The following is a 129,271-nucleotide window of genomic DNA, read 5'->3' as shown; positions in this document are numbered from 1 at the left end:
AACATGTTGTAACTAAAGATAATTATTGATTATTCAAAATTGTGTTCGAAGTATTTTCTTCAAGAAAATTAGGTTAAGACATAAATGTATTAATTATGACAAATCAAATTTAATAGTATAATTTATGGGATGTATTCGTCGTTAAATTTAGAATTTTCTTTCCAAAAAATATCAAAAATGATTTTAAAAGCAATGTAGTTTAATGTCGAATTATTCGAGCGTGCGACCTCAAAATACTATTCGGTACAGTATGCACAAATGTATACAACTACGCAGGTATAAAATCAAATTATCATATTAAATTATGTTAGTTAAGTACTTAAAATTCTATTGCTGTCTTAAATTCCCCTATTATTACCAAGCCACTTCGACCACATTTTTCTACTTTATTACTTTATCGTCGTATTTAGATAAAAATAATTACTTATACATTTACAGTTAACTAATTTAGATTTCGTTATAATTCCAGTTATATGACATATATTATATGGTCAGTTTTAACAAATAACTATTATACGGGAGTTTATGAGGTATGGATTTTCAAGTTTCATAGCCCGAGAAATAAGTTCTAGATTTATTTTTAACATGGTTTGACTAGTGCAAATAAAGCAACAAATACATTGAATGTAGATGCTTTAGAACAACCATGTTTTGTGAAAAACAATTTCGAATACATTTAAATATATTCGAATCGTATACCGTTCTTGATTATAAAAGTAGATATTTTAAGACTACCCGTATGTTAAAAATGCGTTATCTTAGAGTTTTAGTGATTATTTCAAACTCCACCCGTCGACTTAGTGATTTTGACCGAAGCTAACGTCAGTTCTCTTGTAACTAAAATAGTTATAAAGACTTTTTTTTGCGGGGGGGGGAGTGTATTGTGTTTACCAAGTTTTCACTAAAATTACACTGCGGTGTGCTCCATTTAACGGCCGCTTATGTTTTTTTTTATCTAGATAATTATTTCAATATCCGTAAGACATATTTTCTTGCACACCCTTGGCCTAAGACCAAGATTTGCTACCGTGGTAACAGACGGTTATTTTTTATTTACCTGTACCTATATATATATATTTGATATACTGAAACTAAAGCGCCTATCTGGTGTACAATAACAGGAACACCGTCGACGCATGAAACAATAAACACATATTTAATGTCCGTAAAATACACTTAAACATATGGTATTGTAAGCGTTATTCATGGTTAACGCAAAACATGATTATAGGTTTAATACAATATAATAATGTTATCACAAATCACAATAATAATGAAATAATGTATATACATATATTCTATATATACTGGACAATGAGCAGTTTTCAATTTCACATAAACACTTTTTTCTCATTATAGCGTTTCCTCAAAGACGGTAATTGTGAAGCTAGTTATTGCGGGTGGACCTTCGAGGCCACGCTTGCCATCACAGTAGATAAAGGTATAGGACGACGTATATTATATTCATTGTCAATTTAGAAAATATAATTTTGGAGCGAGGGAGGGGTTCGGAAAGGAATTTAATTAGCCGTGCAATTACGTCTGTTGCATACACGAGTGACGTGTTTTTGTAAGGGAACTCATTGTTTTTTTTCCCTCATATTTTAAGCACAAAACCAACAATATACGAAACAAACTATTAAAATTTAAAAGTAACGCATCGTCAAAATAATATGTTTTGAAGGTCTTCAGCAAAAAATGAATTTAAATATTCTACTGTGACGGAACGCGATTATTTATAATATACCTACTCCTACAATATAATATGTGACTGACAAAAATCATGAGAAATACTTAACATATATTTTACTTATGTCAGTTTTTTTTCTATTAACGATATTCATATATATTAAAAAAAATATTATATGCACATTTTAAAAACGGTTCCCTCGGCACCGTACGGTTGTTCGAAATAAAAACACACACACAAATATTATTGTAATATGTTTGCATGACGTACATTTGTGTAAAAACTAGGTAAACAACATGCTATGGTATGTATCTATTTTAAGCATAACAAGATAAAAAGGTGTCTTTAACAATTGCACGAAACGAAAAATAGAGTAAACCAATTAAAAAATATTTGTTTTCAAACGGATGTATTTTCTCCGTTTATAATTAAGCTTTATAATAGCCTAATTATATATTATTTATTATTATATACGTCGAAGTGAGAGCATGATGTTCATAGTTATTAAAATATTTACTCATTTACGTGTATATTTTTTTTAAAACTAGTTTTTTGTAACTTCTGCGCTTGTTTATTACAGTTAGTAATTCTAGTGCGCAACCCTCTTGCAGCAGTACTTTACAAAAAAGCAAAATAAAAAAATGCACTCAAAATTTGGCAAATTCGTTTTTAAATTTTTTGTTGGTATGTCACAAAAAGGTCAACTATGAGTATATAAGGTCCAACTACCTGCAAATAATGAAGAGGACTGTTGTTTTTTGGATTCAGATTAAGTGTTGGTTTTTATGCAGTATACCGCCTCAAAATGTTTTTTTTATTACACAATTTTTTTAAAGGAAAACTAATGTTTTGTGTATTGTTATACTGTTATTCATATAAAGAGATTCACGCTTGATTGTTTAAATTGTCTAATATTAGATAATCTGCTTCGTGCTAATTTTAATTTTTTAGTTTATCAACTTGTAGCTCTAATTTTGTATAAAATATTTCATTATTTTATTACTATGTACTATTACTATTGAGATAAATTTTAATAATAATTAAGTCATAAATGATAATACTTTATTTTATGACTAGATCAAATCTCGTGAACATTTAACATCATATGTGTTATTTGGTCCACTAAGTTTTTGCAAAAAAAAAAAAAAACCCAGTACAGTGGGGTCGGTGCATAGTGGGGACGGAACATAGTTGGGTCGGGGCATATTGGGGACGGGGAAGGTCACAGGTTTACAGGAATTTTTAAATCTGAAAGTGATAAAATCACTTTCGAAAAAACGCTTCGATGCAAATCGGTAGTTAGTATTTTCAAGCCAGTACAGTCCAAACCAAGCACAGTATAAACCAGCAAAGTTAGAAAGTTTTAAATGAAGGTTCTGCATTTACAAATGAGCATCAAAGCGTTAATTTGAAAGTGATTTTATTCGAGAGGACTAGTACAGTAGAGTATTGGCATAATGTAATCAAAGCAATGAGGAAACGGAGAGGTCACAGGTCTACAAGAATTATTATAAATAAAAGTGATAAAATTGAATAAAATCGCTTTTAAATAAACGCTTTGATGCTCATTTGTAAATACAGAACCTTCATTTAAAACTTTCTAACTTTGCTGGTTTATACTGTGCTTGGTTTGGACTGTACTGGCTTGAAAATACTAACTACCGATTTGCATCGAAGCGTTTTTTCGAAAGTGATTTTATCACTTTCAGATTTAAAAATTCCTGTAAACCTGTGACCTCCCCGTCCCCACTGTACTGGTTTTTTTCAACATTATTTTTCTATTTTATTAATTTCACACAATGTGTTAACATTAAGTATCCATCTTTGTTTATTATGGTCTTATTACTTAAGTGATACTTAAGTATCACCTTATAATTATAAATGATCATCTTAAGAACGAATCCATTTATGTCCATACAAATTAGCTGAATTTAAACAAAATTTTAACAATGATTGTTTTAATTGCGATTAACGTTTGAAATGAATGTTAGTGTTTTGCTTCGGATTATTTTTCAGTTTTTTTTTTTTTGGTTTCCGATATGGTATTTGATTAGACATTATTCATAGCCAAACCAAAAATTAAATATCCAAGGATAGTTCCATAACGTGTGTTATAACATAACCCCCCCACACGGCCCTTTTATTAGAGTCAATTAAAACAAATCTATGAATATTTTTTTAATTACCTGTGCCCTAGACTTTATAAAAATATATTTAATCTTAAAGTAACTACAAAATGAATGTGCTGTAATGCTATGTATAGACATTTTTTTGTTTGAACGAAAGAAACTGTTGGTTCAGTTATTGCACATATTGCAAATAGAAATTATTTGCAATATGAAAAATATTATAATTTTTGTCTTCGAAAGGAGTACAGCGTTTAAATAGTGTACAATACTTACTCTTGTAGTCACGATTTACGATTTCGACTATTGTTTAGACTAAAAAAAATTTTTCCTTCATTTTACACAGCAATATTGCGGCGTCTGATCCTTAGACGATAATGTAGTTTTTTGTTTGGCAGTGATTTATAAATACACAGTCATCGATACTGCTTGTTTTCGTTCACGACATTTCAATCTCGTTTGGTGGCAAAAATACCGATAGATACCTGTAAAGACCGTTTGTTGAGCTGGCCGGAGTGAAAGATAATGATCTTCGATAACTTTTCGAGTGTCCCGTTTGCCGTCACGATCACGCCCGACAAAAGAGGTATACTGCTACAGTATACCTACTATAATAATATTGATATTATACTCAAAGGACTTTCTAACGTCGATTTCCACGAGTTGTTAAAGTCTCTTTACAAAAGTACTTCTGTGGAAATTTCATCGCAAATTTAGACGAGAATTCGGACAGACACTTACCGGGAGTTTTTTTTGTTTTGTACACTAGTCTACGGCTATTTACATAATAATATACAATAAGGCTGTACAAATATTCACACAGATTTAAAAATTCACATATGATTAGTTTCGGGTAAAATAAACGGGCGTTATTAGGTGTTTAAAAAAACAAGTCGGGTGTTTTAAAACCGTTATTGATGACCAGATTTCAGATTTTATGACATATTCGGATTCCGTGTGATGCGGTCTCCGGTCAGTGTTATGGTCATTTTGACGCATAATATATAGATTATATAAATTCCACGTTACGTTGGATATCCATTAAGATTTGGAAAAAAAAAGGAAATACGGTATTATTTCCGTTAAAATCTGCTAATGATTTTTTTCATAACGTCCAAAATCTAGACAAACATCCCAAAATAAGATTATTACGAAAACATTGGAACTATTGCCAAGTGTCCGTGCTGGACAAATAACCTTAACGATAAAACTAGTTTGAATCAAGAGTCTTCAAACTAGATACGGTAAACACATACATTTCAATCTTTAATTACTAGTTGATTTTTTTTTCTTGAAGAACAAATCTAAAAGTAATATATGTTAATATGCATGGTAATTATATAGACAAACAATGTATATTTTTAGTTAAGACGAAATTCTAGGGTCGTATAATACTTTTGAAATGGGATTGCAATAATAGTAAAAAAAACCTGTGGTTATAAAGTGTGTGGTTTTATAGCAGTTGCTCAACAATTAAGTACTGAAGATTCTTTGAATGAATGTTCATTTTTAAAATAATAATTTATGAAAGCATTAGTACAAACATAGTTTTTGTAGGTATGTCGCTTACACTTTACGACTTAATGATATCATAGTAGGTATACGGTATAAAAATGACCATTACCACTCACTGCCATTAAGCTTAACTAAAGAAATATACAAATTCACTTTAATAATAATTGAAACACCTGTAAAATGTACATTACACATTTCCCTATATTTCTAAGATAATCACATTTTATGTGAAATCAAATATCATCTTAAGAGTAGTACAAAATGCTTTCGACTTTGTATTAACTTAGCTCTCGTTTTTTTGTAATATCGGTTTTAACATTAATTTTTCCTATCCTTTAACTTACAAGAAAATCTTAACGAATGTTTTTGGTTGTTGAATCAATTTTTATGTTTTTTTCCGTTCAAATATAGATAAGTTGAAATTTAATAAACGTTAGAAAGTGTAAAGTTAGAAACTCTTTTAAACACCTATAAACTTGAAAAAATTCGTAATAAGAATATTGGAAATTATATTCTGCATCTATGTCTCGCCACCACTGTAACAACCTATTAAAAACGAATTCTTAAACATCCATGTTATGCTAATTACTATACATATTTAATAATTACAACATAACGTTTTGATTAATACAAATAGCTATAAGATCTATAGATATGAGTATATTGTGACATTATTGTCTAAATACATTTATTTATTTCTACAGTATAATAAAAAATTCATACTTTCAAATCGGGGTTTCATATTTAAAAATGTTTATAGGCCAGACGTTTAGTTCAATGTCTTTGCAAGTCAGTAATATTAAAATTAAACATCATTATCCGATTACAATATACAATCATGTCTAAGGGTGTGAGTTTAAATAATTTATAATTATTTTATTGTATCTATTCCGTTCCTGTTAAAACAATATTTTTCAAGACAGGCGAGGTTATACCGGCTAAAGATATATAATGTAGCGGCCTCGTCCCATTTTGAAATGATGATGAAAAACAATTCAGCATAACATCAATAAATGCCGTTTAATATTCAATAGTTGATTGTTTTTTTCAATAATATTTACCGGTTTATTATTGACATTGTTTAATTATTTTAATTTACTACGACCACTCATGAATGGAGCTAAATGTAATTATTATCTGTTTGGTAAACTGAAAAGCTGGTGATTTAACAATGGTGTTTTATTGTCTTGCGTACTTAGCGGTGAACCGATCTCTTTGATCAATAATCAATTCCCTTGTACCGGCCAAAAGTTTTAATTATACCTTTGCTTTGCTAATTAATTAGCAAAATAGGTAAGAGGGATGTAATAAAAAGTAAACGATTTTAACCATATTATTATTGTATCAAATTTTATAAATCAAAGTAACTATTCAAAACTATATATTGTATAAGCTATAAAATTTGCCAATATAAAAAAACAGCAGAGTTAAAATATTTAACGCAGTAGATTCGAAGCTTAGGAAGCTTCTGGTTTTGAATAAATATGATATTCAAAAGTGTTAACATGTTAAACTCAAATGCACATGTTAAAACAAAAACATGGGTTAGTATCGTATCAAAACAGAAAATAAAATACATCTGTTGTTTTAATAATGATAATGTAGAACCACTATGGCTTTGCGCAGTAGTTACATAAAAACCAAAGTCACTTCAACATTGTCTTATGCTTGGTTTTTTTTATTATTACTTGAAGTCTGTTATATTTAAAATGACACTTCTCGAATCAACTTTCGTCCTACTATTAACTGTTTGCCTTCAAGTGGTTAGCGACCCCGACCGTTTAGGAAATTTTAAGGAGTTTAAGTGTGAATTAATCAAAATATGCTTTGATAGGCAGAGTTCCATACCGGACCGCGGTGACGTCGCTAGACCGAACTTTTCCATGGAAGCGCTTATGTCGCTACATACAAGTGTGTTGATTGACATTGAGTTAAATACTAACATAGAATTACAATGCAGTTTTGTATACAACGCACTGGTGTACATGTATTTAATGAAAGTTTACCTATCAGATCCGGAGAAACTGAAAGAACTCGAACAGGTCGATTTCAACGTCATGGCGTTTACGGCTGAAGCCAAGTTCATGTTAAACTACGCGTTCAACATGAATATGCCTGATTGGAAATACCTTACGGATGTAATGTGGATATTTTACATGCATACCTTCTGGACAGTGTTGTATGTCAAGAAGTACCTGGACGCCACCGACGAATCCGAAATACAGTATATATATGCCGCTCACGTCGCCGTCGAAAGAGTTCTGGAAGATTTCACCGAATCCCAACATTGCAGAGTGTACCACCAGGAAACCGGTCAAGTCGAAGACATCAGGTACGTCGATAGGATCCAAGAAGTTATCAACGGAAAGTCGACGGATATCAGCTTGGCGTTAAAGCTTAACGAACGAAGATTTTCACAACAGATGTCGAACAACAAATTTTCAGCCGAAGGAACGGCACGATTCGACTTTGGCCGGTTGCTGTTGCTCAATGAGCTGGCAGACGGAGGAACTATCGGAGAGCTCTTAACGACATTCGGCGTACAGCTCGAAGACAGCCAACGAATAGCTTGTGATTGGAGAGAACGTGTGACGGTCATCGACGACGTCGCCCCGTTGTACGAATTTATCGACTCCTTCGTGACGTTGCAAAGCCAGTTCGTACTTTTGCTGAAAGCAACAGCCATGCGAATCGTTCTTGGGTATTTGTTGTATTTAAAACACGTATTGAATACTGTTTTTTCGATCGAGCTAAAATACGTAAAAATGATTTACGGTTTTGTCAGATATAACAAAATAATCATTGATCACCTGACAGATTTTGCCAGTTTCATTGGTCGGCCGGACGATGAACACTTGAACGTGGCACTGGAATTGTTGAGCCGGGATTACATGAGTTTCAGTACGACCAAGCTAATCGATAATCACATTCTCAGCGTACTCCAAACTCTTGAAGACATGTCGTCCGCCAACAGCGACTTTGCCCAATTTTCCGAACCGGTACAGATGACCGATGAATTTCGCTTAAGTTGGTTGGGAGATGTTACAAAAATCATTGACAAATACCATTTACCGTACTCTTACAGACGAAATAGTAGCGCGGTACGATACGTGTTGATGATTACACACGTATTTGTAGAGTATGTCACATTTATCTTTGGAGACGTCGAATTTGAAGTTTTCGAATCATTTTTCAGTCTTAAGGAATCTAATTCGTATCAACAATTAAAACAATTGGAAACGGGTTATTATATGGATACATAGATAACGTTGTCTTTTCATCTATATAATATCTTGAAATTGCAACAATGGGAAAATTAATGGTTGATTTTGATTTTGTTAAATCAAAGAAAAGTTTTAATAATTCAGTTTTAAATTTTAATTGCAGTTAAATTAATTCGATTGGAAGCTTATATACAAGTATTCAATTACTAATTAAATATTTAAATTTATAATTTTGTTTTTCTTTAAATTATTTAATCATTTATTAAGTATGTTGTATTAAACTGTTAACCCAAAAAACATTAAAAATTAATTTTCCTAGAAGGGATGGATTTTTTTTTTTTTGCTTTTTAAATGTAGTTTATGGACATGGGTTATGATAATATTATTTAAGTCAGGTCTAATGTAACTTTATAATATAACAGTTGAGCATGGGATTGGCCTATTTACGACTTAAATATATAAATTAAAAACAAATATTTTATATTTTGCTTTAAAAACATTTTGTTAAAATATGATTTTTTTAGGAAAATCATAAAAAAATAACATTATCACGTCTTGTTGATATTTTTTTATTGTACTGTATGTTGATATTTGTTCATATACCTAATTGTAATTCCCTTAAAACCCATCAATACATATAAGTATCTAAATCATCGAAGCTAAAACTATAATCATGTTTACCAATGTTAATAAACACCAAACTAATGAAATCTATCTAACTACTAACTATTCAAAAATATATATTGTATAAGCTATAAAATATGCCAATACATAAAAACAGCAGAGATATAATAGTTAATGCAGTAGATTCGAAGCTTAGGAAGCTTCTGGTTTTGAATAAATATTATATTCAAAAGTGTTAACATGTTAAACTCAAATGCACATGTTAGAAAAAAACATGGGTTAATTATCGTATCGAACAAAACAGAAAAAAAATACATCTGTTGTTTTAATAATAATAATGTAGAACCACTATGGCTTTGCACAGTAGTTAAATAAGAACCAACGTCACTTCAACATTGTCTTATGCTTGGTTTTTTTTTATTATTACTTGAAGTCTGTTATATTTAAAATGACACTTCTCAAATCAACTCTTGTCCTACTATTAACTGTTTGCCTTCAAGTGTTCAGCGACTCCGGCCGTTTAGGAAATTCTAAGGAGTTTAAGTGTGAATTAACCAAAATATGCTTTGATAGGCAGAGTTCCATACCGGACCGCGGTGACGTCGCTAGACCGAACTTTTCCATGGAAGCGCTAATGTCGCAACATGCAAGTGTGTTGATCGACATTGTATTAAATACTAACACAGAATTACAATGCAGTTTTGTATACAATGCACTGGTGTACATGTATCTAATAAAAGTTTACCTATCAGATCCAGAGAAGCTGAAACAACTCGAACCGGACAATTTAACCGGCATGGCGTTTACGGTTGAAGCCAAGTTCATGTTGAACTACGCTTTCAACTTGAGTCTAAAACATGGGCAGTATCTTACGGAAGTCATGTGGATATTTTACATGCAAGCCATCTGGACAGAGTCATTTGTCGAGAAGTACCTGGACGGCATTGACGGATCCGAAATAAAGAAAATATTTGTCGCTCACTTCGCCGTCGAAAAAGTTCTGGAAGAGTTCGCGGAATCACAAGAGTGCAAAGTGTACCATCAGAAAACCGGCCAAGTCAAAGACATCAGGTACGTCGATAGGATCCAAGAAGTTATCAACGGAAAGTCGACGGATATCGGCTTGGCGTTGAGGCTTAACAAACAAAGATTTTCACAACAGATGGCGAACAACAAATTTTTAGCCGAAGGAACGGCACGGTTCGACTTTGGCCGGTTGCGGTTGCTTAACGAGCTGGCAGACGGAGGAATTATCGAAGAGCTGGTAACGACATTCGGCGTACAGCTCGAAGACAGCCAACGAATAGCTTGTGATTGGAGAGAACGTGTGACGGACATCGATGACGTCGCCCCGTTGTACGAATTTATCGACTCCTTCGTGACGTTGCAAAGCCAGTTCGTACTTTTGCTGAAAGCAACAGCCATGCGAATCGTTCTTGGGTATTTGTTGTATTTAAAACACGTATTGAATGCTGTGTTTTCGATCGAGCTAGAATATGTATACACGTTGTACCGTTTTGTCGGTTATAACAAAATAATCACTGATCACCTGACAGATTTTGCCAGTTTCATTGGTCGGCCGGACGATGAACAATTGAACGTGGTACTGGAATTGTTGAGCCAAGATTACAAGAGTTTCAGTACCATCAAGCTAATCGATTATCACATTCTCAGCGTACTCCAAACTCTGGAAGACATGTCGTCCGCCAACAGTGACTTTGCCCAATTTTCTGAACCGGTACAGATGACCGATGAATCTCGTTTCCGTTGGTTGGAAGATGTCAAGAAAATCATTGGCGAATACCATTTAAAGTTTACCGACAGACCTATTAGTAACAGGATAAGTGAAGTGTTGATAGTTATGGAAGTATTTGTAGAGTATGTCAAATGTATCTTAGGAGACGTCGAATTTGAAGTTTTCGAATCATTTGCCAGTCTTAAGGAATCTAATTCGTATCAAAATTTAAAACGAATGGAAACGGAATATTATTTAAAAGTAGTTTTAGGATGGGCATGATATATGAAAATGTTATTTAAGACAGATCTTATGTTATTTTATAATATAACAATTGTACATGGGCTTGGCCCATTTAAAATTTAAATAAATAAATAACAACTTTTCTTTTAAAAACCTTTTGTTAAACTATATTTTTTTTAGAAAAACTTAAAAAAACATGATGAAGACCTAAAATCACGTAGCATTATCACGTGTTATTGATATTTACTTATTTTGTTTTATGTTATTTGTTTATATATGTAGTGACTTCGGCTGTTTTTTTTTTTTTTTTTTAATGTTGCATTTTGAATTAAATATTCTAAAAAAAACGTTAAAGTATGTATATCTTTCGTACACTATTATTATAGTATACTCAAAAATTTGTTTTTTATTTCGATAATAACAACCGTGGTAAAACCGTAAGGATAACATCAAAATCTCTAGGGTAAGATTCTGAACAAAAAATATTATCTCAATATGTTTTCTGCTGATTTTTTCTTGTTCTTCTAGTGAACACAATAAGTGTGCTATGAGACCTGGTAAAAGGCTTAGTGTCGAGGAGTAAAAAGCTTTATGGCAACAGCAACAGCATTATATGTAGTATATAATATCACACTGTGAAATATAACACCTTACAGCGAAATCATAACTGAAAGTCGAAACAGCGAAAGTATTTTTCTCTATTGTACTCAGATTGTTGTTATATCACAGTCAGAGTGTCTGGCTACCAAAGATGTTTCAGTTGTAGACATAAGATTATTATTATTTTCCAACGATGTTTGGCCTTTCAGTTATGTGCATTACGTCAACCCAATTAAGTGTGTAACATTATAAAAATCATTTAACAATTTAAAGACGTTACGACAATAACACGCCTAATAAATCTTAATCGATTTTCAATTATCTAATTACACGTTTGAAATGTATGAACAATTAACCTCTTAGGTGTATAATATTTTTATTACGCAATAATTACTACTATTATTTGTACAGGTATATTAAATGTGTATTTTATTTTATGTGTATAACAATTTGTTTTATGACACTGATGGATTTTTCTGAACATTTATTCAATAAATACAACATGGATGTTAATTTAACAATATACCATAATAACTTTATAATAATTCTTACAACAATTGTTAAATAACTGGATATCTGTTTAGAATAGACTGTCATCCACTTAAAGCATGGCAGAAACCTAAATAGTACTAACTAAAAATCTGCCACCATGCTATCGAACTAGCCAATTTTGCAAACTACTTCATACCCACATTTTCAAAAAGTTTTCTCTTATTATCGAAAAATAATACATCATTGTGTATCGTTATCATTTGTACCATTATCTTATCATCAAATCATGATAGATCACTAATCTTATCACTATAACATCTCATATCAGCTAATATTTTCCCTATATCTCCCCATCAATCATTACTTATTATCTCTTATGAGCTAGTTTCTCCTTATAATTTTTCTATTTTTTTATGCTTTTGGTGATTTAATATGATTGAAGCGTTTGCTGGGTAGTAATATCATTACAACTTTCAATGGTTATGTTATAGACCTGTGACCACCTCGACCTCGACTTGTTTGCTTTTGAGCTGTACCTATTTTATGTATTGGTACTTAAATAAATTATTTCGGAAATGTAACTACTATATTATTTTTGCTATCATGAGGCCGCACCTTGAATATAAAAATGGCTTTACTTGTAGTAATTTTGTTTTCAATTTATTATTCTTGAGAAATATTCTTATCTTTTTCGACTAGGACCTCTTTTTTAGCGGTTACATACATAATGTAGTTATATCATACACTATTATGACTATATGTAAATAACGCGCTAGATACATTAATACAATAACAACAACAATAACGATGTATCCATTGGGGTGATTAGCAACGGGTCTGACCAGATATTGGAAGATCTGAGGTCAAACAAATGTCACCTGCATAATATTACAATAAAGGTAATCGTGTTGATAACGGGTATAAATTTTCGATGTAGGAATTTAAATTAGGTCGTTTCGTGGATATTGGATAATCGGCCATCATCATCGTATACACATAATATTTTATACTATTAATGTCTACAGTGTTATGTGATACAGGATCGTTGAAATGTTGAATGTACGAAACCCCGCGAGTTACGTGACTTACCCAATGTTTATGTAGCCGCTAGGGTTTGGTATCTTCATAGTTACCTATATGGTATTCGTACACGTATGGCTATTGTGTATTGAGAGACCTAATAGATAGATGCGATGCTCGCAGACACACAAGACTCAAGTGGAATAGCCAATATGTAGTGTTTGCGCGCAGAAACGAAGATGCGCAAGAATTAAAAATAATAAAATTAAAAACCGGGAGAGAGTTAAAACAAAAATAACATGTTAATGTGCCGAGAAAGGTCGTAGTCGATATCGTCATCGGTTAGCAAGCGTCTCGTTTAGGTTAGCAACACGTCGAACAGGTCGTATATAATATTATTATTATAGCTAAATCGAAATTGACGTCGCGCATCCACTCGGCTGTTACGACACCGCAGCTCTTCTTGTTGGCATCACGATTTTTCTGCTTGCACTTGCCTAAACATCATCCTACTATAATATAATATTATTGTCTGATTTTGAATACTTTTTTTTTCCAACGATAACAAAAGCCGACAAGGTCGTCCGCCGAGAGAACGTCTTCTTCAAAAATCTTTATGCCGCCACCGAACCGATCCGTGTATACATAATAATATTATAGTAGGTATATGCGATTGCGTTAAGTTCAACAAGCCAGCCTGTTGATCTCGCGCTGACCCGTGTGTGTGTGTGTATAATATTATAATGTGTAGTAATACACGTGTACGTAATAATAATTATAGAAAAAAAAACCCTTACGATATCATATTATTATTATAATATTCTTCAATGTTAACATCTGCAATCTTTTTACATATTACATTATTGTGTAGAGTTACATATTTTTTTGAGTAAAATTTAATTTCATGGACGAACACACAAATCTATGCAGTGGTTGTGTCTTGCGAAACATATTATATTAATGTTTCAACTGATACATCAATGCTAATGGCATAACACAATATTGTATATTTTACAAAGTCCTATTGCCAAAACATGTTGTGTTGGGAATTGATCCAAAATAATTGGTTTTTGAGAAAATCAAATTCTAAGGGTATAATTTAGAGGTTAAGTAGCTGAAAATCAAATAAAATATACACAATTCACAAACGTTCCAAAGTTGTATGGATAATATAGTAAAAAGTAGATGCTTAAATTTGACACACGGTCGTAGCCCATTGGTGTAATCCATTGTAAAGAAACCGATAACACAGCGATTGATAATATATTTATAGGTAATATAGTTACATACATATTTACCGGTTTCTGGTAGAGCGGCCTATCGTTTTGATAAAACTGTGTATTATGACATTAGGTAACAGGTAAATAAAAAATGTTAACTGGAATCGTAAAAAAAATAAACGGTAACTATATCTTATGTTTAATCTTTATAAAATGTTCATTTACATAACATGTCGTTGACTTTGAAAAAATCAATCGACTTTATATATTATAACGGATATGTGCGTGTTATCATTAATTTAATGAAACTTATATTATTTTACGATTCGTGTAAAGCCGTTATAACGTTTACTATTTATCTGTACAATCTGGGAATAATATTCTACAGAAACAGATATACCGAGAAGAGTTTCTAATGTTATTATTTATTAATAATTAATATTTAGTTTAACTTGTATCCATTACTCATATTATGATAAAGTTTATCCATTTTTTTCTGTTGGTCAAAATTAATTTTTCAAATAATAGGTATATATAATAAAAACTTATTGTTAGTGGAAAATAGACGACTTTTCGAACTAACAAAACGGTTTATTATTTTGAAAACTGAATCGCTGAATTGACTATAATAATATATTTTACTGTTTATCGAATATTGTTATCGGCGGCCAATAAATAATTTTATGGATAGAATTGACATTACATTTCCATAAATAAACGCGCAATCGTCTAACGAAACATGTCGTTCCTAATTCAGATAATTGGCAGTTTTCGAAATCGCGGTGTCAATGTGATCGAAGACAAGTAGGTAGCACTTGACCATGTAAGGGTCAGCATCCTTATACACAGACAAATGCAAGGTATCATACACGTGCAAGGTATTGTGTAAAATCTAGCGGCAGTGATCGAGAAACAACGCCTAAGTATCTATTGTGTACACTGTAAACTTATATGACCATAAAGCACGGTGTCACGTCGCAAAAAAATAACACTCATCATCGGTATTTATTGTGTTTATTTGTGTTATTTATACATAAGTCGACACTTCTGTACATGGATATTTACCTATAGCTGTTGGGTTCGGCTTGTGTTAAATTCGTTTCTTTAGGGTCACATCAATATCCTTATTCATGTGTCCAGCTTTGAACGACAACACTAAAATAACTCTGAACATTACCATGTACCGGCATCTGCAGATTTTACAATTTATGTAGTCACTTTGCTCCATGATAATGTATCCATGAATACCCGTGTACTGAAACGTGTAATACATGATATTGTGTAAATGGGTATCTAATATGTTTAATAATGAAAAAAATTCTTGCGAAAATCGATCGATAAACTGTTACTAATGTTAATAATAACTCATTATATAATAAATCGAGATTTTCCGGACAAATTTGAAATTTTTGATTATATATTTAAAATTATTTGGTCAAAATTCCAAAAGCATTCTCTGAAACGAACCTAGGCCGCCTGATGGGTCTATTGTTATGGACTTTATTTAAGATATCTCGACGGACCCGTGACAGTGCAACAGTTACATGGGAGCATTCAATATTACATTTGGCCTTTGGGGAACGGCTTTGAAAGTGGTATTTCCTTTTCGCTAGCATTTATACTTGTTTTCCTAATTGAGAATCTCTGAATATGGCGTAATAATTTAACGCAATGGAATAATAAAAACTAGACAATTGTTTTATACATTGCTGACATAGTGTCCTTCGCTCTACAGACAAAATTATTGTCCTCTCGTTCGGTAAACCGCAAGCCAGACATTTTATACAATAAATCATTATTCTGACATGAGCTGAAAGACATTTAGATACGTTATGGTATTTGAATTTTATACAATAATAACAATCAGTATGATTCTGTGTTGGTGTCGTCATACGTCCATAAGGTTTATACGTTTTCCTACACTCGAATGATTTCGATTCTAATCGTCCACAGTGACTATTTTAACGCTCCAAGTGTGTTTTAAATTAGTAGCTGTTATGAAACGGTTAAAACTAGACAACTGTCATCGACATCGTTAGAGTAGCTCAAATACAATTATGTGTACTACGTTAAATACTAAATCATATTAACTCTGCTAAAAAATTAGTGAATAGATAAATTATGTTAACAGCTAAATGAATCATCCTCATTTGTCCAATCACATAATAAAAAAAATGTGTTATGTATAATGTAATTACTTTCTAACATTTTTACTTGTTATGTATATATTATTTGTGTTAATTACATGTGATTCGAATTTTTGAATTTGGGTAAGAAAAAATATAATTTATTTGACTTTGTAAAAGTAACAACTAAGTCAGATATTTTGTTTATATCAGCCACGAGGAAACCGAGGAAAAGTGGTAATTACTTGGGTGTTGCTAGTGTGGCTAAAACGCACATTCGGCGGAGGTGTTGCGGTTATCTTTAATTTATTCTCTGTAAACCCAACTTTCAAATTCAGTTCGGCCTCTGCAAAACGGGTTTACCCACCACAGGAGTGAGTGAGAAATCACTGACAGTAAAAGTACATAATATTGTTGTATAGCAACGAGAGTACTTTTTTAGTAACTTTAACAAATAATGAAAATTTTACTTTGAAAACAATCAATCTCTGGTTATATCTTATCAGCTGATTTCCCTTATTTCACCCCATTAATCACTATTCATGTAACATTTGGTGACATTATAATATGGGTTGATCGCCAAAACATAGTCCATATTGTTATAAAATATCAATTATTTTAGGTACCGCCTCGAGCTGATCTTGCTTCATTTTGAACCGTTCGTGTTGCCTAGTTTTGAGTACTCGGTTGGACAGGGCGTTATCAACGTCTTACAATCGACGGGCCCAGGGCAGATTTTATTATTTTTTAATTACTTTTGCAATTGATCACACGGGTTTCGCCTCTGGTCGACCGATGACCGCCGTCGTTAACGTAACACAATAGCCCAGCTGTTACATATTATTTTTATTGTTATTATTATCTGTACGAGCCAACCTGATTCGTGCGATTCGCGGCTATTGTATAATAATTATTATTATTGTATTACAGTATTGAACTGTTAACCTTAAGGCCGCTAATTGATTGTGTACAGCATATAACCTGCTAGAGTTTGTCTGGCGGTATGCCTCTGAGACAATTCCCAAACAAGTCGGTTTTCCATACATATAATATTGTGATTTTATATACATAGTAAAATAATATAAATGATCACGGCGGAATAATGTTTGACCGCACATAAAATTCACACACACACACTAAAGATTATTATCAAACACAATAATATATCTGCAGCTGCAACCACCGCCTTACCATTGTTTTAGGCGCTGCTGATTTCACCCAATCTCTCCCGTTTTGCTATTTTCATTCATCTTGTTTTAATATTTTGTAAACGTTGATTACGCCTATTGTTCAACCGGATACTTCCGCCGAAGGCAAATAGCCCAAAGAACCACACGATGGCAATCATACACTATGTCAATTATTGTTAACTCTACGTTGAATGCACGTGAAACTCGACAAATTCAGTTATAATAATTAGTACTCGATTGTTAGAGCTGTAAATAAAATCCCACATTAAGCACCTTTTACTAATTATTAATGTCGTTTACACGTATACCCGTTAAATGGACATTACAACTGGTAATAAGTATAATACATACATCTTTAACAGAAAAACTGTATAATAGAGTTTCTTCCTCCGAAAAACCAAATCTCCAAGCCCGCCGTAGCATAAAATCATTAGTATACAAACTAATGTACAATGAAAACAAGAATAATATAAACTGAACACTATTAGGAGTGAAAGAGTGTTAGGGAATAGATTGTAAGAAAATAAGATATTAACATGAAATCAACCAAATAAACACCTACACTCTACGGAGTAAATTTGAGGTGGCTAAATATTTGTAAGTTAGGTACTGAAAATCATTTTTAAGGAAACTATTCGATTCGAATCTGTAGAAAGCAAACTTTGTACTATCGAAATTCGCATTGTTGCGTTTGAAAGAGATGAAATCGATTTCAGATTTAAAAACTGGCACGATCCCACTTTCCTAACTTCCTCATCTATTAGTTTATAATATACTTTTAAACGTACAAGTAAAATACTAACAGTGAAACAGAAAATAATTTACTTAAGTTTTATACGTATCGTTTAACTATTGTTATTAAAATTAGTTAAAGAAAAAGGACAAACAATTTGTTTGTTTATCCAATTCTATAGGAGAGCTATATAAAAATAAATTGTTTAATAGTATCTACTCGTCATAAAGTGATATTCATTATTTCTTCTACATAACTCTTTAAAAAAATAAATTAAAAAATTATTAAATGCAATTACAGAAATTATATTAAAATGGTGGTAAACATTTTATGATCTGAAACATTAAAATAAATATCACTTGAATATTCTTGAAATCTCATCAACAGCTGTATTTATAAGTATAACTTTTATGGACATTTTTACATTAAAATTACATATTTTATTATGTTATTCAACCGTTCTTCGTTGTGAACAGTAAAAGCGATTACACACTTTTTTCGAATTTATCTATGAATGATAATAATAATAATAAAAATATGACGTGAGTATATAATATGTTATACAAAAAAAATCGCATTGCCCTTTTGAATGCCACTCATACTTGCGTACAATAAACTTCTTTGATTATTGAAGCATTGATAGTTACCATCAAATTATATACATTGTATTACGTGTGGCTTATGAAATTCAAGCGTTTCATTATTGTGAATTGGTTATTCGCCAATCTGTCATAATTCGCATGTGAAAATCACCTTTGATAGTGCTAATGTATACAGCGATTATTATTATTATTGTTTGCATTGAGATATAGGTGTGTACTTTTATCATTGACATAATTGTCGACTATATTAAAAAAAAAAAACGCACGTTCGGACACATAAAGTAAATTGCCCATGATAAACTATAAACAGTACTTAGACTTTTATATTTTTAGTATACAAGGTTTTGCAGGGTAGACACGAAAATTAAATAAGTAAAACATTTTATTAATATATATGGAAATTTAAATAGTGACCGGTATCACATTTGACATTGAAAATTTTAAAACATGGTTAAGTTTTTTAAACACATAATATAAACAAATATATATATGTGTTTTTAAATTATGCATGCATATGTTGTAGACATATTATTTAATAGCAATAGACCACTAATAATAATATGACAGGATCTCGGTAACCCAATAATAGTATTACAATAAAACATCATTATGTATAGGTGTTATAATACGCATTTTTTTAGGAACCTGGTAATATAACTGGCGAAACTGGTACAGAATGAGTAATCCGAAAACAAGTCGGTGGGATGAAAAAAAATATATTAATATGTTAAATAACACTTAGCAGTTTTAACTTAACAACATTTCACTAATATGTGATAATATTATGAGTACTTATAAGTTTACGATTTTACGATTTAACGGTTTGTAACATTATTATAATATTGTATATTTTTATCTGAAGGCGGTCATGTTATTACCATAATATAAAAATTCTCAGCCATTTTCAACACGATGACAAAATTTGAATGCTACATAATATATTCTTAACCTCTATTATATATTATTCCTAATTTTAAATTCTCTTGCGTGCGATTGAGACCCAGAAGCGCTGAACTTATAGTGACTCATAGTGACTAACATCACAGATAAAATATAGGAGCATAGAGAAAATTAAGTTAGGTTGGGTACACTTGAGTCCTAGATAACAAATTCTTTAATGTTCAACTCAATAATGTTAATAAATTTAAGCACTTTATATCTCTTAAGATTGTTGTTTAGGCAGAAAGTCAGAGATTTGAGAATTAAAAAATATTTTTTTAGTAAAGTTAAGTTTTAAGTACTTAGTTTGCATATTTTAAAGCATCTGGTGTGTCTTTTTATACTGATACTCAATTAATACTATATAGTTGTAGTTAATTAGACTTAACAATAGGACTGACTAGTCCTAGAGATTTTTTGGACCCGTTTAAATGTCATTAGGATTATGTAAATACAATTCAGCAGTAGTACTACGTTCGGTATGAGAATCTTATGAGCTGCCTTAGGATTTTAAGAGGAAATACTTGATTTGAACTAATGTTGGTGACTACTCACATTTACTGTAAAATAAAATTACAATATTATGTTATTGAAGACTGGAAAATAAATTATGAGAACTCTTCGGCGGACTGTCCATCAAAGACTATTAATCATTGATTTACGGTTTTTCTTAATGTTATTAGATTTCAGTTGGAATATTATAAGAACCTCGTAAATTTCACTAAAAACACCCTATGGTGTTTAATCGCGACGGACAAGGTCAAAGTATTGCTCTCGCGTAGAAATGGAGTAGTGAGAAAAAATATTATAGAAAATTAAACACATCACACATTTGTCGTGATCGTGTCGGTGTGTGGTACACAATCATAAAGAAGATACTTCCAATTATTGTTGTGTTCGAAATCGTTCTCTCCGGGTGTAAATCGGTAGTACCTACAGCGACTTGTGCAATTACACTGAGATGTAATTACACTTATGTATAGTTACATAACATTTGCGCGTATGGAAACCGCCATCGCAGTTCGTGTTCTCCCTGTATAGCATACACACAATACATACATACATTTATGATTTATTTAACCGCTAATAATATGGTATCGAGACCGGACAGCATCTGTCACGGTAAAGGGATAAATTATATGCATTTTAATATCCACCCACTAGAAAATAATATAATACAATAATATATTGCAAACAACAGTATTGGAAGTTTGTAACTCATCAAAAGTGATTAATAAAATTATATTTTTTAATTATAAATTAAATAACCGAAGTAATCACTCTAGTACTCCCGTTTATTTGCCATTCATTAATAAAAAAATACAAATTTAAAAGCAGTTTTTTAAATAATATTTTAGATGAACTGTTATATTTTCAAACAGCATTTGTACATACAATATATCAATATATATATTGTTATTGCTATCACCACCACATCAAAATAGATAGTAAACAAAGGAAGGGCTTAAGAGGAAATACGGGGAGGGAAAATAAAGGACAAATCTGCTGATAAGATATACTGCAGTAGCAACATTGATGATTTATCACTGTTTTATTTTGTTACTTGATATGCTAAAAGACATGTCTTATAATTTCAAAAACATTCTGGAAGTTGTTTTTTTTCTTAATTAACGATTTTTTTGCAACCTTTTGCAACTTGATACTATTGGAAAACTTAATTTAGGTTCTCTGTATAATAAGCTGGATTCCAAACTTAATGAACTATAATTGTCCTAAAACTCCTGCAAACGTCTTCTAAATTTTGTCTAATAATGCAAAATGTAAAATAATAATTTAATTTTGTAATTATGTAATGAATGCCAAAATTAACCTTTACTAAAACAATTTAAAACAAGTCCAGCGATTAGAACCCATATTAGATTAAACGACCAATTTATTATTTTTACTATTACTTGGACGTCGTGACAATGGGGACCCGCAGCACCAACTGGTACGACCGGTATTACCAATGTATGTAAGTACTAAGTACGACATTAATGCTGCTTCGTAATCGTCACACATAATATTATTTTCAGGTTTGATCGCTAATTAATAATTGTTTACCCGATTTCTATTATATAATTATTATTACTGGTGATATATAAAACGACATCTCATGTACGGGTTGTCCGCATTGGGAATTAATCGTACAAAATAACAGTCACGCTTGTTTTCTAACTAGTTCGGGCGAGATACAAAAGAAAAAACCCGATTTCGAAAACGGCCAGCTATTCGGTGTGTATATACTTAAAGAACATTGTAATGTACTTGTAGTTCCGACTTGCACAATAATATTATGTTTACACAACTTTTCAGTACAGTACGACAACAATTATCATTATTATAGTACATTCGATAACAAACCGGATTATTGGATTGGTTTCGTTTTGGACTTAAAACTCTGTAAAAAATCACACAGCATCAAATGTATTGAATGATAATATTAATGGCGAGTAGACAATTGACAGAAATTGCATACAAATTAATTAGCAGTTTAACGAACCCTCGTGTATAATGTTTTCTGTAACATCAAAACGTTGTATTATTTTCATGAACTGTTAAATTTGCAAATTTATCATTTGATTCGACGTTAATTAGTAAAATGTGTAATGTATCATTATTTTAGCGAAATGACGTTAATGGCTTATAAATTATTTTAAACATAAAAATAAGTAATACTAGAGTACCGTAAGTACTCAGTAACAACTAGTACATATACTTACAAGACGTGTGCTTTTAAGCTGCGGTAGGTTGTACTGGTGCATTTTATTTTATTGAACCTTTCAAGGATTTAACTATGTATAAATGTAATATTACTCTCTGGATTAGGTACACCCATAACCTTGTACGGAGACGTTACAGAAAGGAATGATCCATTTAATTTGTTTTTGTATTTTGATTTACTTAATAAATTCAACAATGCTTTACGTTTTCTGAATATTGATTATTTTGATGATTGCGGAAGTTAGATTTTATTAACAATAAAACATTAAATAATGTCATGCGTTCTTTAATAATTAGATTATCGTTTTGTTTCTGTCTCAAGGTCAACTCAAAACAAAGGTTATTCAGTTATAAACGAATAATTAAACAAGTCGACAACAAACAAGATGGAATATCATGTAAATTAATTAAAAATACCTGTAACACCTGTAACATATTTGTATCCATTTTATCTATTTACTTCCACTTCAATTCGTAAGCTTATTTATTTTTATTATACTTAGACTTTGTATAGACCATTAATCTCCACAGTAAAATACGTTTTACAGTTATAAACTTTTACCATATACATTTAATTATAAAAGAACTAAACTCGAGTTCAAATAATAAAAAAAGTGGTCATTGTACGAAGTAAAATATATTATTAAGATCATCTGTAATCTGCAATGCTCTCGACTAGGGTTTACATCATTAAAACATGTGTCCAAACTTGAAAGGACATAATTAATCTAAAAATATACTTAACTGTATATTATGTATCATTAATAAATTCTAAAAAAATTGATATCTATACCGTTTTTATTCGGTACAAATATGTGTATAACAATTAAAATTAGAATTGCACCTAAGCTAAGTCTTTTCGTGCGGTAGTTCAAGTCATATAGATTTATTTAAACTTCAAAACATTACAAAAAATCAACATTAACTCGTACAGAACCAAAAAAAACATTTATTTTCTTTTAAGTTAAAATATGTTTTATTATTTAAAAACACATTTTAAAAACATTCTCTTCATATGTTTGAAGTACGCATTTTATTTATACTTTACTGTGTGGGATACTTTTTAAAATCCACAGTTGCATCTCAATAAAAAAAAAATGTAAATGCACGCATTGCTATACTATCAATTATCAACCGGATTAGTGTCAAGCTGTTTCTATGCCAAATAAATAATATAGGTCTAGTGTACTGTGCAGAGTTCATGATATTATCTTCATGACATTAATTGTTTTTGAAAGTTGACCGAAACGCGAGTGTAAAAAAAATGTTTTTGTCATTCGGATAATGATACAATGTGAGCGCAATTAAAATATGAAATTAAATAAAGTGCTATTGAATTGCTTTGGATTGTATTATTCAAAGCAGTATAATTAATAAGCTCCCGTGGCCTTATCGGTTTTTTTTCTTAACGGACAAGTGTTTGGCTATACTATGGACTTTGTTCGATACAACAATAATTCTAATACTTAATAGGATTGGGCACGCTACAGAAAACTGTTTTTTTAATTTTGGACCACTTGTTGGCTAGTTATGTAGATAATCCGCTATGAATGTCCGCCGATTCTAGCGCAGACTATCGGAAAACCTACCGCCTGAGATGTATTTATAAGGTTGTTTAAGTATATTAGCCGAGTACATGTGAACTCATAGAGACAGCAGGATACTTTTTAATTGTATGCCGTGACCTGTGCACATGCCGTTTACCGGCTCACATATTATTTAAACGATGTTAACGACCACAACAATGTAGCTAATTTGGTCATTTTATTTACGGTCGTTTAAAGGCTTATACAAGCTCTTTTGTAGAACAACGGACCGCTACTAGCTTGCCGTAGTCTATATAACATAATTTTATGTTTTGTAAACTGCATGCTGAACAATATGGACACCCATAACTGTACCTCGAACTTGGCCGAGTGTTTTGCATGTTTAGTCGACCGAATCGCATAATAAAAATATGTTTACCGTAATTGTCGATACTTATAGTGTTTGTATAAGTACCATTATTTTTTTTTTTTGTAGAAATATTTTTTTTTTATTTGTGAAAAAAAACATATTGTTGTGTGGGCTGCTGCGTTTACTATTTTTCTTAGGCCTCAAAGAGTCTCATACCGCACCGTTAAAAACTTATACACATTACACGCGCGCTTGTAACTTGTCGGACCAGTACATATAATAATAATAATAATAATAATAATAATAATGTAGAAAACAATATTATACAGATGTTAATGTTGATACACATTACACTAACATACATATGTACAGCGGACGGTCGAAAGGGTATATTTATGGGATATAACATAGTTGTAGAAGTATCGTTTACTCGGTGTGGTTGCAATTGCACCCGCCTCGTGCCCTTAAGAGCTAAAGGTGTCGGATTACTATGGTTTGCAGTCATATAATAATAATAACAATAATTGCACAAATGATTACCGTAACTATAATAATAATAACATTATAATTATTACCATAGTCAAATGGTAAACGCAACGATATTATGATATGTATTATAATTTTAAAAAATGACAACCGACCGGTGTATCAGATGACACGAGGGATAAGATTTCGACGGAATAATATTATATTATACAGAGTGAACAAATATTTACTTACAGTAATATATTTTCTATGAAACAAATGTGCATACGTTGATTTTTTAAATCATACATTTTTACTTCTTCTCCGGTATTACTGTTTGTCTTTTAAAAGTTACCCGCTAAATCTAACTTTAAAAATAATATCTCAAACGCCATTAACAAAATGATGATCATACTTCAATACAAATTATACACGAATCTGTTTTTACCAAAACAACAATTATTGTTTCATAGTAAAACTGGCCGTTATCTTAAAATGTTGATCACCCTGTACATGGGATGACATCAATAACGATATCGGTTCTTTGGGCCAAGCGTGTGTCAGCGTTTACTTAACGCAAAAACACCAAAGTGTTTCCTACTATTCGGTATGCACGTGGCCAATATTGTATGTGTGTAGTACTTAGTAATACAGCGACGGCCGCGTTGAAGAAAAAAAGTAGAATAAAAAAAGTATGTACCCAAATCTGTTCGAATCGCTTCTGACGAGGTTGTTAATCATTTCGCGCTATCGTACCACATCGATGGCTTACCTACGTCACTGATGGATTGTCTTAAGACGCTGATGAGGGTCACGGTGTCTATTTGAAATCCCAAACAGCAGTAATAATAATAATTATTATTATCGCCCCGCCCCACCGATTGCCCATGTCGGCGAAAAATGATTATTTTTCTATAATTCGCACGCTTTTTGTTTTCCTATACCGCCTCCCACGTCTAATGCGATATCGTTATATATTGTTCATATTGGGCACCGACAAACCGTGTGCGGCGTTTCTGCAAGTGTATAATAAATCGTTTCACACTAGATGTCGATAATGGACCGCTGCCACAAGATGTGATGGCAATGAACTTGATTGTCAAAACCGTTTGAAAACCGATAATTAGTAATTACATTATTCGCGAACATCGGCGTAAACCGATTCGGTCAATTGGCCGTTTGGTTGCTTGTCTGTAGCCGCGTTAGTGATTTGGGTTTTTAAACGTTTTTTTTCGCAGCAACACACCCATCTGTAGCCTGTATCTCTGCAATCTACATAACCTATCATTATTGTTTTTATATTAGTATAGGCAGGTCTATCGGCAAAGCCTTCGCTCGCAGGCTGAACTCGGATAATATATTTTATTAAACCCGATTTCAGCCAATGAAATACTATAAAGAGTGCTGAAAACCAAACGCAGAATGATTTTCTTAACTCCTACTCCTTATGGTTATTTAAAAAACAAAATATTATTCATAGTTATCATTTATGCTCGAGGCATGCGGATCATTTGTCATGAGTTAAACGAAAAAACAACAAATACAACTAGGAGTTTTAAGACATTAACTTTTTCTAAAAATATTAAATAATATGTATTAGTACACCGTATTAATTGTATGCTATAATTAGATAATTAAATAAATAGTTAATGTGTTTTTATTATGACAACCGTTTTGATTTAAGTATGGATTAAATAAACTAGCAGTATATATTAACTAGTATATTTAGTCTAACATATGAGGGGTTGTTTTAAGTCACAAAACACTTTTAATATACTACTGTTTATATGCAAACTATATCTAATTAGTTGTAATAAAATCAAAAACTAAAAAATTTTACTTAATTTTTTTTTAATAACGTTTTAGATCAAAGAATATAATTTATATTTTAAAATTATATTTTTATAATTATATTTTAAAGTTTTTCAACGCTAATATTTAATCATTATACACAATGAAAAGCAAAACAAAATTAAATAACAAAGCCAGCATTCATAATAAAATAAATAGTAGTATGAATTATGGGAACTAATAATTAAATAAATAGAAATTTAATTAATTATAACTCTTCAAGTGTATTTTATTATTTGTAGACATTGTATATAATATTATAAAAAACAATTATTAGTAATTATTAGAACTTATGAATTATGTAATACACCTACTCATATATTTGTAGTTAATTTATGCATGCAAAACAAGATTATTAGTTTTATTGTTTTTGTAATATTATAATAAAATAACGTTAATTAGTATATTAATCAAACGAAGTTAATATAAACTCCAAATCACTGTTAGGTTTCATATTAAAAAATATACTGCAATTTTTTAATTTAAAGTGACGGTTTTTAGATTTTGAATGTTGTACTTAGCTAATTAAATTTTTTGATTTATTTTCTTGTTGTATTAAATTAAAACCAGTTGATGTTTAATTATCTCTTGGTACAGGTCATGCCCTTAAAATATAAAATTCATCCTCCATTCCTTTTCATTGTCAAAACGTCTGCCGTCAGATCTTTATGTGCATTTATCTTCGTCGCAAAATGATTCAAACAAGATTTCTCAATCAGCATGTATTTGACTTTGATGTCGACGCGGAAATATTTGCATGAATATAAGCATGCAGTATAAATAACTTAATACTTGATTACTAATTTTTTTATTCGTTCTAACATTTTTGTTTTTTTTAAATTAAATTATGCGTACATTGTGAGTTGATGTGGTTTGTCGTTGATGTGGTTTGTCGTTGAACTTCAATCGATTAAACGAGTCTGACATAAAATAGTTATAATATTATTGGTCAATGTTATTAAACAGAAAATATTATCAAATGACTTAAAAGACAAGCTAATTAGCAATTATACAAGCCTATAAGACAAATATTATTTACCTATTATTATCTTATTAATCTATTATTTATTCATTGCCTGATCCCATATTAATGATATTAATTAATATTTTATTTATTTACGAACAAAAAACTATGAATAAGTGATTAGGATAAGTAGTACTAACGCAGTTTAAACAAATTCTGGTTACCCGAATTCATATGTACATATGGTTATACAAATTTTATAAAATTATTTATAAAAAAAATAATGATAACCAGTTTTCAATAAATACTTTGTTGGTCGTTCGGATGAAGGTGAATTGCCAGCGATAAGTGCGCGACGATAAAAATAACACTACAAACAACCCTTTACCTTGCTAAAAAAATAAAATGCTAATAACTCAAAACGCGAAACTATATTGAAAACTTGTTCCAGTCATACATTTTATTACACCATTCCAATTTCAATAGGACCCTCGCAAGTATAATATATTGTTGCTATTTCGTTTTTAATAAATACCTTCTAAAACTGACCCGCAATAAAACGTTTGACAAAAAACTAAAAACAATTTTTGATAATTAACAAATATTTCATTTGAAACTTTTTTATCTAAAAAAAAATTGTATCGTAGAGAGCTTAAAAGAAGTAGTTTTAGTTTTAGTTGGTTAGTGGGTGGCAATGCACTCATAACATTTTGATCAACCTGTGTAATCAAAGTTAAATAATAAATAAATAAATAAACTGTTAATAATAAATTAACTGTTTTAATTAAACGTTTTAAGCACAGGCATTTACAGTTTTAGAAATAAAATTACACGTTCATATTTTATAAGGAGGTGAATATATATATTTATTTTATTTCATTTTTGATTATTTTTTCTAATAACCGCGACTTACTAACGGCGTATGATATTATGACGGTTTTCTGCTCATAAATCAATAGTTATTGGTGATACATTAGTTAACCGGTATAATTGGTCGGGGCTGTTATTTATTGTTGTATACTAAACGGACGTAGGAATTTCAGGTTAATTATTTTGTTATAATAAATTAAAAACCTAATAAACTATTACAGTACGGTCACTACAAACCGGCGCGGCATCGCCATGACCTTGTTGCGGCGAAGAACAACAATAATTATACCTATAGGTATATTTTATATTAGGTACATTGTCTTAGATCACGGTCCGATTAATAATGAGAATGGTACGATTAATTTCGTGACCCACGTGCTCTTCTCGATAGGAGACGCCTGTGGTTTGGCACACTATCATCACGTGAGAAGATTTATATGCGAAGGCGCCGACACTAACAGCGACGAGTGAACCCGATGTGCGTGCAGCTACAACTAATTAGATCATTACCAATAAGAAACGTTGCATTTCCTTTGTTTTAACGCCAAGGTCGAGAATGTGCGAAACGACCAAAGAAGATTTTCGTCCGCACGACTGTCCAAAAACGGTTTATTAAAAAAAAAGACAAGCGCTATAAATATATTATTATTATTGTTATCTGCAGCCAATGATTAATGTTGCAAAAGACAACGCATGACGGTTATGTGTGTTGTGAATTTGAGAATATACATTTTTGACAAGTGGATCCGATCGAGTTCACGTGTAATTAGTGGAAGCAATACGAATTTAAACACGTTTTTTATTTGGCTCATAAGTTCCACGCACACTTTGCCGTATACAGGCAACGGTTTTCGAAATTATTTTCCAACGTCTTGCACTCAAATTGCTACTTTTAAACGTCAAGTACGATATTGTAACAGTACTAATAAATTTGTACATAGGTATATTATGCATTAAGTATAACATATTACAAAGCGAAAGGTGTTGTCTGATCTGTTCGTATCGCGCTTGTTATTCGCAAATACTTGTTTACTTCAACAATTGACCGAATGTTTCATTAACCTTAATTCTGATTGAAGCAGTATTAAAAAATATTTCCGGGTTTCAATTCTCTTATTATTTGACTTTAATTTTAAAAAAATAAAAATTACATTTATTACCTTTTTAATTTTTACCGTGGCGATATACTAAATGTACTAATCTACTACTGCGCTTAATTTTATTACGGATATCATAAAAGTTTTACCACTATAAAATAATTAAAATTAATAAAATACAAAGTATAACGGCGTTTTGATTGAAAACAGATTAACAGTAGTTTCAAATTCTTGACTGTCGACACCAAAAACACCCAACTACCGTTTTACCGTTTACTAAACAAAGTTATGTAATATTTGGTCCATATTTGATATTACCAATGTAGTTCATAATATGAAAAAAATGTTGACTCTAGTTGTGATCAACTATATAAATGTATAGTAATAATTGTTTTGAGAACAGTTTCAAGACTTCGGTGCGAGATATATTATAATATCTATATGAAAACATTTTACGACGGATCATAATATTAATATTATTACTATTAGAAGTATCGTTGTCTGGCTTCCGATTCTTAACGCATACTTACTAGAATGACGTGCGCTGTGCACAAAATGACCGACTAGTAGAATAAGGTCACCACAATAACGTATCATAAAGAATCGTACCTTCGTATCGTATGTGGGTTGTGTATGGATATTGCTTTAATAAAATTGTATTTGTCAGTTGGCTTAGAATTTGGTTTTTGTTATATACCGCCTCCGAAATGGGCATAAACAGACTTTGTAGGTTATCTGCAGCTACTTGTACCTAATACATAATACTTAAAGGTAAAAATACTACAACTATAAAGTTTCAATTATATTATCATAATTATCATTATGTTATTTGTAATATAATTGTTTTTTATTTGTAAAGTTAGCGTCAGTTAGTTTATTAGTTGCCTATTCTTTCATTGATGTCGTTATGCGAAGACAATGCGTTTCAAAACCATTCAGCCTACATTTCGTACACTATATAGATATTTGACCTGTACACTGATACTAGTATGTATATTACTATTATGTACAACAATCAGTAATTCATAGATAGATTTAAAATTAAAATAGTAAAATGGTAAAACTAATTGAGTTAAGACTGAAACTTAGGTTTTATTGTACTAATAAATATGTAACAAAAATCGTAACGATAACAAAAACAATAACAATTTAAACAGCTATTTTTAACACTACTTGAAGTACAAATTATAAGTGCAAAATATATATATATAAATATATTATGTTATTGGTTAATTAAGAATTGAACAAAAAATAACATAGAGAATAAAATATAACGCAAAATTAAATATTAAATATTTTTAAAAAAAATACCAACCACAAAAGAAAAAACGGTAAATAATAAACTTTATGAATTAATTTAAAAAAATGTATTTATATAAGAATCCGCATTATGAAATTATGTACAAAAAAAAACATTATATGAAAATCAAAAAACTATTACTAAAATTTTTAATTTAGTAAACATTATAACAAACGAAATAAAACAGTTTTATGGGAAAATTGAATTCAAAAATAAGATAAAGTAAAAAATGAAATGTATAACAAAAATTAAAGATCATAATGAAAAAAAAAATCCGTGTAAGGGGAGGAGGAATAAAACGCTTTGAAGGGACTAGCAAATTGAGAAGAAGTATGAGAAACACGTCGGCTAAACCACCTGAATCGTCGGCCTACGGCTCTCTTACCTCGTTTCCAAAAAGACCCTCGACGGAAACTCTGGGAAGTTTCAGGCGTCTCTTCATACTCAGTACATCCGAAGGAGAAAGGCCAGAAACGACGATCGATAACTTTTCAGGCATCTTGAATTATTTGTTTAGCAAAAACTGATTGTAGCGTATAGAGAAAACTATGTAGAGTGCAGTGGTAGCAGGTAAATGATAATTAAACGTATTTAAACGGCGAAAATCGTAAGAAGTTGAGCAGTGATATCCGAGTAGCAACAACTTGAAACGACAAAAACGAAAAACATCTTGTTGATCGAGGGTACCTAGACAACGGCCGAGCAAACTTGCCCTGACGACTAAATATATAATTACATAGATTATTATTTATTACCGCCTTTCAATAAAACGGTTGCTATGAGAATTGATAGTACCTATTTTTTTTTTATACATAACGCAAGTTTGATTTAAGGAAATATTTTAAATTAAATTAAAACTTAAATCATTATTAAAATAGTTTAATAAATAAGAAGATGTAATTCACTGAGTTAGTTGATATGAGTTAACTGAGTTTACTTACTAACCCATAAAGCAAACAAATTTTAATATTTTCAAAATGCTGTCAAACATGTTTTTACATTTTTTTTTTAATATGTTATCAGTTATAATTATGTTTTGACGTAAAATTTTACATTTCTTTATGGTATTGGTTTCAGTATGGCGGTTTCACCTCAACAACACCATATGTCGACCAGATTAGCCGAATTTGTAGATTACCTACACTTAATTGCATACATGATACATAATATTAACAAACTAATCCATTGATTATGTTACTCACTGTATTTAATTATTACTTGTCAGTTGTATGAAACATGAGTATGTACTTAAGTTTTAAGAACCGACGTCTGATACTGATAATATTCCGTCCAGTTTCTGAAATCAAATCATCAAACGAAAACTTAACTAATAACAGTAGAAAAAAAAGTGCATAGAAATATTTATGGCGGTATTCTAATGTTAACATGTATACAGACAAAGCTTACTTAATTTACAAAATGTTCATTATTAATTGATTGATTATTATTCTTCTCCTTTTAAAAGTTAGTTCTAAACTCATTAGAAAGAACTAGTAAAGAAGATACAAACAAGAAGATATACGCTGTTATCTGATTAGAGATGAGGGATTGGGGTGGTGATGGGGATGGGGGGAATGGGAATTATTTTACTCAGCCCTGGCAAACTAAATCACGGGCAACGCCGGGTCCGGAAAGTTTGTAAATTATATTTATTAATCAAAGATTTATACGCATTAAATGTGTATCCTTGAGTTATCCAGTTTCGTCTAAACGATAATGAAAATGTTTATTGATTAGAAATTTTTGTATAAATCATATGGACACTTTAGAGTACTAAGCCTCAAACATAAAATCAAATTTTAGTCTAAGCGATACATAGCATAGGCCTAAGTCCTAAGATCTAAGTATTCTTGAAATACATGGTATACAAGGAATTTGTTTTTGAAATACATTTTTATATATTTCGAATACGTATTTAAAATATTTAAAAAACGCAACTTCAATGTATATTTATGGTATTAGGAGAGAACTGTATTGAAACAGTATTTTTGACTTATTGTGGTCGAATGTGGGATGGCTCGTTTTTGCATCAATCCACTAACATGTTTTCAGAGTACACGATATAATAATGAATAAATATAGTAAAATTCACTCTAACCAAGCAACTTCTATAAAGAACCAATCGTGAGTGTTCTAATTATTTTATACAACTAAAAATCGTCATGACGACATGAGATGAACACAAACTGGTACAATGTTATTACATTGGAATTTGTTCGTGCTAAACAACATTAATCGTTTCAAAAAATGTTATAATATACTGTGTGGCACTACAGTTAGGTCTTCAATGTTAACGCAACGATCCGATACAAACGGCTCTTAATCTTAGCTTCTATACTACCTATAATAGCGGTATTAGTCGAATGATTTGGTTTTTTTTTCTTTACCATGTATCGCAGCGTATAGTATTACCTATACTCATACGACGGCGTACTAGGATAATTTTATCCTTGTTGCTGTAGTCGGAGCAAACAGTATATGCATGTGTATGTATGTATAATATTTATAAATGGTCGTTGCATACCGCGTTTACAACCGACAGCCGTAATAATCATAGAGTCATTTCATCCTCTTCGACAGTTACTATAACATAACACACAAGAATCTAAATACGGTTTACCTAATGCCGACCCGTTACAGTACTATACTTGTAGTGTGCACTACATTAATGTATGCTTTTGAAGCTAACATTTTGCTACTGTAATGATACATAAACGACGCCATTACTCAGACTGCGAAAAAGTTATTGAAAAATATCTGACAACCGACCGCAGAACGCAGTACAATACTATATTATCCTTAAGGCTGTTTAAGCTGTTTTATGCTGTAGATAATATTTAACTCAATAAAAAACAAAAGATTACTTGGCTAGTAAAAAATATTAATTTGCTCGTTTCATTAATATACTTCATCTTCGACTTCATCCCAGCTATTTGGGGTAGGCTACCCTTTCTTAAACTTCCATGATCCCCCACATTATCCCAGCATACACTAACAGTTTTTTATATCATTCTCAATAGAATCCAAATACCTCTCTTTTTCGGTTTCTTTCCTCCTACGTTTATTTTCATTATAAAAAAAATTGTAATAAATGGCGTTTAATTTTTTTTTAATTCTAAAAACACAAAAATTCATATTGCCTGTAACTAATTTACAATCTCCACAAATTAAGTAATACCATTATAATTTATATCACTATACAAAAACTTATAAAGGACATGCGCAAATTGTAATAAAAAAAGTAATAACCCATATTTTTTAATGTTATAGTCACTGCAATCAAAAGAAATGGCATAATTTTAATTTAAAATGGTTTTATGTGAATTGTTTAATGTTCTGCATAGTAATAAAATATGTTTTTCCTTATGCCTGTGAATCTAAACTTGCGTTTTATTGTTTTTTTTAAAAATTAATTTTTGTTCAAGGTTTTCATCGCGAAAAATAGTGTATACTGATCGTAGATAACAATGATTTATCTTCATTATTCAAACTACAAAAAATATGTACCATGTTCTTGAACTTATTTTTTCATATGTAATTCATGAACAAGTGATATTTAACAAATTCAATCAATTTAAGATGTGTTATCGACGTCAGATTTTCATTTTTTTTTCACCACTTCGGTGGTTGATCTTTTTTTTAATTTAAAATGGACTATTTCTGTCCTGTTTTCAGGTAAACAACAGGAACGAACAAAAATCCAAACAATCTTAACTTTTCAGTTATTAAGCCTCAATGAGTATAAAATACAGTCAAGCTCCTTAAAATATATTAATATACTCGTATACTACATACGATTTATACAATTTACTACTATAACAACTTTTTTTAAGAAGATCATTAAATCATATTAATAAATATTATTGCTATATTTAATAATAGCCACAGCAATTATATTAGTCAAAGAGCAATCTTTTAATCACTTGCATTTAGTGCACTTCCGGATACTCCAATAAAGTGACTCAAGTGCAAATGGTACAATAATACCCACTTATTATTATGTCGCGGTATGTAGGTTAAATAAGTGTAATGCAAGCTCAATAGTTATGCTTACAATTATAATAATTATATTTAAATACAGGTAACTCTTTTCAACATTTTTATTCGTCTCTAAATCCAAGTTACTCTTACTGAAAACCTCACATCTACTTTTTCTAAAGACTAAAATAGTCCTTAACAAAATATATTATTATACATACAAATTTTTAAACAATGTCTTCAACAAATTATAATAATTTCCTTCGGTTTTACAATTGAATAGATGAATAATTAAAATTTAATTTTATAGTAGACGCCTTTGTTTTGTTTTTTTTATATTATTTTAATTTAATTTAAAAAAGGCAACTTGGTTTAATTATTGTCTGTAATATATTTTCTTTTCTACATCCTGGAATTTTATCTTGAAGCGATTACCATTATTATGAAGACCCCACGTGGTAGGCAATTTGTCAAGAGAAAGTAGTTCTATCAAGTAATATTCTTCAAGTTTATAAATCTTCTTATAAAGATACAATTGTGCATTGATATTTGTATCGAGTAAACACTATATGCACCGTAGCGGTGACCCTTTATATTATGATAAATTTTGAATTGGAATGTTTGGACGGAAAGTATACAAGCGAATATAACCTATCATATTGTAGACAATAATTTGTATGTAAATGAATAATTATACTTCAAACTAAGCACATCGGAAAGGTTAGGTTACCATCACTTTGTTGTAACACATATAAATAGTATTAGACAATCAATAATAAAACATAATACTACAAAGGTACCTACCGTCCAATTTTAGAAAACTATAAAGCTACTGGCTAGGACTACACTAAAATATATAACGAACTAGAACTCATTATAAACGTAATCCAATTTGTCAATGGAGATAACGGAACAAAAATTGTTGAGTTGCACCACAATTTTGATCTTCAAATTAATGATGATTTGTATTAAATATTAACCATATTAATTAATTATAATTATTACATAAATATGTATTAGTTTGGTAATAACATTTTTAACTGATATAGGTAAAAATGAGATATTAACCGCTATGATATTAACAGTTAGATTGCAGTTAATATATTAAGAAATGTCAACTAGACTTTAATAGCTTTTGAGATTTAAAATGTACAGTCATTTGAACTCAACATGTATTTCCTTTACCACATTTATGTTCGCACAAAATATGTTAAGGCTTTCTAAATTACTTATAGGGAAACACAATAAGCAAGCTACAGAGAATAATAATTAGTTTCAACTTTCTGTACAAGTAAACAATTTAATTATAATCCGAATAAATGTTTGCAAAGTCTAATTCTATATCAGCAAAACAATTCATATTGTCTATTACTGTATAAATTATCCATAACTATTATTTTTTAATTGCACGGTCTGCAAGTACAATTTTTTATTGAATATAATTGACTAAGTAACAGTTAAATTCAATTGATAAAAGGCAAAAGCTGATAAGTTGAGAAGTCACTGACTGAATCGGCCATTTTTATAAGAGATGACATTTATATTCCATCTTAAAATCAATGCGTAATCGTTGTGTGTGCGCGTTAAAATAATAAAAATAATACTTATACAAAGTTGTCAAGTTGAGCTTTTCGTGGCCTAATAAATCTAAAAACAAATTGTTAAATCTATGATTACATTTTACAACGATTTTGCTAAATTTGACGGTCAATATATATTTTTTTAATATTATAGGATTTTAAATATTATAATATGATGCATTTTATTATAACATAATATTATACAAATATAAATTAGGAAAAATGTTAACGCGTTTAACCTACTAATTGGCTCATTAGTTCATTTTTTGACAAAACTTGTTATGAAACAAAAAAATCTCATAATTAGAAGTTGAATAGCAAATAGAAATCCATGTTGATATTTAATATTTGTTTTTAACTCTTTTACAGCGCAGTCAATTGGCATTTATAAAATTAAATTATAGCGAAGATAGTATTTAGACATTGACATTTAGAACAGATATACTTTTCTAAAACTGTTCAGTTTCTCAGAAAAGTCTATATATATATAAGACTATATATATATATACATATATATATACATATATATATATATATCCTGAGGTGTGTCTTACAAGATCTTCATAATTTCGACAACATACCAAAAATCCTTTCGCTGAGCAGACTGTAATTAATTAGGACTCATTAGCGGATTGTTTATAAGCATCATTGAGTGAAGAATTGGCGTATCGTCGTCTGTCCGTTGTATGGGGAGGGAGAAGGGGGGGGGGGTGCGATGGGCAGCGATTGTATAGTAAATTGACCTTGTTCGAAAGAGATAGTGAACAGCGAGTATAATTCACTGTCTAATCTTCGGCGGACGGAATTAAATGTGCCATGTGTGTATGCATTTCTTCACACCGCAGTGTGCACAGTAAGAAGATCCGATAAAAAATGTATTATTTATTGAACATCTGAGGTAGCCAGAGGGTATTATGTGCACAGATGCAAAGGAGGCGAGGGGGCAATAATTAATGCCGGCTTGTACGAAAACCGGTGGCCGCCGCCGTAGCCCGTACAATATTATGCGGTATCGTCGGTGAATGGCCGAAGAAGGAGAAATTTTGAACGACATGTGACCTACAAACGGGTTGTAGAACTGATGCGCGGACACACACACACACACACACATACTTACCGGTCTAGTCTCTCACCATTCAACTGTTTGTGTCAACAATGTAAGTATACATTGCTATGATAAATGATAGGATACCTATATCCCTCGGATGAAATCTATACCTAAAACGAATTAGCTCGACATGTATGTGCCTCACGTGTGTAGGTAAGTCACTGCGGCTGGCATACTATAACATATCTAATCGCATTGAGTTAAAAACGTACGAGAAACTTGCATATTTCTACAATCGGATTATGTGCGCTAATGTGGAAAATAATGCTCGTCGTTTAAGTGTACAATGTCAACACGTTGAGTATAATTTCACATCACTACTCGGCGGTAAACAGCGATGCAGGTTCAAATATATATATATATATATATATATATATATATATATTATAATATCATATTGTAATAACGGATTAATTATAGATAGATAGATAGCAATGTGTATCTACCTAAACGGATTTTCGTCGAATACGTTTACTTACTTTCTCGGAACTCTGGAAATTAGAAAACGTTAATCATGGAAAAGACATGTTTTATGATCAAGCGCGGCTAGCACCGTACGAAATTGCAATAAACATATTTGACTTTCCTAATCGAGTGATTAATTAAGTAAATCAAATAAAAAGTATTTAAAAAAATTTTATTATATTACCGGGTACGCACTATAAAACCACTAGGTACCAGTTTCGGATTTATTAACGTGACAATCCCGACGAATTCAACCCATATATAGTATACATGTGTGTATGGTATTTATTTGTGCATAATATTATTCTATTTAACTAATTAATCGAACAAAATTTTAAAGTAGCGGATGATTTTCAAAGTGATCTTATAGCCAATGTGTTTATTGTCGCAACATTTAATGATCAAGACTCTAAAAATTAATATTGTCAAAACTGAAATAATCATTTTTTTTTATTGGAAATAAGGAATAATATTGCAGTTAAAATAGTAGTTTTTATTTTTTTAACATAACTAATGAGGACATAAATAAAGATTTAAGACAGTTTCCGGCCACGAGTACGTGGACGGTTTGACGGACTTCATGTTCAAAAATGCGCTATCCGGCACAACAGCTTATCGAGTTCAAGCCATACCTCATATCATCATGGAAGTCCTGTGTGTTTCATTATGCCAGAGTAAAGTAAATAAATAATAAGATGATAAAATTAGCCAAAAACCGCACCAATTACCGAATATACATAGGTATTCTTTCGACTAGCGAAACCTGTAAAAAAAAACTTGAAACGTGTTTTTTTCTTTTTTGTGTTTGGGTGTATTTTCCTAATCGCCAATATGATTTCCTCAAGTAGCAAGTTTATAGTTCAGAAGTCGTACCCGAAAGTATTGTAGCAAAAACATTTAAAACTTCACCCCTTCCCGTTAAAAGTAGCTGAAATGCCCAAAACATGTACATATTTTTCAAATTAAAATTGCGGCGCGCAATAACTTGTAAAGATAGTTGAATTGGTCCAAACTTTATAAAAGGAATATTCTTTAGCTATAGGATTTTCGTTTAGTAGTTGTAAACAAATTCCAAATCTCTCACCGGATAGCGTAACTTGTGAAAGTTGAACATGTACAATATTATCAAGTTTTTACCTACATATTTTTGTATACAGAACTTTTTGAACAAGCTACACCCTGCCAAGATGATTTTAATACTATGTGTTCTATCATGTAACTTTCATCGTCGTTCTACGACAATGCATTTTTTTTTTTATGTAATTGTGTGCAAACTGTTAACGTCGTCTGGAATGTATGTTAAACGATAATAATTTAGTGTTACGTTTGTAACTGATAATAATAGAAGTCACGGAAAACAATGATTACGGTTGAAGCGTTTCGGTGGGTTTTCAAAAGTAAAAGCATAACACCGTGTTGTGTGACGGCTGCGATGACTGTACTTACTCTGACTGATAATAATATGACAGAACGCTTTTGGAAATATCGTGATATTTGTTCACGATCGGCACATTAATATCGAATGAAACCGAAATGGCCGAATCGTGTGCGGAAAAAAAGTTATTGTAGCGGTTTTCCCAAGTTGTCGTAACCCGGTAAACACTTGCTCGTGGTCTGGACACACTCCAATCCAAGTCCCATTAGAAATCCTATATTATATTAGTATTATATTATTATTATGTTGTTATGTTATCAAACACACACACACACGCGCGAGCGCCACCGAGACTTAAACGCGCGAGCACAACAATAATAATTAATAATAGAACCGTGCAATGTAATGTTGCCCGGAGATTTCGATTTAAATCGGTTTGGAATTACATATTTTGTTTTTTATTGTCTCCGTTTGGCGCGTTCACATAATATTTTATTATAACGGCACAGAAAATAATTTAATATCCGACCAAACTCGGCCGAGGCCTCCGGTTATTTTTCAACTGCCATTGTTTTTAAACGCCAATAACGATCATGACGTGCCGGTCTAAAGAGTTACATAAACAACAGTCAAGTTTAACCGAGAGAGAGAGAAAAATTATTAATAACGTTTAATTAGAAGAAAACAGTGGATAATCGTTATACGTTCACTTTGAGCGTCCTCGTGGTATATTATTAGCATTATAAATTGCGCTTTAATTGGGTCGCCGACAATGTATAGGACTATTACCATACTAGTTCAAATAGGCCTCTCTCATTTGTAATTTTTCAGATTCACGGTTGAATGATATCGTCGGTAAATTCATTTCTGTATACCTAGACTAGTTATTTAAGTTGAACATTTTTGAGAATTTCAAAATAATTATAAGTATATTAATAGATAAGTAAAAACGTAATGTTCTAAAACATGTTATAGCGTATATTTATTATTTACACATACTTTATATAATTATTATTAAACTCCGGAGTCATGTAAGCAATAATAACAATTTTTATAATTTAAATGATAAAAATGAGGTGACAGGATGATGAAACCTAACCTGAGTCTTGTGTACTCGCATGGCTAAAGCCGCCGCCAGTATTATTTTCTCTCCGCCGCATTTCGTTGCTAAATTCCTTGATATACCTAAGTGTGTGATTTTTGAACCAGAAAATAGCGTTATATAGATCAAATTAATATCGATGACCCTTTAAATACCAAAGAGAGAGAAAGGGCATTATAAGAATGCACTGTTGTTACCCCTCGGTCAAGTTACACGTGTAACAAACGTCAGTACACCAAAAGGAAAACATGAAAACCGTTTTTATAGTATAATATATAAGTATATACCGTCGAAATGAATACCTAAAAATATTGTGGAGAAGACATGCGCGCCCCCACGTTATAATTTTGTTCGGATCTTATACATATTATATTATTATACAGTTATTGGAGTAAAGCCCACGCGTTCGTGACGATAATTTAGTGATCCATAACACGGTCCGTTATAATTACGTTTGGAGATGAAACCAATAAAAACGGATTGCTTACTTTGGGGCTAATGAAAGAATTTCGTTTTAGAGAAGACCACAACACAAAACTCGTTTACGAATAGGCACAACACCCAATATCGTTTAGGAGAGGATGATCATGACGTAATTGTAACTCCGCAATACGCTTAAGGCGATAAACACTATAACCTACAACGATGATAGTAATATAGTAAAATAGTAGTTTTGATGGGATTTTTCGCCGACGTTCATTATATTTATTATTATTTTGTGCAATCGTTATCCAAAAACGAGTAGGAAATAAATGGAAGGTTTCGTGTAAGAGAAGGCGTTGAATAACACTGACGTTTGTGACAAACGGTTATTATAAACTCTAATGAATATTATAGTCGAGCACACACATTAGTAAACATAAGTACCTTCTTCCTGGGCCTTTCACCCGACAGGTAACCTGGGTCGATCACCCTAGTTCTAAAAACGGCAATATAAGTTCTCGTTAACTGTTGTCATCGTGTCGTTCACAGTTACATTTTAAATGTAATCTCTTTTTTAGTTTCTCTCTATTTCTTATTTTCATGTTTATCCGTATTGGACAAACATCCGTCTTGTCTTCCAGTTTATTTCATATGGTGGTTTTGAGCTAGACGGAGCCTATTCAATTATATCTATATATTTATACGGTATACTTGTGTAGGCCTTATATACGGTTAATATCAACTAAAGTCGTGCCTTTCCAAGTGCTACCGCGTGGCAGGTATACTACTTTAAACGTTAATAATAATATGGACTATATTATTATATTATGGAATCAAGCGAAATTCGGTCGTGTCGTTTACGGGGCGTCCAAATCTCTGCGAGCTGATTTTCTTTTAAACACATGACGAAGCAACAATTACATATTATATACGTACTAGACTATTCATCAATGGTACTCGTTCATATTAGAACCTACAGCCGCAACGGCGGTCTTTCCAAGTTGAAAGCACACATGACTTCCGCATCGCGATTGTTCAGAGGAATAGCCGCGCTATCGTGGTTGTATTGTGCATGCTCGCTTATAATATTATTACATTACATTATATTGCCGTTTACGTAGTTGGGAAAATATGAATATCATCGTGCGGCGGAAAGACGTCACATTCACTACAATATAATATAATAATAAGTATACAATAATTTTCTCCTACCTACCACAACTTGTTCGTTCTCAGATATTCCCCGTAAAATAATATACTATTACTACATTATTATTATTATTATTATTATGTTCAAACACACACACACACACACACATATATATATTTGTATTCATTAGCGGTTTTTTTTTTTTTTACAAAGAAGATGGCTAGATATTGTTACCAAACTCGCAGTTTCCGCACGCCTTTCTCCGGTGAAATTATAACTTTCATTGTCTTACATGTAAGTATATACACCTGCATCTACCTACGGGTATATGTACATCATATTATTATAGTCGAGCTAACACCCAACGTAAAACACCGTGACGGATTGCCATTAGGTAAAAATAATACCGTATAATACATTATTATAATCCTTGACCACCGTCAAGAGAGGAGTTCGGATTCTGTCGGGTTACGTGTATAGATATCGAATTTAAATAATATATAATATATATTTAGGTGCCATCAATAATCAAAAATATCATATTTATACATACATGTACATTGTACAATCATATATCGAGGAATAACGACTTGTGGTAGGTATATGAAAATTAAAATAAATATTAACATTAGTTTTGTATTCCGAGTTTGTTCTAAATGATGTATATTGTGCGGGTGTGTGTTGTAGTTATGAGTGCGCGCTATATATGCAAAAATATTGATGCGAAACGCTCGCACCGGAAACAGCGGAAGAGGAAACGACTTATGTCGTCGACTCCTCTAGAATTATTAAAGTACAATAACGAAGAAAAGAAAGGTTGCACAACGCTTGTCTACGAGTAGTGTTAAAAAACCAAATCGACCATAAGTATAACTGACAAAACCGAAAATCTGACAAACACTACAAGTCTTGTAAAACCTAAACTATGACCGCTAAATAAATATAAAAAACGTTAAATGATGAAAATTAAAAGGACACCAATCGTTTTTATAAATTTTACAAGACGGCAAAAATGTATTTTTCCAATACGTTTTCGTGAGTGATGTTGTTTTCAGTATCTCTTTTAAAAAATGAAGACAAATTTTAAGAAAAGTACAGATAGTAATATTTATTGTTTATATATTATAACGTATGAGACAAAACTTGTCATTTGTACCTTTTAAGTGCTCAAATTCTAATCTACATAATAAAAGTATTATATGTAGTATAAAAACGTTGTCTATCGATTAAACTCGTTAGAAACTCTTTTTTTGTAAGTTTCACAAATTCAGTTCTAGACTTCATGTGTAGTCCGAGTGAAGTGTTCAATAATCATATAGCCGGGAAATACCGAAAAACCGCATACTATAAAATATAATTTATACAATTTTTAACAGGTAAAAGCCTATATCAGCATACTAGACTATAATAAATATATTGTACTACACTTATTTTTTGCTTAATCAAACATTCTTTAACAAACAACTTGTACTATTAAAAAACAGTTCTCTATAAAACTCGAATTTATAAAATTACGTTAATATAGGAAACTTGTTATATTATGAATCATAAAGAATTTGCGTCAGAAAAAAACCTCTATGATAGATAATTATAATATTGTAATTAGCCGTTGAACCACATAATATTCTGATATTCAGTGGTTAAAATTTGAGGGAAAACATTCAAGAAAATTGTTGTGAACCAGTTTTGATGATTACGCAACGAGTAGATACTGAATTTTATTTGATTTTAGCCAATAACCATTTAGTATATAACCGGACGGGAATAAAAAAAAAAAAACCAAAACGGCCATGACAAGTCGACAGTCAAGTAGTCAAACATACAAATCGCAAGTACCAGGGTTGACAAGTTTAAAACCATTTTATATAAATCGGACAATTTCCATATGAATAATATGATTTTAATGATTTTTCAACGCTTGAACATTTACATTTAAATTATATTTTGCCAATTATATATTGTACCACAATTACAGTTTCCTACCGAATTAAAATTAAGATACATCGCCTACCATCTTGACACTTAGTATCCAGTTACTTTGCTGTCTATACTTATGTACCTCGTAGGAAACTCTGCTTCTGCCGTCCATAAAATGTAGGATCTAATAATTAGATAGGGTTTAATATAATATAATGTAAAAAAAACCAACGATGACTGATTCGATATTATATATTTTTATTTTGTTGTATTTACACATTGGACGCGTACATTAACGCGCCGGATAAGTTTGATAAATAAAAATTGGAAAGAAAAATAAATCAACAACGATACTTTCTTTCCCGAATACACATAAGCACATAAGCGTCGTACGTATCCTATAAAAAACTAAAACATAAGAAAAATAATAATAATAGGGAATACAATAAGAGGAGTAGGGGGTAGATAGATATAATAAGGATAATAATATTATGTTATTCTACAATAGGTTTTATAATAACTACATAATATAATATTATTATTATGTCTAGAACATATTGTACATTATTATAATGTAACTCAACGTTCGAATATATTTGTATGTTATGTTATCATTTAAATATTGTTATTCGTTTGTTTATAATAATAATTTTTTTTTACGGATACAATATAATAATATTATCATAATGATTTTGTGCAAAATGAGCAACGTTTTTATATTATTGCGCTAGTAAAATTTACAAAAATACCCGGCGGGTAAGAGAGCATACTAAATAAGTCAAGTTGTTTTGCCAAAGTGTTAGGATTGGTTTAATCAACGCTGAGGTACCGGCCACATTGAGTGGAAAACTTAGAAACAATCGGATAGTTCAGTTCATTAACATAATAATATAATAATTGTTATTCGTACACATGTATAGTATTTGTCGACGAGTAGCTTTTTCGACTCAACTATACCATTATAACGGTCGCACTGATGTATACTCATTAATTAATAACTCATTATAAACTGGTCTTGTTGTAGACGTGAAGAAGTCAGGCCACCGGTGTAGTCTTTCGCTCGTTTCCATATCTTCCGGACCGAAGATAAAACGGTAAAAAACCCCACAGACCTTATGGTAATATTTTTTTTTTTACACACTAATGAAATATCGATGCCGTCATTAAATCAATAACCCACGGACCCGGTCGGGACGGTTGTCTTCGACGACCACGAAGACTTGTCTCGGTAAAACGACGGGTTACGTGGACTACGTGAGGAAAAAAGCATCTGCAACAGTTTCACACGTGTTCGACCAGTATCCAAATGTAACTTTTTATTTTTAAGTGATCGAGTTTTTCGACAAATAATGCGACGGTTACGCGTTGGACGTGCGCAAGTACTTTTTTACGGCATCAGTGCGCCCGTTACTCGTTGTGTATTAAATAATAATTATAATATTATTAGGTATGAACATTTTCGGATATTGATTTTTCTTAGTTTTTTACGCTCTTTTACCCAGGGGGGCGGTTTTTATTATGTTTTTTTACATATAGAAAACCTAAAAAATTATTGGTAACACGACGACAATAAAAAATAAAATGTATTCAAGTTGAAGTTGTATAATGCAAGAACGTTCAGTGGCGCGCAAAACAGGGTTCAGTCGACCACTTGAACTGTGGCATAAGCGCTGAATGTGACTTTCTTGGGTTCGTCGTTGCATTGTTGATACGTATGACTATGCTTGTTGTTCTTTTTGATGACCGACTTCAGATGGCCGCCGTTGTTGACTTGTTGTTGCTGATACCTGTGCTGGAAATGGTGAGGTTGCTGCTGATGGTGATGGTGGTGGTGGTGGTGATTGAAATATTGATAGAAATTGGCGGTGACCGATTCGCCGACGCTGTTCCGACGTCGAAACGGTTGGGGCTGTTCCGAGGGCGGAGGGCTGCTGGATGTGATTTCCCGTAATTTTCCCAAAAATCGCGTGCCAAACGACGTTGGCGGAGACGCGACGGCCGGTTGATCGTACCGGCTATACATTTGTGAAGCCGGCGGGGGCTGAGCTATTTGCAAATGTTGTTGTCGGCGGCCCGGCCCGCTGCTTCGGCTACGAGTTCTGGCACCTTGTCGCGACCATCGTCTTTGCGATTCGTATCTGCCGTCCGGCCTGTCGTAATCGGCCGTCGACCACAGCCTGTCCGTCGACGACGGCGGCTGGTATGGCTGCGACGCCTTGACGTCAGTGGCGACCGCCGGCTTCCTCTCCGGTTCCGGACTAGACGGCACGGCGCAATGGTTGACCGTCACTCGGATGAACTGACCCCTGACTACTTTTTGCTGTTGCCTTCCGCCGCCACCGCCACCGCCATCGTCCTCGGTTTTGGCCTTATACTTTCTCCTCTCCGGCCTTTGGGGAGGAGGCTTGTTTTCGTCGTTATCTTCATTGCAAACGATGGTGTCCGCGGGCGTCGGCGAGTCCGGAGTACTCATACTTATGATGCTCGACGGCTGTCCGTCCCTGTGTCGCAAGTCCTGTGACGCGTCCTGTAATGCGACTACCGGACCCGCAGTTACTTCGATGTGCGTCACGCCGTCCGTGTCGGTGCGTTGAATCAAATTGTACCTGTTCACCTCGGTCACCGACAGCGGTCTGGTCGCTATTGCCGGTACTGCTGTGGAGGCCGCGGGTGATTTACGTCGTGCCGCGTCGCCGTTACCGCCGCCGGAAGTTCCGTTCCACGGTTTCGCCTCTAACTTGTACCTTTTACTTTGTTCTTGGTAGGTCCTGCAAACGTCCGGCAACTTATTGTCCCGGGCTCGGACCACGATCGCCTCCAGGCCGCTGCCGCCCGCCGTCGACGACCTCCGGGTTTTTATCACCCACACAGCGATACCGGGTAAAGCGACGGCGTCTGTATGGCAAAACGCGACGTCCGAAAGGGCGTACACTTCGCGTCCCGCCTCGTTGGCCGTCACCGCCGATGTCGTAGACATCTGTTGTTCTCTGAGCGACGCGGCGTCCGCGTCGTCGCTGTCTTCGGACACTCCGCTGCTGTTGGCGCTGTCTGAACCCGCGACGGCCGTAGCCGCCGTACCGTTTTTCTGAGACGTCCTCTTGCTCGGGTCTTCATACGAACCCAACGACGCCAAGTCTTCGTCGGACTCGAAACCCTCGTCGTCGGGCCTACGCCTTTGGTACGGCACGATTTCCAACCCGATGTCTCTGCTGGTGCCGCATATTACCGAACACCGACGTCCAGGCAGTCGATCCCGCTGCTGTTGTTTGCACAGTTGCCTGACCAAGGCGGCCAGGCTGTCCGAGTCGGCTGAACCCTGAACGGGTACGCGACCCAACATTTCGCAATCGGCCGTCACGCTACTCATTGTAATCTGAAACAAAAAACAATTGTTTTTAGTTTATGTGTTCACAACTGCAAGCACTAATGGAGTAGGATGATATATACTACATGTACACCTAACCATTGTTCATATTTTACTGTTCTATGACATGTTACCTAATGTGAGTTGATCATCAACATTTATTGTTGGGTTTCACTACCCTTCTAGATTCAATAGCCAATGCAAATTATTTTGCACGATTAGCATTGCACCGGCCATTTTTGGATTTAAGTATACTTTTTAAAATTGTAGCCATCTGATGATAAGGCTAAGCTGCACTATCCCTATTTACACACAACTAGTTGTACACAACTGAATTGCTTTCATATACTGTGTGGGGGACCAATTATGTTGCTCTATATACTGGTTTATAGAACCAATACAACGTTGTACAACCCAGATTAAGTACTCGTAGTTTAATATTTAATGTTTTTCTTTTTTAGTATTTATTTTTGTACTTAGGTATCTACTCTCTGGAGCGTAATTATTTTTAAATAAATGATGTAGTTTTATCATATTAAAAAAAACTTGAAATTAACGAAAAATACCATCCAATGAACATATTTCACTAGACTTGGAGAGATTAATCGTTTATATCCATTTTTAGGATATGTATAGAAACTGTAAAATAAGCCATATCTAACCATTATCTATCGCAGTAAAATTTAAATTATTTAGAATGTTGTATGGCCCAAGTGAGAGTAGTTACATTAGCATAAGATAATTTTCGTTTATTAAAATGATATAATTTATTTAAATATATAATCGATGCACCTAATACAACGGTGAAAATATTATGTTTATCACAGTAAAAACGATTAACAAATTTACCGATACATATTAATATAGTTTGCCACGTGAATTTATATAATTGCTCAATTTAAAATTATTCGTAAATTTATAATAACATATAATAACACTATTAACGGCAAATATTAAAAAATCATAAACTAATTTATGCTCCCCGGTCACACGATCCACGTTTCCGTTAGGTTATTACTATTAGATGCAAATTAATAGGTTCTAGTATTATATTATATTTTATAATAATCATTGTGAATATTCGGGTTAGTAATATTAATTGCAATAAGTTAGTGACCACATTTATTAAAAAAAAAATTATAATTTAATTATTATATAATTTTTTTTTTCATAAAACATTTCAATGTTGCGGGAGAAACAGTGCGTTAGTCTGGTAAATTTTTTAAGCCAGTCTAGGTAAGTCTAGGTAGAGAAGAATAGGATCCGTATATACTTTCGTGTAATAAATCAATTGCCACCCGAAGGTTATGCGATTCCTATTCGATCTACAATTCAGTCCATTATTGCTGTACTTACAGTATAGATCACTGAAACATACACATTTGTGTATTATTTTACACAAAAGGGTACCAAAACGGGTTAATGTTTTTGATACAGTGTAGCTGATCGAGGTAACTGAAACTTCACCGTTAAAGCAACAACAAAATGATCAACGCTATATTCGTATTGTGCCATAAGGTCAACTATTTTTTGCTAAACGTTTTATCTTAGTTACAGCAGTGTATGATATTATGTATCTGAAGTACTGTTAGCGAGTGTAACAATGAAAAAACTGGGTAATAATTTATTATTAAATACCACACAATATAATATTATACAATATAAACTAATAACTATGCAAAACAGTCTCAAGGCAGTGTACCAAATACTACTTTTCATAAACCTTCGAAATTCAAGATCGTCATAATATTATTCTTATAATATGTATCAAACTTGGTGACTTAAATATAACTCAAAACACAATCTAATCGGATTATTAAACTTTCACTTGACGCTAAGACCTTAAAAATGATTTTACGCATACGGTACGTTTGATAGTCAATGCTAAAATACTCGGCGTTCTCGGTTTCATTTAGTAATTCAATTCCAAGTGATAATTTTAACGAAGTCGACGCCATTAAACTATTTTTTAGCGTAGTGCCCAACGGCCACCGGTAATATTCTATGTGCTATTAATTATAATCATATACACCTACTCGTTAAAACAAAATAATGAACATTATAACGAATAATTATTATCTAATGACATATTATAATGTTTCTGTAACTTGCAAATTCGTAGTCTGTTGTAACGGACAGGTAATATTATGAGAGACCTCATGTGTAGTGCTGCACTGATTGGCATCATTTTATCGTAAACGTCACACGGGTTCAAAGAAAAACTACTAATTTACTACCAAAAACCTGTAAAAATTATGTATGAGTTTTTTCGTGGACAGTTTCCGTCGTACAAAATATATTTTACTAATTTAGACTAATTCGCGACCGCAACAACGGTGCTTGACCTATGTAATATAAGGGTTTACACTATCGGCTATTATTGCCTCTTGCTAAAGATCCGGATCGAAAGACAACGGTATCGTCTTAATTGGTTTACAAGACTAAACATGGCTATAACAACATTTCGACGGTATAGGTCACACGCATGAGGAGCACTAACTTATACCTCTCCAAGTGTAATCGTAGTTTAGGTTTACCCGCATATCGGCCGGATTGAAGCTTTATAGTAATAAAATAAGTGTGCCTTGCATCTGGCATTCCGCGTTGGGGAAAAAATGCAACCTAACGGTCTTTTTTTGTTGATAGTATTTCTTCACACACAAAAAAAAAACATACTACCGGTGCGATAAAATAATATATGGGCGTAAAAAAAACATATTATTTAGTAGTGGAATATTCTGCGGTTTGCACAATTTGTTATTTTTTTCAATTATTCAAAAAGCATTGCAGGATCTGTTGTGTAATTTACACGTCCGAGTCTACCCACAATGTAAGTTGGAGGCGGCGAAAGTCAATAGATAAACAATCATTGTATTCGATAATATCGAGAAAAAACGATAAACGTCGCTGGTGTATTATATTATAATAATAGTATATTAACGCCTTGACTGAACAGTGTTGGGTTTCCAATCGTTCGCCAACCCAAATTATTGTATATTTCGTATTCATATACTATTATCGTTATTTCGAAATATTAACATTATTATTATAGACGGTATATATGGGTTGACCAGATTTTACTGGTTAATTGCCATTTTAAATACAAAACGTTTGCGCAACAGTTAAGGTAGGTAGGAAAAAAACCTCATTGATCATACATCATTATAACCTTCTCCGCCGAGGTGCGATCACACAATCGATGATCGATAGAGCCGAAAAACCGTCAATCGTTTGCCGCGAGGAGACTATATTACATATTTCTTAACCGCTAATTACTGCACTGGGTATCCGCGGCGGACGGACCTTGTTTTTTTATCGACCACCGTTTAAGTCTGATATTTCAACACTTCCATGTGCGGACTCTTAAGCGCATTAAAGAAAAAAAAAATTGTTTCGATATCACGATATTGAACCGTCGTCAATAACAATAATCATTATTATTGCTCAAGTGTATATTATTAATATAGTACCGCCGAGCAATACACTGTATTAGGTACTCGATCCAAATGCATCTGGTCGAACGCGCTTACAACCGGAAAGTAGCGACGACGGGGTTCGGTTGTAAGTCGCGAGAGAAAGTCCTTAAGATATGTGTAACAAAATAAAAATAATAACAATATATATATATATATATTGTACACATAATAATATATGTGTGTAGATTATACGAGCGGCCGCCGGGTTTCCTTTAATGGGCAAAACGCAAGTGTTTCGCGACGGTAATTTTTCGGATATTTTATTAGCGCGCTTTCACGACTTGCCGGGGACGTTTACCCCTGAAAAACCGTGTCAAAGTGTTTTTACTTGTTCGGTGATGTGTCACAAATGATATATGCAAACGTCTCACAGCTATTATCCGTATGATAAAAATCGAATTGGCGCTTCGCGGATCGCAGCCGGTGTTTGCTGATAGCTAAAGTAGAAAATGTTTGTTGTTTTTCAAAACTACCAAAACGACAAAATCTGCACGACCGCGAGGTGGACCAGCTGTTGTATACTAGGAGGTCGTAAGATACCGGAGGACACGTCGTGATCGCGCGGTTCAATCTCGGTTTCTGGCGCGTTCCGAAAAGAAAATGCCAACTAATCCCCGATATTGAGCAACTCGCGGCGAAGGAAGTTTTTTTATTATTATTAAAGTCACACAGTGTTTGTATAATAAGTAATACAAGTGCGTTACGCGGCCGACAAATCGGAAGGCAACGTACCCGCACTGTGTGCGACACGGGCGGACTTGCAAAGTAAGTATTGCGTTTTTTTCGCTCCATTCTTTTTGTTTTCGCCCAACGTTTTACAACGATTATGTTATTATGTTATTTGTACTATTACTATTCTTTAGCCGTCTATGTTAGCCGTTACGACACGCCGCCGCCGCCGTTATAAGCGCATCTGCCGGTCTTACGTCGTCGTGATCCGTTGTCCGCTTTTAGTTGTGTCATCGAACAAACTTTACAAGGTGTCGTCGTCCAAGTATACTATGCTGACGTTCTACACAATGCTAGAGCGCAGAAATGGTCTCGTTTTTTTTTTCCTTCACTTTTATTCACAATGAATAGGACACACACACATTATGGTAAATGACCCGTGGAACGGTTACCCGCTCACGAAATCGTCGCATGCGCACACAACGACTGTCCGAGTCGGATTTTCGTTCAACCAAAACGTCATATAAGATAATATACACGTATATCTTTATATGGTATGCACTTGGGGAGTATATATATATATATATATATATATATATATATATATATATATATATATAGAAATGGCTGGTGCCGCCGTGATGTAATGTCGGTCGCGGATGCATACGCAATTTACCGCCCTAATTGTTCGTTACCACGTTGCGCCATCCCAAAGATAATGGTAATTAATCGATAGTCCGCCGAGAAGGAGTTGGGTACAAATAGGTGTAGTTTTTAGTAGAGCCCAGGCAATAATATTATATTATATTGTAGAACTGCATAACTGCAGAAGTGAACTGAAATATGTACAAATGCGCGCGGACCCGGAGAAAGAGGCCGCCGCCACAGGAGGACACACCCGGCTGCCGCGGTCAATAATAATAAAACGCGGTAAAATTTCTAACTGTAATTACTAATCAGTATTACCGCCCATGTCTTATTATTGACCATCTATCCGGAACTTCGCTTTCTTCTGACACAGTCCTAACGCCGATGGATACATCGTTGTTATAATCATATTTGTATTATTAAAAAGAATAGCCACTCCTAGTGATAAAACATGATATTGAGGTTCGGTATTGAACATTTTTAGCACAACAGTAATTCTAAACTAAAACCATGCGGTTTCGAATTGAACTTTTCAAAGAGTTTCAATCAGAAGAAAAAAGGTTTATAAAAATAGTTTAAATAAAAGATTTCGAGTACGGTTATTCTTCAGATGTAAAACATTTCCAGGTGGATAAACCGAAAAGTTATGTTATAGAATAAGATTTAATTTTACAATTTGCCAAGTTTTTTTTTTGTCAAAAATGCTCAGTTTCTCAACAATGTGGTGTGGCGCATTCTTAAAAATAAAAGTAAAATTATATTTAAATTCACTCGACTGCGGATTAAAAACAAAATTCGTCACTTTCTAATTAGTAAAGTTATACCAATATATATATATACATATTATAGCGTATGATAAAAACATCTCGACATAACCCGTTGTTTGTTTTATTATCAACAGTAGAATTGTTTCAACAGTAAACGCAAATATTTAAAAGAACAAATAAAACAATATTACACGGATTAGGAGTTTCCTGTTGATGACCACAATATATATCATTATACTCGAGCCTTTCCCTGTCAAATAATATTTACTTGCAAATAGGTGTGTGACGTTACTGTGTTTTTTGAGCATCGTTGACTGCACGTATGACACAGCAAATATGTGCTGTTTACAGAGTCGGTAGGTATACCGGATGAAGATAAGGTAGACGTTAACTTATTTTTTTTGGTTTTAAGGTGCAACAAGTGTTCAAACACATTTTGGTTGTGAATTATGACATTTTTTTTTACGGCGTCGCCGAGGGGGTTAGGTAGGTAAATTGAAACGTAGAAAGTGTGTACAACAGTCAAAAGTATGGTAAAATGTAATTAATCATTCGACGAAACCCACTCGGTACACCTCGGGCAGTGGTTCTCTCGAAATAGCTTCAAATTACATATTATATTGTGATCGTTTTGGGCGATCTAGCCCGACCACTGACAAGAGCTGATAGTTGAAACATCCTACACCGTATTGGAATATTTAAAAATTAAACAAACACACATAATACACCAATACGATAATAATATAATCTAATTAGTCTCGTGTGTGTGTGTAATATGATTTATTACGAGTAAGTCTAATTATATGTTCCGTGCAGACACTGTTGTAACCAAAAGTCAATTTGTGACTTGCTAACCAGTTGAGTTGGTCAGTCGAAAATAGCAAGAAGCCAAAAAATGGCAATAAATAATAATTGTCGTCGGTGTTGAAGTTTCTTATCTCTTCTAAATGTTTAACTTTTAGCGCTGAATTATCACAACTAATCTTCTGTACTAAATATACATTATTTTGTCAACCCTATACACATAGTATGTGTGTGCTGTTTTTGATTCGAGATGAAAGCACTAGAACGTAGGCCTTCGAAAAACGGCTTGATAAACGTTGTCCGGGGTTTGACCTTGCGTCTGTTTCACGGTCGACGATCAAGGAGCATCTCCTCGTTTCTATACATAGATCCCAATTGTCTCCGCCCTACACGTCTGATGTGTGTATAGACAATTACTATTATTATTATTATTATTATTATTATTATTGTACATATTGTTACGGGAACGAGCACATAACTACGCATTGTTGTCGTCTGACGGCAAATGTACGTCGGCCAAAACAATTACACACAAACGACAACAATAATGAAAATCCAAAAACCAAAATTCTCGACTACCGGCGGCCGCACTCGCGCGTAAACTCTATAAGATCGTATTAAAATATGGGATTTTCGGCGCAGACTCAGGAACAGCTATATAATACATATTGTAATATATATATTTATTTACTGTATAATATATATTTTATACTAAATACTATATTGCTTTGATAATACGAGCATATATACTTTTCCACACGTATCACACGCATTAGCTGGATTTATTATCTCGGTACCACTTTCTAAAACACCCGCATTTCGGCCTCGGCGTTAACAAATAACGTCATTAAAATCGCATTTGCACACCGTCAACGGTGGCCACGTTATGGCAGTCATGATTGTTGGCTCCGCAGTCTCGGATATTCTGATGTTCACAGCTCGGTCAAGTCTTCGGTCTTCAGTCTTCGGTTCGTTCGGACAGCGACACCGTACACATAATACACAGTATTATTATTATACAGAATGATTCACTACCAGCCGATTTGAACACAAGACACCGTGTGTAAACTATGACCCCGTGTAGTAGTAGTACCAATAATATGGTAACATTTATTATGATTATTGTACTGCACCAATTAGATTTGTTTAAATGTTTAAGTGTACATACAAAGATGGCACAGAACCAAAGGAATCCATTAAGGAGAAGCTATAACGTATTGATTGATGAGTATTGTTATGACCGCAGAAGTGGCCAAATCAATATCGAAGAGGATTATCGATTGAATTGATAATAAGTTTTCTGTACTGCTAACATCAGCTATCAATCATTTTTAGATTCATCGATTATAATATATACATTATATAGTACAGAAACCACTGTTATAATGTACACCTCCGAATAGTGGACACATTCCTGCCATGATATTTTATGGATAACGTTGTCTTAATGTCGGGCCGGAGAGATTTTTTAAAGGTTTCCGTTATAATAGGATATTGTCTTAGCGTTCATGATACACCAGACATAATGCGAGATTGTCGAAATGTCGTCGTATCCCAGCAGTCCACGCCTTATCTAATTGAATTTACAGTAGTACCTACAACTCTATAGGTATTAAGTTAGATGGCATTTATAACAATGAATAACATGTTCACACGGTGTATTGTGACAACTCGTGCCAGAGTGGCACGCCCATTGCACTTAACGGATACCTCCAAACGAATTCGAACGGCTTTCCAAAAATGATTAACCTTGTTTTTTTTTTGTGGCCTTTAAAATATACATATCGAAAAAAATCTTATTTCACATCAAGTTTGAATACATAAACACGTTTGCGGTGGCACTTTACCCAATATGCCTTAATGCGAGTTAACCAAATTAAACTTGTACTTATTAAGTGAAAACACATTGTTGCTATCATTTGTACAACGGAGAGATAGGACAACTTGTTTTATATTGTCTAACCTCGAATTCCAGTTAAAGATAAATAAATCTATACAGTTGTTATTGCATTAGACAATTTTCTAATGATGATTGGTAATCTAGAAAAAATTGTTAAGCAAACTTATGGTTAAATATATAGTATGATTGGTAACTTATTCGAAAACGAAACTGTACCCTTGTACGCATATGAAATACTCGAGGTAGTCGTATAAGTTCGCATTCAATCTATATAACCTGTAAACATTTTATCATGTACGAATGTAAGACAGTATTATAATACACCACCGGGTGGTCCGGTATAGTATATACACCATTCATTAAAGAAAGTGTTTAAATCAGAAAACACATGCAGGCGTTATTGTTTTATACTTTTATTATCTCAACCGTTGGCGGAATTGTACTATTGTATAATACAACAATTTATTATTCCTCTCGATGAAAGTTTTTAATTATAAATTATTATTATCGAGTCTTTGTACGAAATGTAATCCAAGTGTTGGTACGTTAAGTATAATTTTTCTCTTTATGAAAGTCCGTGACATTTTTTTCTCTGCGACGGAATAACGATAGTAATAATAAAAAATAAATCCGTGATTTGTGTGTCGTGGACAAGCATCCTATCGAAGAATTTGTCTGTGAATCGATTGTCTGATCTTTACGCTCTAAAGGCGGCCAAAGAAATTTCGGAGGACACTCTGATATTTCTTTTTTTTTTTTTGCGATAATAATTATTATTGTACAGTGGTTTTTAAGACAGTTCTGACGTTTCACCGTAATCCGTTAAGGACACATCGTTTATTTTTTTTTTTTTTAAATAAAACATTTTCGAAACGTTTGTGTACTACAATTGTGTATGGACAATGAACGCATTGTGTACATCCGAAGATTAGTGTAACGGACAATTCATCTGAACGGGCGCTATATTTTTTTTATATACTGGAAACCCAACAGGAACGTGGCTGACTTTCCAGATTGAAGAGAAAAAAATTCAAGGCCAATCACTGCGCTATTAAATTCTTGTCAACCCGGTTGGGTTGCACGACGACCACGTCATGATTTAGGCATATTAGTAAGCTCCGGACGTGTCTCTTGATTTACATAGAAGTGCCCTAGACGTAGATTATTTTAATTCACATTTCCGGCGATAAACGTGACAGTACTACAAGCGCCTTTCTTTGTACTTTTAAATTCGCGAAGATTTCTTTGCCAGTTCACATTGTAGGTTCTAGGATAACATTTCCCACCTTTAAAACATCAACAATTTTTGCAAGGCTATTTTGCGCCAGGCGACAGACGGCCCTCATTTAAGTTGAATAAGATTAATTTTATAACAATGGCAACTGACATGGACATTGTCCTAATACTTGACCTACCATTTTAATTCGCAGGCTTGTTAGTCTACCAAAATTTAATCTTGTTATTACAAGGTATTGTTTAATTTACAAGTATAATATCTATCGCGAAATTATCATACTATTTAATATTATAAAAATTGTACTAAAACATTAAGTGTACACAATTTTAATTTTTGATGCATAAATATTTTAGGATGGAGGTTTGGTTTAAGTTAAGTAAACGGTAAACTAATATATTATTATACATGATACATATTATATTTAAATCATATAAAAACGTGGTAAATTACTAAAACATGTCAAGCAAGTTCAAGTTGGACAATTGATAACATATAAAGTACATTTTAATGCAAATTGTTTTTGATAGAACTAAATAAAAACTTTTATGCTTTATTCAATTTTCCAGTGATTTTATATCTTGTGATTAATATTTTTCAATTTAAATAAATAATTCATTTATCGATTATTTTTTGGTAAAATTTGTATTTGTTTAAAACTATACCCATACATATGTACAAAATATAATTTTTATATTTTAAAAAGTTATTTTACAACCCAAAGTACGAACTGTCAGTTATTATAAAGTGTTGTATTATAAATTACTAGTTAAATTATTATATATTTTAGTAAAGCCTTTAATAAATGGTCCTACACATTGGTAAAACATACATTTTTTATAGATCACTCTTTCTAAATCGGTAAATAGGTATTCACTGGTAAGGTGAACAGTAGGTCACATTATTGGGATAATATAATGCCTTGGTTGCTACCGAGAAAAATCTAGTTACACAAGGGAGGTCACGATTATAATTAATTATCACTGTCTCCGTAAACGGACCATAATGAACGCACTAAACGGTGTTTACTACCGACGAGACGCATTGTAAAGGTATTCAATGAGCAGATGGCCAAAATCGTGTGTTACGGTTATCTAATAAAGAAAACCCGCGTCTACATCAATGTTAATTCGACCTATGTTTTCACTAATTAAGCATAGTTCATCAAAAGATAATATAAGCTAGATGGTGTTATCTGCAATAGTGGGGAGGGAGCATAGCGGAGGTAGTACAGATTGTACTCACAGGGCTGGAGGAAATTGGGCTGAACTTTTTAAATTGTTGACCTATAGAGTACCTTCCAAGGATATTTTCTATTCTACAGACGTGTTACTTAAGGAAATCGATTCAGCGGCTTGGGAGGGATTGTGGGTCCAGACACAAAACTAATAGCTTATACTAATCTCGGCTAGGCACCGAAGGTAAAATGGCATATTGGAAATACAATCACGACGGGTTGACCCCAAGTACCTAATTAGACATCAGTCATTATGTTTTGGTGAAAAATAAATTATGCAACTAATGAGCAATAATCGATTAGGATAAAAAAATTTCGTTTGTATACGAAGTACTTAGGTAAAACTCGTAGCTGTTACATAGTATAATATAATATTTAGATTCTGTATAAAAGCATATTACTTAACTGTAAAAAAATAACATCCGACGATACGTTGAAACTCGCCTTCTCGCTTTTTTATAGCCGTCTTACATCCGTAATGAAAGATTGTTGATAAAAAAAAAAAACGCCTTATTTAAACGGTTATAGCTGATGTATCCCCATATGTTTTTATAAGTTTTATTTTATTTCACGTTATATACTATTCGGTATATGTGGTAGTAGTAAACCTACTCGTCGGTTTGGTTCTACCTTTGCATAATTATACATAATATATCATATTATGCGTTGTGTCTTTGGCGCTTAAACAGCAGCAGCTGTCGTTATGTCATATTATGGTGCTTAGTAACACACGTGTTTATTCACAACAAACGTTCAGACACAGCCGTTTAAGTACGACTCCATAGTAATACTTAAAAACGTCAGTGTCGACGACCTTTCGGTCGGTGGCGTTGCTGACGGTTTTGGTGATCGACGCCACGACAGCTTTTGGCCACCGGTGGTCGTTTACATTTATATATATATATATATATATATATATATATATATATATATATATATATTAGAGCTGAGACCTCGAATCGAATTTTTCTATTATTCGAATTATTCGAATACTCGAATAATACTATTCATATGAAAATAATTCGAATATTCTAATTTTATATCTATATAAATTGTTAAAATCTTATTTGTTGAAATAAGTAACAATATTTATTTTGTTAAAAGAATAATGCGTTATAATTAAATTTATTTTGTTAACAAATTATTAAAAATAGATCAAGGACACATTAGTTGTCTCTTAATTTTTTTTTTTTAATCTAATTAATCCTGCAAAGAAAATGATAAAATATTCGAATATTCGATCTAATTTTTCGAATATTCGAATTTTTTTTTATTCGAATAGTCCCACCACTAATATATATATATATATATATATATATATATATATTTATATATTGTTATATAAAATACTATTAAAAAAAACACCTATACATCTATCACTTCCACGACGTGTCGTCGCAACTGTATAATTTATGTAAAGATATATATATATTTTTGGATTTAACCCCCCCCCCCTCTCCTCGATTTTACGTCACATATTTCTAGGTTCTATCGACCATAATATAATAATATGTATATGTATATCTACGGCCGGAAATATTAATAACAACGGCAACAATAAGATAAAGCGAGTGTACCAGCTACTATAGCCGTGTATGTGTGTGTGTGTGTATGAACCGAATGAAAAGTGAGTGTGCACAAGAAGGAGGCCAGTGTGTCTGAAGCCTACATTCCGCCGGTCTTTCACCGGCGGCTGCGACGACGACCGTTTAGAAGGAAATAACGTTTTAACGGAAGAACTACCTATATTCCTATATATGTATATTTATATACAATATATATTTATTTACCTATATATATATATATATATTATATTATTTATGTCCTGCCAGTGCCAGAGGGGATTAGCTGGCACCGCCGTAGGACCGCATCAATATATAATGTCTATTAACTATCCCACAATATATTATTTTTCTGTGGTATTTGGACGGAAGCAAACGAAAAGACACACTGTCGGCGTTTTCTTTTAAACAAGAAACAATAGTAATCCTAATAACGTTATTATTTTCAAACCTAGCGGTAAAATATAACTTGCTGTAAGTACATGTTGTCGTGTGTGACCACCGGCGCTAATGATAAGCAGAGAATAAAAGAGGGAAGAACTATTTTTAGATTTAAGCGTCTGCACGAACACGCTAAAACAACGTCCGTACTCTGATTTAAATGTTAATTATACAAATATAACATGATCTAAAATAATTTGGACAAGGATAGATATAAAGTGTTTAATACCAAACGAAAGAGGTTGTATTGATAAAATTGGTTCTCGCAAGAACTTTCGTTTATTAGTAGTTCACCTAAAACTCATTGCTTGAATAGTAGGTATTTGCTAAATAAATCATCAGGTCTATAATATTATGGTACATATGGCAAACGTTATGTTACTCTACACAACTTTCGTTTCAAAGATAGTAAATAGTACAGACATATATTAAGCATATGTCACTAATACTACACCAGTAGCGGTGACAAGCAATGATATATTTTATGTATTAATAATAATATGTTAATTTGTAGAAAACTCTCGACGACGATTTTAAAATGTCAAAGCTCGCCGAATGCAAATTATATTCCAAACTGATGTTATGATGTACGATGATATTTTCAGTAAATGCGTTTTCGATTTTCAACACTTTCCCCGGTTTGTATTTAAATTCAAATCGTTATTAAAAGTTGTAAAACACACAGCACCGTCGTCACGGTTAACCGGAACGCGTTTTTTTTCTTCTCCTACAAGATCCACTCCAATCGATAATGCTTGGCTCCATTCCCAATAATCGTTGCTGCCATAGACTGATACGACGAGTTTTGCGCCAAGGCTACAAAATTTGGATTTACGTGAAATTTTATACAGTTGTAACGTCGACAGTGACAAACGGTCAAATAATGTTTTTTTTTTTTTTGATAACGCACGTTAAACCGGTCGGTCTTGCACTTAAATAAACATGGTTCGGGTCGGCTGGTCGGTTATCTCAAGACGTTTGATTTACAGCCTTGACAACCGCGAGGGAGTCGTCATGAAGGAATTACTGTGCTTTTGATAGTAAAAACTCACTTATTTAAAGAAGAAAAATAGTATAAGTTATACTCGGCGTCCGTTCAGTTTACTTGTGTGAACGCCACTATATTGAATCTGATATTTTTCGACGTTGTAAATGGTTTTTTTTTTTTTAGGTCTCGTCTGAACAACAGCCGTCGTCATTGCGATCAGACGAGTTATCGACGGTGGAACCTGTTTTAGAAATGTAAACCAAAAGGTGACAGGAAATTCTGGAAAACTTCTGCTTGTGTGTGTTTATATGTGCTCTCGATAGTAATTATCGCAAATGCGTTGCATACAAAAATGTGTACTTAAAACCGATTCAACCATCGATTTGGGACCTAAAACAGTCGATTGGACATTCGTGGAAATACTATTGAATTTGTTTTCATTGTTTCATAATCGTCGTGATGAACGTGCGATTGTTAATTACAAAGGAGTAATAATGATAATAATTCCAATGCAAAGTCGGTTCAAGGATTGTCCACAAGGAGCCAGACTACCATACATTGCACCAACGGAGACGGACAACCCTGTACCATATTGGTGGGAACCGCCGACTACGGACACAGACTATAATTAACGATTTGAATGCTCGGTTTTCCATTCTTCTTGTAACAATCATCGTATTCGATTTACACACCGTGTGTTCTTCGGTTTAATTATAATACACACAACATCCAAACGTCACTAATTCGATAACGTGATTGACCAGAATATCGATGGTGTTTTTTTTATCTCCAAACAGCTTTATTTTGGTGCGTGTCCAATAATATATATATATGTATATATATATTTATATTGTAGAGCCTGTTCAGCGTTAAATTTGTTACACTTGCTTATATGGTAAAAAGTAAGGACGGTAGAAAAAAAATTGTTACTCATTAGGTACAATAAAATAATAATCCACAACCGAATTTAACGTCAATCGCTTGGTTTTATATTATGTATATTATCTGGTTTGCCCGTGTATTGGTCCGTGACACGAACCAACGTCTTGGAAATAAAAGATTACCAGCAAAAATAATAAGAAAAGAGTGTAAGTATTATGCGGATTAGTCTATAGACGTTTACTCGCTGCTAATGCAGACAGTCGGTCGACCGGAATAAACTTTGTATCCAGTTTTTGCGGTTTTAACACAAAAATAGTCACACGTGTCTTGTCGCGCACAAGACAATTTATTATTATTGTCGCTTGCACACGTTACACAGATAGAGCCGAGTCTTAGTAAATACGTCCCGAGAAAACGTTTATTGTACTGCCCATTATTGGCAGCGTAGGTATATAAGACAAATTTTCGTTAAAACACTTAACTTCCCTTGGCCTAGAAAACGCGATGGGAGATTTGTCACGGTCGGGAAAACACACACGGCGGTCGGACAATAGACCGGCTTTCCCGGGCAAACAATTTTGTTATAAATTTCCAATGCTTAATTAGTTTGGTCGCCGTCAACGGCAACGTACCAAATTTTTTAGAAAAAAACTACTAAAAAAAGGCAACCACAAATACCGGGGGGTTAAACGTATTGCGATCGGATTAATATTATAATATTTTTTAGGTACGGCGGCGATTACAAAAATATTATGGGCAGGTAATGTTGTAACGTTTGTTATAGTACATTGTCTCTCCGGATATAGGCACTGTTTAGTTAGCCTGCACTGTATCGTTATTATAGCGCTCGGTCACGAACGATCAACAACAACGATATTATAATGGTAAAATGTAAATAACGATATTTTATAAGGCCGTTTTTGGCCGCCGAAAGGGAAAACGCAACATCCATTACTTGTGCGGTCCAAAAAAGGCGACACACGATCACATGTTATTATTATTATTATACACTGTGCTGTGTTACACATTATTATCTGCAACGATTTTCGGTTGCGACCGGAGGTGTCCCGAGGCGAAAGCGAACCCTATGGGAAACGCCAAGACCGGTTTTTGTTTTGAAAGTCAAGGCCACGGTATAATTTCTCTATGCTTGAACATATTTTGTTTTAATTTCTCAATTTCGCTTTTTTTTTGTTATTTTTAATCTGTACGCGTGGGAAACCCAATTCAAGACCAAACTACAAAATAACTACACAGCTCCGGATGTATTTTCGCAATTTTTTAATAGTGCTCCACGCTGCGCTGGTCCGGATAGGCAATGCAATTATTGTTCTGTTGACCAAACAACCGACGGTAAAGTGTCGTTAGATTTCTACCGTTTATAAGTGCCAATCTGGGAGTAAACGAAATTAGCCTCCATTTTGTCCGACTGTGAGTGCAGACAGTTGCTTGTAAGTAGGTCTGCCAAACGAACTGGTCAAGTGCATTCGTTGAACTATTAACGTGCCGAAACGAACAAATATTCTAATTGACGGACAATGGTTCTGCGGTGTTTTATGCTATACGTTTGAGATAAGAGAAATTTAACATTCCAAACTTCAACGTGAAATTTGAATATTCCGAAACTAATAATTGTAATAGGCATTTGCGTTTGAGCTACGGTTTATTATAAATAAAAAGTGAGTTTAAAGGCTGATGAATTTACTAGTTTAGACGTAAGAAATCGTTTATAATTTAAACTCACACCCCAAACATCATAGAATTGACGTTACTTGTTAAAAATCTAGTGAACTGTACTTCTTTACTCAACTCAATTAGCGTACCTCATCATGAGGTCTCACGCGTGTAACGTAACGCATAAATTCGTTTTTACAATGTGCATTGTGCATATAAAAAAAACCCATGCAATTAAATGTATTCATAGATATTATATTAAATAAAGTGTGAAGTAAAAGTATATAATTCGTTTACTTTTCACCTTAAGCGATGAACCCCGTTGTATGTTTTTTTCGATAAACGACTTTCTCAAGTATATTTTTGATAAAATTGTTAATTTATTAAACTTTGCTGTTTAACAAGCTATAATTTGGATTATATTATGCAAAATTTGGATTTTGACAATAACAAAAAAAAAACCTGGAGAAATTAATAGAATCCATAAAGTACAAGAATTTCTTAGACACGGTCATAACACAAAATTGGCAACGGTAATATCTCGACGGTGTGTGTAATGTATATTGCGCTGAGCATTAGGTATTTTTATAAATCTTCCTTAAGATACAAACACCGCGTTTCTGCAGATTTTTTTTTTTTTTTTTGCCATCCGATGTACATCACATAAAATAACGTACAACTTTTGTTGTATCTATTATTCCATTGTATTATTTGCGAGCGCCGTGTGAAAAAATCTTTAGACTCAAACCGACATGTCGACCACTCGATTGCGATCTTCGATCATATTAATCGCGCGGGTAATATTATCATTCGTCACCGCAGGCGGCGTTACATCAAGATGTATATATATATATATATATATATATATATATATATTTGTAATTTAATTGTTTCATTTTCTTTTCGCCTGTGAATTGTTGTATTTTTTTTTTTTATTTTGTAGTTGGCGTTGCATTCCATGTTGTCTAGACCACCATATAGGGTAACAAACGGGGGAGGAAAAAACGTCTACACTATGATTCCGTCAATATTTTTTACTACACATGGTTATGGCGTGAACCACCGAGACAGAATACAATACGAATCCCTACAAAAACACATAATATCTGACACAATGCTCGTTTGTTTGTCATTTATTTTAATATATTTTTTTATGATATCCATTTCGAGTCTCTTGAGACTTTTGAACCGAGTGCAACTGATAGGAAACTTAAGACATTCAGATGAATTTAGTTTACAGTTTAAGTTATGTTATTTTAAATAACAAATAAATTTGTATGAACTATAATCTTCGGTCTTCTATTATTACAGTATCAAATTTGATAATTTTACCCAAAGGGATTTAGGTTTTAACGAGTGGATGAGTGGTTAAAGAGCAACTTTGTTTGCTAGCCTAAGCAATAATATGAATATTGTTCTTCATAGTAGATGTATACGAGCCGATCGTAATTATACATTCACGGCTGATTGGGCTTTACTCGCGATTCGTTCAATCCGTCATTTCTCCCAATTTTCTTATGCCAAGTCACGATGGGTTTCCTTTTTGCCGATCAGACGGTACGGTAAAAAACAACAGTTTTACCATTGATTTGAACGTAAAATCAACAGCAAAACTCATTGACGGTGGCCGATGGTCCGATAGGGTATGAAGTAGCATAATAATATCTTCACAGTATAAGTCTAGTGTCTGTAATCGGATACCGGTGAAAACAACAAGAGGGTTACAATTTCACCGATCTCGAGTATTGTGAAACTGTATACCATCGTGATAATATTATTATTCTTCCATACAAATTATGGCGACAACATTTCCCCGTAGTTCTTCTACCTATGTTCTATTATGTGCAAGGTTCAATGTCAAGGGCGTCTGACACTATTGGAGACTACACATGTGCGGCGGCTTTACGACCGTCGATATTGCTATTCACGCTGTGCGTGTTACGATATCAATACACCCGCAAACGCGGAACAGCAGGTAATTAAATTATAAGCATACAGAAATGAATAGGCAAAACAATGTTAAAAATCGCATACTTGCGCCCGTTTGTCAAATTCCCAGAACTTCTTCTTCTTATCCTTCTGCTGACATGACCAATCTCAAAGAATCACACTTGGCCACTTGGTCTTTAGCTTAAACTGCCTCTCTGTCAGTCTTAAACGCCTAGGGTTTTTGATTCTTCTTCTACCACTTCGCAGAACTTCAAAGAATAATAATCGTTTGTCGTCCGCTATCTAAACGCAAAACATTTCTGCATCGAACTGGTCTGACGTTTTTTTTTTCTTATGCCAAATGAACGGGTTTTCTCGTATTAATGAAAGTGATTGTACCGTACTAATTTTAACTCCTTGTCAATTTTAAGCCATAAACATCGAAAACATATATTATACCCACGGGAACGCACACATGTATTTATGAATTTGTTCGAAAAGTCCGACAAAAAAAAAAAATGTCCACTTTCTCCTTTACGGTTTTTGTTGATCGTCGGCTTCACAGTGTGTATACGACCACAATCATACTTTCCGAAACAGCAACTGCTTGCATACAGGTTAATCAACTCAAATAGTATTGTCGGTCAAGTTAGTATTTCTTTCCAATAGGTGGCTACGATATTCGGTCTGATTATGTTATGGATATTATGTTAGAACTATTCATCCCCTAGGTTGCGCTTGCGTCAACTGATTCGAAAATTCCGTTTGTTATTCGTATTTTCATCGCCATACTTTTTGATATGATACATTAAATTCAACGTACTACATTGCAGCGCCAAACATGCTAACAGGCCATAATATTATTTTCCAATAAGCGTTAAAAAAAAATTGTTTCAAATACACACTGGTATAGAAAATACGAATACGTATCATCGAGTGTCAAAACCATATAATAACATAAAAAATAGGTATTTTATTTTATTACATTCACGGTCCGTGTGTCTGACACAAACGGGGCGAAACGACTCAAATTGTGATCGTAAGCGGCTTGAATCTACAAAACAAACAGATGACCCACATCATCGATATTTATCTCCTTGCGTTAAATTCCTGCGAACCACAATAACTAAAACCTACTAACAATGAAATCGACCCACACTGCATTGGCGCTAACAATTTCAAAGTCATCTACCAAACCAAGGTTGTACATTCTGTAACAAGTAATTCGTTTCTACGACTAAAATCTGAAAATTGGACATGACTGTGTTTTGTGCTAACACTAGAGATTATTTCACTTAAGTATTATCGAACCGGATTGTGCCTTGTAATACCGTTTCAACTAAAATCTTCATCATTTCTCGATAGGAATTCATAAGTTATGTAAGTTTAATGCTTTTATGTTACATAGTTGAACCTATTGAAATGTTCCAATTTAAATAACATCAGTTTTATCTCATTTACATGTTCATGCGCACGAAAAACACATGCAAGTACTATCCATAGATAAAATGTTGTGTGCATATTTGAGTTTTGTACAGGTACTGTAAATATGAATTTATAATCACCATTGTTGTTTGTTTGCTATGCGTTTTTTAGATTGACAATCATCACAGTAGTGTTATAAACACCCACATACACCGTCCAAGGACGATGTATGTATTTGAGGTCTCCGATATTGCACGCAGGTTGTTTTGTAATTTTCCGAATTCGCTTTTTTTCTCAGCCTTACACGAGTTAAGTATAACATAATGATATTATACTGCGTCTCTTGTAGTTTTGGACGCTTACAATATACAACACGGTTATTAGAAGCGGAACAAATCGCCCCGAAGACCTTACGGGTTAGGTTATCAACAATATAATATACATTGTTATTTGATTTTTTTTTTTCCATCAATATTAATTCCCAGTACACGTCTGGTCCGAGGTTAAACGATATTATAATACCTCCTTGGCGTTTATTTATTTTTCTTCACAAACACATTATTCTATGGTGCGTTTTATGCGCCTTTTGCCCTCGTGTAAACAGTATGAACACACACACACAAACGATCAGTTTCGTTTCGGTCCGAAGACTTTGCCGGTTGCGCAACTCCCGTGGACGAGATCGTGTTTCCACCGTTTTGAGCACCGCTTGTCTTATTGTGTATACACGCCGTCTCCGATTGTGAAAAGTAAATGTGTTGTTGATTGAATAATCGAAAAAATAAAAATAATAATCCAATGGAAGTCGCCGGACGGAAGGCCAGATGACCAGGTGCAGAGGAACGTCAAAGCCCATGCCTACAGCTCTAGGAATAATATTTTTTTTTTGGACTCTGGTAATCACCGTTTATTCGGAGCAATTTACATGTTTTTTACATTCGGCTGTTTGCCCGTTTAACGTTCCCATAGTTCGCCGATTGGTCGCGGTTTGTCGCGGTGTAAAATTCACTGTGTATAATACTATGTGTGTGACCCACATCGCTACGTATATACGGACATAACACACACACATATTATTATCATTATTATTCATCGCATATTGTTGTTGTGTATCGCCCGGGTATAAGAGATACCATATAGTGCGCCATTACGACCCTGTTTGCTCGTCCGTCGTCGACTGCTGCTGCTGCTGTTGTTGTATAGCCTTGTCGTTAATAACGCAGTAAAAATGATGATGATGATAATGATAATGATATGTACGTGTGACGAGAAACCTAACCATTGGCCGGCCGCCCGAACCTCTTCGGCTAGCTGCTAGTCGTACTTTGCCGGGAAATCGTGTCTAATGGGGACACACACAAGCATCGGGAAATCGAAACGCTATAGTATAATATTGTTTTTTAATAACATCCGGCGCCCAACATATGAAATTCCGGCGACTGTCCCAAAGTATCGGTTGCTATATTTTATTTTGTGTAATTATTATGTCATACAACCGGGCTTTACTAAATCCAACGGACTAGGTTTGTGTTTTCCTCATAAAACTAGAAATAACAAAATCATCGAACATAATAGTATTAGGGAATAAACAACACTAAGCCTGATCAGACGACCCAGTTTATGTAATTTGCTACGGATTTTGCAGCATTGACTTTTTACATAACCAACATTGTTTGGCGGTTAAGTTCAGACGGGTCTCTAAGACAACGCAAGGTACAAAACGTATAAAATGAAATAAGGTATTTAATTCTAACCTAACGTAACGATTTTCATAGCTAAAACACAGTGAACAAAAACGCATTTATTATATTTAGCGCAGCGGCGGATTTGACAAAATACTTTTATCCCAGGTGAAATAAATTTCATAAGTTTTCAAACTATTAACAATAAAAAAAATGATTTTTTTCTTATGTTTTAGGCAAGCTGATGCTTTATTTGATTCACCCTCAAAGTCGATAATTATTGCAAGAGATTTAATCCCCTTTCATAACTAACTAAGTAAAATTATTAATTATTAAATCTCAGTTTAAAATAAAATGTATATATATATATATATATATATATGAATTATTATAGCGTTAACGTTTTTGACATAATTACACATATACAACTTTTATTGATATATTGTTTAAAAATGTTTTCTTTGAAGTAATTAAAAACAAAAAAAGTAGATTTAAAACAAATTAATAAAACCGAATGGTTTAGACAAATAGTAAATGATTTTATTTTCAACGTTTTTCCAACATTTTAAAACATTGAGTCAACTACAAACCAAATAAGGCGGTTAAGGAATTAATTTTCACGCTTAAAATATACCTTCAGTGTATCCAGACTTAGCATATTTCAATTTATAAGAACTGTTTGTAGAATACCATTGATTTTGTTTTTCTTGAATGTGGTCACCAAGTGTCGCTTTGTTCCTTTTAAATCTAACCAGCAGATATAATTTAGCGGTGTGAGTCGTGAAGAAGACACACACACACACATACACAGATAACACTCACAACAGCAGTCACTGCGGCGTCTTACCGAGAAGAATCGTGCCGTGGCATATCCTATCTCGGTTGATGTATTCACTGTCTTTCCCAGCAATTATATATAATATGTACGTGTAAGCACGTGTTAAACGCAATATAGTTTCGTGCAAAAAAATGTATGCAAACAAATTGTGAACGTGCGATTTTAGTTTGTTTTTATTCATAATGAGTAAAAAATAACGACTATGAAAAAATTCGCGGCGTTTCATTGGGGTTTTTTTTCCATCGTTTCTAGATCTGCTGTCCTCATTCCCCTATCTTAATATGATTTATTTTTCTATAAATATATATAAAATTGTGTTTGTGTGTGTTAATGTGAGAGTATTTAAAGGTAAATAAACACTAGATCTCGACGACGGTGTTGGCAGCGGTTTATAATAATCCCTGCTCATTGCCGGTTGCATTTGTCCACCGTTTCTAGGTTAGAACTTAGATCTGGGTGTTAGGCGTTAGCCGTTTAGTGTATAACATAAAATTGGTGTGCTACTATATTATAGTGTTATAGTTTTGCTTATTATTCCATATTTTTCCCGGTCGTTAGCCACGGACACGGTGTCGTACCCTCGGGCGAAACTTCCCTGTAGACTTAGCGCGTGTCGACCGGTTGAAGAGCTGTTGCGGTGACAACAGTTAGACTTTGATATAGTATTAATGTTATTTTTAAGAGCATTCGTCGAGAACGGATACCGTGTAACCCGGGGAGATTGTCCAGATGAGTGCAAAATCTAAACTCTCAAAGTTATTTATACACTTGCAATTTGTACCTATACGTGACTGAAAGTGGATAATGGATACCGTACGCTTATCGGTGTAATAATAAATCATTTTAGATTGTATTATAGGAAATCATAGACAATACCGTTTTTTATTGAAATGATTTCCATAAGCGAACGGTGTGGTTTTTGCGGTGAAGCGACACCGCAAAATGATGAAATTACAATGCCGAACGTGTAAAACAGCAGTTGTCAAGCTTATAAATAATACAAAAAATGCGTCTTAGCACATTCCGTTATGGATGCTAGGTAACTGGAGGATATTTTTGCGCGTACGAAAAATATATGATATCCTATTATGCCGGGTTGCTTGAATCAACGATGTAATGAATCAATAGACATTAATTGGTTTATTAAACATAATTTCGTGACTCGTCATAAAGCCATCAAGTTATAATAGTTCATTCAATTTATGGTTTTTTTATAGTACACTGCATTAGTGATTAGTGTCATATCCAATTGTATATAACCTACCAAACCGAAACATTAATAATACATTTGTCATAAGTTTACATCTTCAGAATGCAAAGGCAAGCAAAAGTTAAGAGTAAAAGTAGGTAAAACGTTCCGCAGTAACTTATATAGTTAGAACTAATAAAAAGTATTATTATTTTAATTGAATTGGTTGATTGATTCGAGTATTGAGACTCATCACTCAGACTATTACTAAGACTTAGATGAAACTTTTATGAAGTTCTTATTTATTGTTTTTGATATTGATCCCGTCGAGGGAGAACGGGATATTTTTAAATTATTTTATATTATTAAGTATAATTAAATAAGGCAGTGTGTTTATCTATTTTGGGTAAAATATATTTAAATATTATTTGAAGTCATCATTGGGTAAGTAAATTGGAATTAGAATTTAAAAAACTCGATTTTCAAACAAGTTTTGATTCTAAAATTTGTTTGTCATTGATGTTAATGTATTATTAGATGTCTTATTAAAAGAAGCCGAAATATACAATAAAATGTATTTAAAAGATGTACTAAAAAAATCATGATTCTTATTTTTCTTTCATTTTTTATTTTTAAAGTTCTTAGCAAATATTATTAGTTTGAATATATTCATAGGTTTTTTTAAATTTGTTATTTATAAGATTTTTGAATTACTGAGCAATTTTTTTTTTTTTGTAAACACCCGTTTATTTTTTGTTGCCATATCCCTTCTATGGTTTAAACTAAAACCATTTTTTTTTTAGTTAAAAGATTTTTTTTTTTAACTCAACGATCAATATCTAAATTAACTACCTCCTACTCGTGCAATAAGCATATTATACATTGAATTGATAATAATTGTATTTTTGTTTTACCTTTACAGATTAATCACGGTGCGTACCGATCCTTGTAATTGTGAAAAAAAAAATTGGTTCACTAATCCAAAAACTACATTTTATCCGAGGCGGCAATTCTGGTGAATGTGCAGCGCGTACCCGGAGTTTTTGAACGAATCACGTTAAGTATAATAGTGTAAATGTAATTGAAAAAAAAAATTCTTTCAAATCGAAAACACCGCACCGAGCGCACAACTGTTTTGCCGGGTCTTACACACGGTAGACGACTCCACGCGGTTCGACACCTGTACGAAAACTGAGGACGTCTCCGGCGGTTCTTTCACTCAACGCCGGCACTCTCTCTCGGCACACAACCTGTTCCACGCCTCGATGACCGCCGACCATGCTACATAGTATTATTAATATATTATATGTATATATTTATACATCTAATAGTGGACGGGCGCTATAATGAAATGTTCTGTTAAGTTTTTAACATCAGCTGTATATATATATATATATATATATATAAGGACATAATATATCCACACACACACACACACACTTAATATCGATTTATACTAAGTCAGCAAAACAACTCGACTTTGTTGTAAACAAGATGTTCGTATTAACATTAAAGCTTAATATTATTGTAATATATTTCATTTGTGCTTCTCACGGCCGCGCGACGTAACGCATAATTTGGTTTTTTTTTTGTCGTTTTCGAATGTATTAGGTTTTGATTTTTTTTAAAAGCGTCCAATAGAAATGTATCATCTGCCCGTTTTAGATGGGATTTTGAAAAAAATATAACCAATGCCTTGTCGCGAGTAGCTTAAGTATTCTATATAATACTTAAGCTTACTTTGCAGCGAGCAGTGCCGACGCTATTAATTGCGAAGCCTAATCGAAAGGCGTGGTCCTAAATTTTCCTAATTACTTTCCGGTACTATTACTGCTTTTAAATTATGTGTATTAATTTACATAATTATTTTTCTTTATTCTTTCTGGATACGTAGTTTTTCCCAAAGTTGTCTAACAAGACTGTTTTTTATATCATCTAAAAGTTAATAACTTTGACTATGTCCGCCTCGTTGAGATTTTTATAATTACTTGATTATTAAAACCAAAATGCTTAAACCCTTTTTTTTTCTACTCTATGTAAATCAAAAACTAGATACGTTTAAAAAAAAAAATTCGTAGAGGTGACACGGATAATGTTCTTAACTATCAAATGATATAGTCACTAAGTGACTTTAGTGTAAAACAATTTTGGAAAAAGCCTACTCATGTTTTTATACCATAAAAATGCATGGTGACGTCCTCTTAAGAGGATTGAAAGCGGGTTTTAAGGATTTTTATATAGGCAATATTCAAGAAAAAAGGGGTTTTAAAAAATGTCGAAAATGTCATTTTATTTACAGACCAATTTGTATAAACTTCAGTGTATTATCTTTTAACTTGTACATTTTTTTCAATGAGTAAACGCCATTTTGGTAAGTAGACAAAATTCGCATATATATTTACAGAATTTAAATCGAACCATTCTAAGTAGTAGAATTTTGTCAGGCCTTTTTGATAAAAAAAACCGACCGCTTTCAATCTCTTTAAGTTCTTACATTAATACTGTTAATACACAATTATTTGTAAGCTAAACTTATTTTACCTTCGGTTTAACATTAATGTACTACATATGTACTTATAATTTATAAATTAAAAAAGCGACAAGTGACAAGTAAAAACCAACATCAGGGAGCAGGCAATAGTCTTGGGGTTAACCCTGAGCTAATATGCTAAAAATATGTTAAAATAATAATTGTTTGAGAGCCTCTATTAAACTTTGGCCCGGGGCATCAAATGGTCCTCATCCGGGCCTGAACATACAATAAGATACTAGGCACTCGCCATTAGAATGGTCTAACGCAGTCTCTCCGGCACGATTAAAATTATCATTTTTGCCAAAAACTCACGACTTGTATGTCAAACGGCCGAAGTAATAATATAATTTAATAGATAGATTTTATACGATAATAGCGGCAATATGAAATTCTTCCTGCGTTTCTTAGTTAAAAAATATTAAACAAGGAACAAAACGAAAAAAGTGTGTTTAACATTTACAAATGTATACAATTTCTTTTAGTTTATGTGTGTTTTATTTTTTGTTCAAACTCGTTCACTTCCTCCCGTGATGTTCCACACACGACTTGGGTTGGACTATTAGGCAGTTATTTGTTCTTGTGATTAATGTGGTTTTATCACTTTTAGTCATATCAATATTGCTCGCAATGACTTACGTAAGTCGTAAACTTAGGTATACCAGAACATCATTAGTAGAACATTTGTACAAAATCGATTTTTCAGTTGAATTAACTTCCTCTTCGTGTGTACAGCTGATTCGTCTAATTGTTCACGTTCCACAGTGCTGACATCGGGCATAATGAATGAAATGTGATAGGACTGTGTCAAATCGAGTATTCTGTTTTTAGACAGCTTTCGACGTTTCGTTGATTAATTGTTTTTTTTAAATATAAGTACTTCGCGGTCGATCACAAAAAAATAAATTACAAACAAACCTCTTAGGCCGTCGCTTCTTACCATTAGGTTCGCTTTTTCGTTGAATTTACTTAGTAACTCATTATTTTTGTTTCCAGACTTCTTGTTTTCATGATAGCTAGCATGTATTTTTTCTGTCAGTCGACAGAGTAGGTGTAATCCGGTTCAAACAATAATCTGTATACAAACTTAGGAATTCCGACCTCGGGTATACGCTGTAACCTTTGGGTTACACGTGGAAAGTCAAACGGTGTGTGAAATAAAATGTCGGATACTAGGATGCACTACTGCGATCGCTGTGTCTATGAGAACGCTATTATAAGCTATGCCGTACACGCGTTTCTTGGACCGTGAGTGAACGTTACCCTAGAAATACGCGGAAATATTTACCTGACATTTTGGAAGTTTGCCCGGCCCGGCACAGTAGTATAAACAGGTATTGTAAATTGTCAATTGTACTTGCATTGCTACGCGGCCAAATCACGAACAATATCAATGTCAAGACGCATGCACAATATTAGTATTACTATTGAATGGCCGCATTAAAGGTTGTAGTAGTCAATACACACCACGGAGCCACGGAGAATTCGGCGGTATTATAAAAATTAGTATCTGGTTATTAAAAAATCAGTTAATATCCATTTTCAACGTTTAACGTGTTCGCGGTCAATACTAGTGTTAGCCAAGTATCGTGGCAAAAGTAACCATTACAATTTTTAACAATCAACACTGGCATAGTAGAACGGAAGGTCTAATGCCAGGCCCGTCGATAAAATAATCATTGTACACCGAAATACACAGCCAAATTAAAAACCTACTGATTGATCTAGCTGAGCCGAATAATGCCTGATCATTCGATAGACATTTGTCTTCTCCGTATGTGTTTGTGTGTGTGTATAGCAGTGCTATAGTATCCCCGGAAGTGATGTAAAATATTTGCCAACCGTAAGAACAAACAATGATTGTTATTATTTAAAATACCAAACGTCACAGCGAAAAATCTTTTTGCACTACAAATGCCACCATGTTATTTATGTATGTATACCAACCATACATGGGTTATTGTACAATTTGACCGATACACGGTTACGTCAAAAGAATAACATTATTGTGTGTTGTTTTCTAGTCTGTATATTATAGTATTGCCACGATGACATCTTATTATGCCGAAGAGATTAGTAAAGTCCAAAAATTGCTGATTCACTAATAGCTAGAGCACGTGTGACCGGGCTGAGTAATTAAACCCAGTTTTTGCTAATACTCACAACAAACATTATAAAAGAAGGTGGCCCCCGGTAAGCGAGCTTATACATAAGAGTATTTTAATACAGTGTGCACTTAAACTGAAAACCGGAGCGCTGATCGACTAGTCGGTTATAACTACACACCTAATGGAATCATCAACGTCCGAATTCCTAGAGCTTGTCGACAAGACACAAGTGGACATAGATGAGAAGCAACAAACACACCGACAACCATCGGCAAGTATAATATAGATTGGTTTTTCTGTTTATTAATGGACTCGGAGTGCATCACACTGGAGGAGTCAGCCGGCATTGTAATGGTTTGCGCCATAGGCTACGAGTATAGTCTAGTACGGGCGTCAAATTTTTTATTCACTTATGGTATTGAGGCACGCATGGGCGGACTACAGAAAAATGTGCCGGATATGGATTGAAAAATTATTAACACTCACTCGTTATAATACCTAGGTTTAAAAAAAAAAATTAATTTATCAATATTCGGATTATGACAGCTAATAAGATAAATTGCTCCTTTGAAAATATCTACCGATCAAGTCGCGCCTTTAACTTTTGTCTATAAGCAATTATAGCAGTACAATAGAAGTAGAACGTTTAAAATAAAACTGCATACCTCTCACAACAGTTAAAATTAATTGAGCATTGTCTAAAATTAGATAGTATAGTACGAAAAATATAAGGGTGGGATATGAGAAAGAGGTCTCCAAAGCTGTTTATCAGTAAATATTAATATTGATATTATTATTACCTAATAACCATAATAATACCTTGAAGTTTAGGATGTTCTAAGGCTAAGGCCGTTCTTTATTTTATCGATGGAAATTTATTGGTTCCTTTCATTTATACGGTTAATGATGGAACTAATCGTAAGTAGCAATGATATTACTTTCGCGGTTTTAGTAAATGAGTTCAGTTCGATTGCTACAGCCATTATGGGAGTACCGATCGATATACATGATTATGTTTGAAAACTGTATCAGTGCACTTTGAAATTGATCACTGGGTCATCACGGTATTATACGCCATAATATCAACATTTTTATGTCTGTGGAACCTCTTACCTCACTTTAATAATCATTAACAATTTTCGGTACCTATGTGAATATTTCAATAAAACATAGGATCGTGTTTTGGTAAGTTTTACTTTCCCCATTTATAAATACTACCAAGTCATTTTTAAATCCATTACATTAAGCATACTTATGTGCTTAAGCACTTATACTTCTGCGTTAACTACTCGTTTGTCAAATGCCAGTTCAGTATAGACAAAGGAAATCAGGTTGTCCGTCACCAAACCTACGCTTTTATGGGCGTTTTCACTAAAGCACTTGTTTCGGCTTGGTGAGTACTATGTACTTACAGCAGAGTGGCTGTTTTCCGATAGGTATAGTCTATCCAGCAAGGGAATGAACAACACAAACGTACTATTACGTGAAGCGGCATAAAGTCACTAGTAATTATTTTATTATTTTTTTTTTCTAAAATCATATCGCCGTACAATAAAATAAAATCGTAACTAGATGTTATGTGAAAAATATAGTAATAAAAAAAAAACAAAAGATCACAATGGGTTTGTTTTAGGAAGACCCGGTACCTATATAATTCAACCGTAACCTTGACCGTGTGCGTTCCCTTTTTTGTTACCATGTATTTTATAACTGACCGGAACCTCATACCCTGTGATCACTGCGCTGCACGGTACTTGGTTTTCGATTTTTCATTACTAATCCACATTTCACGGCACACCGTGTACACACAACCGAAAGCATACAGTATTATCAAAACAGAAACTTATCAGACCTAAACACACGCACATGATAGTTTTCACGCATTATGTTAACCCAGTAACCCGATATTATGCATGAATGGAATTAAAACTATTAAAAAAAAAAATTTTTAAAAAAACATATTATAGTATTGTTATTTTTGAACAAGTGAATGTCAACAACAATCTGTTGTTAGTATACGATACAAAAATACGAACTAGGATGTGAACCTTAAAAAAACCGATATCGTTACAATAAACCCGTTTGGAAATGATGAAATTTTAATAGTTCACAGTTTTTTTAAATAAAAAAACTATTGAAATATTGTTATTGTATTCTCGTACAAAAAACTCATTAACTCATTTAACTAAAAGTATTCAAACCCATTTAATGCTAAGCTACACACTAAAAAACTGTTCAACAAAAACGAATTACTTACTTATTATACTAATTATCAGGAAACTCGTTGACTATCGGAGCGTTCTTAATTAAAACAACGCAACGTAGTAATCATATAGTAAAGAACGGACAACGTTGATTATATTTTACTAATAAATTACATTAGCAACCAATGGTCTTATATTTTCAAAATGAGTATCCCGTATCATCGCTGAGTGCATCGCATTTGCAACTTTCAAAAACACTTATTCGATTCATTCACAAACGGTTATTAATTATTATACAAATGGATTGTCAAAATTGCCCGGGCTGGTTATAAATTTTAATTTTACTACATAGATTACATTACATTAAATGTATTATAGTATATATTATTTGTTTTAATCGTTGTAAAAAATCGGTTTCAAAATGTAATCGAGTCTCTTCAAGTTTGAGTATAGTGTTCGCAGTCGGTATCGAACGTGGGCCGCAAAAGTTGACTGCGTGTGGGAACTCCGACCAGGTTGCCAAGGGCTAGATCATAATAGCCGTTCCACTTTAGATTTAGATGAAGATAATGCTGGTGTTGTGTGCTTACTTACTGATCGGTTTAATAGGGTTAAACGTAGACCATCATCAACAATGTGCATGGCTAATGCGATAATTGACGGGAAGCGCGCGCCCATTCACGAAACAATAAAAATATTATAATGTAGTCGCGTGCCTTTTGTGGGTTTTTCTGCCCCCCTTATTTTCTTTTACTTCTGACAAGGTTGGTTAGACGCGAAACGTAGCGAAATACAAGCGGATACTAAAAAAAATTGACTTACACACAAGTGTATATCGATGGGCTCTTAGTTTAATTATTCAATTAAAATATGTTAGAAAATATAAAGAAATTACTTCAAAATGAATAGTATATATTGTAGCGACAATAATCAGCAGTTTTGTAATGATAGTTATCAATCCAACAATCGTTACTCTTATTTTATACTTGTTAAAAAAGATTTACAAAGCATTTATTTATTTATTTTATTTTTTAATTGTAATTAGGTAATAAACAATTTGACCCACATTCGTGACGGCAGAAATTTATTATCGGCTATAATATAAATACTACCTATAGCTAAACCTAGGTTAGTATATATTATGGAAACAATAATAGAACTTATACACACACAATAAATTAAGGTCGTATCCGATGTTAACGTTTTTTCTTTGTCATTCAAGCTGTCATCGTGTCAACAATGCAATAGTTTTAAACGCAATTTTATTGAAGCTAGTATATTGCATTTCAAAACCGAAGAGAAAACACTTCTTTAGTAATTGATTTGTATAATGAAGCAGAAAAATAGCATAGTAAGCTTCAACATCCCGTACCAATTCGTACACGAATCAAGTAATTGGATAAATGACAAGAAAATATTTTCAAGTCTATTAAACAACATTGAATGTACTACGTTATACCTTCTCGTTTATGCATTACGGTTTAAAGTTGTTTATTTTTCGATAATTTATGTTTGTTTAAAGTTAAAAGTTTATGTTCAAACATAAAATAAGTTCACAAACACAATCAACTGATTTAATTATCAATCTTATCAGTACCTGATAATATCATAAATATAGTTATAACACTTGTCACTTGCGCTTACCTTATTAAGTATATTATGTAAGTTTGTTATTAATTTCATTCCCATCTTAGTTGATTAAAATTTCGGGTTTTTCATAACAAAATAATTTTTAGTTTAATAGTATTCTATTTCGAAAATAAATTCGTATCATATGTTTTAATTTATCAGACAAAATGTATTATACTCATAAATGTAATAGGTATCTAAAGACCTAGATAATTTCAAGACATTTAATTTATTTTGTTAATTTTTTAATCCTATGTATTAATAAAAAAAAAATATCTTGAAAACACAAAAATAGAACTTTTTTAGATAATTAATTTGTTTTAAATAAATAAGTCATTTGAATGAGTTTTTTTTAATTTTAATAGTGTTACAGCGTTCAATTTTTCAGAAAGAGCTAACTCTTTAAAATATTTATATAATCTAATATATATACTTAACTTTCCTTACTATTTTAACGAGATTAAATTATTGAAGTACCTAAAAATTCTTTCAAAGTACTACATTGTATTTATTGTGTAAACATCGCATAGTAGAACAAGCCTTTCTAAATTCTATTTTTTTTTCACACTGGTGTGTTCAATACGCGTACGGCGTTTGTAAACCAAACACATAATAGACGTGTGTGTGTGTGCATCATGCGAATGTCGATAAACCCGGAGCATACGCCTTTCGAAAGCGATCTCGCTTGGAATACAAAAATTAAATAAACTGCTCATCTTTTTGCAGAGAGTGTTTTGGACAAACATTCATAACTATACCAGGTTTGTAGGCTTTAGGTGTCTGACTCTCCATATTGGTGACAAGCTAAAGTTTTTATTCAACATCCTTTTTTTGCTAATAATTAAATTTGATATCAATGATTAATTGACAATTGTTTGTTGCCCTCTTAAGAAATAAAATTAGGAAACATATTATTATGATTTTCTATATTTAATAAGAAATAAAATAAATAATTACATACCACGGGTAACATTGGGCGATTTAATAATAGCTCTCCGTAAATAATTGTGTACACGAATGAAGTTACAGTTAAAGCAAATAAATATATTTTAATGAAATACAATTCCATGTTTAATTTTTTTCCACAAAAAAAAAAATGCTCACATTTAGAGATAAAGAGATACAACCTTTATTAACGAAATATCGGTGAACTACCCAATTCATTCGAGGACACGGCCTAATCGGTGTATAATGTATGTCAGTTGTAGATAATTGTTACAGAATAATCGCAAAACATAATATTATTTATTATATATTGAATTAGTATCATATTTGGTTATATCTGTAAAAAAAAAACATTTCATTTTTGCTGGTATATTGCGCTTAATTATAGGCATGTGAAGGTCGCTATTTCCAAAAATCATGTCCATTTTGCGCAATTGTCTCTTGTTGCCAAGCGTGCCTATACTTCGCTCATGAATAAAATAATTAAAATTCCACCAGCAGCAAAAAATACTAAGAATTATTTAATACAGAAAAATGTTAAATACTCTACCTTCGTCAATTTTCTACAATTCATACTATATGTTTAGCAATTATTAGTAATTTATATTAACTTAACTAAAATATTTGTATTACCTGTTTACTACTTACACATAGCAACCTGAAAATTGACTAAAGTCAAAGTGTAATTTTCCCCTTTTTGGGGGGTTTCCTTAATCAAAGAAAAGTTTAAATACAGATTTTTGAGAAAATAGTATATATTATAGTTCCATTCTAGATGTACATTTGGTCTAATATTCATACCTAAATCCCTACATTTTTGTTTATATGAGATATAAATAAATAAAACATTTCTATCCCTTCTAGGGAAAATGGTTTATGATATTTTTTTGGTTTGTCAATGTTTATCCATGGTACTATGTTTAAAGAATATTTCAAACAAATTTGGAACTAATACAACTATCTTTAAATAAGTCCTAGTGCATTATAATTTTAAGTTGAAAAATATGTACATTTCTTTGGTGTATTTCTCGATTTTTTTAAAATTGTTGGCCCAATAAAGGATATTTTGAATATATTAGTATTTTTTTATCCTGATACTACATTACAATTAAAAGGTAGATACTTGTGTTAACGCATACATTATATACAAAATATTAAGTGCAATAATGCAATGGTTTAGTGCCTTATTACCGTTTTCTATTTACTACTAATATGAGTTTTGAACAAAGTTCTAGGAACAACTACTTTAAAAAAAAATTTCGTCTTGACTGATGCGATCTGTAGTTAAAAAAATTAAAAAATTGATTCGAAAATGATAACCAAAAAACAAGGAGTAAATTATAGGCAAACAATGCAGAAAACATGCAATAACATTGTTATGATCAATTGTGTTTACGGTATTATCGTGTTATACAATATTATTATGCTTCGATTTGTTCTGTTGTGTACAGAAAACCTTTGATGTGATAATAATATAATATCATTTTCGCATAAACATCTTTTTCCAAAACCCAAAATTTAACTATATTATAATTAGCAGTTCAATCCACAGTATCTTTGGCTTGCTCGGTTGCTCCTATTTTAGTTTGCGAGAACGGCTCAATTCTCAAATTTAATTCTTAGAAGAAGGCGAATTTTAAGGAGTTTTATGTAGGCAATATTAAAATAAATTTCTAGTTTCGACCATATTAATTTATTTTTAGGTTTCAGCGTATTACTTTCATACATAACATAAATAATGTTTCCTACCAGTTAAAGGCATTTTAAACCAATTTAGATCTAAAAGCCTGGAAAATTACTCCTACTTAAAACGATCAACTTTTAATTCTGTAAAAATATTTGAGCTCATCGTCTTTTATTCCACATTATTGTGGAAGTCGATTTTTGAAAAAACTGTTTCATTTCTTTAAGAGGACGCCACACCGCCCATTTTTAAGGAGTAAAGTATAGGCAATCTCTTACAAAATTTTAAATAAGGTTAAACTGTGATATGGAACTATTAGTTCAGTAGTTAGGACTCTTTTTTGGTAGTTAAATTATAATACGGTAGACCATCACGGCTACCTTGACAGCGTTTTAACAACAAATTTCTGCTAAGTTGAATTTTACGCGGATTAATTTTTCTCAGGCTTCATACCTATTATAATATAGTTTAGGCTATTGGGTACCGGCTAATTTTTAAGGAGTTTTGTATAGGCAATATTTAAGAATGACGGGGTTTTAATCAATTTCGACCATGTCAATTAATTTACTGGGTAATTCATACAAGCTTCGTGGTATTATTTTTAGTTCAAATAATTTTGCCTATGAGTAAAAGCCATTTTAGTTAATTTTTCCGTCAAAAACTACCCGTTTAACTAGAATCGGACCTATCATTGTATTGAAGCGATTCAATCTTATCTATCAATAGTGTCTTAACTCGTGGAAAATATTAAAACAAAATGAAAGTTTAGGTAACTCAACACTTCTACAATCCGAGTTGAACGTTATTCGAACAATATTTTACAGGTACTGTATTTTGTAAAAATTCTCTCGCCAAGTAATAATATTAAAATAATTACAAAATTGAATATATGCCAAATATTTTTCTCGGCAATTATCTAATACAAATACTAAATAAAGCGGAGGGTTTTTTTTCTGATAGGTAATTCTAATTATTAATAATCGCATCGAAATAATACTATAATATTTCTGTATTATAGATTATATAGTACGTTTCACAATAATTCTTGTTACTTATCACTTATTTCTTATCACTTCTCATGTTTCTTATCTAAATGATTCGTTCACAATGTACGATTGTGTTATAACGAACCTAATGTGATATTATACCGAATTTCAAGTTTGAATACGTACGATCCAAGGCAGACGGCAGTTGAATAATAATTGCCAGTTGTTTTAATGACATTGGCGCAGGTCAAGCCGGTAATCGCCATAAATATCTTCTTATCGTCGCACCTTGCAAGAGTCCTGTTCAAAATGAGTGCTATGAATTTGTCGATGGATCGCAAAACCGAACCTACAGCTGTTAAAGAAGACCTAGCCAAAAAGTGTGCGGGTTACGAAGCAGTCGACAAATATGTTAAAGTAAAATATTGGTTAAAATCGGCTACATTGTTTACTAGAAGTTATAATCGAATTACATTGTTTTAGACAGGCATGGCTTTAGGCGTTGGTAGCGGCTCTACGATTGTGTACAGCATACAACGACTAGGTAAGATAATGGCGTACGTTTGTTGTGTTTCATTTACATAAGTTGTATAATTTGTCTAGCGCAAAGAGTAAGAGAAGAAAAATTATCAGTCGTCTGTGTGCCGACATCCTATCAAGCTCGACAATTGATCCACGATCATGGTTTGACGTTAGGAGATTTAGATACACATCCGAAAGTATGCCACAGTAAATTATTGTCGGCTTGAGTTATTAAATGTTTTACATTATTGTGTTTTTAGTTGGACTGCACAATTGACGGTGCAGATGAGATACAAGTCGGTACTTTGACCTGTATCAAAGGCGGAGGAGGATGTCTGACGCAAGAGAAAATCGTGGCTTCTTGTTCTAACAAGCTTATTATTGTAGTTGATGGATCGTAAGTTAAATGTATATCGGTGAACGGATCTTTCACTCTTTTAAACTGACAAAATTGTGTATTTTAGTAAAGAGGCCAATCAGTTGGGACAAAAGTGGAAAAAAGGCATACCCATTGAGGTAATCCCTATGGCGTACAAACCGATTAAAATTAAAATTGAAGAAAAATATGGAGGAAAAGCAGTTTTAAGAGCATCTGCTCATAAAGCAGTAAGTAAATTAATAAAATAAAATTATAATATTTTATGATAGTATAATATAAATTAAAAATCAGGGACCCCTCGTTTCTGATAACGGCAATTTCATATTGGATTGGATATTTCCTGAAGACCGACTTTGCTGGGCTTCAGTTCATAGTTATATTAAATTGATTCCAGGTAAATTATCATTGCGATATTTTATTAATTATTACATTTATGGTTTTCAACTATATTTTTTTCTTGTAGGAGTTATTGAAACTGGATTGTTTATCGACATGACAGATGAATGTCTAGTAGGAGACGTTCAAGGTAATGTTAGAGTTCTAAAAAAGACTGAACAGAGCATTGAGCTTTAATTATAATATTTTGTTCTACAATGTACTTAGCTAATTGAACTTGTTTTATTTGTTCTCTGCCATTTTTTTTCTGATAATTTAAGGTAATAACAATTATGTTTTTTTTTTTTTTTATATTGCTTACATAATATAATAATAATTGTAAGAACATTATGTAAAGTTAAATTTTTTTTTGCTATTTCTAAAGAAAAATCAACAATGACAACCATGTGCAGTGCTAGGAGTACATTAATAATTTACACAGTGTATTTAATAAAGTACAACTATTTTATGATATTATAATTATTAATGTACACTTTTAAATAAGGTTATCACCGTTTTTATGTTTTAGAATATTAAAACTTATGTATCAAAACAACTTTTAAAATTATTTTTACATAATTGTTGTTGCTAAATGATAAGTCTTATAGTGATAATATTGTGTTTAATAAAATTTGAGGGTTAAATTTTCTCTTTTTTACTTATCTTTGTGCCTCAGTCGTGTTGCTCAGTAACGAATAATTAAAAATAAAATTTAAATATTAAATAACTAAGAATTTTGTTATAAACTATCAATTATGAATCACAAATTAATATTTTTAATCATTAACCTTTTATTTAAATATTTTTAATATTTTTTGGTGATTTTTTCATTGAAAATCTTTTTTCATTTTTTGCATCATCTAAGTAAATAAATTGTGTGAATGATGTCTAACTCCGATTGGCCAACATTCAATATAGGTGTTTAATAAAATAACACAATTCCCAATCAATTCACTACTTTTATTTAATTTTTTTTTTTTTTGCATCATTTTAAATACAATTCATATTTTTTGTTTTTTTTTTATATCTGTAATAATTAATACCGTCTATAATAATAATAATAAAAATTACTTTTTTTTTTTATAATAATTTTAATAATACCACTACAATGTAATAATTAAATACCTATATTTATATAAACACCATAAATAACGCAAGCGAAAACATATTACATACGATCAGTAAAAGTAACAATAAAAATTTCATTAAACAAACGCTTTATATTATGTAAAAATTACGCACAGTAACAACTAAATTTTACTACGTAAGACAAATCTAAACAAACTCGTGAAAATTTTGTTAAATTTATAACCTCCTCCTTCGGTATCGTTTTCCATTACAATCAAGTACACATGTATTGTTTTATATATTTTCATTATAATATAATATTAATTATTATTATCTCGTTATTTATTTAACAACATTTAATTTAATATAATTTAAAATTTTAATTAACTTTTTTTATTCAGAGGGCACAGTAATTGATATGTTTCGATTATACATTTTGGTGTGTTGTAAAACATCCAAATAAGGCGATCAAAATCACAAAATGTTTATTTACAATCATAATCCGAATATATGATAATACTTTTATCAAGAAGTAATAATTGTCTTCAACATAGCCTGTTATTCGTACTAGCGGTTAAAAATAAATAATCAGTTATCGTACATAAATAATATATCATAAAATAATTTATAAATGTTATATTATGTTAAATAGTATAATATAAGGCTACTGTTGATCACATTAAAAAAAAAAAAAAACAAATTCACAGGCCGTAAGTTGTATACAGCGCGACAAAATGTATTCATAATGATATGTATGTGTTGCATTTTAAGAAAGGCTATATTATAATATATATATATATATATATATATATATATAAAATGTTTTAATTCATATTAAGAAAAAAAAGACAAATATTAAAAAAAAAAAAAAAGAAACAATTATTAATAATAATAAAATGATCTTTTTTTTTTTTTGAGCTTAAAATGTATATAATGATTTTGTATTCAACAACTACAGCTCGTGTACGCAATTAAAAAACACAATATTCTAATAATATCAATTAATAACGAATTAATTAAAAAGAATAAGAAAACATTTTTAAATTTGGACGGATATTATATTTTGCACAAGACGTTGATGCTGGTGTTAGTGAAATAAATAAATAAATACATTTATTTATTTATATATACATATTGGAATGAGTTATTCATTAATACAAATTTGGTGGAATGTTTTTCAACGTTTGTGTCAACGTCTTTTGCTTATAATTGAGTTTACGGACACATTTCTAGTAAAAAAAACCTTTTTTGTCCACAAACACACGACAGATCTACAAAATTTACCGCAATGACCGCAAACTACCAAAAAATAAAAGTCTAATAATAAACATCCCTTACATTAATGTAATTCTGATGGTATTTTTAAAAAGTTAATTACTTAAAATAGTTTTTTACAATTTTTTTAATTGTACACCTATTGCTTAAAAATAATAATAAGAAAATTTCAATTATAATACACAATTTGAAAACAAACATCAATTTTTTTTTTTTAATTAAATATTTACACAAAGGAAACATAGGAAAAAGAACATTTTTGTTTTTGTAGACATTAATTATTGTATCTCACTGGTATAGTTAGGTAGGTACTTAAAAAATGTCTACAATCTATCTATAGTAGAACATAATCTTTGGTCTTTTTAGTTGTATATTAATAAAAATAAATATAAATAAGTAAAAATAACTAATGAATAATTAGTGTAAGGAAAAAAATCTTCGACAACAAAAGACTAAAAAAATTATTGTCCCTTAAAAATGAATAACTTAAAAAAAGATTGTCATTTTAAATAATTACTATTGTTATTATTACAATATATTATATTCGATACAATTATTAGCTTAATATGTGATCCCAGGTTCATCCTATGTACTGTTTAAAATGTTTTTTGAAAATACATAAGAATAAAAAACAAAAACAAAAATACATAATAATATCTAGAAAAGAATTCCATGAGCTGCCAAACAAGCTGCACCCTGTTAATTTGTTTGAAAAGCATAATCTACTCGTATAATAATACAATGGGCAATGGCAAGAAAACGAAACGAAACTAGTTGTATAAAAAATAGATTGCAGAATTCAATAATTTGTTATTATTAATAATAATTAATATAATAATATATAATTTAATTTGTTTAAAACAAGTTATGACTTTCCCAAACCAATATATTAAGTCGAACGAAATCGAACTTGAAAAAACAGGCCGATTGTCACCAAAAAAAATAACATGCTAGGTATATACTTAATTAAATACCCGACACGAATATTATGGTGCCCGACCGTTCGTCCAACCGTTGAAATCGGTTGTTTTATTAATCTAAGTCTTTAAAAATTTACCTATGTACAAAATATTTAACGTTAATTCCCTTTAAGCATATTATAATATTTTATACTGATATGTATGTAGTGAATGTATATGAGCGCGCTTACATATTTTATTCGTTTAATTATTGCTAAAAAATCTGAATCACGCTTACACGTGATATAGACAAATATTATGATTTTATATAAAAAAAAAAAAATATATATATATATATATTCACGAGAAACAATCACAGATTTGATGAGTCTTAAGATCGTACACTAGGTATGTTCTGCCCACTAAAAAAAAAAAAGCAAAAGGGCGATATTGTAGAGGTTATACATTAAAAAGCGTAGGGAATAAAGTTATTGGGGTACAATAAATAGGTACAAGGGTATTTATGAATATTAATAATGATAATAATAATAATAATACATTTTTTTTTTTAGGTTTTTTTTTGTGTTAAATCTACAGACATACAAGGAATTTTTTTTTTTTTACTGCTTAATGCTTTGTACAACGGCTTTAGTAAAAAAGCTTTAAAAGTAAACACAATAATAATAATAATAATCATATAAATAATAAATCGCATCGATATTATTTCCGTGGGGGCTTTGGTAGGTTGATTTTGACGTGTCGCGCGTTATCTAAACTTGGGCGGTTACCGGAAGTCTACCTGGTGGTTGTCAGGTGTTGTTCAACTGCATGTGAGTATACGTGAAATTGACGTTGTCCAATTTCTTTTGGCCAGCATACTCCCTGCAAAATAAAATAAAAATCCAAAATCAATTCTAAAAGTCTTTAATTTTGATTGTTATTAAAAAAAAAAAAAAATACACCGGAAAAATATTATGTGTTCGGTATAATATATTAGTTTTGATATGATGACTGTGTCTCAAATAAACAATTTATCGTCTGAATTCTAATCTTATTAAATAAGTAATATTTTGTTCTCGCGTGTGCATCTGTGTACGTATTTCGTAAGTATGTAAAAAATAAATTAAAAAAAATGTTTTGACCCCTCGCCTCATGATACAATATGTGCTCGGCTGTTGTAATTCTTACACCCTCCACCACCTTCTCACCTTGTTTCTATTTATATATAATTACATTATATTATGTATGAATAGGTACAAATATAATTACTATAATCTCAATCAACGTCTTCTCATTTATAGGCCGTCGGCCAGTAATTAAACGTCTGCTTCGATTGACCAAAATTTGTGGTTCTATATTAAAAAAAAAAACAATAAAAAAAAAAACCTGTCGTTTTAGTATGTAGGGGCCAAAATGTATATATCTTAGATAAACATAATCTAAACACGGTGTATAATATTATATTTATATTATGTGACGTAAATATGATGTGTGCACTTTTTTAGGTGTTCTTCGGCGTACCGAAACTAGTAACTAGTTTTTTATTTGTGTAAATTTTCAAGCAAACGATTGGAATGCCGTTAATTAATACTAGTAATAAAAAACAAAACGTATGATAACGACGGTCACGAAAACCCTCTCAAGTCGCATATCGCGAACCCACGACGACGTTATAAACTTTATTATAGCACAAAATACATAATATTATGTTTTATTACTCCTCCAATCTCCATTCAAGCTCACGCCGTGTAGTTATTACAATTATTTTTATTCCAAAGCAATACTAAAAAAAAAAAATTTTTTTAAAAAACGGTTCGATTATAACGCACAATAATATCGCAGACCAACAAAAAAAAAAATTAAAATTGTATTTTTAAAAGCAAAATATCCAATTAAACGCATTAAAAGTATAAACAGGTATTCGTGCAAATTTGTAAATTTACCAAAAAGTGCAATCATATCCATCATAACCCATATATATATATTTTTAAAACAATTTTTTTATGTAGGATTACCATCGAACGGATTAATATTAATTGTACTATAAGAATTTTGTTAATAAATTGTAGTGCAAAGATTATGTATTTTGATACTTTCAAGTTACACGGCACGTATTTAGTCTCGTTTTATAATATACGAGCCGGCGCCATTTTTTCTGAAATCACTTAAAAAAAATTAACAGCACTCAAAAAATCCAACCATTTAACCCGTAAGCACTTATATAACAAGTCTAACCTAAAAATTGTACCTATATAACAAGTCTAGTTTGAATTTTTCGCAACCGTTGCTATCTACCCAATTATAAGTATACAAATAGTTTTTAAATGCATTTAGCCTATGAAATAATTGGTTTAGCTAAAAAAAAATTGTCACGCTAAAAATGCATACTATCGAATACGATTTTTATGGTTCAATAGGTTAGTTCTTAAAGTTTTTTTTTCAAAAGTCAAGTATAGAAAATTATGTATATTTACATCGTTCTTAATTTAACATCACATAAAAATTAAGTATTTTCAACATAAACAGTAATATTAATAAAAAAAATTAAAATGTATCAAAATATTTAAGATATTTTTAGGATATCATGAAAAAAGTTTTATGAAATGTCAGTTCGTACAAATAAAGAAATATTTTTTTAATTCTTTGGAAAAATATCAAAACATATTAATTTGTTTTATTCTTTATAGCAAACAAATTACATACAAAACAAATTATTTAAGTATTACAATAATCTTAGTTGTTTTTACATTTGACTTTTAAAACTAATACTTCAAAACTAAAAGTTCCATTTGAACTTGAACAATTGAAATTATATTTAATAGTTTATTAGTATTTTCTCGTTTATGATCGCCCTATATCTCATTATATCATCAATTATCTCATTTAAATAGGTTTGGTCGGCCAAATCTGCTCTCTCCATAAATCGCAGTCACTGCTATTATATTCACATATCGCACATATTGTGTTTCAAAAGTGTGTTTCAAATATGCAATAATTATGTTAAATACATTTTTTTTGACGCCAATAAAAAATAATTATTCATGTAAACGCTTTTTGTTAAGTCTTAATTACTATCTCTCTCATACTTTGTTTTACTATTGCACTCATCTGCCTTCTTTTACCACGTCCAAACCATTTCATAATCAGTTTTTTTAAATTATTCTCAAACCATTGTTCTCCAACGGTTTTGACGTTAAACTAATTTTGCTCGTTTACCGATTAAATCTAATTAATAGTTTACCGGACTACGGTAGCCTAATACAATACGGATTTTTATTTTAAAAACTTTATTTTTGGCTTCGGCAATTATTTCATAGGAAAAAAAAATAAATCTTAATATCATGACATTCTCAAGACCCCCTTGCGACAATATTATTATAATATGATAATTTTTTTCTATTGACACACGCACACACACACAAACAAAACATAACAACTCTATATTATTATGGGTTTTTTGTGAATACATTTTTTTGGTTTTTTTTTATTTTTTATTACCACTACTGACCTGGCGAAAATGTCTTTAAGCTCGTGGTCGGACACAAACTGTCCGAGGTTGGCGACGAACAGCGTGGAACAGGGCGGCTGGGGCTGCTGCTGGTTGGGCGGCGAGGGCAGTGCGGGAGAGGGCAGGAACGGAAGGCCGTGTGGGCCCAGCGTCAACGTCGGCTGAAAACGAGCCAATCCTAATATGATTTTATTACGCTTAGTACCTTCACCGCAAGCTACTTCAAAATAAAACTATTGAGCTTATAATATATATATATATGTGTAATAATTTTTTTGTGACTGCAACTACAATAATAAAAAAAAAAAAATTTTTAAAAAGTCATAAGAGACGAACAACGACGATTAGGCCGGCGTGTAAAGTGTGGAACACAAGTATAGTACAGAGGAGAAGTCGAAGAAAACTTCTGAAACTTGCAAATTTATGCGCTATCGTTTTTTCTACACTTCCGGGTCGGTTTTTGTTAGGAAAAAAAACTAACCGGGATTATATTTTTATCCCGTCGATTAATTCTCGCCAACGAAAGATTAGCGTTTCGCGACAGATATCACAAGATACACTATACAAAAAAAATACACTATAAATTACCGACGGCTTAACCCGTTCTCAAAAGTTAAAAATAAATATGTGTAAACATCACACGCACTAAGACAGTCGGCTCTTCACGGGCACGTGCCACACTATAAATATGCCGATCCGACTGAGACATTTTCGCCAAAGTGCAGTGCGTCCGTTAGAAACTGTAGTGTAAGTGTTAAAGTGTTGATAAAAAAAAAAATCGTAATAGTAAGCTGATCCGCTAAACACCATAATGTGGTACTAATAATTTTAGAGTGCATAAGAAATTAAAATAGCATGCAAAGATACCCTTCGAAAACCAACAAGAAGGTGTACATCATAATTCAAACTTCAAAGCCTACATAATAATATAATTTATTGTATTTATGCGATTTATGCTGTATGCTTAATTTATAGTATAATTTACTATGTTCGCAACAACAAATGTATAGAAAAAAAACAGTTTTTCAAATGTTTACACTGCGAGTACGGGGATTGGCTGGACAAACGCTATTATAGTTGAATCAGCTCATGCAAAAAGGGGCACCCTGACAATAAACTTGTTTCAGTTTTTAGTCATAAAATCAAATCCAACAGTAAAATGCATCTTTTATGTTTCGCAACGAAGCTAAAAGTGAATAAAAAAGGTAACTTTTGAAACTTCCAGCTAGGTTAAAAAATTAATATCAACAAGTCCGATGGACTTGGTGCCATTATGACAAAAATAGTTATTTGTTTCAAATTTAAATCTTGGTTTTTGGCTTTTAAAAATAAACGTATAATTTCATACTACAATCTGTTCAGTTTTCATTTCGTTAACTGTATTTATTTATTAATTTCTTATTTGTTTTACGTGTCGCATTTTTGGGAGAATTAAATATTTCATTTTTTTACTCCTAGTAATGCGACAAGTCAAGTTTTAGCATTGATCAATAAACTGAGGCCTTTTTTTATAAACTGATTCAATATTATAGCATTGTGTATACATATCAAGAAAAACAATTTAAACAAGTGCGGTACAAAATTGTTTGTTGAAATGGTTTATTTTTTTAAACACAGTCACGGTTTTGTTGTAAATCGTTACAGACAGCGACCAACGACAGTCACGGATTTACCGGAGGATGGTGACGATTTAAAGTGTGTCCATGCAAATTAATTACCCGAGAGAGCGCACGTTACCCTTATAATGACTGGTATTAGGTATACCGCGTCAACATAACAGTAATAATTATTCTAATTGCACGTTCTGAGAGTCTTTAAAACAAAAAAAAACTAATAAGATCCCAAACGGCCACGGAGCCGTTACACAACCAAATGCGCGTTGTAACGTTGACAGGACTTAATGTAATAACATAAAAAATATTCTACAAAATTTTGTGGAGAGAGAGAGAGAGAGCTAGTTGGCTAATGATGGTAAATAATGTATTACAACGCCAAGCAGCCGGGCTTGGGTTCAAAATAGTAAATTATTTTTATGGTAACCGTATAGTGTACCAATGAAAATTATTTCCGAAAAACAAAATATACTTTTACGCATGTTTTTTTTTATGGCCATTGCGTAATAACATAATATTATAGTAGACCAACAACAGACAGGACAAAAATATAAGCGACAACTATAAACGACGTCGTATAGCTGATGCGGTATCATAAACGCGTCATAGTATTTGTTTTTAATTCCGTCTGCTACCTTTTACAATGTCAATACTACAGGCGTTAGTTAATCCCATTAACCGTACATTATTGTGTTACACGGGAGTGATTAGAAGCGAAGCGTATTGGTTCTAAGTGTTCGACACGGTTAAAACTTAAAAGGCACTATATTATATTTCTACAAGCGGTCGACAACTATGATAGGATGTTCATAATCAATATTGTCGTTATCAGTTGTAAGTCATACGTTACCTGTTGAGGGTGTGGATGCAGCGCCGGATGTACGAGAGCGGCGTGCTGCAGGGCCGAGGCCGTTGCTGCTGTCGGCATGTCAGCATAGGCCAACGGGTGATGCCATAGTTCTGCCGGAGCACCGGTGAAAAACGGGGCGCCTAAATCTGTAGAGAATAAAAATATAGTTAGCCGAAAGTTCTTAGATCAAAAGATAAGTGTCATGTAGTAGTGTCATGCAAATCATTCGAGTACTCGTCGAAACCGACTGGACTGTTGTGCACCTGATTTGTCTGATCAGAGTCAATCCCTACCATCACTTGGAGTCCGGGTTTACATACAGAACTCCTTACATAATATGGTTCATATTCAATATAATTTCGGCAAGTTCCAATTTGAATACTTCTTCGGAGCTCCCAATTTGGATGGCACAGATTTTGATAGGAGTGTGCATTCGGATTGAAAGTTATGTAAGTGTAAATGTGTTACTAAGGCTTAGAATAAGGTAACTAAAAATAATTGGTCACTTTTCGGTAGTTTTCATAGTAAAGTTTTGAAATCCACGAAGGCAAAGCCAGTGTCTATATTTAGACACTGGCTCTTTTATATCTAACAAACGTTTACAGTTATTAATTTTTCAGACAGGTAGTTGGAACGTTTTATGATGAAATTTACACAGACAAGGAAAACCATAGGTGTTAGCTGCGACACACTTTTCTGTGTAAATGCTATTTAGATAATATGTGTAGGTACTATTGATTGAATGCATACGCCCAATAATCTGGATGCAATAACTACTACTCAAGTCCGATCACACTGACGAGTCTAAGTCTTGTTATTATCAAGTCACAGTCCATTTCGGCGAGTGCCTCCGAATGAAAAACACTAACGTTTAGGAAATATACAATATGGTACAACGCAATGTAGTTACAAAGACCCGAGTGCTAATTATATTTTGATTAGACAAACGGCTGCAGTGCTGTTTATCGCGTAAACGCGTTAGGTTTGAGGGGGAGGGGGTTGTTTTTTAAAATTTTTTTTTTTTTACTTACGTCCGGTGAGCGGGTGCATCAGGCCTTGGTGCGTGTTGGGCGTGACGTTTGCGTTGGCGGGCTGTTTTGGCTTGCTAACCTTCGTGTTGCTTTTAGCGAACTCTAGCCGTATGGTTTGCGGCATGTCGGGATCGAACCGGACGCCCTGCTGCCGAAACCAAACACACAACAATACAGTGCTACCATCCCGTGGGCATGGACGGGACGGGTCGTTTTCATCAAGCGTTTGGAGAGAGAAACGAAGTGAAATTTCAGAAAAATTGTCCTCGCACCGCTTAAATGAGAACCACCCGTTCTGCCTTAATATATATGTATATATATATATATCGTTTAAGAGTACATTTTGTAAATATTAAAAATGAGTTATTATAAATTGTACATTATATTATTATCTCGGTATAGACGTATAGACCATTGTGCGTCATGTCTTTGGTTGTATGTATTACGGCTACGACTATCCGTTGATACTAATTTACTTTGTGCATTGTTTTTGTAGATGGTAAAATAATTACAAAAAATATATGCATTCGGTACTACGGTTTTGGGTAAAAAGCCCGCGGCTACGCTGGAGTTGGAGGGACTATGTTCGTCCTCTGTTCCCTCCTTGGCTGTCAAAAGTTCAACGTTTACACAAAGAGCCGGGCTAAATTGTATTACATTATTCTTATAGTAAAAAAAAAAAAACAATATTAATAACGGTCTCGCGTGGGGGAACTACTCCGAGCGGAGGGTGAAAAAGTAAGCGTTTTCAAGTAAGCGAATATATCGAAAAGCCATCAGTCTTGTACAGAAGTGGCCAAATGATATTTTTTATAACAGGTATATATTTAAATATTATTTAGAACCATATTAAGGGTTAGCGGTTAGAGTTTTTCACTTTTTTTCGTTGTAATTTTTAACACTTGGCCAGTGTTTGCATTAGGAAACGATACACTGCGAAAACTGTCTCTGTTTTCTGTTATTTCCCAACAGATAACGCGCCGTAACCATCTACCTCGACCGACCAATGATTTTATACGTCTCTATACGGTTTGTTATAATATTCATTACGTTTCCGGGTCATAAACTCTCTGGCGTAACGCACGTTAGTGAACTGAATGTCGCCGAATCTACTACTCGACGCCAGGCAGTGTAGTCAGAAGGCATAGCTGCTAAATTAGCGCAACGCCATCGCCGGTACACGTATTTGTATGCCGGCTTGCTCCCCGACCCCTTGATTATAACTATGTATATCAAAATGACGTGTATAAGGCTACTGATGATTGAGTTGTTAACGATAATAAAAAAAAAAAAAAAAAACAATGCTATTGTGATGACACCGAACGGCGTTCAGTGAGTGAGTGATAAGCGTAATACATAATATTATACATATTAACAATTGTTAATACTATAAACCAAACTAATTAGAGTTGGGCGAACAAAGTTTTGTCTAAGTACATAATATTATTGTAGCGAGTGAAATAAAAACATTCCCAACTCTGAATCAGAACAACCCTCAAAGACTGTAGTATAATATCCTATACGTATTCCTTACTCAATAGACTCGGATAGGAAAAAAAATAAGGAGTAATATAACAGGCTTTGTCTCATGAAAATCTCACTAGTATAGTTATGGCTCATTATACTTTAACTAGAGGTTTTTTTTAGATAAAAAGAGAAAGTATGGTTTTCAAAAATGTACTAACTGTTTAACGACAACAGACGCTTCAAATCCAAAGAGTTTATCACACCGAATTGATATTTATAAAATAAATGTACACACAAATTTTAATATTGTATTATTAGAAAATAAAAATACATTTATGAACACTATTTAGTTAAACGCACCTGAAGATCTTGTTTAGCTGCTTCGGCGCCAGCGCGCGTTTGGAAAGTGACAAAACCAACTGGCTGTAAAAAATTAAAAAAAAAAAACATTTTAGACAATGACAAAAAAAACTATATCTTTTTATCTTTTAGTACTCACCGAAGCCGTTTTTCCGTTTTTGCTTGTCACCTTTAATAGAGATCCTTCGTAACCCTAAAAAGTAATAAACGACCATTTAAATTTATATATATATATATTAACCTTTAATGTTTCACCAGACAAAACTAAACACTATGGACAGTAAAAACGACTAAAGTCTTCTACCGCGTTACACGTTTTTGTCAAAATGAAATAACTGTTTTGAAGAATGTCGTAAGCAGTAGTTACAGGTACTTAATATGTCGGAAATACTATGTCATATACGCTTTCACTATGATCTCGGGTTAAAGTAATGGCAAATACAATATTTTTTTATAATTGAGTATGCCTATGTATTATATTAATACATTATTTGCCCGGATTCAATTGACCGTTAAACAATTTTCGAGTAACTTTTTTTAAATCATAAATCACATTTTGTTAAAATGAATATGTTTTCATTAACTAATAATTATTGGTTGACCGTTGTAAATTATTTTTGGATATTTTGAAAAATAATATAGTCAATACTTTCAATGATAACTTGAAATGTCTGTATAAAATAAAACTTGTCAAATTTATTGAAGAGTAAGTAAAAGTTTATTGACGGCCGAAGACACTTTTAACGCCACGTACAAGGGCAAGGAATAAAAATGTTTTTAGGGTTTTCCTTTTAAGTAAAAAATCAGGTCAACTTAAAATACTGGGTTAAGCGTTGTTGTTTGTTCTTTCGAACAACGTTGAAGCTACATTTAAAAATTTGATTGGTTTATATAATATAACAGTATACACATCGTTTTCACTTGATATATATATATATTTTTTACATTTAATTATTATACTAAAGATAAACAGATGGTTTATGAGTTATGATAATATTCCGGCTGTACCAACCTACACTTATTTACTTCAATGTGATATATATATATATATATATATATATTTCATATGACAATTTTACAATATTGGTATGTGTTCTGTAAATAAGCTCAAATTCTTACATTAAAAACAAAGTATGATAACGAATAATGCATCTTGTGTAAGTAACCTGACGGTTTTTTAAAAATAATAATATTATGAAAGATTTCAAAAAATAACTATTGTTGCGGTTTTAATGAGCATCTGTGGTTTAACTGATCTATTATTACCTATATATATATAGATTATAAAATCTGAACAGGGTCATATGGCCGTGACTATATCGTTTTGATTTGAATTTATATGATTTATTTAATTCGTACATCTAAATGTCATTCGACCGCCTGTACCTATACTAAATCATATTCAAGTAGATTATTAAAGAATATCACTGCGGTGTCTTGGGAGTTTGCCAATAGCTGTGTCAAAAATGATAAATAAATCAAACGACATGGGAATATTGAAACTTGGTAAATACGACGACGACGACGTTCTTGACATATTTTCCGATACTCGACGCCTCGCGTTTACATACTTAGTATACATGTTATATTGTACAAAACTAAGTAAGAAGTAAGTAATAATACATGTTTAAATAAAATCACCTCATATGCTCGGAACAGCAAGTAAAGCTCTCGTGGCTTGGCGTCCATTGGCAGGCCGCTGACAAATAATGTTCTGACCTGGAAAACACAAAGCACAAAAACAAATTAGTCTATGCTTTTCATTATTATAAATAACAATACAGTATATTAGTTGGTGTTTTTTTTTTTTTTTGCCCCGTCGATTTTCGACAAACAGACGAATTTGCTTTGGCATTTGGGCTTTTCCCTCGTGCTATATATATATTATACTTGTATATATATTTCTAAAAAGGCAATAGGGAAACCGCCCTTGCGTGTCTACAACGGCAATGTGCGTGACAAACGTAATTTCTATTCGACCCGAGAGTTTTTTTTGTTTGTCCATTAAGTCAAATACAATTTGTGCTTTTCGGGCGGCGTATTTGCTAAAAAATAAACCAATGTAAAAGTCCGATTACATAAAATGAAAACATTTTGTTATAACAACAATGTGTATTTTAATATTGTACAATAATATGAATTGACCTAAACGGGGTCGCGCCATTTTCGGTAAAAAGGAAATGTACCTTCTTAATAAATTGTAGCAAAACTTAATGTACAATTATTATCGATTAAGCGTTTTTTTTTTCACGATTATTTCGGTTCGACGTTGGCTGTTTTTTTTGTGTAAGTTTTTTTTTCTACTACAGACTTTATAATATGACCGTGTACGTACATAATATTATCGTTACGAAGAGGGGTCGGTAGAACAAAAGCAGCAAAAGCCACGGGCAATGTGCTTGGAACTCATTGTTTTCAAAAGGTCATCGTCGTGTCAGGTCGGGCGAGAAGGATTCGTGACTTTTCGATCCGAACCGAAAGGTCTGGGTACGGCACGAAAGAGCTACCACTCGACGGCGGCGCAAACGGGGAGAAATAAAAAAGGAAAAATAATAATAATACAAACAAACCCTCTTCACACGTAGTGTTGGGTAAGTCCTGGTAAGGACTTTTTTTTGTTTAAGAGGCACTGCCAAGAAGAAAAGAAAAGTGTCACCGGGGACGTTTAAACGCGATAAGGGCCGGCGAAGATAAAAGTATCTCGGCTAGCCAGAGAATTCTAAGGCGCTTAGCTACAGTATATATATATATAAATAGACATGGCAATTATTTGGCAAAAAGATATAAAAGATAAAATGTAAAAATTCTCGGTGTCCCCGAGGGAACGCCGAAATATTATTAAATTTTCAACGCGTTAGGCACCCATCATAAACTTTCAAAAAGGGTTTGCTTGTCTTATGAAGTGCTCAAGTCCGCGCCCAGTCAGCTCAAGCGGTTATCGGGTGTACACGTCTTGCTTAACAATAATTATCAAAATAATTAACCGGCGACCTAAGCAAATAATACCCAAAAGCTATACACACAGTCAGCAAAACCTTTGTTTCTGAAGTTAACTAGTGTATTTTTGTATTGAAAAATAAATTAATACAACTTTATTGATCGGCTCCTAAATAATTATTATCAAAGTCTTGTGCAAGATAATACTTAAAAAATATGTGTTTGTTGATGTTTTTTTTTTGTGTAGTTTTGCCGTGCACTATACCTAACAAAAAAACAGATGTTGCATTGGATTTATTACTATATATACAATTTTTTTTTGTCGGCAGCGAGCACGAAGGCGTTAATACAACGTATTAAAAAACGTATACATACGGCGAATAAACCGAATTAATTTCATACAGTCATATTGTCACAATAAAAAAAAGCGAGCGGAGTGCGGACAGGTGACTAAAATCGTGACACGGCGAGTAGGAGGGGGAGAGAGTAGTCGACTAGTATCCATGGTAACGTTGTTATCAACACAACCGACACTAGTCGATAACACTTTTTATTAATGTAACCAAAAACTCGTTTGACCGTACTAAGAGAATAAATTATTCACGAGCAATTTCTCAGACCGTACATGTTTGTTGAATGTAATGTAAGCCAAAACACGACGTTTTAAACGCCACAATAAAAGCCATACCCTTTATAGGGTGTATTATAGATGCAAGTGGTCTTTAGTTTAAAAACCAAAAAAAAAAAAATCTAAAAACAAATGGCTCGTATATTTTTTTTCAAAGGTCCTGTACACAGAATATACTTTGCACATGAAAGTTTTTATAAATAATAATGATGGAGCGTTGAGCTTTATAGCTAAAAAAAAAGGTTAATCCTCCCTCGCCATTCTGCTTATTTAAAACTGGGATTGCATTTTTAAATAGCTTTCTCTCCTCTTGATTTTTTGTAGATAGAGTAGTGCGAGAATAGGGCGAACTGACTACGACAGCAATTTGCTGACTGTCAACAAAAAGCTTTACCAGCAACACAGACACGAGCAATTTTTTCCCCTCTCTGCAAACACGATGACAAAGTTGAAGATAGATTGTGATAGCCAAATGGGAAAAATATAAAAAGAATAATTATAAAGGCACAACGGCGTTGAGTACCATTGGAATGAACACCCGATGATGATGGCAAAAATAACACAACACAAACCTTCTCGGTTCTCCCCTAAACAATAACAACTCGCAGAGTTTTACGAGCAGCGAGATGAAAGAAAACTAGAAAAATATTCAAGCACGTAAAAAACACTGACAATTAAAATGTCACAGCAAAAGACGGCAACATTATGTTTTCATATATCATTTTGCTCCAGCTATTTTATCGTTTACACCCGTTACACGTGATCGTTTTCTGGGAAAATAATTATTAGGCAAACGAAACGCCTTCGTTTGTGCATTTGTCAGAATCCATCACATTCAACATTCCCGCAAGAACCTGTATAATGTAAAGTTGACAAATAACACAAAAACTATCTTTAAATTATACGTTGACCATCTGGGCTAAAGTTCGTGCGCTGAAGCAATAACGGGAATGAAAACGTTATATTGTCTCTTTAATGATATTTTTTTTTTAGAATAAACCATATATTATTTATTATATTTATAATATAATTTAATAAATGCCCAGGCGTATACGCACGTGTACTACGCAAAGGCCTTAAATATAATATATTTCATAACTGCCGGGCGGCCAATGATGGATGATGTAATAGCCGACTGATGATTTTTGATTGATGAAAAGGGCAAAAAGTAAATGACAAACCACAAGGGTAAAGGGGTTATTATTGTATATATTTGAATATCTCACGGCCGAAATTTCCCGACTTGATAAATGCGTTTGGATATTCACGATTTATGGATTCGGAAACATATTATATTATTATAATTTATTCGGTTTGTCAGTTGCGAGTTTTAAAATTATTACTGTTTCCACTCGTTATCAGCGAGTACGGCGAGACTTACACTCCCGTAATTAGCTGCTATACCGACCACAACACTATTGCATAGTTTTTATTTGAAATAAAATACACGATTAATCATAGAGAAAACGGTACAAGCCGCGTGAAAATTGTTATTTTACACGGTAGTCGAATATTCTGCCGGGCCAAACTCAATTTATTATACCATATCAAACACAAACCTTGACACGTCGTAGGACTTCTATTCTGGTATACGCTTATGCTGTATAGATTCTAGTCGTCCTGACTGTGTGTTTCACACGACGGCTTGCCGACCGACCCTGTCCCGGGTCCATCCATTACAAGTACGCCGGAGGGGAGGGTTTATGATAAAAAAAAAAAAAAATAGAAGAAGAAACGATTGTGTCGCGGCCGTCTTATTCGAATCGTTCGTTTATTATTAATATATAGTAACTACACCGTAGAAGTCGTAGAAGTAGTTGTGACAGCGCAGTTGTAGTAGGGTCGTATAGTAACGGTAATGGTTGTAGTATATAGAAGATAGGCCCAAAGTCATTAGTCACGTCCTTTGAATGGGGTAAACGATGGGGGCGGCGGTGGCGAAATGGTAGAGAAAAAGAGTAGTAGTGGGCACGACCACCGCCGCAGCGGGTGACGGTACCAGTGTCGAACGAGCACGGTGGCAATACGTGTTTGCCGACAATTTGTCATGGATTTGTATTGTGCGGCTTATAAAATAATAATAATATACGGTATAAATTGTACTGTAATAATATACAAATAACAACCTGTAATCGCGACGAGGTGGCATGTTAAACAATTGGCCAGAAAATATGCCTTTGTTATAGCCGTCTATCTATTTGCTAGAGCGCCCATTTCGCGTACGGTTTTGTCGATACTTTGCCGACTCACCGGCAGGCGTTCGGAAAAATATATTAGCCGTTTAGCCGACTGGGGCCGATCGGTTTCGGGTGGACAGGTGGGTCAGGCAAAGCCGACGGCCGTCGTTTTTGACGAGACGTTTCCGGGGAAGAAGGCAAAAGTTTTGGAAACTGAGAAGGAGCACGAGGATAAGTCTACCGAGGGCAGGTATACGCGACGTGGGTTCACCGGACCCGCAATCCTACGGGTATGGCGCGGAGGAGGTGGCCGTGACCCGGGGGATGGATCAATAGCGTGGCCGCATGCCTTGCTATACGTGTGTGTGCGTGTGTATTATCGCAGTGGTATAGTATATATATATTATATATATATATATACACACTTGCCGTGTTACCAGAGTAGGTATACGCCGTTGTTCTTACCCTCGACTCACGTTGGAAACGCGTTATTATTATTTAAACGCGATAATAAATAGTTAAGACCCCAGATTCTCCACCGCGGCGCCAACACCCCCGCCATGTCACGAGATTTCCAAGAGGATCCTCCGTGTATGGAGCTTTAATAAATACTGTCGGTTGGTTTTGGACACCCGAAGAGTTCAATGCTCCGTGCATCGCGGCCGTATATAATTTAAGTACACACCAGGCCACGATTGAAATTTAAACGTCTTCGTTTATATATGATAAAGAGTTAACCCGCAAGCGAGTCCACTGAAGCCTCGAGCTTCCGATGCTATAGTGATTCATTTCTAATATACCGAATCGTACAAGGCTTGCCGAATAAATGTTCAAGACCCGACACCGGGTATTATGGTCAGCGAGTGACGCCGAGCCGACAAACTGACGCCGTTTGATGGCTTCTTCAATGAAAAATTACAACTTTTCAGGCTTCCTAATTGTTAACCCTGACTGCCGGTCGCAAAACAATTATTTGGTTACACCACAAATGTATTTGGACAAGCAAATTGAAATTTAATGAAAAAAAAATAAATAAATAAGCGATATATATATATATATATATATATATATACTCCGAAATTTGTACGCCTTTAAAAGTTATTGATTGTTTAATGGCCAGTCGCTTGGCAACCGCAAGTCAAAACAAGCTTACAACGATTTCGTTTTGAATAATGCAAGAGTAGATTATTACATAACGACATACAAAAAACACACACACCCACACATATATGTATATACACTGAATTAACAAAAAGCTCGTTTCGTTTGACATCTAAGCGGTATTTTATACATGTCGACGTAGACGGGCGATGACAGTATTAACATACTTGCCAACCCATTAAGTGTTAACACAAAGCGTACCCAACATAATGATCTTACACATGAATTATACTTATACTTATACTTGTGTTTATCGATGCTGCATGCGATTTGTAAGTAAACGACTAACGACGTTCTCTGTATTTATGAGCATAAACGATACAGACAAATTAAGGTTTCAAATAATTTTGACTTTATGTAAAATACCATAACACAGGCGGACGTATCGTCCACACTAGGTTAACAAATAACACTTATCCATTTTTTGAACGGCGTCGTCATGCGGTATTAATAATAATAATTATCGTCTTAACTGAAAAACAACTATTTCAAAATTACACGGTTGGGCAAACACTTAATCGCGGCATACCGCCGAAGACATTTTGTAGCAGTCTTAATGTATATAATTATTTACTTTGTTACTTTTACATGAAAACGAACCGACATGGACCAGAAACAAAACGGTCGAGTTACTAACTTCCCAATAAAGGTCCGAGAAACCAACACAATACAGAAAACAGCTTCAGTCATGCAAACAAATGAATGTGCCGCCGACAGCGAACCACAACAATAAGTTTATTTCCGAACAGACACCGCAATTCTGTTGTAAGGCAGCTTTAATTTATTACCTTTGTGTATAATAAAGAAGCTAAACCCAGTTGTAAGCGAAAACGCAATTTGTACGGTATGCACTCGGACAAAACTTTAATCGAATGATTTCTCATTCTGTTTACATAAACAAAAAAATCAGCAATTATAAGAAAGATAGTAATTGTAAAATGGAAATAGGGTTTTAATATAAACATTTGAATTTTACACTCAAAATCGAGCGAAAGGAATATATTTCCTTGCGCAAGCAGTTCGAAGGCGTAAGAGTCAAATGAATGTAACAAGACTTTACTTTTTCATTATTATGTGAACCCGATCAAGCAATTTTAGCCTTTGCCCGGTCCATTAAACATTCAACTGCCATTGCCTCTAGTGTATTGAGTTCTTGCAACGCCCAAAGTCAATTATTCAACGTTGACCTGGATTAAATTTGCTATTTTCCCTTTTTCGCTAGGGAGGGGGTTGGAAGAGTAGGGGGTGGGGGGTACTATGCCATATTGCTCGGGTTCATTGAAAATTTATATGACTGGCATATTCGGGCAGACACCTATAAAAACGAGGGAGGAAGTCGTATACACCGAAGGCAGGTGCCGAGGCGGCCAGGAAAAGGGCGTGGTACTTGCACGGGAAATTGGTTTTGATCGGAAAGGTGAGTTGGATGTTTTAGGGGCAATGCCGGCCCCGTGTCGTTTATTAGCCTAATGATTTCTGGCGATTCCTTTACAAATGCGGAAACGAGCTTTTTGGCGCCACCGAAGATTATCCGCCGTCTCGCCGCGTCGTCTTCGCCCAAAATGTACGTGGTCTTATATCCGCCCCGGCATATAGGTGTAACCGAAACATAAACATTCTTACACAAACACCCCAAAAATTCATTGCCATGGTAACCCGCGTATGCGCGCATATTATAATATTTAAGTCTTCGGGCTAATAACGACCGCATAATAACACACACACACAAACGGCTCATCGCCGAACGAACTTCTCCGGTACGTCGAGTAAACACTAAACATGTACTGAAGTATTCAAATGAAAATTAAACCCCCCCCCCCAAATGAGCCGGAATGTGCCTATAGTACAACGTCGACGAGATTGAAATCCGCACGAGTAGAATCGTTTTATTATTATTATTATTTTTTTTTAATATTTATGATCCCATATCGTTTCAATGGCTTTCCCTACTCTCTTTTGAAAACGACCAGGAATTTAAATTGTCGGTCGGTACGAGATGAGTAGGTACACCCACCTAACAACGTATAGGAACCGCTTTTGAAAAGAATCTCATTAAGCTTTTGAAAATTGGTTCGCGGCGCTTTTGCAGTAAATGTCGGTGAAAACGCAATCGCTTTTTTTCTCCCTTCTTTCCCTCTCGGGCTTATGTACACCATAATATTATTCCTCGTCACCTATTCATATACACCAACCCTATACCCACCGACTGGGTTTAATTAGTCGGTACCTTCGTCTACGTGTGCACCACACATGTATGTATGTATATAAAACATACTTTCGGGAAGTTTAACAACGATTTACGATCATTTACATTAAAGAAAGGCCAACACCGCTCGGGGAGTTAATTTTCGTTAGCGTCCCCGAATCGAGAATAAGTCAGCTGGTTAATAATATGGCCATAAATAATGATTTTATCGCCCCGAAGCCATTCGGAATTATAAACATTTTAGCAAACCACTTTACAGCTAAATTTTTCCTCGGTCACGACTACTACGTGCTGAACATTACATTTAGCAAGCAAAGGCACGCAAACGTCGTACGGCGGTCATTAAAAATGCTTGACTATATATTATATCAACTTGTCGCGACCGCACAATGTTTTTTTTTTAACTTAAAAATTTGACCAATGCATCAACTCAGTCTTAACTTACCCGATAAACGCTAGTAGGCACGTTTTCATGCTGGTACCGAAGCGACTTGATGTCGTGACCGAAAAAATAAAAACCATTTTCAAAAAAAGAGTCAATGACAAGGATTAACCACTGTCTTGTACAATACGACCGAAAATGAGAGAGTATTTTTGTGTGCGTTATCCCTGTAGTACAACCGAAATGACTGCAATTTTCGGATTTCGTGTTTCCCTCTCTCACCAACACACGCCGGAGGACATCGATATTTTTACTCGGCCCATAAACTACTTTCCCTCCACCGCCGCCAACCGCTACGGTTGCGTTTTTACACCCCCTTAACCGCGCGCCGTCGCCACCGCCGACGCCAGTACGTCCCTCGTGCACGTTTTACGATTGGCGCCACCGTTCTTCATCGGTTTGGAGCCAAGATAACAGCTGTATGCCAGAGCTTTGGTACTGTAAAACCCTGTTGGCCGACTGATAGGGGAGGAAAAGGGTGTGCAAGAGAGAGAGAATCGCATTTGCAAAATCACTTGAGTCGATTACAGTGGGCATAAAAACCATCATCTATCCGATTTTATTACAATGTAATTATGATCTACTGTACGAGAGAGACATTTTTTTATAGTCGATGTTGGCAAAATTCCGGTAATAAAAAAAAAGCCTGACCCAGTTTTTTTTTTGTGGGGATGATAAACTCTATTATTTGAACAATCATTCGGTTGACACGGATGGCCAGGGAAAATTCAATGAAAATTTAAAGTAATTTATCGGTTATGATATAGACCTTCAGAGTAGTCATTGCGGCGGTTGAACGAGCCACGACCCTCGAAGTCCCGTCAACGAACTCCCGGAACGCGCTATTTGTCGTTTGACGAGTATTACTATTATTATTATTATTATAACTATTATGGTACATAAACGTTATTGTCGCGATTATAATTATTTTAACAATGCGCTCTGGTTTTAGTGTTTTACAATATGCGGTCGTTCGCCTTTGGTCGTTACGCACAAACGCCGCAGTGCTCGCTTAAGGTCTGAATACAATACCCACGCATGTTAAATAGCGAAAATAATAAAACGGCATTAACGACAATACGGTAAATTCCAAAGAGGCAACGACTTAAATGGTTTCCAGCAAAATTGGGATCGAACAGAATGACACCTTTCGGCGGCGGTTAAATCCCCAAACGCGGTAAATAAGTACCAAAATATTCGTGACTACATCTTTAAGAAACCGATACTAGTAACTAACACTCTAAAAATATGGAGGCGCCATTTGGGGACCATTCCAATTGCATTTATTCTGTGAAAGTTAAAAAAAAATTAGTGTCGAGTAAAGCTTTTTCCAAAGAGATTAAGTTTGACATTTTTGTTTTTAACTAGAAACCTATATACTTTATTGGTTTAACATCTCCAAATATTAACCAACTATTTACCTATTGGGTAATAAATAGCGAATGCTAAATCTGATCCAATACGATCTAATCTGATCTAAGTGAAGGGTTAACAGACTCAAACTCAGACTCAGACTGCCGGAAGAGGGGTGTGGAATTTATAATAATAGTTGTTGTTATAGGAGAAATATTGTCTAGCTGGCCAAAGGTAAAACCGTTTTTTTTTTTGTTTCCGACAGTTGCTCCCACGGGAGACTGTTTTAGTAGCTAGCACGAAACATAGCGTGCACGGATAAAAATGCGTTTCAACCCTTTTTTCTGCTGCAAAGGGTAAAATGAAATACCTACCCACCTATAGCGCAGCAACAGTCTACCTAGCTACTGAAATGGCGTGTCCGGACCGTGTAACGGTACGCCGCCGTGTATATGCAACCGACTAAGCAGCAGCTACCTGCCGAGTTAATATTAATGATAAAATACAGTTATTTTTATGTATTATTATACTTACATATTATACTTATAAAAATATGTAAAATAAAATGAAACCGCTTACGTGCGCCGCCGGTTAAGGCCCCTGGATACCGACCATTTTTAAGGAGTTTTGTATAGGCAATATTTAAGAAAAAAGTGGTTTTATTAAATTTCGACCATGTTAATTAATTTACCGGTTAATTTATATGAGCTTCGTGGTATTATTTTTAATTTAAATAATTTTGTCTATGAGTAAAAGCCATTTTAGTTAATATAATAGTACATTTTTTGTACATCGCACAGGCTGAACCAGTGATCCGATAAGTAATCTGAAAACAGATTTGAATTTGTCATGAAGTTTACTTGAGATCGGTCAGCGTATTGTTTTGATATCTTATTCCTACTACGCATAAAACACGTTTGAACATTTTATAAAATTTTAAAATCAAATTTGGAAAGGGTTAAAATTAAAAATTGAAAAAAGTGCTTTAACCGATCTCAAGTTAACTTCGTGACAAATTCATATCTGTTTTTAGATTGCTTATCGGATTAATTGTTCGGCCTGTGCGATAAACAAAAAATGATGTGTTTTGGCTGAAAAAAACGGTCGGTATCCAGGGGCCTTAATACATTTTCAATGGCAGTTCGTGGACATTTCTTTTTTTTTACAATAATATAATAATCATTTTTTTATCCCCTTCGCAAGGTCGCCGCGACAAACGACGTGAACGTCGACGTGCGCTCGCGCACCGTCACGTTTAATTGTTTGCATACCCGTCGCCGTATTGTCGGCCCCCACAACAACACTAAAAGTACTAAAAAAAACGCACAAAAGCTGTATATTATAAAAAAAAAACCGTTTCTCTGGGCGTACGACATAATAAGTATTATGATTATCGATACTGGAAGGGCGTAGGAGAGCGAAATATACATCGCCCTTTTCCCGGTTATAGATATAATATAGTTGAAGTGGTAAAATTTGCTTTAAAAGGCAAAAAGGCTATTTCAAATTCGTTTGCAACAGAACCGTATACATATTGTATATTACGTTTTATGATAATTCAGAACACAACTGCGCGTACGCAGAGACGCCAAGGCTTTGCGGTTCCAAGGTGAAAACGACCAGATTACACGGTATTGTAAAATTATTAGAAGACATCATAAAAATACATTAGGTGCCGCGAAATAGACACTACAAAAAAAAAAAAACCGTCGGGCGATTGCACGTATAAAATATAACAAGCTAGTACACAGTATACACACACACACAACGAGTAAACGGCTGCAAGTTGTCGCCTACAACACACAAGTGCAATTCAATGTGTGTAAAAACGAAACGTTAATTTGTCACTATACAACGGCGGCATGGCACACCCGGCTGCTGCTATAATATGATATTATTATTATACTGTTTTTTGGTTAAGACCCACAGCAGTTAAACTAATAAACGTCCAAGGTCACGGTGCGGTAGATCATAATAATAATTCATAGTGTAAATATTTTTTTTTTAGACAAATAGAATACACACAATTCGCGAGTGCCGACTATTATATGCACGTTGATTCATCATTTGTGACCGCAGTTTTGTTGCTCACAGTCGACTCGAAAGAGAAGGAGAAAACGCATGTATTTTTATTGAAACCAAAAGCGAATAACTTGCTATACATAGGCAAAGAAGCACCTAAAGTTCATCATCGTTAAACACGCACAAACACCACGTGTAATTAATACAATTAAGGAACAACTCGACGAAAGCTTTACTTTAAGTATAAATACAATTAACCGATAAAATCCGCTAAAAAAAAAAAAAAAAAAGACGTTTTTTAGAATATTTCATTTGTGTTTGTCAATTATTGCTTTACAGTTGGTGCATGTATTATTGTATATGTGTACATGTATATGTATTGTGAATACCTGCGCATAGTTGTTAAACCCGCTATAATAATAATTTTAAGGGGGAGAGGGGGGGGGGGTCTTGGCTGGTTACGACTTTTTAATTACCGCACATTTTGTGATAAAACTATTATCATATTTTACATATCATCACGTGCCTATGTCTGCGACTGAGCTGCTGCCACCGTCGAGTCGTCTATGGTAAATACTGTATAAATACACTGTTTGATATTATTAATGTCACGTTTTCATATTTTATTGTTTTTTTACGTTTATACTAGAAAGAGAAAAGTGTAACAACGTCGTCTGAGAATAATTTTTATTTCAAGTGCGCAGTGTCGGCGGATATGATGTCGATAAACGAACAGTGAAGTTTTTAATTGCTACGTGCTGCCTGCAAACGGTGTGCACCCGTAATAACACTACCCGAGTTTCCGTAGAGTACAACAATAATGAATATAACACACTTGGATACTTGGCTGGTATAAATGTAAAAAGATAAATCTATTTAAAAAAGATATCCACAAATCATCACAAACGATGGACTAGTTTGACGGTTGACGATTACCTACTAATTATGCGAAAAAAAGTTTACAAATACAGTAAAATGTTATCAGAGTTTATCAAACTGTGTCATTTTGTTACATAAATATACGACAACGACAACTGTTATCAATGTGTACAAAATACGAGACAACAATGCAGCTTAATCTCATGATACGGGAAAAAAAGAAATTAAATGACTATACGAGTCAGACTTAATAATGTAAAAAAAAACAAAAAATAATTCACTTTATAATGCAATTTGGATACAATTTTGTACAGTTTTAAGTCGTACATAAAACTGCCGTTGATTTTAGAATAACTTAATTGAATGTGCATACTGACACAATACACATACAGACTACCTACAACTTGTAATATTATAGAATTGATGATTGCAGCGGATTGTGTTATAGGTTCTTTTTTTTCAACAACTTTAATGAACATATGTTTGAACACAAAGACTTTTTGTTACAATTCTATTTTTTTCAAGTCAAACGCAAATGTTATACTTAATGTACAACTGATGTTAAGACAATAAAATATTATCATTTCGACGGCGGCGGCGGAAGCGGAGTGTCGTTTGTGTTTAGCGAAACGAGCGGATGTTCGCTAAGACCGCGGTTGAATAAGCAAAACCGAGAAAGCGTGCAAAAACGTCGACAAACTGGAATTGAAAAATAAAAAAAGTATACAAATGGACATGTAGAGGCCTCAAAACAAGCGGACGGATAATTAGCTAAGCGTAATTAATTACCTCAATTTTATGTGAAAACTTACCGCGTACAATTATTATTATAGCTAACCGCGTTTATGTCCGAGCGGATGTATATTTATTGTTTAAAAAACATTTTAGTTTTTTTTTTAACGGAAACATTCTGCCAGAAGAAGAGAGCGAACCAATTCGTCGACGTCGTTGACATAACGATCAGTTATTAACTCGGTGCCTGTCACGTTATTTTTAATTTTATATAATATAATACAACGAAGAGCAGTGATTTCCACCGCAGTCGGCCGAACTCGAACATTTTAGTACACACCAACCCTTAGAGACGGAAGCCACGCACAATGTAAGCGCATTGAACTCACGTTGAGTGTTGTGGGTCCCTCTTAGATTTTCAACGAGTCCGTCTTAATGATTAAATCCGGTCTTACGACGTCTGTAGCTGTGTAATCCGACAATTTTTTTTTGTTATTTTAACAAGCCCATTAACATTGTATATATACGGTTATTATATTTATTATACATTGGTATTGCTCGGATTTCACACACAACTCAATCGTATCGGAAAGTACTAACATATATAAAATAAAAAACAATTCCCTACCTCTTCAACCCCTTGCGTACGACTGAAAGGGTTGTTCGATAGCGGTCGGTTTAATAACGCGCTACTTGGTTTTGTCATATAAAAACAATATTATTAAAACATCCAAGTTTTAACGTCACTAGCAATACACCAACTACGGGTTGTGTACAAGAAATGAAACTAAGAAAAAAACGTTGATTGCATTACTATCTTGTATTGGTGTACACTTTTGTATTGTTGATATTTTTGAAATTCAATTTACCGAATAGTAAAGGCGGATTTATTTCAAATTTTTTGGCCAAAGTTTGTGTGTACGTTAGTACCGTGTCAGAATAAGATATACAGTACGGTGGTTTTAAGTTATAAGCAACGAGAATTATCAATGAAATCGAAATTTAATGTTGGGAATTTGTTGAAATACTGAACGTGTTTCCAAAAGATATTCATTCGTTTGGTTTATATTGTTATAGGCATTTATGAGTGACAGATAAAATACATTTAATACAAAACATAATAAAACACTGATCCTACAATAATGTGGTACGATATTGTGGTTGAAATATAAATGCAATTTAATTTGTTAGCGGTAACCACCACTAACCACTGTAATTTTTTTTGAAATAGAAATTTAATTAAATGTTTTAACGATAAACATTGTATTTTTTATTTTTTGTTATTTTGAGTTGGGACGCTACATGCGCGTTAGATTGCCGATAACGCTGCATATTTTCGCATAAAAATTAAAATTAAAAAAACCAACGTGACGGCGTTTTGAACAATTGATTCGACTTCGAAACGACAACTGCGGTATTCAAATAACAGTAATCATTCACAGCTATTTGCATTTAACTATTTGTATGCAATTCTGCACGTTGGACGAGACCGCACGTGGCGTTTGTGCTTCCAACAATGATAACAATTATTATTAATATAATTGCTCAAAAAACGGTTCGGCCTACCGAAAGAGTTCACCGTGTTGTTATTAATTATTATGTATTCAACGAAAACCGAGTTCGAGAAAAACGTCCAACGGTATTGCAGCATCACCGGATACACTATACTCTAGTAGCTGTACAGTTTATGGGTTTGTTATTTTTTTAACAGTCACAAACTATGTGTATCAGAATAACCCAAAGCATAACAAAAAAAAAAACTACCACCGAGGTTCTTATTACCTATTTATTTTACGGTTTATCGCCGACCGCCGGCACACGACGTGCGAGGCCTCGGGTAAAATATGTTATTTTTTTTCCTTTTTATATATTTTTAATTGTAACGTACACTTTGAGAAACACTGGTTGTGTTTGGCCAATACATTATAACATTACACGGTTTTGTATCGTTGCTCTACCAGATGCGGGTTTCGGTGAACAGTTAACACAAACACAGTAGACTTGCAGTAGACTTTTGAGTTTTGTGTGCACAGCGTGCACCTCTCTCCGTCTCTACGCGATGAACGTCAATGACTTAATCAGTGTTTAAAAGCCCACGAAATCAAATTAAAAAACAAAACACAAACGTTTTACTGAAACTTCACATTACCCAAAAAAACCGAGTGGAAAAAATTCGAGTTGTTCCACTTTGGACAGCTGCGACTGTTTGTATCGTCCTATTGTTATTTTTCCCACTTGGAACAGTATTAAAACCCAATTTCCGTGTGTAGCACCTTTTATTATTTGGCCATCGCGCACTTTAACCGGCCTTTAAAACAAAACAAAAAAACACTCGGAACCAACCAGACACACGGTTAAGATACGGTATAAAATATTCATAATAACAGTGTAATACGTTTTGCGATTAAAAATGTGCTGCAAGCAAGTAGGTATGCCGTGCGCGGTTACGGTTGGTCGTTGGACGCGTTGTTGAACTTAGGCGTTCGTTAACAAACACATACGAGCAAACACACACTTCGAGAGGTTCGATTTCCGTTGAAATGTTGCTGCTTTTAATCGCACACTGCTAAAGTACACAAACAAAGGGGCCAGTATAAACGTGATTCGATGCGAGCGCACCCGGCGAAACGCTTTTGGTGGATGCCGTCTGTGCCGTCGTTTCCACGAACAATTTAACAAAAACCCAATAATAATCCTTAGAGCTGTCAAAAACACATAATATTTATTACTTTCATCCACCGCCGTGTCCTTAAAGAGTTTTGATTCGATTTATTACACACCTCACGACGTGTATTACGGCAAAGTGTGTACATAATATTATATCCAAACCCCGAACAAACATAACGCGTTAATTAGATTTTTGACGGAACACGAATTCGATTACAAACGGTAAATGAAAGTTCGGATAGAAAAAAATAAAATAAAAATACCCGATGGACGTGATAAAATACAGGCTTATGTGAAAATGTTCAAAAAAAAAAAAAAAATGCCTAATAGTCTCCCAAAAACCGCCAACGACTGAATATATTATAATAGTACAGTGATATGAGCTCTAATCAGGGGCGATTCGAATTTCGAATATCAGGTTACTCCAATAGAGCCCCGGCCAATGAAAAGTGTCTGGCGCCGCCACCGTAAAAATAACGGTTTTTTATTAATACTTTGGCTTGTGCGTGATGTCTTTAATAGACAAATGTAATTACATAAAGTGCTGCTGCTGGCCGGACGTCCTCGGAGACTCTTTTTAGCATTAAAATGTGTATTAACTATTAATAATTGTCACCACTTGTATATATTATTATTATTCACCATCGCATAAATAAAGTTAACCTCTATTATTCGACATTGTTCTATTAGTGTAATAGTAAAGCGTTTCTGCATTAATTATTATTATTAATTTTATACTTCTATTAGTGGCAACGTTCGCAGCTAATCGGAAACCGTAAAACATTTTCTGTATTAAGCTTCTAATAATATTATAATCTGAATAACAACAAAACAAGCCACTCGAAATATCACTTTAATATGTTATACTAGCATATTATTAATATGTGTATAAATTGATTTTTTATTATTGTGTAATAATTATTGTCGCAGTTCATGCGAGTACAAAAATAAAAAATAAGAAATGAAAAAAAAACTACTGGCCCGGATCGGTCTTCGTTTAAAAAGCTATAAATTATTCAATAATAGAGTGGTCGGCCTTTGTATATACAGAGTGAAGCGTTTGTCGACGAGGGTTTTGTGAAGATATATCATTATCATTAAACTTTGCTATTTGATACAATATTATACCGAATGAGTGAAGTATGTTATTGCAAGTAACGGTTTTCCTCGCATCGCCGGCGCCGGGTAAAGTAAGCCCACCGGTGTTTGTGCATACTGTATAATATTATGGTATGATGGTTATGGTAGCGGCGCGTGGTCAAGGTGAAGACGACACCTGCGCTCGGTTTCCCTCCTCCCCTTCGCCATTATTGCAGTACTAATGAAGAACCACCTGCCCCTTCGGGCCGCACGCTTTCACCTGCCCCCGCACCTTTTAACAAAAAAACCTAAACAAATTAATACTGACTTAAAAACAAAAAATGTAGTTCCACACAAAAACGTATACATAATATCACAATAATTGTCAGGAACAAATAAAATATTACGTCCAAACTTAACTCAACGGCCAACAATGTTATCGGATGAGTATATAATTTATTGCAAAACAAATGTACAAAATTCTAATTTGTTCTATTATAGAAAATAACCGTCATGAGTGTTGCCAACAGTATTTGGCAACGCCAAAGTGCAGTAAGTATTAAAAATCATTTTTGGGATAGTTTAAACCGTCGAAAGAACGTTTTTCGCTTAATTGCCAAAGTCGTTTAAAAAAAAACACACAATATTATGATAACAGAATCGAGCGTTTGTCGTATGGATAATTTCAATTTCGTTCGAGACACGCGGATGGTCTTAAGTCATAAAACGTACTTAAACAACACTGACGACGGTTGCTGGCCGTTCCGGTTGTATTGAAAAAATATAATAATATCATCTGTTGTAGATAAAAAATAAGTCTTATTCCAATAATAAAACAAATTTCTTTCGGTTCATAGCTGTGTAAAATGTACCGAAAACGATAAATCAAAAAAGGTTAAACATTTAGGGAATTTACATTAAAAAAGTAACGATTCTGTTTTTCAAAAGGTACTCCGTTAAAATTTAAAAATTACACGTACTCGATCGAGTCGTTAGTTTGTAAACGATTACTCATCGATTCGCACAGTAGGTACAAAAAAAAAAATATTATTAGTGTTGCAAGCGGCCGGTCGATTAGGTAACACGTTATGGTTATACAATAGTACAACATAATAATAATACTAATATCGGTACTCTTATCGAAGCATACAGATAACGCTCTACTGATTTTATATTAATTGCACTCAGTTATATAATAATAATTATTAATTATTATCGTCGAGCGTGGTTTTTCCCCCCGTTTCGCTTCCGAATGGGTTATACGTGTATTGTTATTGGTATGCTTAACACAACGAAAAATCCCTTTTTCAACTGGTTACTGGGTTTCCGGTACCTATTGCTATTGTCGTTATTACCGTTGTACTATATCGTGTTGTTGTGGTAACCGACTCGGTCAATAGCCCCGCCGTCACTCGTCGTCGCCGGGTTGGAGGTCGTCGGTGATTGTCGCGTCTTAGGTATACTTGTCAAGAGATAAAGAGAGAGAGAGAGAGAGAGAACGAGACCTCCCCAAAAACGAAGAAGAAATGAATGAACGGACGAAAAAGTGTTTCTCACGGTGAAAGCGACGGCGACCGCGGTATCCACATCGTGTGTTGTATTATGATATGCACACGGGACGAGGTGGATTCTTATTTTTTGTTTTGGGGCTACGAACCGTAGGCGAGGACCTAGACTTGTGCACGACTCTGACGGGCAAGGCGAAATGGATGCAACTGAGAAAAAAATGTAAACTACTATAATGTAATATTATGTATACCATAGACATTGCGCGTCGTACTGCACCGTAATATTATGTGTACACATTGTTATTATTATATTATGTATACGGAGCAGGCTAAGACGGAAGGGAGAGCCAGAGAGAGAGATAGATAGAGGATAGTGTTACCCCCCCCCCTCCATCTGCTCTTTACTCTATTCATCGCCATAGAAGAACTGCGTATAGGCACTATTCTTTGTCCACAGAACGAGGCGGCTCATCGTCGAGGAAGTCGTGTCTTCCGTTGACTGCGCCTCTGCTTGCCTGTAATATGTACAGTGTGTGTGCATAACAACAGTCGACAACAACTGTAAAATGTGTGTTAAAAAACGCAGTTTATAGCCAAAAACATAAACGAAAAGAGGGGAATTTTCTTTATTATTATTACATTGCTATTTGTATTTTCATCTCGCGGTTATTAGAGACACGATGCCGACCACTGACGACGATGCGCCTGACTTTTAATTGGTACAAATTGCCCGGCTTACGATGCTGTGTGTATATGACCTTTGAGCTTAATAAAAACACCGACTGTCGTGGGTCGAACCCTGTCCCCCGTCATGACGACCATTCACGTGGTTTTTATACGTAACTCATAGTTGAATTAATATATAAGTATAAAAAAAAGGGGGAAAAAACGACTATTGTCAATCAATCGACTGAACCGAAAACAATATCTATAGATTTATACGGATATTTTTGTGAACGATTAGCGGTTAAAACCAACAATACATTCCGATTCATAGTTGTATGCAATGGACCATTAGTTTAAGGTGATAACAATACTTAAATAAATGACAATACACGACAGTGTATCGATTATTAATTAAGCGACTGTTAGTAAATAATTTTTTTTAAAAACATTATTAATTGTCAATGAAATATCGATCAACAAAATGTTGCACATGTTTGAAAATTCCAAGTAGCTGGCAGAGTGCTGAGTAGTCTGTTCCGGATTTCCCAGCATTTAAATTAGGTTATAAGCGCCGCGCCGGGCGGCGTCGAGTCTGCGAAAACGATTAATCGAACGAAACCCGTTTATAATATAATAACCGTCGCACAGTGATAACATTTTATTATAGCATTCCCGCCGTGTTTCGATTCAATTAGCTATCGTGTAAACACAGTATTAATAATATTATTATTATTATTCGGTATACAGCCGCGGTCGTCAGGTGTACCGTACAAGGATTCCACACACGTAGTAACGAGAGCGCATAATTATTGTTATACGTTTTTAATTTGGTATTCGAAACATATCTCGGATCTCCGAAAAAAAGTGCATGCCTAAGTGGCATCTGGGAACCCGATTCCCGGTCGGGCACACCGCGGCCTTGTAACGAAAACTAAAAGTTATTGGACGTGCATCAAACCGACACGATGTGCGCATATTACCGACGAGTCGATGTGGCTTTGATATTTTATGTATTAATAAAATATTAGGCATACAAATCCAACCTAGGTCAATGGCCTAGTCCAAAGAAGTAGCCGCCGTCGACTGCTCGTGTTCCGGAACACTAATGAAAATTCAACAGACAACATAACGTGTAACCAACGAACCTAGCCCAGCTAAGATCAGAACAACAACAAAAAAAAACAACTCTCTAATCTCGAATCCGATGACGATGAGTTAAGACAAGAGATTCGGTGGTCGAGTCACAGTAGACGCTTTAAATCCCGGAATGGATACATGAAATAAAAAAATAATTTTATTATAATGGGGATAACGCGGTAGCAGCGGACGACGTTTATTGTTATAAATCAATACTTTGGGTTTGACCACATGCCAGGACGGTACATATTTTGTCGTTGTCGACGTCGTTCGTATGGTTTCGGATCTGTTTAGGGGCGGAGAGACGACGTGAACAGAAACGAAGAAAAAAAATGAGTGTATAATGGTAGTATCGTCTGGCACGCGCCTTCAAAGACCAGGTGCTCTCCCTGGGCCCCGGGACTCTCCTCGCACACATGTCGTCTACCAGCTGGTAGACCTCGATCGACGGCGTACAGTTTAAGTATGATACAGGTATATATGATGTACAATACACTCCAAGTTTATTGGATGCATACCTGTCCGACGGGGCGACACACATTCAACCGCCGGCCGAGGTCGGGAACGCGATGATAATAATATGTCACGCTGTAGCACCAGGGAATACTCCTATCCCGCCACACATTGGCACATTTGTTTAATTAAGAATTTATCGATTTTCGGCCAATGATTACTTGTAAGGAAATTACCTGACATTATTGTTATTTAAAACTATACATAATACAATTATGTACAGTGTACATTAGACTGTTTTGTTGTTTTTCTTACTGCCTACCCTTTCAAACGATAGCGGCCTGTTCCAATCCGGAAATCCCTAAAATTTCACATCCCTAGCTCAACTCTAGGCACTTTTTTCGACATAGTCTAGTGTACATACGTTTACACGTGTCGGGTATATATTATATTTTACCTACCGACGCACACGTTTATATTTATTATGTTATTAGACACAAACGCGCACGCGCGAGTGAAAAACGCATTTCGGCGATGACATTTCGCAATTGGCAAACAGCACGTTGCCCCCGTCGGCTGCTCTGTTAAACTAGACGACTTCAAGTATATATATTTTGGCCAGATACATACAACCGGGTCGCCGTGGCGTCGGCGGTGGCGGCAGCGGGAGATCAATAAAACACTGTTAATTCGGCCCCGACCGAGCGACATTTCGAAAAACATCATATTGGCGGCAAACCGATGGACTGTCTGGGCTAGGAGAAGGCGAAGAGAGAGGGTTATAGGGGAGAGTTACAAACGCGAACGACTGTGCTGTGCATTTGAGACGGCTCATTAACCGGATAATAATTTACCAGAGCAAACGACAGCGGAGCGCGGACTTTATGAAAAATATTACACAGGTGAAAAACACGAAGCGATTATTCGGATGACGATATTATTCGTGTTTCGTTTGTACACCATAAGACGTGAGATCGGAGTAAGACGAATTCGGGGTCAACGGTAGTCGTTTTTCTTTGTATTCTACTCGATTTCACTATATTTCCTGGGAACATAAACAAATACCGGTAAAACGTTCAAAGAAAGCTCTGGCAGGATGGCCGTCCGAGTCCTCGAGCGCAAATACACTCTTTTTCCCCAATTTTTTCGATTCGTCCGTTGTTATCGGGCACGTGCTACTTCGGAAACGAATTCCAGACGAAGATAACGAAATAATAAAAGCACGTCGTTCGCAACGAGACGGGTACCGGTCGCGGCTTGCGAGGTACATATAAATTACATGTTTATTGCGGATCATCAATGAAACAAAATGGCAATAAACGTACACGATACCGTATAATAGTCAATTACGAGACGTTTTACAAGAAACCGCTCTGAGCCTTTGTTTTAATGCAGAACACAATAATATTAGGTATATAATAACCGTACTTAACCCATGTTATTAAAATATGTACAGCTAACCTCTAGAGTCTAGGTTAACCACTAGTTTACAACGAGTAATCAATTCTAAAATAGATTATACTGTCGATGTCATCAACGACTATTTACCTAACGAGAAATTTGTTTAACTTATAAATTATAATCATAATATATACATACATATATTTAGTTTGTGTGGTTATTTTTAGTCGTAATTCAACTTTTGACGGCCATAATTTCAGGATACCAATAGTGTGAGCTGTGAGAACGTTACCAATGAAAAATGTCCTTGGCCTTCACAACATGAAAATTAGAAAGAAGGAACCAACAAAATGCGTTTAATATTAGTCGATGTCTTAAGCGAAGGTTTGGTCCGTTTCGTTTAAGTTTCGCTTTGACTTTGATTTAAATAACATGAAGATTTTTCAACTTGAAACATGATAAATACGTATATAAGTACTTATTATTATATGTGACTTTCCTAAAGATATTATTACTATATTATGTAACCACAGTGGTAGCTAAGGACATAATGTATGGCATCTGAATTTATTTAGCACACTCTCGCCAATCATTAGTACAGATCATCCGTGTATATATTTTCCTCTAGCCTATAACTATCATAAGTTTTACTTATGTTATATACATATATATATATATATATATATATATATATATATATATATATATATATATATATATATATATGAAATATGTATGTTATATGAAAGGAACAAAATAATTTTTTCCCGTATTTTATACTTGAACTTTTCGAATAATCACTTTTAATAGTAAACTATCTAAAAATTGACCAAATATAAAGAGTTATATCCGAAACAGATACTAAAAACAAGGACCTAATTGCTATTTTCTTATGGTTTTCCCTTGCAAAAAAAAAACCCATCATCGTAAAACGAGTTGTCTTAAAAGTTGTAAATCATATTTTTACGTGCGGTGTGGTGTATTGCAATGTAATGCAATATGCATTTTGACGCCAACGCTATAACAATGGTTTTATAATAATATATTAAACTGTCTATAAAATCAACGACCAAACAACAACTGTAATGTTGGGGAAATAATCTGACGTTTAAATTTGCGTAGCGTTATTTTCCCCAATCTTAACCTGTCTAAAAGTTAGGAACTGAAGTTTAACCGAAGGTAATCCGCCCGGACGAACGGAATGATAAACGGTAAATCCCCTGGAATTTTGTCATCGTACGACAGGGACTTATACACATTATATATAAATATATATATATATATATATATATATATATATATATATATATTTAATATAATTTATATATATATATATTTAATATAATTTATATGTATAAAATAGCAAACAAAACGAATGTGTGTGTGTGTGTGTAATGTTGCTCAACAATTTAGGACGGTTGCGTACCTATGTATTGTATATCTGTATAATGTACAATGTACACATTGATGCGAGGGAATAACCGGCGGTGTGGTGTGAAATACAAATGCAGAGGAAACGGGGAGCGGGGGGGAGATCGAGGGGACAAGTGAAAAAAAAAAAAGTTTCACAATACGTGGCATAACTGCGCAAACGGATGCCGGATTATGCGTTTTCTTGAGTTACCGTGTTATTCTACCGCCGCCGTTTCGCTACAGCGGAGCACGACGAGATACAAAAACCGAAAAACTACACCGCCCAGGTAGTGTAGTGTAAGTACACACACAAACACCTCACGGGTATCCGTTTACCCGACAGGATTGTTGCGTTACAAACGTCGTCTGTCCGTCTCTCGGTACACGCGTATCGTCATATAGGTGCGACGTGCGAGGTACTATTTTTTTCCCAAAGTGGATTTCATACACACACACACACAAGACAAGGTAACGTCGCGACCGCACCTTCGAGAGTGACACCTTCTTTCTTGGTCATATATGGTTATTATTTTTTTTTTTTTACTCGGCATACCACTTACATGTACAAGGGACGCGAAGTTACGCCGGCACGGAGTATTGATCGGTTGTCTGTGCTGTGTACAACATAAAAATACTTTCCGGAAGTCCCTTTTGGGGATTTCGGACGTGATGCGGCGGTGCCGAGCGTGGTCACGGCGCCGCCAAAATCCAACGACACTTGGGTTCCACTTAACTTCTCCGCCGACTGATAAACTTGATTCGGTGACAACCCGAGGCGCACTGGGCCCGACTGGTCTGCTGTCGTTTCGGGATCAGAGTTTTTGGAAATAATAAACAAATTAAACCCGGCGGCGAACGTTATACTCGAGTGTCTGAATTTTAAGTCTTGAGCTGTTATGAACCTCCAATCAATAAAGAACTATGGCACAACTATAACGGCGATAGTCTTATACAGATCCGCTATCCTCTGCGGCGTTAATTATGATTTGCCGCCCGCGCATAAAACATAGGTATACACGGTTATTAAAATAACGTATTATATGTTTACTGCATGTGTCGGCCAAACGATCAAGGTTAGGGAAACGCGTTACGAAACGTTTGTGGACTATGTCGAAATATTAATAAAAATAAACTACAAAATGTCGCCGACACTCCCAGCAAAAAAAAAAAAAGTGTAAAAAAATGATAATCAAACATGTAGCTACAGTACATTATTATAATGTGTCATGCATACATGTTGATGAAAATGGCGTTAAAACACACTGTATATACTTGGTCGGTCGGTCGGTAGTCGTGGGCCGAGAGCTTTAGGACTAGGATGATGTGTACGCGGCGCACGCCCAAACGCCAAATAATATTAATAATAATAATAATGCCCACACACCGTGCAGAGGTGGAACCTAACTCGTCTATGCTCGTCAGTGGCATCACTCCCGGTCACGTATTGTTTGTGCATACGTTTAAAAAAATATATATCATATATAATATATTAATAATAATTAACGTGGCTCGGTGTACCCGCGAGTCGATACGCTTAAACTTTAAGAAAATATACAAGCCGATAAACCGCTCTACCTAGGCATAAGGGACACACGATGATGCTCGATTTTTAATGAACAATGTATCAAATGATGATAAAAAATGTACACTGTACTTGTAAGGTCATAAAAAAAAATAAAACAATTCAGACGTCAAAAAACAAGTGTGTTTTCTATATAAAAACTCATTTCCTTTGGGTTATGATATTTTCACGCTGCTACACATGTTCGCGGGTTATCATAATAATTCAAACGAAGTAAAAATTCATTTTCTTTTCTTTATTTTTTTTTTATAATCGCATTTCAATTAAACCTAACCTAAATTCGAACCGATTGTGTGAATTACAAACGACGGACGAAGAGTTAATTTTATGTGCGAAACAACCTCAAATAATTGCTTTTAACGGAACTAGTAAACAAGTCATAAATAATAGGAAAAAACGACGTGCATAATATCATTAAAAAAAAAAAATCCTCATAGTTACTTTTATTGTAATTAAATCGGTCGAAATTAGCACAATACCACTAACCATATCCATAGTTCATGGCTATAACGCGAACGGCATGTGTGTATTTTGGCAGAAATCTTTATGTTAACCGTAGCAAGCAAAGCTGCTGGCCAGTCGATGATCCAACTCGAGTGGACACGTTGAAATTGTTGGAAAACTTTTTTTCGCGAAAACCACCGGCAAAGCTATATACACTGTCAATGGTTAACGCCAATCCTAGCTGTGAAGTAAACGAATTGTAGGCTATCCCATCTGTCTGCCTTCTCGTGGCTGCAATAAAGTTGTACTCATATCGATTCGGTTTCCATTGTTTGGCGACAGTCGCGTGCGGTTCGTTATTTCCGGTACTACGGTCGTCGTATTGTATGTATGTGTGTATGTATGTATGTGTAATGTGCATGTAGAACTAGTTGTCAATCGTTTAAATCCAGATGAACACAAACACAAATGTGGCCGCACCGTACCGGAACTACGGTGTGTCGGCCACGGTGATGTTTTTGCGCGGCAGATCGTTCTCTGGTTTTCAGAGCCTGACCCGCGTTCGGTGGAAATTGTATTTTTATTCCTCTCAATTATCCCGTTAATCGTGCACGGGTATTTTCCCGTGGATCTCTTCGGTCCGCCGACACCGGTTAATTATTATTATTATCCTTATACATAGCTGTTATAGTTGTTGTCGATGTTTGGCCAGAGCCAGATACCGTGTGTTCGGAGTGGCCCGAAATAAACGGACAATAATACCGCAGTGGCACGAGAGCAAGGCGAAAACGACATACGGCAACCGTCGTGGTCGCCTCCCCATATAAGAGAAGCCATATGGACAATATGCGAGGTTCGCGCAAAGGTTTAACCGTGCAGCTCTCATCAATCCTTTTCTTCGCCGGTTGAGCCGAAATGTCGCACGGGTTTGGAAGGTCTGGAACACCGGAGTTTGCAACTGCCAAAAACCTCAGCGATTGTATTTTTCCATAATAAATTATTGATAAAATGTTTACGCTCGGAAAAATCTGTCGAATGGTCGATTTTTTTTTTTTAGGTGCGCGGTACACGATTATTGTTATTGTAATAAAAAATTATGTTATTTCCATTATTTTAGAAATCGTCGGTACCGCATAATTATTATTAACAAGCGCAATGCCCTTGATTGCGACTATAGCAACAATATACACTTTGTCACTCTATAATAATAATAATAAGACCTATGGCCGATTTATTGTTTGTATTTAACTATAACGGCACGGCCGCTTAACCCGTGGTACTATGAGTTGCCACTATTCATACGCTTCTGCGACGCCATAATATTATAATAATAAAAACACAATAATACAATATATTAAATGGATATCGAGATTAGAATGAAAAAAAAATTAAGATTTTCTAAAACGTTCTTGAGCATTATGTGTGTGTGTGTGTTTTTTTTAACACGAACCGCATTATTATTAAAATCAACAGCGTAGTGAATAATAAATGGTTTATCGTTTGGTAAAAAAAAATTAACTCATAAAACTCCTCAATAATAAGAGAATATATTATAATATAATATTAGTTATCACATTACGTGGTTTTTTAATTTCGTTTTTTCCGGGCTAATTAAAAAAAAAAAAATAGAAGACCATTCTTATTAAATTTTTTTTTTGCTTTCGTCACGGGTCGTGAGTTCTTGACGACTTTTATTTTTTCATAAAGTAGGGGAAATTTTATCGTTTCCTGTTTGGCGGCCGCTGTATGGCAAAAGGCTCCGTCCCCTTGAAAGTCATGATACACACATACAAGAAGGGGCAAAAAACGCTATATATATATGTATGTGTGTAGCTAACCCGGCGTTGTCTCGAGTGGCCTCTGGAAGCAAAAGCAGCAGCAGCGGCGGTACGTCCAAAGAGAATGAGTTATGCGTCGAATGGCGCCGTCCGTCGTCCGAGTCTTAGTTACAGTAAATACACAGTTTCCAAGAGCAGATAGTATATAATATACTATAAAGTAAGCAAGTAAGTAAGTAAGTATATTTCTACAGATTTAACACGACAATAATCCTTCATAACCCTTCACAGAAAGTTTAAGGGGTCGTTTTTCACCGACATCGAGCGCTCGGCCCTGGGGTGAGATATATTAATATCTTGGGTCGCTTTTGATTAGCGCGCTTGTACTCGTTGAAGTCCATATCGACTTAGGTATTATCCTGTGTGTGTGTGTGTGTGCGGGGAACGCATCGTGTTTAGCATTAAGGCGGTGGTATTTTTTTTTAGGGGGGGGGGTCTCTATACAATGAGTGCGTCCACAGCTGCCTCTGTACATAACATAGCAGGTATAGTGTCGAAATATCTAAAAAAGACGGTGGTGCCGCTTTTATGATTTTTTTTTTTTATAATTTTAAAACCGGAGCATCGTATCACGACACCAATAAAAGATGCTGGGCAACGGCAGCTGCTGTTCCTGGTCGACTCTCCCGTCCGTCGTTTTTAATAATATATATAAGATTATACTTTTATGTCCGCCGTTCGACAGGCCGCTATTAATACACACGCATCTTGTTATGGGCACCTAGAACGTCGTAAATCATCGTTTTTATTATTTCTGGTCAGCTGTGGGGTACCCACGTGGTCGGTTCTCACACCGGGACTCGCGGGATCTATAGTTCTCAACGCCCAAAAGGTCGGTCGTTTGCATAACCTCACCCCTTTGGTCAGCGACACGACGACACCGGTGGGGTGTTGAGAAGAACCGTTTTGGTCCAAACCTGTTTTGCACGGTCGATTCAATTAGCTCCGGCGAACAAGATAGTGTTATGTAATTATTATTGCTAAGACTTTGATCGTTGGAAAGCAACAGACCTCCGATAGGAACGACTCCGAAGTGCGTACAACAGCTTCTTTTATGCGAAACGCGCACCCCCCGCCACGGCCTTTGTGTGTCCGACTCGTAGTATAATGTTATTAACAAGTCGTTCTCGCTATGCTGGTATGGACGACCGCCGGAAACGCGAATAATACAATAAAAAAATTATTATTTTCACAGGGTGCACGTTTGTTTTAATAATAGTCGAGTGTGTGTGTGTTTTTTTGGAGGGAGTTTCTCGTTAGCAGAGCGTCACACTACGGTGAAATTCCGCCGGTCGCGTTACCCCGAGGGTGATCAGCTGTTCGTCGTCGACACCGTGTGTATTGTGTATAGGTGGTAGCAGCTGCCCCTCAGGTGAACACATGTTGCCGGGCCTCGTCCGCCGATTCTCTAACCGAGGTCTCCGTTGGTTTAAAAATAAAAATACTTTTTCCTCCGCACCTTTAGCCCCGTGTTGCCGGCTGCTAAGAAACCGGGCCGACGTTTTACGAGCTCCGTTATCGCTTTTTTCCACAAACAAACAAACCGAAATAATTACATACGTACGACGCGTCCTCGGGGCCCGCTTTGGCAACCACTGGGCGTATCTGCGTGTCGGCTTATTTGAATAGCTTACCTGGCGGACCGTGAACGACCGGTAATTAGCGCCGAACGAACGGTGGGATATAGCCGCCCGTGTACGAGTTAAGAGATACCGCGAGTACACGACGAATCGCGATGACTGGTGCGCGACACCCACGCCTAGTATTAGTTATTATCTAAGAAAACCAGGCACATAATATAGATACCGTATACCGTATAGATATGTAGATACCATCCGAAAGTAATCGTCGAGATGTGCTAGCTAAGCCATCGGTTGACGGCGTTTCCGAATAATAATACAACATCGAAATAACATCATAAACGCGGCGTGTTCCGAAGACAACAGCTGCTCGTTAGACAATTAGTATAATATCGCCTATTGTGTTGGCGTTCGAGCGAAAAACGTCACTACGTCGAGTTCTGAAAGTATACGAAAACTCGGCTTGCTACATGCACTACATACATATAATATTATATAGCCGAAGAAAATACAATATTATAACCGGTGTGTCGCACATCCCTCTCGGTTGATTTATCCAGGAAGACCTAGATAATATAATTTAGAAAGAAAAAAAACGACTCGAGGCAAATCGCATTAACAGACTTTAGGAACGATTAAAACGTCCGGCCGAGTACAATAATAGTAGAGCACCATTATCACGTGCGGTATGTTTTAAACATTGCGACACATGGCGAGTTAATTCCCGGTGGACCATCGGTGTGTCCAGAAATAATATCGTGTTTGGCGTGGGTTTTAGAGGAATTCAAGTGATCTGTGCACGGTGGTTTCGGTGTGATAAGACAAAAGGAGACGGAACCAAGCCAGGGTGTGCATGTATAGTGCGCGTCATGTGAGATGACAGACGTGTCCTCGTACGGCCGGAGCAATTATCACATGAGCCAAGCCTTAGCACATATTTGTATTTTTTGTGTACATGTCAAACACGGTACGCGCATTCACACGCAAGCTTTGCGACGCGTACAACATATTGTAAAACGTGTACATATCAATTGGAGCGGCGCGCGTGGTGGCGGCGGGACACATGACGGTGCGACCGTCCCGAGGATTATCTATTTAACATTATCACGGCGGTGTATTTACCTGTATGGACGTTTCTCGAAAATTCGAAATTTTCTCACGGTCCGTAACGACTACATGGGAACTACCGAAAGTACAGAAGAAACAACAAAAGCTGATATTTACCTCTTCTTCGCCGGGCACGACGGGGTCGATGCTGTTGCACAATGCCGAAACTTGGGTTCCGTCGACGACACCCGGTACGGACTGCTGCTGTGCCGGAGGGGTGCTCGTGGGCGCCATGTTCATCGTAGCGGCTGCGGCTGCGGCGGCGTCCAGTCTGAGTTTCTTGAGGGTGCCGGCTGCCTCCGGTCCGTTGTACGCACCACAACGGGCCCTCTTCAACCCGCCAACGGCGACGGCCTCCACGATTCAACCGGGTGGGTGTAATGCTGCGCGACGATGACGGCCACTAATTCCAGCGCCAACATGGGGGCACCACCGGGGCCGGGACAATTCGGGTAGGGGCGGTTTAATGGTCAGGACACACACGCACCGGAAAGGGGAAGGACGATGGGTATATAAAAAAAAAAAAAACAATAACCCGGAGGAACGGCGTCGGTTTATTTAAAATAATACGGGTGTAATGTGTCTTGATGGTGTGTGTATATATAAGGGATGGTGGTAGTGGTTGGGGTGGTGTACAGTGTAAAGGTAAAAATGTCACGGTGAGTGCGTGAACGAACGTACGACTGCCGCCGTGTCGGAATTGCGTCTGAACGTAGCCGCCAGCTCAGCCGTAGTAGAATAGTCGCCGTCGTCGAGCGCCAAGTGGCGGCGGCACGGACGGCGGCGCTCGTGTGCTCCGGCGGCGACCGTGCCCGAACCGCGCCGACCATACCGGAACAGGAAGCCGGGCGCGGGCGGGCGGGCCCGAGTGCCCAACAGGCCCCCGCCGACCCCGCCGCAGCACCGCCGACGCCCCCCCCCCCCGGCACGCCGCATCGTCGCGGCCGTTTCCATTGTTTTCGGTTGTGTAAAAACCGCGTTCCCCGGCGACGCGACGACCATGATTATGATGAGGCTTTGCCGTGCCGCACAGCTGATGGACCGTTAAAATAATAGTAACGCGTGCGTGCCCGATGGCCTGCGTCGTACTTACAGGTACGGACAGAAATACATAAAAAGTACGCCCCGTATTTATTGGCCCTGTGCAGGATATTGGCCGGCCTTGATCGGTGGGTAACACGCAAACGCGGCCACGATATCTGAAATCATTATAAATAACACTAACGAGAAACAAAAAAAAAAACGAACAAAAATGCATTGGCGTTCGAAACCAAAAAATATATTATATATTATTTCAATCGAATCGTAGGTATCCGCAGCGTCCAAAGCCAAGTGTGCCAAGAATGGCAAAAAGTAATAAGCCTCGAACAGG

The 129,271-nt window shown here is 34.1% G+C and overlaps 3 protein-coding genes across 7 annotated transcripts; 1 reads left to right on the top strand and 2 right to left on the bottom strand.

Annotated features, from left to right (window-relative positions):
* Nucleotides 1-44,585: 44,585 nt before the first annotated feature.
* On the bottom strand, nt 44,586-72,268 carry LOC126844067 (uncharacterized). The gene is made up of 2 exons (XM_050581925.1): nt 71,968-72,268; nt 44,586-47,717 (listed from the first exon to the last, which is right to left on the bottom strand). Exon 2 carries the CDS (start codon nt 47,709-47,711, stop codon nt 45,984-45,986), a length of 1,728 nt encoding a protein of 575 aa, XP_050437882.1. The 5' UTR covers nt 47,712-47,717; nt 71,968-72,268; the 3' UTR covers nt 44,586-45,983.
* Nucleotides 72,269-83,253: 10,985 nt separating this feature from the next.
* LOC126842167 (ribose-5-phosphate isomerase) lies at nt 83,254-84,990 on the top strand. The gene is made up of 7 exons (XM_050579056.1): nt 83,254-83,556; nt 83,623-83,683; nt 83,743-83,858; nt 83,922-84,058; nt 84,126-84,267; nt 84,332-84,434; nt 84,504-84,990. Exons 1-7 carry the CDS (start codon nt 83,371-83,373, stop codon nt 84,611-84,613), a joined length of 855 nt encoding a protein of 284 aa, XP_050435013.1. The 5' UTR covers nt 83,254-83,370; the 3' UTR covers nt 84,614-84,990.
* Nucleotides 84,991-86,432: 1,442 nt separating this feature from the next.
* On the bottom strand, nt 86,433-128,665 carry LOC126844293 (protein couch potato). 5 transcript variants are annotated; one of them, XM_050582401.1, is made up of 9 exons: nt 128,017-128,665; nt 98,128-98,205; nt 96,626-96,679; nt 96,487-96,549; nt 94,660-94,807; nt 93,629-93,774; nt 91,166-91,326; nt 88,927-89,009; nt 86,433-88,539 (listed from the first exon to the last, which is right to left on the bottom strand). In XM_050582401.1, exons 1-8 carry the CDS (start codon nt 128,137-128,139, stop codon nt 88,949-88,951), a joined length of 834 nt encoding a protein of 277 aa, XP_050438358.1. In that variant the 5' UTR covers nt 128,140-128,665; the 3' UTR covers nt 86,433-88,539; nt 88,927-88,948. The 5 variants fall into 5 exon arrangements, with proteins under 5 accessions (XP_050438358.1, XP_050438377.1, XP_050438349.1 ...); XM_050582420.1 differs by lacking the exon at nt 91,166-91,326 and having other exon boundaries at nt 128,017-128,664; XM_050582392.1 differs by lacking the exon at nt 88,927-89,009 and having other exon boundaries at nt 94,660-94,804; nt 128,017-128,664.
* Between the last annotated feature and the right edge of the window lie 606 nt (nt 128,666-129,271).

The sequence above is a fragment of the Adelges cooleyi genome, unplaced genomic scaffold (genome assembly GCF_023614345.1).
Source record: "Adelges cooleyi isolate 19-005CV unplaced genomic scaffold, UGA_ACOO_1.1 ACOO_flye_CR_arks_rails_tigmint_CR_PRNA_108, whole genome shotgun sequence".
Classification (NCBI taxonomy): Eukaryota; Metazoa; Arthropoda; class Insecta; order Hemiptera; family Adelgidae; genus Adelges; species Adelges cooleyi.
This window is presented reverse-complemented; position numbering and strand designations above follow the sequence as displayed.

What these genes read in the sequence shown, in the direction of transcription:
- LOC126844067 (XM_050581925.1), bottom strand. Translation starts at nt 47,711, where the DNA reads ATGAGTAGCGTGACGGCCGATTGCGAAATGTTGGGTCGCGTACCCGTT.
- LOC126842167 (XM_050579056.1), top strand. Translation starts at nt 83,371, where the DNA reads ATGACATTGGCGCAGGTCAAGCCGGTAATCGCCATAAATATCTTCTTA. An exon ending in CAGTCGACAAATATGTTAAA is followed by an intron (nt 83,557 to 83,622) that starts GTAAAATATTGG and finishes ACATTGTTTTAG; the next exon opens with ACAGGCATGGCTTTAGGCGT. An exon ending in GAGCATCTGCTCATAAAGCA is followed by an intron (nt 84,268 to 84,331) that starts GTAAGTAAATTA and finishes ATTAAAAATCAG; the next exon opens with GGACCCCTCGTTTCTGATAA.
- LOC126844293 (XM_050582382.1), bottom strand. Translation starts at nt 128,139, where the DNA reads ATGAACATGGCGCCCACGAGCACCCCTCCGGCACAGCAGCAGTCCGTA. An exon ending in CAGCTAAACAAGATCTTCAG is followed by an intron (nt 94,808 to 96,486) that starts GTGCGTTTAACT and finishes TGGTTTCGGCAG; the next exon opens with CAGGGCGTCCGGTTCGATCC. An exon ending in CTTAAAGACATTTTCGCCAG is followed by an intron (nt 88,540 to 91,165) that starts GTCAGTAGTGGT and finishes TTTATTTTGCAG; the next exon opens with GGAGTATGCTGGCCAAAAGA.